The sequence below is a fragment of the Sander lucioperca genome, chromosome 17 (genome assembly GCF_008315115.2).
Source record: "Sander lucioperca isolate FBNREF2018 chromosome 17, SLUC_FBN_1.2, whole genome shotgun sequence".
NCBI classification, from domain to species: Eukaryota; Metazoa; Chordata; class Actinopteri; order Perciformes; family Percidae; genus Sander; species Sander lucioperca.
In genome coordinates this window covers 12,707,777-12,850,597 of record NC_050189.1, presented here as the reverse complement: position 1 = coordinate 12,850,597, position 142,821 = coordinate 12,707,777, and the positions used below count along the sequence as shown (strand labels likewise).

The 142,821-nt window shown below is 39.0% G+C and overlaps 11 protein-coding genes across 19 annotated transcripts in view; 2 read left to right on the top strand and 9 right to left on the bottom strand.

Annotated features, from left to right (window-relative positions):
- The window catches only part of LOC116063678 (butyrophilin subfamily 3 member A2-like), an 8,857-nt gene extending 7,633 nt beyond the window's left edge, over positions 1–1,224 (bottom strand). Inside the window, exon 1 of the mRNA XM_035994017.1 lies at positions 996–1,224. Coding sequence (XP_035849910.1) covers positions 996–1,044 — 49 coding nt within the window. The 5' untranslated portion in view covers positions 1,045–1,224. The remainder of the gene's footprint in view (positions 1–995) is intronic.
- A 3,346-nt stretch (positions 1,225–4,570) lies between these two features.
- LOC118492924 (butyrophilin subfamily 3 member A2-like) lies at positions 4,571–16,618 on the bottom strand. The gene is made up of 6 exons (XM_035994016.1): positions 16,437–16,618; positions 10,820–11,170; positions 7,028–7,244; positions 6,869–6,933; positions 6,629–6,748; positions 4,571–5,257 (listed from the first exon to the last, which is right to left on the bottom strand). The coding sequence occupies exons 1-6, from the start codon at positions 16,483–16,485 to the stop codon at positions 4,665–4,667; spliced, it is 1,395 nt and encodes a 464-aa protein (XP_035849909.1). The 5' UTR covers positions 16,486–16,618; the 3' UTR covers positions 4,571–4,664.
- Positions 16,619–24,635: 8,017 nt separating this feature from the next.
- LOC116063683 (galactose-specific lectin nattectin-like) lies at positions 24,636–28,561 on the top strand. Its single transcript, XM_031318603.2, has 7 exons — positions 24,636–24,680; positions 24,798–24,872; positions 24,957–24,992; positions 25,862–25,983; positions 26,136–26,267; positions 27,695–27,806; positions 28,139–28,561. The coding sequence occupies exons 2-7, from the start codon at positions 24,812–24,814 to the stop codon at positions 28,204–28,206; spliced, it is 531 nt and encodes a 176-aa protein (XP_031174463.1). The 5' UTR covers positions 24,636–24,680; positions 24,798–24,811; the 3' UTR covers positions 28,207–28,561.
- Positions 28,562–36,029: 7,468 nt separating this feature from the next.
- LOC116063694 (ladderlectin-like) lies at positions 36,030–38,749 on the bottom strand. 2 transcript variants are annotated; one of them, XM_031318614.2, is made up of 7 exons: positions 38,652–38,742; positions 38,461–38,535; positions 38,345–38,380; positions 38,016–38,131; positions 37,717–37,851; positions 36,764–36,875; positions 36,030–36,456 (listed from the first exon to the last, which is right to left on the bottom strand). In XM_031318614.2, exons 2-7 carry the CDS (start codon positions 38,519–38,521, stop codon positions 36,386–36,388), a joined length of 531 nt encoding a protein of 176 aa, XP_031174474.1. In that variant the 5' UTR covers positions 38,522–38,535; positions 38,652–38,742; the 3' UTR covers positions 36,030–36,385. The 2 variants fall into 2 exon arrangements, with proteins under 2 accessions (XP_031174474.1, XP_035850100.1); XM_035994207.1 differs by lacking the exon at positions 38,345–38,380 and having other exon boundaries at positions 38,652–38,749.
- A 9,502-nt stretch (positions 38,750–48,251) lies between these two features.
- LOC116063693 (ladderlectin-like) lies at positions 48,252–53,668 on the bottom strand. Of its 7 annotated transcripts, none has more exons than XM_031318613.2 (7): positions 53,650–53,668; positions 52,815–52,867; positions 52,624–52,698; positions 52,174–52,289; positions 51,966–52,100; positions 48,985–49,096; positions 48,252–48,678 (listed from the first exon to the last, which is right to left on the bottom strand). In XM_031318613.2, the coding sequence occupies exons 3-7, from the start codon at positions 52,682–52,684 to the stop codon at positions 48,608–48,610; spliced, it is 495 nt and encodes a 164-aa protein (XP_031174473.1). In that variant the 5' UTR covers positions 52,685–52,698; positions 52,815–52,867; positions 53,650–53,668; the 3' UTR covers positions 48,252–48,607. The 7 variants fall into 7 exon arrangements, with proteins under 7 accessions (XP_031174473.1, XP_031174472.1, XP_031174470.1 ...); XM_031318612.2 differs by lacking the exon at positions 53,650–53,668 and adding an exon at positions 52,503–52,538; XM_031318610.2 differs by lacking the exons at positions 51,966–52,100; positions 53,650–53,668 and adding exons at positions 50,046–50,180; positions 52,503–52,538 and having other exon boundaries at positions 52,815–52,865.
- Positions 53,669–58,086: 4,418 nt separating this feature from the next.
- Positions 58,087–60,799, bottom strand: LOC116063691 (ladderlectin-like). Of its 2 annotated transcripts, XM_031318608.2 has the most exons (7): positions 60,702–60,799; positions 60,511–60,585; positions 60,395–60,430; positions 60,066–60,181; positions 59,774–59,908; positions 58,821–58,932; positions 58,087–58,513 (listed from the first exon to the last, which is right to left on the bottom strand). In XM_031318608.2, exons 2-7 carry the CDS (start codon positions 60,569–60,571, stop codon positions 58,443–58,445), a joined length of 531 nt encoding a protein of 176 aa, XP_031174468.1. In that variant the 5' UTR covers positions 60,572–60,585; positions 60,702–60,799; the 3' UTR covers positions 58,087–58,442. The 2 variants fall into 2 exon arrangements, with proteins under 2 accessions (XP_031174468.1, XP_035850098.1); XM_035994205.1 differs by lacking the exon at positions 60,395–60,430.
- A 9,478-nt stretch (positions 60,800–70,277) lies between these two features.
- LOC116063689 (ladderlectin-like) lies at positions 70,278–94,059 on the bottom strand. The gene is made up of 8 exons (XM_035994210.1): positions 94,041–94,059; positions 72,854–72,906; positions 72,663–72,737; positions 72,547–72,582; positions 72,218–72,333; positions 71,926–72,060; positions 71,012–71,123; positions 70,278–70,704 (listed from the first exon to the last, which is right to left on the bottom strand). The coding sequence occupies exons 3-8, from the start codon at positions 72,721–72,723 to the stop codon at positions 70,634–70,636; spliced, it is 531 nt and encodes a 176-aa protein (XP_035850103.1). The 5' UTR covers positions 72,724–72,737; positions 72,854–72,906; positions 94,041–94,059; the 3' UTR covers positions 70,278–70,633.
- Positions 90,134–92,821, bottom strand: LOC116052102 (ladderlectin-like). Its single transcript, XM_031302622.2, has 7 exons — positions 92,668–92,821; positions 92,477–92,551; positions 92,356–92,391; positions 92,038–92,144; positions 91,739–91,873; positions 90,868–90,979; positions 90,134–90,561 (listed from the first exon to the last, which is right to left on the bottom strand). The coding sequence occupies exons 2-7, from the start codon at positions 92,535–92,537 to the stop codon at positions 90,494–90,496; spliced, it is 519 nt and encodes a 172-aa protein (XP_031158482.1). The 5' UTR covers positions 92,538–92,551; positions 92,668–92,821; the 3' UTR covers positions 90,134–90,493.
- A 6,709-nt stretch (positions 94,060–100,768) lies between the features above and the next one.
- Positions 100,769–107,568, bottom strand: LOC116052095. Its single transcript, XM_031302607.1, has 9 exons — positions 107,369–107,568; positions 107,201–107,263; positions 106,578–106,841; positions 105,101–105,511; positions 104,862–104,963; positions 104,358–104,426; positions 104,115–104,189; positions 103,502–103,577; positions 100,769–101,945 (listed from the first exon to the last, which is right to left on the bottom strand). Exons 1-9 carry the CDS (start codon positions 107,397–107,399, stop codon positions 101,927–101,929), a joined length of 1,110 nt encoding a protein of 369 aa, XP_031158467.1. The 5' UTR covers positions 107,400–107,568; the 3' UTR covers positions 100,769–101,926.
- Positions 107,569–110,933: 3,365 nt separating this feature from the next.
- LOC116052133 lies at positions 110,934–124,796 on the bottom strand. The gene is made up of 11 exons (XM_035994252.1): positions 124,411–124,796; positions 124,242–124,304; positions 123,579–123,842; positions 122,698–123,105; positions 122,490–122,552; positions 122,096–122,170; positions 121,847–121,921; positions 121,039–121,135; positions 115,580–115,664; positions 112,307–112,379; positions 110,934–111,073 (listed from the first exon to the last, which is right to left on the bottom strand). The coding sequence occupies exons 1-11, from the start codon at positions 124,439–124,441 to the stop codon at positions 110,934–110,936; spliced, it is 1,374 nt and encodes a 457-aa protein (XP_035850145.1). The 5' UTR covers positions 124,442–124,796.
- A 3,787-nt stretch (positions 124,797–128,583) lies between these two features.
- Positions 128,584–140,945, top strand: LOC116052093. Its single transcript, XM_035994124.1, has 11 exons — positions 128,584–128,925; positions 128,967–129,117; positions 130,738–130,884; positions 132,474–132,610; positions 132,898–132,949; positions 135,185–135,321; positions 135,609–135,660; positions 137,910–138,046; positions 138,334–138,385; positions 138,632–138,778; positions 139,493–140,945. The coding sequence occupies exons 3-11, from the start codon at positions 130,809–130,811 to the stop codon at positions 139,894–139,896; spliced, it is 1,194 nt and encodes a 397-aa protein (XP_035850017.1). The 5' UTR covers positions 128,584–128,925; positions 128,967–129,117; positions 130,738–130,808; the 3' UTR covers positions 139,897–140,945.
- Positions 140,946–142,821: the final 1,876 nt, after the last annotated feature.

Sequence of the window (142,821 nt, the reverse complement as noted above, 5' to 3'; positions counted from 1 at the left end):
TTTGACACTATAAATGAAATGAAATGGTATCAATAGTGATTCAGCCATTTCTTTGGCTAATGATAATGGGAGGCACCACCTAACGGCATCCACACTCCTGAGAAACACCAGCCGGCTTCTTTCCATGGAAGACAGTTTTCTAGGAATGCTTTAAAAGGCCATAAAAATTCCACTGTTTAGTTGGTTAGGCTATATTTTCAGACTAGCTGGAGCATTTTCTGACATTTTAGAGACCAAACAACTTATCCATTCATCCAGAAAATAATCAACAATGAAAATAACCGTTACTTGCAGCCCTAATATGAACTATTAACTAACGATTATTGTCATTTTTGGATTATTTTAATAAAAATTCCATTAATCAATTGATTGATTGGTTTGTAAAAAATGAGTTTGTTTTGTCCAACCAACAAAGTCAAGTACACAAGTTCCTTAACACTCTTGAGTAAATATACTGTTACATTCCACATGTGATTTCTAACAATTTTTCAATGAGGCATGCATTTTTAAATTCACGTGCAGCCTATTTAACACTAAACTAGCATTTAAAATGACAAAAATAGTGAGACAGTTTGTTTTGTCCAACCAACAGACTCAAATCAAGTAGCCCTACCTCACATTTCATTTGTACATAATTTGAGTAAAAGTAGGCCTACTTAGTTACATTCCACCACTGATTTCTACACATTTATATTAGCCGTACAATGTCAGCTACAATGGCAACGTACGGCGTACATTCACGTGCAGCCTTTTAAAGACTAAACTAGCATTTTAAATGACATTAATTCATTGTTTGGTTTGTAAAATAAAAGTGACAAATGTGTTTGTTTTGTCCAACCAACAGACTCAAGTTGAGTACTGTACCTCACATGTGTACACAGTTTGAGTAAATGTACTTAGTTACATTCCACCACGCACTTATACACATTTACAGTATATTAGCCTGTTAAAGACTACCGTTGCATTTAAAATGACGACATAAACTTCTTACATACCGGAACAACTTGGCAGCAGAGCGGCGAGTAGAAACAGACGATAATACATCACCAAAACATTAAAACTGGGGTTTTCTGTTTGCTGGAAGAATTAATAACATGAAAAGTTTGAGTAAAATAATCCAGCCGGTCAGCAGCAGAGCAGCTGAGTCAAACTGTGTAGCGAAAAACAGAGAACTTCCCATTTGGGCTTGACTTGATGGTACGTTCAGTATCACTGGGAAAAGCCAGTGACGCACTGACTACGTTTACATGCACATGCATAGGCGTCGATTTCGGTGGGGACGGTGGAGACACGTACCTACCAGATTTCGTCATGAGAAATGTTGTGATGATTGTATGTGGGGGAGACAAGAAATGCACTATATTTAAGAATCAAGCAACAAGTGTATGTTAAAATTAGGGCGATGGCACAACAGTTTTATACGCGTTGCGTTTTAACCCAAACCTAACTCTAACCCTAACTTGTCAAGACAAAAACCGAATGACACTTACTAAAAGAAGCGTTAGGTCATAAATGTTTGACTTGTTTATAATGTTTATGACACATTTAGGACATTTCACTCTTATGTAGATACCTTCAAGTAAAGAGTAACCCATAAGACTTTGCATTCATAGATTTTTTTTGGCAACTTTTGGTGTGGCACAACAAGCTGTAAACACTACAAACTTACATACAGTACCGGTCAAAAGTTTGGGGTCACTTAGAAATGTAAGCACATAATGTAATCTGAAAACTGCTGCCCTGATTAAAAAAACAATGCAACTGATCTCAGCTGGTATTGTGTCTATAATGGAGTGGAATGGACATTTCTAAGTGACCCCACACTTTTGACCGGTAGTGTACATACACATTGTTTCCCATTGTTAATATGAATATATTTATTAATGTAGCTTTGAAAAGAAAAAAAAAAAGTTGCAAGTCAAGTTCTCCTACATTTCCCAGACTCCTGTTCAACAACAACAACAACCTGAAACGAGAGTGAACTTATTACGTTGTGTTCATGTTTTTGCTACTTTTCCCAGAAGACACAAACACTGAAACAAAAGATGACCAGATAGTTTCCCAATCTGACTCATTGCAAGACATTTTTTTTTAAAATTTTGAAAATCCTATTTACATAATTTGTACAGAAATGACATTAAGACTACTTCATTACATACAACCCCATACATCTTATTGTAAAACATTACAATATGCAAAATATTTTTTAACGGTCCCATATCATTCTCATTCTCAGGTTCATACTTGTATTTTGGGTTCCTACTTGTAGGAAAAGGCCGTAACAATCGCTCCGTAACAAGACACTTGACCAATCGGTGTCGAGAGCCCTCTTGTCAATCACTCGCGCTCTGACAGCTGAAGAGGACAGAATGCAACGGCTGTAAATTGTTGTTCATCGTTCTTTTCCCCGTTTTCAGACTTCTTGAAGAGATGTGTGTAGCCCGGACATCCTACAGCGGCCTAGTTTCCAGTAGTTTTTACACTACTAGAACATATTTACATGCTTTAATGTAAAAAAAAACCCAACTCATTTTCCAAATGCTAAACAACAAAACAAACAACCATAAAATCCCCTCGACTACCTAAAAGCCTGCTTGAATAGCAGAGTCTTCAATTGCTTTTTAAAATATTCAACAGAATTCACACAACGTAGAGAGGGAGGCTAGTCATTCCACAGCCTAGGAGCCACTGCTTGGAATGATTGATCCCCTTTAGTGTTAAAATGGGTGCTGGGAACCACTAATAGCCTCTGACCTAATGACCTAATACTACGGGTGGGAGTATGAAGCTGTATCAAGTCAGAGATGTAGGGAGGAACTCGACTGTTGCGATTGGCTGTCTAACGTTACACGTCGTAGAGGCAGGCAGACGGGGCTCACGTAGTAGGGGCTGAGAAATATCTAAAACGATTTGTAGTGTAGTGTAGCTGTAGTGTTGTAGTTTCTTTTTGTTTCATAAAATTGGTATTGGTATGTTTTCTCCTTAACTTCCTCCAGGACATGAACACCTGGTTCCTGGGTGGAAGTCTTGTGTTTTCTCCTTAACTTCCTCCAGGACATGAACACCCGTTTCCTTAACTCACTGTGCCTGAGACAACCCTCCCTTTGGAGCGTAGTGCCGTCCAAGACGATTGTGATTGGTTTAAAGAAATGCAAATGCAGAGCATTTGTTTTCCTCCTATCCCAGAATGCATCTGTGGTGTAGCCAGACCTTACTCCACAGTGCTGTGGAGATAGAGCTGGCAATGCAAGACTAGTAAAGAGTAAACATGCTTTATGTGCCTGCATTTGGGTCTTTCACGTTAACTAGTTTCTGAATTGTTCTTAGTATTAAGTGTTGATGTAGAACAGTTGTTGTAAAACCAGTTACAGGGGTGGGGGACTCGAGTCGCACGACTTGACTCGGGTCGCCAATTTGAGGCGTTGACACTTGCTTGACTTACATTGATAAATGACTCAACTTGACTTTGACTATTGGTATTGGTAAATTGGTATCGAAAGAAGGTATCATTTAAGAACTAGTGGCGAAGTCACGGTATTGGAAGGCTAAAAACACATCTCTTCCGACTACACCTCGGATAAACAAGAAAAAAAAAAAAGTATATATATTTCTTGAAGCTGCACTTTCGTATGGCTCTTTGTAGTTTTGCTTATTTAAAGCTAATGTACTTGCACTTACTACTTGTTGTCTGGAGTTTGCACCTTCGGGGTTGAAAGCACTTAATTGGAAGTCGCTTTGGATAAAAGCGTCAGCTAAATTAAATGCAATGTAATGGTATCAAAAATTTTGGAACGATACCCAGCCCTAGTGCTCTTAAAAGGCGCGGACACACCAACCTGATTATCGGCCGTCGGACAGTCTGGCAAAGTCAGTGACTCGAGTCTGTTTGGTGTGTTCCGTGCCGTCGTCAGTCGGAGGAGCCGTCGGCTTTAATTTGGGCCGATTTGACTTGTTGAATCGGCCAGTGGGCAGGGACTCAATGACCAATCTGATTGGTGGAGTGCTAGCCCTTGACTAGCGAATCAGTGCACTTACCGGAAATGACGAGCAGGATGAGCGTGACTAAGCCTCTCAAAATCTGACGAAAATCTTTCAAACTGACCTTTGTTGATAAAAAAAAAGACAGATTCAGCAATTGTATGGCCTATTTCTCACTTAAAATGTTTTCAGAAACATGTTTCGGTGAACTATTTTCGTAAAATACGAGATCGTATTCCGAATGATCCGTCATTATGGTTGGCTTTGAAATTCAGGAGAAGCCAGACCCACATGACACGTTCGTCATTTCCGCTTTTAATTTTTTGGCCGACAATACAGATTAGCGCCGCCTGCCGTTATAGAGACGTATTACGTCTTGCGCATGTGCAGAACGTACGCTCAAGTCGGCGTAGCTTTGGTGGATTCCGAGGCACTTTTTGGACCGACGGGAGCCGAATGATCAGTCCGACAGCCTTTTCTGCTGACGGTCAGCTGTCGGGTTGGTGTGTCAGGGCCTTAATGCCTACCATGCACTGGAAAACTTAGAATAGACTTTGAAAAGACTAAAGTCTGACACCACCTCATAACCGCTAGCGTTAGCTGGTAACTTAAGGGAAAGTTAGCAAATATCCGTTCTGCCGATACTGGAATCGCTTGAAAAGTTGTTTGGTGCAAGGACGGCATTATTATGGCTCTTCTGTTAAATCTGCCAGGAGTTTGAAGCGGTTATTAGACGGAGGAAACACCGAGGAATGTCGGCGCTGAGGCTTGGCGAATGGAAGAGGCGGTTCACGAGTTTCACTCTTTGAACGGCCGATGCTGGAGAGCTTCATCTTCGAAGCGCTGACTGCAGAAGAACTGGTCAAGAAGTTCAAAAGAGCCGGGCTGCTGTTCCTCCGACGGAACCTGTAGACCGGGGCCTGGGGTGACGGATCACTGTTCTGCCGCATAATGCCAGGCTTTGGGGTCTTTTTCTGCGGTACTTCGATAGATTTTGGAGGGCTGCTGTCGGCAAAATCTGCATGACTGTGGAGGAGCATCGGCTGGTCGGGCTGGCAAACAACCGGACTTAGATGAGATTTGTTTTCGCTCTGTAGCTGACGGATTGTATCTTCTTTCTCACGAAGCTTCGTCTTGAGGTCCTCTATCATCAGCTTCTCAACGACGCAGTCGACCTTCTCTGTCACAACGTAGTGCAGCAGCAACTGATTCTCAGAGCTGCCACTTACTGCGCTTTGGTCCGACGACTGTCTGGTCACTGGGAATTTTTGTCCCTCCGCTGTGTGAATACAAAAAAGAAAAATATGCACCGTTAATATGCAGATGATGACTTTGATTGAAGGACTATTCCGGTTCTGTGCTGTGTCTCGTTTTGCATCAACCTCTGCTCTGCTTGTGTTGTCTTTCTTGTTTATTTGTATTTTAAAAAGCCCTTTTTAACACCGAGGACAGGGGACTACAGATTAAAAAATAGCCTTTTGGCTATCTCGGGCACGTAAAATCAGACGTTTAATGAATTTGCGCTGTCCCCTCAATATTGAAATTGCGATTATTTAACACGATTGCTCATTGTTTTTTTGGAAAGATGTTGCATGTATTCAAGTAAAAAAAAACACTTGAATCAACAATGAAAACACCATGAACTGTGATATTTCCTTTAATACTTTTCCCGTTTCAACATGTTTTTCCCCTCCATTCATAACACGAGACAAACTAAGAGTTTACTTGCAAAACCTAATGTGCAGAATAATCGGTTTTCTCGATTACTCTGTTTTTGAGCCGGAATTGTAATTGCCATTGAAGTTTCAATTATTGCACAGCCCTAGTCAATACCCAAACTAATCTTTTATTAAAAAAAACTATTCCGGTTCATCATATCTCTCTGGTTTAACCACAGTCTAACGATTGGTTACAAAAGTGTTGTACTCGCCAAGTTTATCGCTGAGATCTGGGAACACGGTGACAACGCAAAAAAAGAAGTGAGAAAGGGGGAAGAAATGAAGGTAAGGTAAAGGTACTTTTTTGTCACATACACATACATGTAGCAGAATTCATTCTCTGCATTTAACCAATCCCTTAAGGGAGCAGTAGGCAGCCATTTACAGCCAACCCGGGGACCAACTCCAGATCTGAGCCAGTGCCTTGATTAGCCTCAAGCTAGTCCATGTTTTTTGATGGTGGGGGAAACCGGTGCACCCAGAGGAAACCCACACAAACATGGGGAGAACATACAAACTCCACACAGAAAGGCCTGGAACGACATGGAGTTGAACCCAGAACCCAGAACCTTCTTGCTGTGAGGCCACAGTGCTAACCACTGAACCACCATGCTGGCAGTGATGTTTAAAACAAAACTGCAGGTTAGCCAATGTTGCAAACTTTGTGCACACCTGTATGCATGTCATTTTGTCATTTATTCTCTGCTGTCTGTGAAACCAAATGCCCCCCCTAGGGGATAATAAAGTTTACCTATCTTAACCTCAAATAACGTTCAATGATTTGTGGTTTTAAACACTAAAACCTGACACACACAGAGAGCACACAGCTAGTCAAACTCCATGCAAAATAGATTTGCACTTTTAGTGCTTTTTCTAATTGAGGAGTGATTCTGTAGGCCAAATGCAGTACCGTGTCAGTGTTCGTGACTTACCAGATTTGCCACATCTCTTCCACAGACAGACAGCTAACCCACATAATGGAGCCGACAGAAGTAAAACGGTCACTCCGACAGAGGTGGCAGCCGTCAGAAAGCAGGACCGCCCTCCGTCAACTGAAAGGATAATGAACAAGACGCTGACGTGAGTCAATTTTCTGACATATTTTATCAAATATTATAAACCTCACGGTGTTTGGCAATCCAGCCATACAGAGAGTTCCAGCGGCAGTGTACCTGGTATGATAATCTGCGTTTCCCTGGTCTGGTTGGTCTCCGGCTGGTGAACTCTGCAGGTGACCCTGTGAGGAAAAGACAGGTTTTTTTAAATAAATTACTAAAAGTGGAACCAAACAGGCCTTTTGTAGAGTCTGAATTTAAGTTTGAAATGTGAACCTGTTGGCAGCAGCGTCCTGGAGAGTCACTCTTCGTGTCACAGTGAAACATTCACGGGCACCTTCATCTCTTTTGGGTTCTTCGGCACGGATGTATTTTCCCTGTTCATCCAGAAAGTTGATCTGCGGCTCTGGCAGCCAGCAGTTGGCCTCGCACTGCAGAGTCACGCCTCTGCCCTCAGCTGACGTCACCGAGAGTTTTGGCTCAGAAACGGCAACTATAAAAAACAGGAATTACACAATGTGTGACCTTTTTTTAAGATTATCTTTTGGGCATTCTTAGGCCTTTATTTGACAGGACAGCTGAAAACAATAGCCGCTTTCCGACCAAGTAGTTACAGTAACGTAGTTAAAGGAAAAGTCCACTTCTAAGCAGATCTACTAACTACTCTCCCTCAAAACCGTTTTTACCATTTGAATTCACACTGGCCAAGTGGCCATAAGGACTGGTAGGAGGGGTAAGGGAGTGATGCAAGCACGGCAATGGTCTTTATAGCGTTAAAATCAGAAAACAAATACACCAAAAAAAGTATGAACTAAATACTAAATCTAATGTATATAGCCTATTTTTCACAATTTAAACAAGTCTCCCGAAGAGAAACGGGTATCTCTCTCTCTTCCTTCATGGAGCTTCTCAACTCCAAAAACCTTTAAGCAAATTGTCAATTTGGCATAGATTTTCACAAGACTGCCTATATTACAACGTGTGACCTTTGAATGTTCCATCAAACGCTCATTACATATTAATGGGGACAATACTTATTAAAGCCATTTAATCTCTCTGGCTCTGTGAGACATTAAAGTGCCCATATTATGAAAAAATCACTTTTTCTGGGATTTGGGGTGTTATGTTGTGTCTCTGGTGCTTCCACACACATACAAACTTTGAAAAAAATCCACCCATGCTGTTTAGAGTGAGATACGGTTTCTGAATGTGTCCTGCCTTCAGTCTCTGGGTGAGCTGTTCAAAATCGGCACGGCTTGTGACGTCACAAGCCGAAACAAGCAGGCTAACCGCAACCATTAGCTCGTAGCGTTAGCATGCTAATGCTAACGCTAGCATGCTACCTTGTTCTCAATAGCAAAGCACTGCTACAACACACACAAGTTCACCATAATCTACAAAAGAACTACTTCCATGTGCGCCCTCATTTAGAAGTCTCCCAGCTAATCCTGCCTTGTAACTGACCAAAGTTGTAGAAACAGCCTTTCTTTTACGGTCTATGGAGCTAGCTAGCTGACATGATCTACATCTGAGCTACTGCACATGTGCAGTGCAATCAAAGATAGTACAGAAGAAGAAGAAAAGCGGTCTCACTCTGTAGCTAAAACAGAGACCAGCTGAAAGAGGATCTGCAGCAGTGAGAGAGAGCGGTGCAGTACAACAAAAATATGGTGTTTTTTGAAAATTAAACCATGTAAACCTATTCTGGTACAACCTTAAAATACAATTATGAACCTGAAAATGAGCATAATATGGCTGCTTTAAATCATCATTTAAACATTTGAAGTGTGGACGCAGGACTTCCAAGGGCGTTTCAACCATTCATAATTATAATATACGCCTACCATGCCCAGCCATGTTGGAATGGTTATTAATCTCTAACCGTTTTTATTGCCAGGCTTGTTTATGACACTCCCTTACCATGTGCGTGGACACAGGCAGGTAATTATTACTAATTACAGCTACCACACCCGGCCATGTTGGATAGTAAATCTGTAACATCTTGTATTGTCAGTTTTGGCTTGTGATACGCTTGGGTGAATCCCTTGGCTTTACTTATAGTTTCAGGAACTACTGAGGACAAGATATCGTTTAATTAAAGATCAAAGTGGAGCTATGAACAAACATACCTGAGAGTTCTTACGGGTAATCAAATATGATTCAATATAACTGTGATCCCATAATCACAGCTCAATGTTCTTTCATCTTGTTAAGATGCCCAGTGTAAACATGATATATTTGCCCCTACAGTATAATTTTTATTATTTAATAATCTTTAGAAAGTGCTTTTGAAAGAACTCGTTAAATGTTTTAATCTGCAAAATGTAAATAAATATAACGAATGCCGCAATTCACCAGAACCCAAGGTTACAGCTTCAAACTGTTTGATTTAGTTAACCAACAGTCCAAAACAGAAAGAGTTTCAGATTACAATGATTTAAAAACACAAAAAACAGCATTTGAGACACTTGGACCAAAGGATGTCAGGCGTTTGTTTTCTTCATACCTGCAAACTCAGAAGGACTGAAAAAGGTGACACGTCATCTCTCTCTCTTAAAATAAATGGAAAACACAACATTTTCCCGGTGCTAAAACGATACTTTTAAAACGGTGCCTGAACTGAAAGATTTATATATAAAAAGAGCACCTTGTTGTTATAGTTGTTGTAGTTCTGTATGTTCAAAAATATAAAACAATAAAAAGTTGATCTGAAAAAACTAAATAGGAGCACAAAACGGCGACGTTAAAAAACGGCTTGTGTATTGCTAAGGCCACAGGGTCAAAATTAAATGATTTATTAAAAATGTAATAACAATAACTTATTTCACCAGTAAATTCCTGTTAATGACAAAAAAAACCACTGGATGGGAAAAGGGTATTTTACAATTACTTTGAATGCAGGCTGGCGAGGTGAGGCTGCTACAGTCTGGTGTTAGAATCCTCTAGAGTGAAATACAGACAAACTTCTACACCGTTTAGCGGTCAGCATTTTAACCGTGTTTACTCCAGCTGCTAGCTAACGGTAGGCTAACGTTACCTGCTGTCGAGTGTAGCGTTAACTAGCGTCTCGTGCGGCGATATAGTGTTAACTAGCGTCCCGTGCGGCGATGTTTCAGTTCCCTCTAACGTCCGTTTTTGGAGCATCAGAGAGAAGCGCAGGCATTTAAGTGGCACCTAAATAAGGCACCAAGAAAACCCGACGTTTTCCCATTCAAAACAGCGATTTTCGCCGAAAAGCGACTAGTTTACAGATGTTTCTTAGTAAATGATTGAAACAATCTAACAAATCTAAAATTGAACCAGAATCTGAATTAACCTACAGAATGTTCCAAAATGTGAAGAAAAGGTAGCACATCTCAAGTTCCCAAGTTAAGGAGGACAAAATGGCATCAGTCATTTTGACATGCCTATTGGATCTTGGAGTAAGCACTCCACCGAGAATCTCCATTGTTAACATGAACTACTGAATGTTTTATCAGCCGAAGTGAAGAACGGTCCCTGTCTAAACACTGGGACAACACCAGGATTGACCTTTTTCACAGCAGACATTTTGACTTGTCATAGTAGAAAAAACACAGCTGAAATTGATAACCGTAACGATGGCTCAATTCCATCAAGTGTCCCAGTAAGCTATTTCAGTGAGTCAGCATGCACAATACCAGGACCTCTCCTAAGTGGAATGCAGCCATCATTAATGGTTCTGAATACACCTGTGCTTTTCCTACCACCACACCAGCAGATGAATGGCCAAACAAACAGATGAATGTAGATGTTTTGTTTGGTTTTCTAAATCTCCAGGCAACCAGGGTTGTCCTCAAAGAACATCAGCCTGATATAATTAATAACAATTAACACAGTGTGCTTTTCAGTGGTGGAATGTACTCCTACTCAAGTACAAATTTGAAATACTTTACCTGAGTATATCCATGTTCTGCTACTTTCTACTTGTATTTCTCTAAATCTCAGGAGGTAAATATTGTACTTTTTACTCCAAAAGTTTGGACAGCTTTGGTTACTTTTCAGACGACGGGTTTTCATCCCCAGATGAATAAACTTGACTGGACGTACCCACAACAAGCTCCACTGCTGTAACGTCGTGGGGGGCGTCCCCCTCCAGCCTCTTGCATCGGTACTTCCCTGCATCGGACGGCCGCACGTTGGAGATCCTTAACGAGAAGTTTCCGTTCTTCTGCTCTTTTGCGACGAGGCTCGTCCTGTACCAGAAGTCCGGATTCTTATCCTCAGGAGTTTCGTAGCCATACCGGTACAAGAAGACGACGTCGGGATGCAGGCCTTGCTTGGACCACTCCACTGTCGGGAAGTCGCCGCTGGCGGGGATGCTGAAGTTGCACGGCAGAAGGACAACGCCGCCAGCAAAGGCCAGGACCATCTCCGCTGGATCATCCACCGAGGATTCTCCTGGGGAGACACAGAGATAAAGAAGTTCAAGACATACTTTACACATTGGGTTATTGGGCCCTATCTTGCACTCAGCGCAATTGCCTTTGTACACCGACGCATGTATCATTCCTATTTTGCACCCGACGCACAGCGGACTTTTCCCTCCACAGACGCACATCGGTAAATTAGGGAATGTATTTGCGCTACAGGGAGCGGTTCAGCGAAAAGAGGAGGCGTGTTTAGGCGCAAACGTTCCCTGGTGCTACTTTTCAGTTTCAGAAACAACTCCACCACAGACCAGGAAAAACCTAGTCTAAAGTCAGTGGCGCTAGTCTAAAGTTAGTGGCGCATTATTGAGATGTTATTTTAGGGGCGCATGCTTGGCAGTAATGTAGCATGTGCACAACGCGCATACACTTTGCTTCTCTCATCTACACGGACGCAGCAGTTCCCATTTTGGCAAACCATACATAATTACAAAGAAAAATATTACTGAAAATGTGCTTCAGGTGTTTGGATAGGTCAGGAGGCACTTTACAGCACAGTCCTCAAAAAGTCGCAGCATTCTTTGTGGCTTGTTGTGTTTTACACAACATTTCCATGAATCATGGATGAGTTGATGACATAAATGAGGAAATATTAGAGGACTTAAGGAGACGTGATGTTGCACTATGGCGGGATTGGACACTTGAGGGTCCTGGAGTGGCAAAGCGCGATGCGCTCCTAGTGGAGCGGGTGGACGGAGATGGAGTGGGGGGAGGAGGAAGGGGCACAACAGGAGCAGGTGGTGCGTTTGGAGGCCCACGCTCCATGGCTGCAGCAATCCTCTCCAGACTTGAGGAGATGTGCCCGAGAGGCCACAGCAACATCGCCACCCTATCAAGACGGGCATTTATTACTTTGCCGCATCCCGGACAGCTCCCGCTGGCGTGCGCCATGCAAATCTGCCATCATAATAGCAATGTTGCCATGGAACAAGCGCGCATGCTCTTAAAGGGAATGTGAGATGACGCTCTGATTGGTTTATTGCACGTTACGCCCAAACGGGCGCAAGAGTCATTTATCCCGCCGGTATAATAGCAACAGCACCCGAGATCCGCCCACAAAGCTACTTGCGTTTCACGTTTGATACTTGCATTTCAGATCGTTAAAATAGGGCCCATTGTGTTATAGAGGGGAGCTGTTTTCAATGTCTAGCCTACCATAAAAATTTGTCTCAACAAAGACTGACCGTCTGGATCAACAACTGAAGTACAATTTCCAGGATAAAGCCGGATGTCAGGCTTTGCCCCTCCTGGCCTGCTGTCTGTGTGTTGCCATTCTCAAATTCCCTTCATTTCGGTAGACAACAACAACAACCTTCTAACTAGCATGCTAAACGCTGATAATGGCAAGTTTTGAAGACAATTTGAATCGTGCAACAAGCCTGCCCTCTCTAACTGGGACGTTTTGGGACCGATTGGTGGGACTGCATAACATTACGTTACTGTATTGTGTCAACAGTTAACTTCATTTAATATAGTATGTGGCGTTTTCTTTTGCGGGGTGCAAATGTTCCAACAAAACAAGTTCCTTCCCAAGACTATTTTGCAGAGCCACCGTTGCTGCATCCGGAAATTGTGATTGGTTTAAAGAAATACACACAATCCAGAGCCTTTTATTCTCCTATCCCAGAATACAGCTGTGGTGTTGACAGTACAACACTGATGAAGATAGGATTCATCACAGGGCTGTTTAGTTTAGATTAGTTGTGTATTTAATAAACCTGGCTGTTGGAATAGTACAACTCCGAGACATTTCAAAGAGTTAGGATTTCCCCGCAGCCTTCAGGCCTTTAACAATTATTTAAATTAAAGACTCTTGAACCAGTCACAACTCAAAGACAACTTCATTTTAGGTGGTCAAATGCTCTGAAATTGTCATCTAGAAAGACAAAATTCATTTCATAAGGCAGCACGGTGGCTCAGTGGTTAGCACTTCTGCCTCACAGCAAGAAGGTTCTGGGTTTGAATCCAGGTCGTTCTGGACCTTTCTGTGTGGAGTTTGCATGTTCTCCCCGTGTTTGCGTGGGTTTCCTCCGGGTTCCCTGGTTTCTTCCCACCATAAAGACATGCATGCTAGGTAATTAGGACTACAGTTGAAAATTAGCCAACTGGCTAACACTGGTGCATTTACAGAAATGTTGATTAATGTGCATTGTCCTAATCAAATAAAACTTAAAAAAAATACATTTAACAACTAAATGAAGCACACACATACTTGAAATGTATCTTGCATCATACTAGTGTTTCAGGCTGCACATTGCTATTAGTACTAAGTCATTGCTTATGTTGTTATGCTATCTTTCTGTACATCTCCTTCACATCTACACACTTCCAAATTACGTAACACCTACGCAGTTGGACTTTCCTGACTCTGAACTGGGCTGACAGGGGTGTGGAAGCATGTTTAACTGTTTATGTGCTAAGATTCACCCTGGCACCATGGTATGAACAAGACTGCAACTCCAAACTGGGGTGAACATGTGAAAAGGAAGTAGGACTATCAATATTATATCAACATCGATATATGAGGCCAGCTATGGTCTTAAATTTTGGATATTGTATTATCGTGATGTGACACAATTGTTGTCTTTTCCTGGTTTTACAGGCTGCATCACAGTAAAGTGATGTCATTTTCTGAACTTACCAGACTGTTCTAACTGTTTTATTATTTGCCTTTACCCACTTAGTCATTATATCCACATTATTAGTGGATATAATGACTATAAGCACCAATAGTCCACCCAACAATATCGCCGCAATATCGACATTGTATTGGTCAAAAGTATCGTGATGTTTGATTTTTTTCCATATCGCCCAGCTCTAAAATAAAACCCAACTGGTCAAGGCAGAAGGCCGCCCACCAAGAGCCAGGTTCTGTCTGAGGTTTCTGCATGTTAACATGAAGTTTTCCCTCGCCGCCGTCGCACCAAATGCTTGTTCAGGTGGGACTTGTTGGGTCTTAACTTCTGGTATGATTTGACACTATAAATGAACTGAAATGGTATCAATAGTGATTCAGCCATTTCTTTGGCTAATGATAATGGGAGGCACCACCTAACGGCATCCACACTCCTGAGAAACACCAGCCGGCTTTTTTCCATGGAAGCAGGAGACAGTTTTCTAGGAATGCTTTAAAGGCCATCAAAATTGCAGTTTTAGTTGGTTAGGCTACATTTTGTTAACATCTTCTTATCAGGGAGATTTTTAACAAACATTACATCCTGGTGTTTTCTATGCCTAAGAACACACAAAGACAGATACTTATCCACCCTAAAAACTGGATCCAAACACAAGAAAAGCAGTCTAGTATGTTGTCCAATGCAATGAGTAAATGCACAGACGTGTGTTGGGGAACCCAAACAACCGTTACACAAACGCATGGCCCAACACTTCAGGTCAAGACTCCGCAGTTTACTTACATCTAAAAGGATAAAGGACACTCTTTTGAGGAGCACCAGGTACACATATTAGACTGAGAGGATGGATGGTTTTAAAGGGGCGTGAAGAAAGATTACAGGGTTACCCCCAGTGTTTGCAAGCCCGGTGGCCCATCGGGCCTTAATTGGCCCCCACCAGGCCTAAGTCTCTGTCAAATTTCATTAATGTATTTTTAAGATGTTTTCAGTTTCAGTTACAGTGGGACGGCTCGGTTGTAAACTTAGAACTAGTCATATTTTCAAATCACCAGTTAGCTTTTAGCACTGAGTTAATGTGCAGCCCTATGGAATCTGTGTGGAATCTCAATTTCGCAACTCCTACCATGACTCTGTAATCACAAAAAATATTGGGCTTTACATTCATGCTTGCCCTCTCGGAAAAAAAAAAAGACACTTTCCACCACGGCAAACAACTTTACTGGGGGAAATCCTGAATTATGTAAGTGTTAGTCAACTAAGAGTACAGTGCTTAAGTAAATGTAGTTACTTAGTTAAACTCCAACACTTGAAATGTAAACACACGCACAGTTTTTATCTCGGCAGGCCACTTCACATGTCACTGATAGCCGGGTTTATTTCCAATCAGAGCAAACTCATTTAAATATTGTTCTCTGTGATGAGCAGAAAACGTTCCTTCAGTAAAAGTATGCAAGTATAATGTAGTATTAAAAATAGGGCTGCACAACTAAATCGCAATTTTAAGGAAATCACATTATGGACAAGTGTGATATCCAAATCGCAGGGGGGCCCAATATTTGTTAAAGGCGACATATGTGTCAAACCATTCTGAATGAAGTATTGTGGTGCTGCAGACACGTCCCGACCTACAAATCATATCCAACAGACTGAAGAAAACATTGTCATTTTTAAGTAAAACTTCTCTGCTTCCAGCTTGTTAAATGTGAATATGTTTCTAGTTTCTTCTCTCCTCTGTGACAGTAAACTCAATATCTTTGAGTTGTGGACAAAACAAGACATCTGAGGACGTCATCTTGGGCTTTTTGGGGAAACACTGATCATCATTTGTCACCATTTTCTGAAATTTTAGAGACCAAACAACTAATCCATTCATCCAGAGTATAATCAACAATGAAAATAACCTTTCCTTGCGGCCATGATATGAACTATTATGATTATTGTCATTTTTGGATTATTTTAATAAAAATTCAATTAATCAATTGATTGTTTGTTTGGTTTGAAAAAAAAAATAGTGAGAAATAATAATTAAAAACAAAGTCAAGTACACAAGTACCTTAAAACACTTGAGGAAATGTACTTAGTTACATTCCACAAGTGATTTCTAACCATTTTTCAATGAGACATACATTTTTAAATTCACGTGCAGCCTGTTGCATTTAAAATGAATAGTGAGAAATTAGTTTGTTTTGTCCAACCAACAGACCCAAATCAAGTAGCCCTACCTCACATTTCATTTGTACATAATTTGAGTAAAAGTAGGCCTACTTAGTTACATTCCACCACTGATTTCTACCCATTTATATTAGCCGTACAATGTCAGCTACAATGGCAACGTACGGCGTACATTCACGTGCAGCCTTTTAAAGACTAAACTAGCAATTAAAATTACATTAATTCATTGTTTGGCTTGTAAAATAAAAGTGACAAATGTGTTTGTTTTGTCCAACCAACAGACTCAAGTTGAGTACTGTACCTCACATGTGTACACAGTTTGAGTAAATGTACTTAGTTACATTCCACCACGCACTTATACACATTTACAGTATATTAGCCTGTTAAAGACTACCGTTGCATTTAAAATGACGACATAAACTTCTTACATACCGGAACAACTTGGCAGCAGAGCGGCGAGTAGAAACAGACGATAATACATCACCAAAACATTAAAACTGGGGTTTTCTGTTTGCTGGAAGAATTAATAACATGAAAAGTTTGAGTAAAATAATCCAGCCAGTCAGCAGCAGAGCAGCTGAGTCAAACTGTGTAGCGAAAAACAGAGAACTTCCCATTTGGGCTTGACTTGAACGTCACATGAACATAAAGGGCTGTCCTACAAGAAATGTGGCAATCTGTGAGTCATGGATTTTCTACAGCTGTGTTATTTACAGTAAATACTTTCTTTTACAGTTATTTAAAAAGCACATTAACCAATCTTCCGGTTTATCTTAATAAACACAATCCTCAATGAACTGAATCATCTGTGACCAAATTCATTGCAACTTCTGAACTCTTAAATGATATCTTTATCAACTAATTGCTGTCCTATCTCAGCCCCTGATGTCATCCTGATTGCACTGCATTTCCTTTCAAGAACTATCTGTTATAAATGTAGATATTTCACACATCCTGCCGCCTTTTTGAAATCTAGTTTGTCCCAGTATTTTATTCGTAACAAATCCCTCCGTGTGTCCCACCCTGTGTCAAACAGTGATTAAAAGCAAACCTAAACCCAACAGTCCTTGGTAACTTCAGGCCTATATGTTTCATACTGCAGGTTAAAACATGTTCAAAACCTCTGTTGAGTTTCTTTACAAATTCAGCAGCTGTAAGGAGACAATCTGAATACAAACCGGTTGATCTGGTTCAGGTTTTGATGGAGAAGTGTGCTTTTCAGTGGTGTAATGTACTTTTACATATGTGCTGTACTGACATTTGACAAACTTAGACAGACCCATAAAAGCCAACTTATATTCATTTTGACTAACTACGGACTGTCTAACCTTTGACGCTGCCACAATATTTATGCACACAACAATTTTTCAAACCTCAGTTATTGTGCTACCTCATGGCCGCAGGCAATTCTGTATGTGACTAAACCATTGGAGAGAAAATATTGGGCAAAAGGCCAACCAGATGACATCATTGTCACGTGCTGAGAGATCTGAACGTGTCAAGATTTGACAACTACACTGCATTCAAGTGCTTAGATGAACAAGCTTCTCAGGCTCTCTGTGACATGGTGCACCCATTACAGATTACATAGTCTGAAATTTACTATTTCATCTTCCTCGTGAACAGCTGCCCTCTGTTCAACCACAAGAGGACGCAGCAGGCATACAACAATCTTCAGGTCCTTGTATCCACCATGAGCCTATCAGGCGTCAGTATTCACTGAACCACCTGTGAAATGAGGAGCCAACTTGATAAAGTGCAAACTTTTCCCCTGACATACAGGACAGATTTCTACATACAACTACTTGCCCTGTCTTTCCCGTATTCTCTGGTTATTTCAAACTACTACTTACAGAATTATGGTGTGGTCTTATTAGTTAAGTGCAGATTAAACAATTAAGATATAACGTCTAAACTTGTTAGTTTGACATGGTTGATAACATTCAAACACAACTTAATAAAAGTGTCTCAATGTTAATTTGTTTGGCAACCAAAATACCATCATTTATCTGTCTTTTCCGAATTTGTCTTTAGATAATACTTTATAATAATACTTTATTCATCCCACATTGGGGAAATTCACTAGAAAAGGCTGATATAGTTAGTGGAGGATCCCAGGGGTCAATTCTTGGACCCCTGTCTGTAGATTCTGCCACTAAGACACATCGTTCAGATTTAATCACATCAAACACTATGTCACTTTAAATATATCTCTCCCTGTTTAAAAGAACTAGTTTGATATTTACGGAAATATTTGTTGCGTAGTTAGATGTGAAAAAAGGTCTACAAACACCTCAAAGATCACTAATTAATACATAATACACATATACCCCCTTACAACATGTAGTAGATTAACTATGCAATATATTATCTTGTCTTCAGGTCCTTGACCATTCACTGGATCACCTGTGAAATGAGGAGCCAACTTGATAAAATGTAAACTTTTCCCCTGACATACAGGATAGATTTCGACATACAACAGGAACCCAGCCCAAGCAGCCACACACATCAGCTCCAGCGTCTGACTGTAATTCAGATCTTCCCCCAAAGACTTAAAGGTACACTTCATTCATATATATGTCCTCATTGGTGTAAAATGACCTCTGCCAATGATCTGACTTATCTTCGTAAGCGAAGAATTTCTTAACTGTATTTACATTGGACGGGCAAGACAAAGGAGGCTTCCATGTCGTTCTGCCATTTCGGAAAGTATAATCGCTGAGAGGGACATAAAGCACTAGTCTACCTGTCTAGCTAATCCACAACGCGTTTTCGTTCACAGCCACCGCCACATGACTGAAACCAGCTGAAACGGAGAAGGAGATCAGTGAGAGACGCTTGTCACTGCCCCGGCAAATTTGAAAGCCTGCACTGTACTTTAGTTTATAATGAAGGATCATACTTATGCCAAGCCACAGGAGATGGAATCATCGTCGCCAAAAAATTAATTAAAAAGGCAACGTGACACATAACGGCTACTGTAGTTGCAACAACCATTTGAAAAAGCGAGGTGCTAGAGAGCACTATTCGTTTGAATGCAAAATACAATTTCACCGCTAGATGGGAGAAATTCCTACACAGTGTACCTTTAAGATCGTTGCCCTGTTCTGATATCCTAAAACATACCAAGAGAAAAAGAAGCTCACCACGATGTGTTCGGGTTTCTTGTTGCTCCTGTGGACATGCCAAGGGCTCATTTTCATAGGATTATTTTTGAGAAAGACTGACTTGTTCATGTGTGTGAGAAACTCACTACAAGAAAGACAGACTTGTTCATGTGTGTGAGAAACTCACTAACTTAGTAAACTTTTAGTCACTTTAAAGGGTAATTTAGTTTTTTCAACCTGGACCTCAGTTTTGTCTTCAAGGTTCCAACATCTCACACAGACACAGAAACTCACAGATTTTATTAATGTTAGCAACATCTTTTAGTGAGAGCTGGACTTTGGTCAGTGCAGCGTTAAAGGACAGGTTCACATCATGTCTGTCTCAATACAATTGTCAAGTACCAACACATCACCCCTGTTCTCAGAGCTTTGCACCAGCTTCCTATGAATAACAAAAAAGATTTCTAAATATTGTATTTGACGTACAAAGCACCAAATGGTTTGAAACCAAATTACATGTGTGATATTCTGCTCTGTTTTACAAGCCATCCAGAGCTCTAAGATCCATCTGGGTCAGAACCAAACATGCAGAAACAGCTTTCAGTTCCTATACACTGGATGTGGAATAAACTTCCACAACCCTGGAGATCTGTTCTTTTAAGTCAAGGCTTAAAACGTTTGTTTGCCATTGCTATCCCTAAGGTAATTTGGAGATGGTCATTCCTACACTTCTATGCTTCCAGTCTTTTAAATCTACGGTTTTTGTTTTGTTTTTATGATTGTGTAATTTTCTTTTTTATTAGCATTGTATGACTACACTTTTGTAAAGCACTTTGAATTGAATTGTGCTATATAAATGAATTGCCTTGTCTTGCCAAACTCGTTAACGTTAAGCACATGGTTATGGCCTCTGTACAGGCACCATGGTACCTAGTCTCGCACTGCCAGACCCTCTTCCACAGCGCTGTGGAGGAAGGTCTGGCTAGTCCACACTAGCAGTCCGGGATGGGAGAAAACTGTGCTCTGGTTTATTGGCATTTTTTTAAACCAATCACAATCGTCATGGGCGGTGCTAAGCGCCGGACGGAGCAACGGTGCCCCTGCAAAATACCCTCGGCAAGGAACTTGTTTTGGTTAACATGTGTACGTTCAAAAGTTGTTTTAGGGCTCCTGCACACTGCCTGCGTGGCGTTTCTGTTGTGTGTCAGTTGTGTGGCGGCTGCGTGGTGTTTTCTGTCTTTGCACACCAGAAATGTGTCTGACGCGGCGCTGCTGCTAGCCTTGTCTGTACACATGTATGTTTACCACTGATAAAATGAAATAATAGTGTGTTCTTCAACTGTATTTTGTAAATATTTTTGTTTGTACATTTGTTTGAACATATTTCAATATATGTTTTTATACTTGTACTTATACTATGTTTTTCACTTTCCTGAGATAATAAAGTCCATGTTATTGTTTTATCAGAATCCAATTAATATTATTATTATTTTAAATTACATTTATATCTGCATTTATGTCAAAACCTAGAGACTTTCAAACATCAAAATGTCATTTGTTAAATGTATTCGTGTCAAAATGACATAAAAACATCTTTTTGTATTCTATTTTGCCTGGAAACGCTTCCAACACGCTTGCGTGTCGCGTGAAAAATAGGCGTCGGTCCTATTTCTAGCATGCACGCGTTTTCGAGACGTGCGTGTCATGCAGGCAGTGTGCAAACTCTAACCTGTTAACATGGGAGCCAAAATAAAAACGGACACGCCACGCAGCTGACATGCTCACGCCACGCAGGCAGTGTGAAGGAGCCCTTAGTCGTGCAACAGAAAACTCAGATTGGACAGATAGTCTAGCTAGCTGTCTGGATTTACCCTGCAGAGATCTGAGGAGCAGTTAACCATAGTCCTCAGAAATCCACCGGAGGTTAGAACGCCAACACAAAGAAAGAGGAAGGTGACGGACATCCGGCCAAAAATGGCGAACGTCCGGCGCAAACCAGCTGCACTGCAGCAATCCTGGAAACAAAATTTCGTCAATATAGACTACATGGCACCAAACCTGGCAACCTCAATGAAACAACAAGACGCCAGGAATATGTTGCTGCGTGGCACATATGCACATCAATGGTTCACTGTGAAAATTTTTAAATTTGGACAATCTGCTAAAACGGACCCTTCGATGCACAATACTGTTGTGTTGTATGTTTTCCCACATGACTTGCAGATTTACACATGAATATCAATTAGCCAACACCCTTGGTATCTTGTTGCCTAAAAACATTTTGAAGAAGTAGAAGCTTCTGAAAACAACTTCAACAGAGAAGTTGAGGTTTTAGGGTACTGTGTGAAAAAGATTTCACTTAATGCCAAGTCATTATTGTAGAAACAAAATGACACATAACCTTTGACTTCAATACACACGATAAGACTCAGAACTAACAACACGATAATTCCAAACCTGTCAATTAAAAGCTCAACATAATAACATCACGTCTAAAGCCCAGTTCAGACCAAAGACTCGCAACGAGACAGAATAGTTTCAGAACGTTGCAGGAAAAGTTTCAGTGGTCTGAACTGGCCCGTTTCAACTCGACTCAAACCAGCTGACGGTGTCGCTGTACCTCAGCTGGTCGAGTCTCCAACAGGTTAATGTAAAATCCTTACAGATACAGCTGTTACTTCCAACAGCGGAGCAGTTTAATCCTCACTCACCATAGCACACTTATAATTATAATGACCTAAAGCAGATTTTATGAGTAGATGTTGGCAGGGGCGATTCCAGGATTTTTTAAGTGGAGTTATATCAAAATACAGCATAGAAAATCTGCTTAGAAATATAGGACATAACGGATAATATGGAACAACATAATGTTATTCTGCTAAATAAAACATGACATTCATTATTAGTTTCACTTATTTTCCGAATACAATACCGACTCAGTCTGACACTTTTAAAATAAAAACAATTGGTTCCATGTTATCAGAATTTTGGATAGTCGTCATGGAAACATTAATTGGTCATGTGACAAGGGCTGGGAAGATTGGCAGAACAGGCAGTGACAGTACTCTGATCCAATGGAAATCACAATTATCAGATTGACAGCACTGTAGCCCAATGGATCGAGGGGGCGGGGCAAATCACATTTCATTTCCCCTGGATGTTGGGCTTTGCTGCAGCACCATTGCAGGCGCGTTGCCTTTTTCAAGAAAATGTGCATGTTTGGCATTTCTACCTTACATTTGTCAGCGATGTTGCCAGAGCAATTAACCTTTAACCCTGTCTCTTAGAAATCATGTTTATTCATATACTTGTTTTTCCCATTTACGTTGTGGTAAGAAACACAATTGACCACTTTCTAAAAGCCACACCACCCGAGTTACAGTTGCTACGCACGTCAAGATGTGTTTTTTCGCACGGCTCATATGCAGTCTACGATGATAAATGTATCTGCTGATGCAAATTAGACGCATATGAATCAAATATTTCGAGGAAACAGTGGAAACTACAGTGGTCCAAAGAGCTTAACACACTGCAAATTACAATGGAAGGAGACAAAACCCAGGCAAAATGAGAAAACCTTTGCTCAGTGGTGTTTTAAGCCCCCAACGTCTCCTTCCAGGCAGCGCTGCGACCGTTCAAGGGACTTCAAGGCACCTAACCCTAACCTTAACCCTAACCCTAAAATGCAGGCACTGTTGGCCAAAACCTACGTTGATCTCCTACGTAGATGATAATCTTTTATCTTCTAATTCGGAGATATTATCTTGTATGTACGAGATAAACTTCTGGGCTTAATTAAGCTATTTTGTGAGCAAGAAAGCCGTGCTCGAATGAAGCGCTTAGTACATGCAAAAACAAAAGGTTTTACCTTCTTAGGGGGCTTTCACACCTACCTCGTTTGGTCTGGACTTTCGGACTGTTCAGTTTGATCCGAACCAAAATTACAGGTGTGAAACCTCCCCCGGACCACGGTCCGGAGCAAAAGAGGTAGTCTCGGTCGGATCAAACTGAACCATCGTCCGGTTCGTTTCTAGTGTGAAAGCATTTTTTGGATGGTTCGGACTTTCGGACCAAATACAGGAAGCTTTGTTAGGCTATCTTCGTGTTAGAAGACCGGGGAAACTCCTTTAAAGAGTAGTTCAGTGCTTAGTGTGTAGGCCTATGTGTGTGAGAGAGAGAGACAGAGAGAGAGAGAGGGAGAGAGAGCGAGAGAGAGAGAGAGAGAGAGAGAGAGAGAGAGAGAGAGAGAGAGAGAGAGAGAGAGAGAGAGAGATGGTGAATGAGCTCAGAGCAGACAGGTGTCAGCTATCAGAGCAGAGAATACATTAGCAGTTTACTTGTTAAGAGGTAGTAAATGTACAGTGTAGGTTTCACTTTGTCTCTGAATATGCTGCAGCTCCTCAAACCCCACATAAAGTTCCTGTGTCTTGCTTCTCAGCAACACAACAAAACAAAAACAGCCACGGTAGCACAGGGAGAGCAGCGGTCACCTGGAAAAACTCCGACACAGAGAAAGGATACGAGAGGACAGGGAGACGCGGCTCACGTATGCGATGACGACAGGACGTAGTTTTGTCACGTATAGTTTTTTAGTGCGCTTGCATAACTGCAGTCTGAAACCAAAACTTACCAGATCAAATGCAAAAACATGAACATTGGTCCAAACGTTGGTTAGGAAATTTCAGGTGTGAAAGCCCCCTTAGTTAACTACAAATGTCTACAGTAAAGCATAATGACCCTAACTTTTTTATACTATTATTTACTACTATACAGTTTTCATTTTCAGTTGCTTAAGCCGCTACTGACCTTTGTCGCAGCTCGGATAAATCGGGGGCAGTTAGTAGATGTGTTTAGCCACTACAAAGCTCTGCGACACTGGCTACGGTGCTCCGCATGGTGCTCTGCATGGTGCTCTGCATGGTGCTCTGCATGGTGCTCTGCATGGTGCTCCGCATGGTGCTCTGCATGGTGCTCTGCATGGTGCCCCGCATGGTGCTCTGCATGGTGCCCCGCATGGTGCTCCGTTGTATCAGCGGTAGTTGGTGGTTCAGTTACCCAAGAATAGGTGACTTTGAGCCGGTCAATCAATGTCAAGATCAATGAAAAGATATTCCAAAGCAATAGTTCCCGTCTGCTCGATCTGGGACGCTTGAATGAATTTAATTGACATAAATGTCAGCGTACGGCGACATTGCAGTTGTAGCATCGACTGATTTATACACGGAGATGTGATTGATCGCTGGTTTGGCTGCATGACATTCCTAATCTCTAATGATCATAAGTAATAACAGTTTGGTTTTCTTGTGATAATGACTTAATTATCTTAAGGCAACAAAGCTTGTTTTCTCCAGATAACGGTCTCAGCTTCGTACAGCGATGACCACATGCAGCAGTATGTTGTTCAAGTTTCTGAGAAAACGTTTCTGTGTATGAGAACAGTCGCACATCTGTTCACACCTTTGAGAGATGATGAGATAAGAAGCGGTATTTAAGTGCTGGTCTTCCTCTTGTTCAGTACATCGCCCACAGGACGGCTGAGAGGAAGGAAGAGAAGGAAATACTGCAGCAGGTTTTGTGACAAACTTTCATATCATCTTCTGACTTTCCTTTACTGGACTGGCAGTCAGTAGGCACAGTCTGTTCCCTACGCAAGTATCAGTAACATGTCTGTCTCTCTGTATTAAAGCTATCATCTTCACCATGAAGACACTGACTGTGTTTGCACTGGTTTGTGCCATGGCGGCTCTGACTGGAGCTGCTGGTGAGTATTAGGTATTAAGGATGTATTTATTGCCAATAAACTGTAAGAATCCAAGTCAATAACGCATTATCAAACTTCTTCCAGCTGTTCCAGAGGAAAAGGCCGATGAAGACCAAACAGGTGAATGGATTTAAGATGTTCTCTTCGATAGATTGTACGTTGTCGTGATGCTCTGCTGTGATGACTTCAGCTACACTTTGTGTCTATGACCAGTTTCTCCTGATAAAAAACTACTTATCGCTGCTAAATTTTAAAAACCATTGTTTTTCAAAATTTATAAAAGGCTCATTTGAAATTTTACTCACATTCACACTCACTTTAATACTCACAGACAGACGTAAAGGGTGACCAAAAGCATTGATTTATGAAAAAAAATGAATGACAAAATATGGACATACAAGATTTGTGCTCGACAGTGACGTTATGTAACTTATTTTATTTTTACGGTCAATGTTGTTTTATGTTATGTACTTTAAATGTTGTCATACTGTTTTATGTCATATTATTTCATCGTGCATCGTGCTACATCAATTTATGTCATTATTACCGCCAGGGAGGATAGGTTTTCAGCTCCGTTTGTCTGTTTGTCAGCAGGATTACTAGCCCGATTTTTATGCAACTTGGTGGAAAGGTGTAGCATGAGCCAAGGAAGAACCCATTACACTTTTAAGTGGATCTGAATTACATTAAATTACATTAACATTGTAAAATAGGGCATTTGTGCTGCAATCATGTGGTGTTGAAATAATCTGAATAACTGGGAAAATTCACACTTCCATGACATTGTGAGATGGGGCGTGCTTTGGTGGAAAACAGCGCTCTCTGAGGGCCCTTTTTGTGTTAATTTATATTATTTTATATTGCGTTATATTATGATTTGTTGTATTATAATATAACGTCGTCATACTATCAAAATAAATGGATTGAATATAATAAGTTTTAAATAAAAGAGATTTCAACCCAACCAAACTATTTGTTCCTACAAATAGCTGATATTAATCTGGCCAAGAGGACATTTTGTTCCACAAGACGTTGTTCCAGAGGCTGGACTCGGTACAATGGACGCTGTTTCCGCTTCGTTCCAAGACCAATGACCTGGGCTGCAGCTGAGGTAATGTTGGCGACTTTAACCTCTACAACAACTTCATGTAGTTTGCATACACATGGGCATTCGGTTACTTGGCATCTTGGTGTTGTCCTTCTTACTTTCTTTAAAACTCTCTCTCTCTCTGTCTGTCTGCTTGTTTGTCTCCTGTACTGTAGAAAAACTGCATGTTCATGGGTGGACACCTCGCGTCCATTCACAACATCCTGGAGTACCTTAGGCTTCTGAGTCTCATGAGCTCCAGTCGTGTGTACAAAAAAACGTGGATTGGAGGAACTGACGCCCAAGAGGTATTTTATTCATCGTTGCATGAGTTGCAAATATTACGTTTCTGTAACATAAATTTCCAGGGATCAAAGAAGGCTTATCTTACCTCATCTCATTTTAAGTTACTTGAGTAAAACAACTTAAACCAGAGGTGTCAAGCATACGGCCAAAGGGTCCAATCAGGCCCACTGGATGACTTTGCAAAGTGTGAAGATTGCAGAGAAGTAATAAGGTAACACTTTACAATAAGGTACACAAAAAAAATAGGTAATTAATGATTAGTTACTGTTTTTGAAAGAGTAACGAATGATTAGTTACTGTTTTTCAGAATGGTAGTTACTGTTTTTCAGAAGGGTGGTTACTGTTTTTTGAAAGAGTAACAAATGATTAGTTACTGTTTTTCAGAAGGATAGTTACTGTTTTCAGAAGGATAGTAACTGTTTTTTGAAAGAGTAACGAATGATTAGTTACTGTTTTTCAGAATGGTAGTTACTGTTTTTTGAAAGAGTAACAAATGATTAGTTACTGTTTTTCAGAAGGATAGTTACTGTTTTCAGAAGGATAGTTACTGTTTTCAGAAGGATAGTAACTGTTTTCAGAAGGATAGTAACTGTTTTTTGAAAGAGTAATGAATGATTAGTTACTGTTTTTCAGAATGGTAGTTACTGTTTTTCAGAAGGGTAGTTACTGTTTTTGTTCGTTACTCATTCAAAAAACAGCAAAAACCATTTTGAAAAACAGTAAGTAATCATTCATTACTCTTTCAAAACCAGTAACTAATCATTAACTACCTATTTGTTGTGTACCTTATTGTAAAGTGTTACCAGTAATAATTCCAATTCCAAATGTATTACTTTGATCTCAATCTCAATCTAATATCAGAGTTCGTTAACACTTGTGTTGTCTTCCCGTCGACCATGCAACTTTTTTTTCTGTTTTTTCATTTTTGTCAGTTTTTTCGCGTTCTTTTATAAAAAAATTTCAAATTCTATGAAAATTGAATAAAACACCCAAATTCAATGAAAGTAGTGAAATGATCATTTATTTTACTTGTGAATGGAACCATCCACGTTTTTTGGGTTTTTGGCTTTTGGTTTCAATTTGGTTGAAAGAAACCCAAATTTCGGATATAGTAACCTTTTGAAAATGGGTCAAATTTGACCCGAGGAAAACAGGAGGGAGTTTATTCTCTGAATATTACCCCTCTCTCCCGGGTCCGTAACATTACTTTCTTTCCTACGATGGCCTTAGAACGCTGTCGTAGCAGGAGCAACTTGCTGACAAGAAACTCTGTGGCAGATAAAGTTTCTGATCTTTCTGGAGAGGTTTACTGGTCCGGCCCACTTGAGATCAAATTAGGGGGATGTGGCCCATGAATTAAAATGAGTTTGACACCCCTGACTTAAACCCTTTCATTCCATGTCATATTCACTTCTATTCTTGATTCCAGGAGAAGCAATGGTTCTGGAGCGACGGTACACCTTTCAACTACGTGAAATGGTGTCGTGGAGAGCCTAACAACAGTTTTGGCAAGCAGCATTGTCTGGACATGAATCATGAAGGTAAAACAACACAGTGCTTTTTGTAGCAGTGAGCCTGGTAAAAGGTGAAATAAAAAAATACGAAATTATCTAATAATAATGTCAGACAGCTCAGATATAATGTACTGTATCTCGAGCGAAAACCTCTTTCTGAGTCAGATATCCTTTGGTTTTATCAAATCAGTAGGTGGGTTATCCATACACAGTATTACATCATTTACGTTTTGACAATGATTTGTATCTTGTCAGTGACCATAGTGATATCTGTAATAATTGGTCACGGTTAACAGTTTGAGGTTGTTTTTTGTGTAACATTCGCTGACATCATTTTTTTATTTTTTTTGTACTTGCAGGTTACAAGTGCTGGGATGACCTGCAATGTAACCGCCGATCTCCATCTATCTGCGCCAAGAACATCTGATGATTCCTGGGCTGACCCAATGACGTGAAGTACCCCGTAAAAAGCACAAACTCTGGTTTGGGTTTCTGCCTTTAAATACATCTGTCTTCACTCCGTCAGTCTCACATCTGAGCTGAACGGTCTTATTTAAATCTCATATCTTGATTTCTGTTCTATCGCTGTAACGCTACTTAAGGAAGGAAGCGACAGGTGACAATAAGGAGCTGGACTGTCTCTGAGGCCTTGTGCCTTTAATAAGAGCAGACTGAATGTGTTATGAAAAGATTGCTTTTAGCACAACCTGATATGTATTCTTTAGAGTGAACTCTTCTTTCTTGTCTTATGCAAAATTAAAAGCCTGAAGCATTAAAACAAACTGGTCTGTGTTTTATCTCCTGTTTAGATAGAAATGTCTCGATCCTTGGGGATGATCGGACATATTTTAATGGTTTTTTACCGGCTGAAATAAAACCGATTTCTTTACTCTGCCCTTTGGTCCCCCTCAGCCTGCTAATGTTGGAACATGAATGGCCTTTACGTGCAGCACTTCACTGCGTATGCAAGTAAAGTTTAGACACTGAGGTTAGAAAATGAACTCTAAACTTTAAATTTATTTATGTGTGTGAGATTTAATTCAGCCCAAACTCAGTTCAATTTGGGTTTTAAAGGTCCTAAAACATGCTGCTTTTTGGATGCTTTTATATAGGCCTAAGTGGTCCCCTAATACTGTATCTGAAGTCTCTTCTATATAGGCCTTAGTGGTCCCCTAATACTGTATCTGAAGTCTTTTATATAGACCTAAGTGGTCCCCTAATACTGTATCTGAAGTCTCTTTTATATAGACCTTAGTGGTCCCCTAATACTGTATCTGAAGTCTCTTTTATATAGACCTTAGTGGTCCCCTAATACTGTATCTGAAGTCTCTTTTATATAGGCTTTAGTGGTCCCCTAATACTGTATCTGAAGTCTCTTTTATATAGGCCTTAGTGGTCCCCTAATACTGTATCTGAAGTCTCTTTATATAGACCTTAGTGGTCCCCTAATACTGTATCTGAAGTCTCTTTTATATAGGCCTTAGTGGTCCCCTAATACTTTATCTGAAGTCTCTTTATATAGACCTTAGTGGTCCCCTAATACTGTATCTGAAGTCTCTTTATATAGGCCTTAGTGGTCCCCTAATACTGTATCTGAAGTCTCTTTATATAGGCCTTAGTGGTCCCCTAATACTGTATCTGAAGTCTCTTTTATATAGGCCTTAGTGGTCCCCTAATACTGTATCTGAAGTCTCTTTATATAGACCTTAGTGGTCCCCTAATACTGTATCTGAAGTCTCTTTATATAGACCTTAGTGGTCCCCTAATACTGTATCTGAAGTCTCTTTTATATAGGCCTTAGTGGTCCCCTAATACTGTATCTGAAGTCTCTTTTATATAGACCTTAGTGGTCCCCTAATACTGTATCTGAAGTCTCTTTTATATAGACCTTAGTGGTCCCCTAATACTGTATCTGAAGTCTCTTTTATATAGGCCTTAGTGGTCCCCTAATACTGTATCTGAAGTCTCTTTATATAGACCTTAGTGGTCCCCTAATACTGTATCTGAAGTCTCTTTCCTCCCCCAAGGGTTATTTTGAGCATCAAAGACTTCATTTCCTGCATTCTGATACACTTTTATGCACCAATGTATTGTGGGAATACTTTTATTTATCCTATGAGAAGGAAAACAAAAATGACATTCAAAATATATCAAAAATATAATGGAATATAAAACAGTAAGGGGGCTTTCACATCAGGGACCTAAGCGTGGATCACAGAACTTGACCCTTGAACTTGAACTTACAAGGTCTATAGACAGGAAGGAGTTATGCTGAAATGATGCAGTGAGAGAGCTGTTCCTGACCTGTCAAAGAGCGCCCTCTGCTGTGATTATGGTGAATTGAAAGCTGCCCCGGCTCGCAGGATATAATCAATATTTTTTTTTTATTAGTTTTATTTGACACTTTTACAAGTGGCTTGTTGATTAATACATAAATAAATAAATATATAAATAAATAAAGACACACAGGCAGGGACAGTTGATTGACAGATGCATCACTTCATGTCATAGTCAAATAAACAATTGACCATTTTGTGATTTAAATGCTGTATTTTAGTTATATTGGCCTATCAACTTTGTACAGCAGTTGCCAGATGTGGACGACCATGGTACCAAACCTGGCATCCTCACTGTAAAAACAACAAGAGCTCAGGAATATGTTGTTGCATGTGACATATGCATATGCATCAACGGTTCACTGTGAAAACTATTGAATATGGACAATCTAAAAAACAAAGCATATAGATAGCTAAAAAAACCCCTTTGATGCACAATACTGTTGTGTTATATGTTTCCCCGCATGACTTGCAGATATACTCATGAATATCTATCTATTATTGGTATCTCGTTTCTCAAAAACATTTTGAAGAAGTAGAAGCTTCTGAAAACAACTTCAACAGAGAAGTTGAGGTTTCATCAGAGGCCATTGTTACTGCCTTAAAAGGTTACTCTTTATGCCAAGTCATTATTAAAGAAAAAAAATAATTGGACATCCAAAGACTCAACACTACTCATGACAAATACTGAGACGAAACAACACAATAATTCCAAATTCATAATTCAATTCCAAACCTAATAAAGCAATACACATCCTCTAAATAAAAATATCTTTCAGGGATGGATAACTCTCTCCATACATTTCACATTTTAAGGAGCAAAAGGACTATGTTTCACTACTCCATTTCTAAATACAATCTTAACATTTTTTAATGCTTGTTTTACTATTTTACTTCAAAAATCCTGGTCAAGGATTCCATGCCACCACTGTTTGACAATTTACTGTTCTGGGTTCCTGGGGTTCAATTTAAGGCTCTCATATTTGCATTATACATGCTTCCCCTTGGCTTCATTTCTGAGAAATACAACATTTTGTATCACTCTTATGCAGATGATCTGAGTCAATAACGTGATCTCATGGGAAGGCGTATGAATAGCATGACACTATTAATGATATGATCACTAATCACTGATCACGAGCTACATGTATGTACACCCCATTGTCGTTCACATAGTTTAGCCGACCTGTCATGTGAAATTTACGTTTAGCTGACAAAAGGTGACCGTGAGGCGGGTACTGGTCACCGTGAGAGGACAGCAGCAGTGACAGTTAATTTTAGCCACAATAGTTTGTTGTCATGCAACGATTGTGTCAGTTGAGTTTAGGTACCAAAATACTAGTTAAGATTAGAAAAAAAGATTATGTTTTGGGTTGAAACACTCCCGGGTTTCCTGGGGTGCGATGAGTGTTGAAATAATGTTGAGGAACTCATTTTTATGATTATTCCAACACCACATGAATGGAGCACAAATGCCCTACCTCACAATGTTAACGAAAGTGAAAAATAATTAGTATATCCGCCCCACCAGAATTTAATGAGTTACTCTTTGACCCATGCTACACCCTTCTTGAGTTTCATGAAAATTGGGCCAGTAGTTTTTCTGTAATCCTGCTAACAAAGAAACTGAGGAGAACATAACCTTGGCGGAGGTATTATGAAAACTAAACTGAAGTAATCGTGTTTGGCCCTTCTTTAAAGTATCTCTGGAGATTCAGCCATGATGATATTTGCTATGAAACTAAGTAATGCATTCTGTTCTTTACACTAAACGGTTGTTTACTGTATCTACTCTCGTTCTATGTGACATTTAAATATAAAACAGAAGTTGGGGAATTGTTGCATCAGAGTTATTCTATCTGTGCTACACAAATTCCACTGGGTCACTAAAGTTGGTTTTACATATTGCAAAATTATCCTTTAAGGCCTTCTTTACCTTGAAACCTATACGGAACAATAAAAAACATAAATAGAGTCTCTCTGAACCCTGTGATTTCCAACAGCTGACCAACCTGCTTAGCTCTCTATATGTAATCTGCACGTGAATAACTGCCCACAGCTGCTGCATGCCTTTCAATTACATTAAATGGAACATTACAGTGTCTAAGTGCAATGGTACAGAAGCTGAGGACGGCCTTTCTTGCGTTATTTCAAGAAAAGAAAAGATAATTTCCTCTTAATACTCATAATGTTCATCAGGCCCAGATCAAGCTGACGGTGATGAACTTGGTCAAGTTAGCGGAGGGTTAAACTTGTGAAGTCCAATTTTCAAAATAAGGTTTCAACAAAGGGCATTAATCAACACATTCTCATGAGCCTGTCTGCATGATGTAGTATGAAAACCTTATGCACGATTTGTATGATATCCTTCATAATTAAGGCGACCAAGTAACGGCCGGTCACATGACAGTTTGACACTCTTTAATGTTACATTAAAGCGTTGGGTATATTTGAGCGTGACACCGTGCGCTGGCCTCCGTAGATGGCGTGCGCCCTACGAGCATGCACAGAGATGTTTATGCGCAACGCATTGGTCGTTGCACTACTCTCCAAAACACCAAAGGATGTACAAACAAAATAATCTGTGAATAAGCAAGAAGTAGTAGAGAAGAAGGGAGCGGAAGTTAAGGAAAGCTGACTCTCTGTGGCAGTGGTATAGTCTAATGTATTGTAGTGGGTATGGGGGGAGTTTTGAGCATCAACGACTTCATTTCCTGCATTCTGACACTTTTATGCACCAATTTGCGGTGGAAATACCTTTATTTAGCCTATGTGAAGAAGAAAAACACAGATGACAATTCAAAATATATCAAAATTACAATGCAAAGTATGTTGTTACGTGTCCTTGGGCATTTTTAAGTTGGTATATGGAAATCCTGGAGCTTTCTTAGTGGGTATACTGCGTAAACCTGCGTATCACGTAGACTACACCACTGCTCTGTGGTGTGCACATGAAGAATCATATGTTTGTACAGACGAAGCTGCTCTTCCCAGCCGAATGTGTTGACCTGAAAGCGCAGCGCCCGCTGTGGGAGCGTAGTTACAAAAATTCAGAGGTGCATGACCCCGCGCCGTAACAGTTTGCAGAGCCTTCGCGCTTGAAACGACAGCCGTGGTGACGTCAATATATGGCTTGCACACCTCGTGCCGGGAACATCGCGACTACCATAAACTGAGCTTAAGCCGACAAAACGTGACTGTGAGCCGGGTACAGAGTACTGTGAAGAGACGGTTGTTTCAGCGGTCGCAGTCCTTGAGTTTAGCCAACAAAAGGTGAGCGTCATGCAGCGACCATCCAAAACGACTAGTTAAGATTAGAAAAAAGATTGTGGTTTGGGTTAAAATACCGGTATCCTTTCCTGTGTGAAAAATGTTGTATTTTCCCCTTAACTTCTTCCGGGACACAAACTCCACTCTGCGGCTTGGAAAGCCCTGTGTTTTAGGAACCCCTTGACCACCCCAAACGCGTCCCTAAGCAGATATTGGCGCGCCAGCAGCCACAATCCAGGTGCTACCACAATCCAGGTGCCACCACAATCCAAGGAAATCTGCGAGGCGAGAAAGCACAATGACCATGGGGGAAAAGCTAAGTTAGTAACATGCATTAATGGGACACAAATGCACACTGATTGAGAGAGAGAGGAGCTCAGTTTGTCATAGGAAGTCCCCCGGCAGTTTTTTTTAGAGATATTCCAAAGTAAAAGTTCCCCTCAGCTTCATCTGGGACGTTTGAATGCATTTAAATTAACATTAATGTAAGTATAGATGGCGGCATTACAGTTGTAGCATGGCTGATTTGACCAGGGAAATGCGAGTGACGGCTGGTTTGACAGCAAAGCATTCCTTATCTCTAATACAAAATAAATAAGGGTAAACAATATTTTGCTTTCTTCTCATAATAAGTTAATTATCTTGAGATACCATTGCTAATTTTAACAAGATAATGGTCTCAGCTTCCGTACAATGATGATCAATGCAGAATGTTGTTCAGATATCTGAGAATACTATGTCTGATATCTGTGTACTATGTCTGATATCTGTGTATGAGAAAAGTCATCCGTTCTCAGTTCCCTTTTTTTTTTTTTTTTTTAAGTGCTGGTCTTTCTCTTGTTCAGCACCCCGTCACAGGACGGCTGAGAGAAAAGAAGAGAAGAATATTATGCAGCAGGTTTTGTTACAAACTTTCTTATCATCTTCTGAGTTTCCTTTACTGGACTGGCAGTCAGTACGCATCGTCCGTTCCCTACACAAGTATCAGTAACATGTCTGTCTCTCTGCATTAAAGCTATCACCTTCACCATTATTTCAAGTTATTAAATACAATCCTAGAATTCCAATACCTATACTATCATGGTATTTAGTATGCCAGAAGAAAATGTAGTATGTATTTTTCTGTGGGTTCTTCACTATGAGCAACCTCTTTCATACACAAGTAGTCATGTGATCCATTGTTAATGTAAACATAATGAATTTAAGCCCTATTCAAACAGGACTAGTATTGGGGACCTCTAGTGCTTTGTAATAATTACAAAGTCGTCTGTGATCTTAATCCATGCCATGTCTGTAATTTGTCAAGTAGAAATTCCACTGCAAATTACCTACCATATTTCACCAACACAGAGGTTGTGTGATAATATTAGTTACCTGTGAATCCGCATCTCTGTGATTTGGGATTGTATGACTGCATTGCTGATTTCGAATGAATGTTTTGACAGAGCCTTGAAATCGTATCCATAGGGTAATGTCAGTAAATTTGAGTAAAATACGGACTTCACTTATCCTGTGTGAATCCCATTAAGTCCCCTGGTAATACTAGTAATACTAGTCCTGTGCGAATACAGGGTGTAAGTCAAAAAAGTGTTTGTACTCTTGTGAATGTGTACATGACTCATGGCACGTCTAGTCTGCCTGTAAAATTAGTTTGTTCTTAAGAGAAAAATCTTAGCTTTCTTAAATCTCTTGTACGTGCTATTTAGGAACCAATCTGTATGTGTGACTGGTTCTTTCATAAGGCCCTTTTTGGGGGGGGCTATGGATTTTGTTCATATTCAAAAGTTAAAGAGCCCCTATTATGTTTTTTTGGATTTCCCTTCTTTTCTATGGAGGTCGGAACATGACTTAAGTCTCAATAAATAAATATATAAATAAATACAGGAATAAATAAATACAGATATAAATAAATATATGTAGTAATAAATAAATATATAAATAAATAAATACAGGAATAAATAAATAAATAAATACAGATAAAAATAAATAAATTAATACATATATGCAGTAATGAATGAATACATAAATAAAAGAATAAATACATGATGAAATACATGAATAAATATATAAATGCAGAAATAAATGTATGAATAAAAAAATAAAAGAATACATAAAAAAATTAATGCTTTAATTTTATAGCTACATTTTTGTCCACCTACATTTATTTATTTCTGTATTTCTGTGTCCATATGTTAATGAGGTAGAAGGTCCTAACCTAAGTTTAAAGCATGATTGGCTACAGGAGTGAGCTTGATTCTGGTCTACTACTTCTGCCTTATGGTGAGACCATAGACTGTAACGAGTGAGACATTGCAGATTGCAGAATAGTTGCACATATAAGTCTTAGGTGTAACACTGGTGGAATGTATGACTCTTGTGTTCATTGCTCGTTGCTAATGATCACGTGTGAGATTACAGAGTTTGTGAATTTGTCTAACCTCAATGTTTTTACATGCTTATGCAGTGAAGTGCTGCAGGCTCGTATAGGATAGCTGTGTTCCAAAAATAGCAGCCTGAGGGGGACAAAAGGGCAGAGTAAAGAAATCGGTTTTATTTCAGCCGATAGAAAACCATTAAAATATGTCCATCCAGCCTCAAAGATCACATTTTTTTTTATCTAAACAGGAGATAAAACACAGACCAGTTTGTTTTAATGCTTCAGGCTTTTAATTTTGCATAAGACAAGAAAGAAGAGTTCACTCTAAAGAATACATATCAGGTTGTGCTAAAAGCAATCTTTTCATAACACATTCAGTCTGCTCTTATTGAAGGCAAAAAGCCTCAGAGACAGTCCAGCTCCTTATTGTCACCTGTCGCTTCCTTCCTTAAGTAGCGTTACAGCGATAGAACAGAAATAAAGATATGAAACTTAAATGAGATCCTTCAGCTCAGATGTGAGACTGACGGAGTAAAGACAGATGTATTTAAAGGCAGAAACACAAACACACCTCCCCCAGTGTTTGTGCTTTTTACGGGTACGTTATGATGTCAGACCAAGCATCAACAGGTTTTCTTGGCGCAGACAGACGGTCTTTGAGAGTAGCACTGCAAGTCATCCCAGCATTTGTGAGCTGCATGTACAAAAAAAAAGGCGAGTCAGCGAATGTGAGTCACCGAATGCTACACATAAACAAAAACTTAAACTGTTAAATGTAACTAATTATTCTTGATGGGTACAGTTAGGTAACACTATGATCAATGATAGGATACAGATCATTGCGAAAAACGTAAATGATGTAATACTGTGTATGGTTAGCCCACCTACTGATTTGATAACACCAAATTATATCTGACTTAGGAAGACTTTTTCGCTCAAGAGACAATATGTTATATGAGCTGTATCACTGCTACTGTACGATAATTAAGATGTCATTTTACCTCCAAAATTCATTTGCAAACAATTCTGCCTGCCCCCATGGTTATTAGGCTCTCCACGACACCAGTTGGAGTAGTGGAAAGGTGTGCCATCGCTCCAGAACCATTGCCTTTCCTGGAATAAAGAAATTAATTGAATAAGCCATGAAATTAAAATCTTTTAAATAAACCTTTATTGATCCCCAGAGAGAAAATGCAGGTGTTACAGCAGGACAAGGACAGAAATAAGGACAGATTCATAAAATGTTGTTTTTATAAAAATGCGGGTCACATGTGCGAGAGGGTTGGTTTTACACGCCGAGAGTTGTGACAAAGGACATTTTTTATTCTGCACATAACTTGAACTAACTCCCAGAAAACTGCAGGTTTGCTGCAACTCTCCCTTCATTTGAATCACGGATGATGCTGTCTTTTAAAAAGTAAAATAAAAGTCATTGTTCATTTCTTACACAGCAGTGCAACTTTTATTCTTGTATTTCATTTCTGTCTCATTCTATTTGACCTGTTTTTATATTCTCTTTAACACATGTTTTTGACTGTTTATCTGCTCATTAATGTTTCATGAAAAGTACTTTAAATGGCCTTGTTGCTGAAATGTGCTCTATAAATAAAGCTGCCTAGCTTTGCTTGACAAAGCGTCAGTATTTGACAAGTTTGGGGAAGAGGCTATGAGAGCCGTGTAGAGGCAATCTCAGCCCACTATTTTTCAGTATTTTGAGTACAGCCCCTTTATGATAACATGGTATAATGTAGTATAGAATATAAAATATAATATACAGTGAAATGTAGTAATATAGTATGTATACCGTATATAGCATGTATATATATATATATGTAGTATAGTACAGCAAAGCATATAATTTAAAGTATAAGTGTAAGTTTAGTATAATATATAATAAATAGTATGTATATTTGGTTTGCAGTATTGGCAACTTGAGCAATGATGCCAAAATTACCTCTTGTGCATCAGTGCCTCCAATCCAGGTTTCTTTGTACGCATGACTGTTGGTCATGATCAGCCTCTGAAGATTGTGGTACTCCATGATGTTACGAACGGACGCGAGGTTTCCTCCCAGTGACTCACAGTTTTTCTACAGTACAGGAGACAGACAGACAGACAGACCAACAAAGAGAGGAGTTGTTAAAGAAAGTAAAAAGGACGACACCAAGTCAGCAAAAGATGCCAAGAAACCAAATGTCCATGTGTATGCAAACAAAATGAACTTGTTGTAGAGGTTAATGTCGCCAACATTACCTCAGCTTGAGCCCAGGTCATGCGTCTTGGAACGTAGCGGAAACAACGGCCATTGAACCTAGACCAACCCCAGTAGCATCCTCGTCTGGCCCACCTCTTGACCAGATTAACATCAGCTATTTGTAGGAAAAAAGTTCAGTGGGTAATGTGGAGGTTCCAGTTAAAGTCTCTTTATGTGGAACTTTTATATTACAATATGAAATCCATTTATTTTGATAGTATGAAGATGTTATAAATGCACAATAAACACAAAGCGTAGGTGAAGTAATCACAGCAGAGCATCACAACAACGTACAATCCATCGAAGAGAACATCTAAAATCTACTCACCTGTTTGGTCTTTATCGGCCTTATCCTCTGGAACAGCTGGAAGAAGTATGACATTGCACTTATTGGATTGTTACAGTTTATTGGCAATAAATACATCCGTAACACTTAATACTCACCAGCAGCTCCAGTCAGAGCCGTCATGACACAAACCAGTGCAAACACAGTCAGTGTCTTCATGGTGAAGGTGGTAGCTTTAATGCAGAGAGACAGACATGTTACTGATACTTGTGTAGGAACAGACGATGCCTACTGACTGTCATTCCAGTAAAGGAAAATCAGAAGATGACAAGAAAGTTTGTAACAAAACCTGCTGCAGAATATCCTCTTCTTCTCTTCCTCCAGCCGTCCTGTGACGAGGTGCTGAACAAGAGGAAGACCAGCACTTAAATACAGCTACTTATCTCAGCTGCTTATCTCTCAAAAAAAGGGAACTGAGAAGAGACTGCTACAACTATTAGTTCTAGTCATATCTTCATTGGTACTATAATTCCCACTGTTCATCAAACCAGCTGCAATATTTATGATTAATCATATTTCTCCATATCTGTATATCTGTATCAGTGTCTCTGTGTCTCAATGGCAGCAGCAGACGGCCGCCCACCAAGAGCCTGGGTCCGAGTTTTCTGCCTGTAAAAAGGAAGTTTTTCCTTGCCACTATCGCACCAAATGTTTGCTCATGGGAAATAGTTGGGTCTTTCTAAATTATAGAGTGTGGTCTACACCTACTATATTTGTATAGTGTCCTGAGTTGACTCCTGTTGTGATTTGACACTATAAATAAAATTGAATTGAATGGATTAGGAATACTTTGCTGTCAAACCAGTTGTCACTTGCATTTCCCTGGTTGAATCAGCCATGTAGTAAGTACAAGTACACAAACAACATTTCTAAGAGACAGGCTTTAAGGTTAAATGCTGGGGCAACATTGCTGACAAATGTAAGGTAGAAATGTCATTTCTGTAAAGTTGGAAACCCTTAAACGAGGAGACCCAAAGTTACACAATATAGACTCGAGCCCAAAACATGCACTTTTGCTTGAAAAAGGCAAAGTTCCTGCATGTTTACTGCAGGAGAGCCCAACATCTATTCATAAAATCAGCTTTAGGTCATTATAATTATAAGTGTGCTATGTTGAGTGAGGAACAAACTGCTCAAATGTTGGAAATAATAGCTGTAATGATTTTATATTAATATAAACAACAGGAATATTATAAAATACAAACTGGTACACTAACCGGGTTTAGAGAGACTTTCTTTATACTTTTATATTGTTCAGTTTATTATTTCTGTCAGGTCCATAACGTCAAGAACAACACAGACAATAAAAGCTTTAAAAATGTATTGAATAAATTATGAATTTATTGAATAAATTATGAATTAAATTTGGCGGTATGGCTCTGTTCAGAGGAGTCCCCTGACCTTTCATGACACCATGAAAGAGCAGTGAATAAGGGGACAGCAGCAGCATAGGGAACACTCACAGTTTAAGACTGGGAGAGCTAAACTATTCCCCCCAAACAGACCATACCTGGCAATCCTCTCGTGATAAAACAAGAGTATGGAATTAAGTTGCCTTTAAGCCAATTTAGCTAATGAATGTCCTAGTTAAGAGTGTTTACGAGATAAAATATAGCAGATGAAGCACAAATTGCCAATTGTTCATTGGTCCAACCAATCAGGGTGCTGAGCACATAGCTTCTGATCATCGAGAATAGGGCGAACGCCATGTCAAAAGGGAACTTTCCCATGCAGCAGAGGTCCATCACACCCTGGCCTTTAGGGTTGAAAACCGGAGTGGATGCCGCTGCAGCATTTGCGGCTCCTATGCGCAGGGAATGAGCTGTATAGCGGTCCGAAAGCAGTCTGCAGAATGTAGAGGAGGCATAGGTGAGATGTAAACCAGGCACTGGACATTGGTTTCCTTTCTAAGTGACAACAGAGCTCCCGAGGACCAGCACGAGGACGGTTCCTCAAATAGGTCAGCATGGAAGATAGAGGACAAAAGACTCAGAGACATAAACAACCGTACCTTATTACTACTAGGCCTACTATCCATCTTGGAGCGTTTGAGAAAACAAAGTGAAATGGCGATCATAAATTGAAACATCAGAAATGGTGAATCATGATTTGGGTCACAGAAATACATGCGTGAAGAAATTCGCCACCCCTCAGAAAACCAAAGAAAGCTGTGAGAATGACTGTCTAACGCATCTTCCTGTTTCTTACATTTTTTATTTATTTTTTTATGTAAAGCACTTGAATTGCCCTGTTGCTGAAATGTGCTATACAAAGGAAGCTGCCTTACCTTCTAACATTTGATCTGTGCAAGGCCCAAAACACCCTTTCTCAATCGTGATATCTTTTGCTAAAGGAAATGTGAAAGGGAGAAATTTAGCATTGCTTCGGGGAGAGACCCTTTTGAGGCCATTCAGCAAAGGCATATGGAAGTATTTCCAGAATACTGGTAGCAGATCAATCCAGGCAGCGCAGATGGAATTGGATGCCAGCGACCCTACTTTTGATGGGAAAAAGTTGCATTTTTCGAGTCACGAAGCAGTGAACAATAAAAGCACCAATATATACGATATTTTAACAGGCAGAGCGGCTACAGATAAAGTAGTACACAATGTGATGAAATAAGACCAAGCTGAGTCATGCATTGGCAACATAGATTTTGCCAGACCCTCATGCATGCGCTGCGCAGCAGCATGTGCATAAGACTAAAGTGGATTATTTAAAATTAGAATGGTTTGGCTAAAAGGGGGCATTGCAGCTTTGATTGGGCTGCTTCCAAACACAGGAGATGGAATTCTGAAAATTAAAGCGAGACAGAATCAGCTACGTGATTATTCAAATCATGCTATGAGCTGCATGGAAATTATAATTGCCCAAAATGCCAGCCATATTAGACGTCACATGAATCTATAATGAATGGACAGATGCGCACTTCTTGTCATTGATGTTTATAGTTGCTTCATTGTCGCAGAAAAACAGAATTGTGTCCCAGCCCAATGAGTACCCGAGAGAACGAGGGCTACAACAATATGATATAACTCCAGTAAAGTTGTTGAAGATTCACTGCTGGTAAAGTGAGTAATTATTTCGGCCAAACGCCTGCAAACCCTTGTTATTGTAGACCCCCCCAAAAACCCTACAGAAGCCGCAGCATTCCCATACAAATTGAGTGCTAGAAACAATTCCAGAAAATCATACGAAAAAGGAAATGCCAGTCCAATTACCCATGAGCAGAGACCAAAACTTAACTCTGATCTACATCCAGCGTCTAAGGTAACAACATATTCAACAACTGAACAACACGGCAGGCAAATGCAACAGACTGACAAGAAACCTTAAGGAGACCAGCCATAAATAATCCACGAATAGCGGTTTGAATGCTTTTACAATGCCCGTCCCAGTCAGGCCCGTATTAAGACAATGTGGTGCCCCTGGCACTATACCTTACCACCCCCTTTACCCGTGCTGTCCTCCTGGCAAAAATATCAGACATAATCAAGGGGATTTCTCAAATGTAATTTACTAACTTATCCAACTACATACATGTAGGCATATGAGCAGTGAGCACTATATTCAAATGTCTCAATTCAAAATGTCTATCAATTCAAAAAGCCAAAATCAATACTACATATTGCAGCATTGTGGGTCGGTCAAATGTGTATTTTTCCGACTTTATTTCACAGGCCCTAAAAGCAACTCATCTGATTGGTCAAAAACTTTTAAAGCATCATGGGAAAGCTAAAACTGCTTTAGCATCACAGCTAACGACAATAAAAGGACCGAAAAATGAATAAGCTAGTTAAAGCCTGTCTCACTGGTTGTGAATGTGCCCTTATGGATAATCCGGGCATGATCCCAGCATAGGGACGTTGACAGGTTAATTTCAGCTGCTCAGCTTTCATGAAGCGGGTTCTCCTCAGACACACCGACTTGGGGTGGGCATCCCCACAGTAGCTACAGACATGAAGATACTTAGTTACACATTCTAGGCTACATTAAAAAGTTAAGCAACAAAATTGCTGAACGTCAGAACATTGTGTGAAATTGGTCGTTATTACTGTGACTACAAGTGACAGGTTTAGTTCCATCATAGCGTAAATAGTGACAAAAACGTTAGCTGACGTTATTCAGCGGCCAGCTCAGAGATATGCTAGTGAATTACTGACAGCGCCACATGCACGGGTCACGACTGAAAGAGCGCTGAGCCCGGATGAATATGGCCACCGGGCCGTTGTGTGCAGCAGTGTTGGAGGAAGTACTGAATCTCAGCACTTAGTAAAAATACAAATAACCTTATCTAGCGAGAATACACTATGGAACACACGGGCTAATGTAAGTCCAAACTGCCTGCGAGCTTCTCCTGTACTATACGGTAATTTATCTACTGTGCGACAGAAAGTCTCGTGGTTATGACACAATCATTAGCCTATTTTTACAAAAACGTCTGCTACAGAGCCATAACGTGAGGTACAAAGTAATGGAGCCTTTTATATATTGTCGTGTTTCTTTAGAAATAAACAATGGATAAATAAAGTCTTTAAACGCTTCAGATGTAAAGTTATTCACTGTCAAAGTGACGTCAAAATGAATGGCAGTCAATGGAATGCCAACGCGGTGATGACTTTGCAATATGTAAAACCAACTTCAGTGACACAGTGGCGAAATTGTGCAGCACAGATAGAATAGCTCTGATGCAACAATTCTTCAACTTCTGTTTTATATTTAAGTGTTGCACAACACTGCTGCTCACATAGAACAGTGTAGATAAGGTGATAACCATTAAGTTTAAAAAACAGGATGCATTACTTTGTTTTATACTAAGTTTTATACACAGATACTTTAAAGTCAGGTCAGTTTAATTTATATAGCATATTTAAAAACAACAGGATCTGACTCAAAGCGATTTCCAGTTGAGGCAGATGGATTAGGATATGCCTCATTACACTTATACAAGATTAAAGAAATATAATGTGCATTAAAGGTAGTAATACAAAATGTTAGAAGAAAATAAAGAGAAGGCATGACTAAAAAACAACTAACATGATAAAAAAAAAGTTGAAGTAATAGAACATGAATATACAGCAAATTACAATATTTAAGCCAAGAGGTAATCAATGCATTGATAATTCTTTCCAGGTCCTGGTGACTTAAAAACAGCTTTAATTTTGCAAAAACTCTGCCCTTCACAACACAACTGCCTTGTTTGTTGAAATTCAATGAAGTGTCCACCAAGATTTTTAACTTCATTATGCAAGTTTGGGCCTAAGCGCATTGGTTAGGTTAGTGACAGAGCTAGAAGGCCCTAACATGATGACTTTAGTTTATTTTTCATAATACCTCAGCCAAGGAGGTTCTGTTTTCTGCACGGTTTGTCTGTCTGTCTGTTTGTGTGTTAGCACTATTACAGAAAAACTACTGGCTATATATAGCTATACTATATAGCAAATTTAAAAACAACAGGAGCTGACCCAAAGTGGTTTCCAGTCGAGGCAGATAGGTTAGGATCTGCCTCAATACACTTATACAAGATTAAAGCAATAGAATGTGCATAACAGTGTTATACAATAATACTAAATGTTAGAAGAAAATAAAGAGAAGGCATGACTAAAAAACTAAAAACTAACATGATACAATTACAGCCGAAGCTATAGAACATTAATATACAGCGAATTACAATAATCAAGCCAAGAGGTGATCAACGCAGGGATAATGGTTTCCAGGTCCTGATGATATAAAAACCGCTTTAATTTTGCAAAATCTCTTAGCTGATAAAAGTTGCCCTTCCAACACCACTTGCTTGTTTGTTAAATTTCAATGAAGTGTCGAGGACAGACGAAAGCTTCCACATCTAAAACACGGCTAAAAACACGTCTCTTCCGACTGCACATTGGATTAAAAAAATAAATAAAAAAATTTGAAAAAGCACTTACAGCTGCACTTTCATGTGGCTCTTAGAAGGGCCAAACATGATTACTTCAGTTTAGTTTTCATAATACCTCTGCCAAGGTTATGTTCTCCTCAGTTTCTTTGTTAGCAGGATTACAGAAAAACTACTGGCCCTATTTTCATGAAACTCCAGAAGGGTGTAGCATGGGTCAAAGAATAACCCATTAAATTCTGTGGTATAGAATCACGGGGTGTATACACTAATTATTTGTCACTTTCATTAACATTGTGAGGTAGGGCATTTGTGCCGCATTCATGTTTTGTCAGATTAATCATTAAAATGAGTTCCTCAACATATTTAAACACTCACTGGATCCCAGGAAGTGTTCATGTCCCGGGACAGTTTTAACCCAAAACACAATATTTTTTATAATCTTAACTAGTCGTTTTGGTGTTTAAACTGTCACGTCACAGGTTAGCTAAACTAGGTGAACGACAATGGGGCGTACATTGTTCGTGAAATGTCATAGTGGCATGCTATTCATACACCTTCTCATGAGATCACATTGTTGCCTCAGATCATCTGCATTACAGTGATACATTTTTTTCTATTCCCAAAAAATGAATCCAAGGGGAAGCATGTATAATGCGAATATGAGAGCTTAACATTTAACCTTATGAATCAGTGGTGGCATGGAATTCATAACCAGGATTTTAAAAGTAAAGTTGTGAAACAAGCTTTAATGAAATGTTGTAAAGATTGTATTTATTTACACAAGAAATGGAGTAGTGAAACATAGTCCTGGTTTTGCTCCTAAAAATGTGAAATGTATGGAGAGAGTTATCCATCCCTGATATATATTTTTATTTAGAGGATGTGTATTGCTTTATTAGGTTTGGAATTCAATTATTCATTTGGAATTACTGTGATGTTTCGTCTCAGTGTTTGTCATGAGTAGTGTTGAGTCTTATTGTGTGTATAGATGTCCAAAGTTATGTGTCTTTATGTGTGTTTTTTCTTTAATAATGACTTTGCATAAAGAGTAACCTTTTAAGGCAGTAACTATGCCTTAGATGAAACCTCAACTTCTCTGTTGAAGTTGTTTTCAGAAGCTTCTACTTCTTCAAAATGTTTCTGGGTAACAAGATACCGAGGCTGTTAGTTAATAGACAATCATGAGTATATCTGCAAGTCATGCAGGGAAATAACACAACAGTATTGTGGATCAAAGGGTTTGTTTTAACTATCTGTATGCTTTGTTTAGTAAAGACAAGAGAAAAACATACAGATTGTCCATATTCAATAGTTTTCACAGTGAACTGTTGATGTGCATATGTCACATGAAGCAACATATTCCTGAACTCTTGTTGTTGTTACAGTGAGGATGCCAGGTTTGGTACCATGGTCGTCTATATCTGGCAACTGCTGTACAAAGCTGATAGGCCATCATAGCTGAAATACAGCATTTAATTCATGCATTTAAGGTGAGCCTTATTTCATGGTCAGATCAGACCTCAAGTTTGGAGTTCGGTACTTGCATGTTGATGTGAACTTGTCCTTTAGCGGTGCACTGACCAAACTCCAGCTCTCACTAAAAGATGTTGCTTACTTTGACAAATCCTCTGACTTTCTGTGTCTGTGTTATATGTTGGAACCTTAACAAGACAGTACTGTATGTAGACTAATTTATTGTATGTTGTATGTAATCAGATTGAGAATATTGTTGCTGCATACACACTAAAAAGTTAAATTTTTTTCATCAGTCACTAGGTGATGAAACAGAACCCCAGCTCAGCTGAAGTGAGTCTCCTAACACACACACTTTGAAACAAGAGTCAGTCTTTCTTGCTGTGTTTGTTCATATAATTAATCCTATGAAAATGACATGGCCTTGGCATGTCCACAGGACATCAGTGGTGGGTTGAACATTAAAAGGTAGAGCCACCTGACGATCAGACAGAGGAGCAACAAGAAACCCGAACACATATGTGGCGGGCTTCTTGTTCCTCTCTGTATGTTTTAGTATATATCAGAACAGGGCAACAATCTGAGGTCTTTGGGGAAGAAAACTGAATTACAGTGAGACGCTGGAGCTGATGTGTAGCTGATTGGGCTGGTTTCCTGCTGTTTGTAGAAATCAGTCCTTGGCTCCTAATTTAGCAGGTGGTGAATACTGACGTCTGATAAGCTCGTAGTTGATGCAAGGACCTGAAGAAAAGATTGGTGTGATGGGAAGTTTTCCAAAATACATTGAATCCATGGAATAATGGTTCTCTGGTTACGATGCAAACCAAATTAGCACTGATACACATTTCTCAAGTGTTTAACTGTTGTTTGAATGTTATCAACTATGTCAAACTAATTCGCTAATTAACAACTTTATATGGCTGGTGTGTGCGGGCTAACAGGGATAGAACCCAATCACAAACAAAGTAGACAGATTAGATCATTGCAGCGGTTTATTGAAGGTACTTGTGTATTGTCTCACTGGCATGTACAGGAATCATTAGGCAGGCAAGAGTGACCTGTTACCTGACAAAAAAAGGTTCCTGCTTAAATACACCATGTAACCCATGGCACAATGATGACACATAGTGGACAATTTGTGTCCTACACACACACACACACACACACACACACACACAGATTACAAGAAAAGTCAGTCTCACTCCCTACTCGTCAAATGTATGACGCATGGTCAAGGAACCCTGGTGTTAATTTTCAACGCCAGGGGGTACCCGTTGCGTTATTTTTTGACGAGGGGGTCCGTCAGATAGACATTCATGTTAATCCCTCACCGTCAAATATCGACGAAAGAAAAAACACGCCCCCTTAACTCGAAATCTGTGACAGTTTTATTATTGGTATTTTTAGCCCAATAACCGTTGTTTTAATCAACATTATTCACGAGATCTTATCATGGTTTATATGTATTGCTTTTAATGTTATTATTTCGGTCTATTTCGGCCAGGAAAGCTGGGTTGCTTTTTTGTATATTTATATTTTTAAAACTATAACGCTAGATCTATCAACATTTATTTAGATGTTCATGTGTTTGCTATAGTCCTACGACAACGTTTTCATTTTTACACATTGCTGCTCATGATCTGACCATAGTTCTGAAGCAACAATGCTGTTATGAATGCACAAAGGATATGTTACATGTGCGATTTCTGTCTGATCTATGTCATGCAAAATGTAAACGCCTTCTCTGCTGTTTGGGTTCATGTTTAGTTGCCACTTTGTGCATTAAAATGGTTAATTTCATAACAGTGCTGTGCAGAGCCAATGCTGCTGGTTCTGCCGGTGCAAATATATTTTAGCCTGAATAGGTTAAAATCGACAGGTTTTTGTCTATATTGTTGTGTACAAACTTTTTAGACTGAGCTTTGTTGGTTGAGCATGTTGTAGACAGTACTGCTATTGCCATTGTAATGCAGTATGTTGGAAGGTAAAATTGTAGCTGTTTTTTTTCAGTTTGTCCTTTTTGCTACTTCGTCTTTTTGAAAATTGCCCACTCACTTTTGTACTGGCCTGCCCAAAATACTATTTCTGCCTACGCCACTGCTCTCTGGGCTTACTTGAGCACAGATTTTGAAAAAATGTTACGCTGTATATTTTTCTCAACATGTTAAATGTCATCTTTGGTCACAAGTAGAGACGATTGCTTTCAGACGTGATGCATGCAAAATAGTTACGTAAGTCTTAGGTGTAACAATGGTGGAATGCATGACTCTTGTGTTCATTGCTCGTTGCTAATGATCACGTCTGAGTTTACGGAGTTTGTGAATTTGTCTAACCTCAATGTCTTTACATGCTTATGCAGTGAAGTGCTGCAGGCTCGTATAGGAGAGCTGTGTTCCAACAATAGCAGCCTGAGGGGGACCAAAGGGCAGAGTAAAGAAATCGGTTTTATTTCAGCCGATAGAAAACCATTAAAATATGTCCGTTCAGCCCCAAAGATCGAGACATTTTTATCTAAACAGGAGATAAAACACAGACCAGTTTGTTTTAATGCTTCAGGCTTTTAATTTTGCATAAGACAAGAAAGAAGAGTTCACTCTAAAGAATACATGTCAGGTTGTGCTAAAAGCAATCTTTTCATAACACATTCAGTCTGCTCTTATTGAAGGCAAAAAGCCTCAGAGACAGTCCAGCTCCTTATTGTCACCTGTCGCTTCCTTCCTTAAGTAGCGTTACAGCGATAGAACAGAAATAAAGATATGAAACTTAAATGAGATCCTTCAGCTCAGATGTGAGACTGACGGAGTAAAGACAGATGTATTTAAAGGCAGAAACACAAACACCCCTCCCCCAGTGTTTGTGCTTTTTACGGGTACGTTATGATGTCAGACCAGGCATCAACAGGTTTTCTTGGCGCAGACAGACGGTTTTTGAAAGTTGCACTGATAGTCATCCCAGCATTTGTGAGCTGCATGTACAAAAAAAGGCAAGTCAGTGAATGTGAGTCAGCGAATGCTACACATAAACAAAAAACATAAACTGTTAAATGTAACTAATTATTCTTGATGGGTACAGTTAGGTAACACTATGATCAATGATAGGATACAGATCATTGCGAAAAACGTAAATGATGTAATACTGTCTATGGTTAGCCCACCTACTGATTTGATAACACCAAATTATATCTGACTTAGGAAGACTTTTTCGCTCAAGAGACAATATGTTATATGAGCTGTATCACTGCTACTGTACGATAATCAATATGTCGTTTTACCTCCATGATTTATTTGCAAACAATTCTGCCTGCCCCCATGGTTATTAGGCTCTCCACGACACCAGTTGGAGTAGTGGAAAGGTGTGCCATCGCTCCAGAACCATTGCCTTTCCTGGAATAAAGAAATTAATTGAATAAGCCATGAAATTAAAATCTTTTAAATAAACCTTTATTGATCCACAGAGAGAAAATGCAGGTGTTACTGCAGCTCAAGGACAGAAATAAGGACAGATTCATAAAATGTTGTTTTTATAAAAATGCGGGTCACATGTGCGAGAGGGTTGGTTTTACACGCCGAGAGTTGTGACAAAGGACATTTTTTATTCTGCACATAACTTAAACTAACTCCCAGAAAACTGCAGGTTTGCTGCAACTCTCCCTTCATTTGAATCACGGATGATGCTGTCTTTTAAAAAGTAAAATAAAAGTCATTGTTCATTTCTTACACAGAAGTGCAACTTTTATTCTTGTATTTCATTTCTGTCTCATTCTATTTGACCTGTTTTTATATTCTCTTTAACACATGTTTTTGATTGTTTATCTGCTCATTAATGTTTCATGAAAAGTACTTTAAATGGCCTTGTTGCTGAAATGTGCTCTATAAATAAAGCTGCCTAGCTTTGCTTGACAAAGCGTCAGTATTTGACAAGTTTGGGGAAGAGGCTATGAGAGCCGTGTAGAGGCAATCTCAGCCCACTATTTTTCAGTATTTTGAGTACAGCCCCTTTATGATAATATGGTATAATGTAGTATAGAATATAAAATATAATATACAGTGAAATGTAGTAATATAGTATGTATACCGTATATAGCATGTATATATATATATATATATATATATATATATATATATATATATATATATATATATATATATATATATATATATATATATATATATATATATATATATATATATATATATATATATATATATATGTAGTATAGTACAGCAAAGCATATAATTTAAAGTATAAGTGTAAGTTTAGTATAATATATAATAAATAGTATGTATATTTGGTTTGCAGTATTTGCAACTTGAGCAATGATGCCAAAATTACCTCTTGTGCATCAGTGCCTCCAATCCAGGTTTCTTTGTACGCATGACTGTTGGTCATGATCAGCCTCTGAAGATTGTGGTACTCCATGATGTTGCGAACGGACGCGAGGTTTCCTCCCAGGGACTCACAGTTTTTCTACAGTACAGGAGACAGACAGACAGACAGACCAACAAAGAGAGGAGTTGTTAAAGAAAGTAAAAAGGACGACACCAAGTCAGCAAAAGATGCCAAGAAACCAAATGTCCATGTGTATGCAAACAAAATGAACTTGTTGTAGAGGTTAATGTATTACTTCAGCTTGAGCCCAGGTCATGGGTCTTGGAACGTAGCGGAAACAACGGCCATTGAACCTAGACCAACCCCAGTAGCATCCTCGTCTGGCCCACCTCTTGACCAGATTAACATCAGCTATTTGTAGGAAAAAAGTTCAGTGGGTAATGTGGAGGTTCCAGTTAAAGTCTCTTTATGTGGAACTTTTATATTACAATATGAAATCCATTTATTTTGATAGTATGAAGATGTTATAAATGCACAATAAACACAAAGCGTAGGTGAAGTCATTGCAGCAGAGCATCACAACAACGTACAATCCATCGAAGAGAACATCTAAAATCTACTCACCTATTTGGTCTTTATCGGCCTTTTCCTCTGGAACAGCTGGAAGAAGTATGACATTGCACTTATTGGATTGTTACAGATTATTGACAAATAAATACATCCGTAACACTTAATACTCACCAGCAGCTCCAGTCAGAGCCGTCATGACACAAACCAGTGCAAACACAGTCAGTGTCTTCATGGTGAAGATGATAGCTTTAATACAGAGAGACAGACATGTTACTGATACTTGTGTAGGAACAGACGATGCCTACTGACTGTGAGTCCAGTAAAGGAAAGTCAGAAGATGACAAGAAAGTTTGTAACAAAACCTGCTGCAGAATATCCTCTTCTTCTCTTCCTCCAGCCGTCCTGTGACGAGGTGCTGAACAAGAGGAAGACCAGCACTTAAATACAGCTACTTATCTCAGCTGCTTATCTCTCAAAAAAAGGGAACTGAGAAGAGACTGCTACAACTATTAGTTCTAGTCATATCTTCATTGGTACTATAATTCCCACTGTTCATCAAACCAGCTGCAATATTTATGATTAATCATATTTCTCCATATCTGTATATCTGTATCAGTGTCTCTGTGTCTCAAGGACAGATTCATAAAATTTTGTTTTTATAAAAATGTGGGCCACATGTGCGAGAGGGTTGGTTTTACACGCCGAGAGTTGTGACAAAGGACATTTTTTATTCTGCACATAACTTGAACTAACTCCCAGAAAACTGCAGGTTTGCTGCAACTCTCCCTTCATTTGAATCATGGATGATGCTGTCTTTTAAAAAGTAAAATAAAAGTCATTGTTCATTTCTTACACAGCAGTGCAACTTTTATTCTTGTATTTCATTTCTGTCTCATTCTATTTTACCTGTTTTTTATATTCTCTTTAACACATGTTTTTGATTGTTTATCTGCTCATTAATGTTTCATGAAAAGTACTTTAAATGGCCTTGTTGCTGAAATGTGCTCTATAAATAAAGCTGCCTAGCTTTGCTTGACAAAGCATCAGTATTTGACAAGTTTGGGGAAGAGGCTATGAGAGCCGTGCAGAGGCAATCTCAGCCCACTATTTTTCAATATTTTGAGTACAGCCCCTTTATGATAATATGGTATAATGTAGTAGAGAATATAAAATATAATATACAGTGAAATGTAGTAATATAGTATGTATACCGTATATAGATTTTTTATATATAGTATAGTACAGCAAAGCATATAATTTAAAGTATAAGTGTAAGTTTAGTATAATATATAATAAATAGTATGTATATTTGGTTTGCAGTATTTGCAACTTGAGCAATGATGCCAAAATTACCTCTTGTGCATCAGTGCCTCCAATCCAGGTTTCTTTGTACTCATGACTGTTGGTCATGATCAGCCTCTGAAGCTCGTGGTACTCCATGATGTTGCGAACGGACGCGAGGTTTCCTCCCAGTGACTCACAGTTTTTCTACAGTACAGGAGACAGACAGACAGACCAAACAAAATGAACTTGTTGTAGAGGTTAATGTCGCCAACATTACCTCAGCTTTAGCCCAGGTCATGGGTCTTGGATCGTAGAAGAAACAACGGTCATTGAACCTAGACCAACCCCCGTAGCATCCTCCTCTGGCCCACCTCTTGACCAGATTAACATCAGCTATTTGTAGGAAAAAAGTTCAGTGGGTAGTGTGGAGGTTCCAGTTAAAGTCTCTTTATGTTGAACTTTTATATTACAATATGAAATCCATTTATTTTGATAGTATGAAGATGTTATAAATGCACAATAAACACAAAGCGTAGGTGAAGTAATCACAGCAGAGCATCACGACAATGTACAATCCATCGAAGAGAACATCTAAAATCTACTCACCTGTTTGGTCTTTATCGGCCTTTTCCTCTGGAACAGCTGGAAGAAGTTTGACACCGCTGTTATTGGATTGGATTGTTACAGTTTATTGGCAATAAATACATCCGTAACACTTAATACTCACCAGCAGCTCCAGTCAGAGCCGTCATGACACAAACCAGTGCAAACACAGTCAGTGTCTTCATGGTGAAGGTGGTAGCTTTAATGCAGAGAGACAGACATGTTACTGATACTTGTGTAGGAACAGACGATGCCTACTGACTGTCATTCCAGTAAAGGAAAATCAGAAGATGACAAGAAAGTTTGTAACAAAACCTGCTGCAGAATATCCTCTTCTTCTCTTCCTCCAGCCGTCCTGTGACGAGGTGCTGAACAAGAGAAGAGACTGCTACAACTATTAGTTCTAGTCATAGATCTATTATCTTCATTGGTACTATAATTGCCAGTGTTCATCAAACCAGTTGCAATATTTATGATTAATCATATTTCTCCATATCTGTATATCTGTATCAGTGTCTCTATGTCTCAGTGGCAACAGCAGACGGCCGCCCACCAAGAGCCTGGGTCCGAGGTTTCTACCTGTAAAAGGGAAGTTTTTCCTTGCCACTATCGCACCAAATGCTTGCTCATGGGAAATAGTTGGGTCTTTATATTATAGAGTGTGGTCTACACCTACTCTATTTGTAAATTGTCCTGAGATGACTCCTGTTGTGATTTGACACTATAAATAAAATTGAATTGAATGGAATGTGTGACTGTTCTCATATTGGAACAACCTTCTCCTGTGATCGTCATTGCATGGAAGCTGAGACCATTTTCTTGAGAAAATTTGCTTTGTCATCACAAGATAAATAAGTTATTATGAGAAGAAAAAAGAATGTTTACCCTTATTATTTACGCTTATTAGAGATTAGGAATAGTTTGCTGTCAAACCTGTCATCACTTGCATTTCACCGGTCAAATCAGCCATGCTACAACTGCAGTGCAGCCATCTATACTGATAATTATGTTAATTTAAATGGATCCAAACGTCCCAGATCAAGCTGAGTGGAACTTTAACTTTGGAATATCTCTATATACACTGTCGGGAGACTTTTTATGACACGGAGCTCCTCTCTCTCTCAATCTGCGTGCATTGCATGTTACTAACTTAGCTTCTTCCTCAGGATTCTTGTGCTTTCTCCCCTCAGAGATTTCCTTGGATTGTGGTGGCACTTGGATTGTGGCTGCAGCTTCGCCAATATCCACTTAAGGAGGAGGTCGGGGTGGATTGGTCAGTCCCCAAACACAGTGCTTTAAAGCAAGGGAGTGGAAATTGTGTCCCGGAAGAAGTTACGGGAAAAACACAAGACTTTCACCCAGGATACGTGTGTACGAGTGATAATTTCCTTGTGTTTTGTGTCTCTTTGCATTGTAATATGCAGTGCGATGAGCTCTCACTGTTTCCTTGAACTTTCATTTATATTAAACTAATTTACATCAGCAGATACATTTGTCATTGTAAACATAACATTAGCCGTGCGGGTATGCAAATCTTGACAGACGTTTTAGAAAGTGGTCACATAATTGGGAAAACAAGTACACAAACAATATTTCTAAGAGACAGGGTTAAGTGTTAAATGTGGGGGCAACATTGCTGACAAATCTAAGGTAGAAATGCCATTTATATAAAGTTGGAAACTCATAAACGAGGAGACCCAAAGTTACACAATATAGACTCGAGCCCAAAACATGTTCCTGCATGTGTACTGCAGGAGAGCCCAACATCTATTCATAAAATCAGCTTTAGGTCATTATAATTATAAGTGTGCTATGTTGAGTGAGGAACAAACTGCTCAAATGTTGGAAGTAACAGCTGTAATGATTTAACATTAATAAAAACAACAGGGATATTACAAAATACAAACTGGTACACTAACCAGGTTTAGAGAGACTTTCTTTATACTTTTATATTGTTCAGTTTATTATTTAAGGAAGAGAAGGCCTTCAAAGATGATTTTGCAATATGCAACATATTTTTATAATCTTAACTAGTCGTTTTGGTGTTAAACTGTCACGTCACAGGTTAGCTAAACTAGGTGAACGACAATGGGGCGTACATTGTTCGTGAAATGTCATAGTGGCATGCTATTCATACACCTTCTCATGAGATCACATTGTTGCCTCAGATCATCTGTATTACAGTGATACATTTTTTTCTATTCCCAAAAAATGAATCCAAGGGGAAGCATGTATAATGCGAATATGAGAGCTTAACATTTAACCTTATGAATCAGTGGTGGCATGGAATTCATAACCAGGATTTTAAAAGTAAAGTTGTAAAACAAGCTTTAATGAAATGTTGTAAAGATTGTATTTATTTACACAAGAAATGGAGTAGTGAAACATAGTCCTGGTTTTGCTCCTAAAAATGTGAAATGTATGGAGAGAGTTATCCATCCCTGATATATATTTTTATTTAGAGGATGTGTATTGCTTTATTAGGTTTGGAATTCAATTATTCATTTGGAATTACTGTGATGTTTCGTCTCAGTGTTTGTCATGAGTAGTGTTGAGTCTTATTGTGTGTATAGATGTCCAAAGTTATGTGTCTTTATGTGTGTTTTTTTCTTTAATAATGACTTTGCATAAAGAGTAACCTTTTAAGGCAGTAACTATGCCTTAGATGAAACCTCAACTTCTCTGTTGAAGTTGTTTTCAGAAGCTTCTACTTCTTCAAAATGTTTTGGGGTAACAAGATACCGAGGCTGTTAGTTAATAGACATTCATGAGTATATCTGCAAGTCATGCAGGGAAATAACACAACAGTATTGTGCATCAAAGGGTTTGTTTTAACTATCTGTATGCTTTGTTTAGTAAAGACAAGAGAAAAACATACAGATTGTCCATATTCAATAGTTTTCACAGTGAACCGTTGATGTGCATATGTCACATGAAGCAACATATTCCTGAACTCTTGTTGTTGTTACAGTGAGGATGCCAGGTTTGGTACCATGGTCGTCTATATCTGGCAACTGCTGTACAAAGCTGATAGGCCATCATAGCTGAAATACAGCATTTAATTCATGCATTTAAGGTGAGCCTTATTTCATGGTCAGATCAGACCTCAAGTTTGGAGTTCGGTACTTGCATGTTGATGTGAACCTGTCCTTTAGCGGTGCACTGACCAAACTCCAGCTCTCACTAAAAGATGTTGCTTACTTTGACAAATCCTCTGACTTTCTGTGTCTGTGTTATATGTTGGAACCTTAACAAGACAGTACTGTATGTAGACTAATTTATTGTATGTTGTATGTAATCAGATTGAGAATATTGTTGCTGCATACACACTAAAAAGTTAAATTTTTTTCATCAGTCACTAGGTGATGAAACAGAACCCCAGCTCAGCTGAAGTGAGTTTCCTAACACACACACTTTGAAACAAGAGTCAGTCTTTCTTGCTGTGTTTGTTCATATAATTAATCCTATGAAAATGACATGGCCTTGGCATGTCCACAGGACATCAGTGGTGGGTTGAACATTAAAAGGTAGAGCCACCTGACGATCAGACAGAGGAGCAACAAGAAACCCGAACACATATGTGGCGGGCTTCTTGTTCCTCTCTGTATGTTTTAGTATATATCAGAACAGGGCAACAATCTGAGGTCTTTGGGGAAGAAAACTGAATTACAGTGAGACGCTGGAGCTGATGTGTAGCTGATTGGGCTGGTTTCCTGCTGTTTGTAGAAATCAGTCCTTGGCTCCTAATTTAGCAGGTGGTGAATACTGACGTCTGATAAGCTCGTAGTTGATGCAAGGACCTGAAGAAAAGATTGGTGTGATGGGAAGTTTTCCAAAATACATTGAATCCATGGAATAATGGTTCTCTGGTTACGATGCAAACCAAATTAGCACTGATACACATTTCTCAAGTGTTTAACTGTTGTTTGAATGTTATCAACTATGTCAAACTAATTCGCTAATTAACAACTTTATATGGCTGGTGTGTGCGGGCTAACAGGGATAGAACCCAATCACAAACAAAGTAGACAGATTAGATCATTGCAGCGGTTTATTGAAGGTACTTGTGTATTGTCTCACTGGCATGTACAGGAATCATTAGGCAGGCAAGAGTGACCTGTTACCTGACAAAAAAAGGTTCCTGCTTAAATACACCATGTAACCCATGGCACAATGATGACACATAGTGGACAATTTGTGTCCTACACACACACACACACAAAGATTACAAGAAAAGTCAGTCTCACTCCCTACTCGTCAAATGTATGACGCATGGTCAAGGAACCCTGGTGTTAATTTTCAACGCCAGGGGGGTACCCGTTGCGTTATTTTTTGACGAGGGGGTCCGTCAGATAGACATTCATGTTAATCCCTCACCGTCAAATATCGACGAAAGAAAAAACACGCCCCCTTAACTCGAAATCTGTGACAGTTTTATTATTGGTAGTTTTAGCCCAATAACCGTTGTTTTAATCAACATTATTCACGAGATCTTATCATGGTTTATATGTATTGCTTTTAATGTTATTATTTCGGTCTATTTCGGCCAGGAAAGCTGGGTTGCTTTTTTGTATATTTATATTTTTAAAACTATAACGCTAGATCTATCAACATTTATTTAGATGTTCATGTGTTTGCTATAGTCCTACGACAACGTTTTCATTTTTACACATTGCTGCTCATGATCTGACCATAGTTCTGAAGCAACAATGCTGTTATGAATGCACAAAGGATATGTTACATGTGCGATTTCTGTCTGATCTATGTCATGCAAAATGTAAACGCCTTCTCTGCTGTTTGGGTTCATGTTTAGTTGCCACTTTGTGCATTAAAATGGTTAATTTCATAACAGTGCTGTGCAGAGCCAATGCTGCTGGTTCTGCCGGTGCAAATATATTTTAGCCTGAATAGGTTAAAATCGACAGGTTTTTGTCTATATTGTTGTGTACAAACTTTTTAGACTGAGCTTTGTTGGTTGAGCATGTTGTAGACAGTACTGCTATTGCCATTGTAATGCAGTATGTTGGAAGGTAAAATTGTAGCTGTTTTTTTTTCAGTTTGTCCTTTTTGCTACTTCGTCTTTTTGAAAATGGCCCACTCACTTTTGTACTGGCCCGCCCAAAATACTATTTCTGCCTACGCCACTGCTCTCTGGGCTTACTTGAGCACAGATTTTGAAAAAATGTTACGCTGTATATTTTTCTCAACATGTTAAATGTCATCTTTGGTCACAAGTAGAGACGATTGCTTTTAGACGTGATGCATGCAAAATAGTTACGTAAGTCTTAGGTGTAACAATGGTGGAATGCATGACTCTTGTGTTCATTGCTCGTTGCTAATGATCACGTCTGAGTTTACGGAGTTTGTGAATTTGTCTAACCTCAATGTCTTTACATGCTTATGCAGTGAAGTGCTGCAGGCTCGTATAGGAGAGCTGTGTTCCAACAATAGCAGCCTGAGGGGGACAAAAGGGCAGAGTAAAGAAATCGGTTTTATTTCAGCCGATAGAAAACCATTAAAATATGTCCGTTCAGCCCCAAAGATCGAGACATTTTTTTATCTAAACAGGAGATAAAACACAGACCAGTTTGTTTTAATGCTTCAGGCTTTTAATTTTGCATAAGACAAGAAAGAAGAGTTCACTCTAAAGAATACATATCAGGTTGTGCTAAAAGCAATCTTTTCATAACACATTCAGTCTGCTCTTATTGAAGGCAAAAAGCCTCAGAGACAGTCCAGCTCCTTATTGTCACCTGTCGCTTCCTTCCTTAAGTAGCGTTACAGCGATAGAACAGAAATAAAGATATGAAACTTAAATGAGATCCTTCAGCTCAGATGTGAGACTGACGGAGTAAAGACAGATGTATTTAAAGGCAGAAACACAAACACCCCTCCCCCAGTGTTTGTGCTTTTTACGGGTACGTTATGATGTCAGACCAAGCATCAACAGGTTTTCTTGGCGCAGACAGACGGTCTTTGAGAGTAGCACTGCAAGTCATCCCAGCATTTGTGAGCTGCATGTACAAAAAAAAAGGCGAGTCAGCGAATGTGAGTCACCGAATGCTACACATAAACAAAAACTTAAACTGTTAAATGTAACTAATTATTCTTGATGGGTACAGTTAGGTAACACTATGATCAATGATAGGATACAGATCATTGCGAAAAACGTAAATGATGTAATACTGTGTATGGTTAGCCCACCTACTGATTTGATAACACCAAATTATATCTGACTTAGGAAGACTTTTTCGCTCAAGAGACAATATGTTATATGAGCTGTATCACTGCTACTGTACGATAATTAAGATGTCATTTTACCTCCAAAATTCATTTGCAAACAATTCTGCCTGCCCCCATGGTTATTAGGCTCTCCACGACACCAGTTGGAGTAGTGGAAAGGTGTGCCATCGCTCCAGAACCATTGCCTTTCCTGGAATAAAGAAATTAATTGAATAAGCCATGAAATTAAAATCTTTTAAATAAACCTTTATTGATCCCCAGAGAGAAAATGCAGGTGTTACAGCAGGACAAGGACAGAAATAAGGACAGATTCATAAAATGTTGTTTTTATAAAAATGCGGGTCACATGTGCGAGAGGGTTGGTTTTACACGCCGAGAGTTGTGACAAAGGACATTTTTTATTCTGCACATAACTTGAACTAACTCCCAGAAAACTGCAGGTTTGCTGCAACTCTCCCTTCATTTGAATCACGGATGATGCTGTCTTTTAAAAAGTAAAATAAAAGTCATTGTTCATTTCTTACACAGCAGTGCAACTTTTATTCTTGTATTTCATTTCTGTCTCATTCTATTTGACCTGTTTTTATATTCTCTTTAACACATGTTTTTGACTGTTTATCTGCTCATTAATGTTTCATGAAAAGTACTTTAAATGGCCTTGTTGCTGAAATGTGCTCTATAAATAAAGCTGCCTAGCTTTGCTTGACAAAGCGTCAGTATTTGACAAGTTTGGGGAAGAGGCTATGAGAGCCGTGTAGAGGCAATCTCAGCCCACTATTTTTCAGTATTTTGAGTACAGCCCCTTTATGATAACATGGTATAATGTAGTATAGAATATAAAATATAATATACAGTGAAATGTAGTAATATAGTATGTATACCGTATATAGCATGTATATATATATATATGTAGTATAGTACAGCAAAGCATATAATTTAAAGTATAAGTGTAAGTTTAGTATAATATATAATAAATAGTATGTATATTTGGTTTGCAGTATTTGCAACTTGAGCAATGATGCCAAAATTACCTCTTGTGCATCAGTGCCTCCAATCCAGGTTTCTTTGTACGCATGACTGTTGGTCATGATCAGCCTCTGAAGATTGTGGTACTCCATGATGTTACGAACGGACGCGAGGTTTCCTCCCAGTGACTCACAGTTTTTCTACAGTACAGGAGACAGACAGACAGACAGACCAACAAAGAGAGGAGTTGTTAAAGAAAGTAAAAAGGACGACACCAAGTCAGCAAAAGATGCCAAGAAACCAAATGTCCATGTGTATGCAAACAAAATGAACTTGTTGTAGAGGTTAATGTATTACTTCAGCTTGAGCCCAGGTCATGCGTCTTGGAACGTAGCGGAAACAACGGCCATTGAACCTAGACCAACCCCAGTAGCATCCTCGTCTGGCCCACCTCTTGACCAGATTAACATCAGCTATTTGTAGGAAAAAAGTTCAGTGGGTAATGTGGAGGTTCCAGTTAAAGTCTCTTTATGTGGAACTTTTATATTACAATATGAAATCCATTTATTTTGATAGTATGAAGATGTTATAAATGCACAATAAACACAAAGCGTAGGTGAAGTAATCACAGCAGAGCATCACGACAATGTACAATCCATCGAAGAGAACATCTAAAATCTACTCACCTGTTTGGTCTTTATCGGCCTTTTCCTCTGGAACAGCTGGAAGAAGTATGACATTGCACTTATTGGATTGTTACAGTTTATTGGCAATAAATACATCCGTAACACTTAATACTCACCAGCAGCTCCAGTCAGAGCCGTCATGACACAAACCAGTGCAAACACAGTCAGTGTCTTCATGGTGAAGGTGGTAGCTTTAATGCAGAGAGACAGACATGTTACTGATACTTGTGTAGGAACAGACGATGCCTACTGACTGTCATTCCAGTAAAGGAAAATCAGAAGATGACAAGAAAGTTTGTAACAAAACCTGCTGCAGAATATCCTCTTCTTCTCTTCCTCCAGCCGTCCTGTGACGAGGTGCTGAACAAGAGGAAGACCAGCACTTAAATACAGCTACTTATCTCAGCTGCTTATCTCTCAAAAAAAGGGAACTGAGAAGAGACTGCTACAACTATTAGTTCTAGTCATATCTTCATTGGTACTATAATTCCCACTGTTCATCAAACCAGCTGCAATATTTATGATTAATCATATTTCTCCATATCTGTATATCTGTATCAGTGTCTCTGTGTCTCAATGGCAGCAGCAGACGGCCGCCCACCAAGAGCCTGGGTCCGAGTTTTCTGCCTGTAAAAAGGAAGTTTTTCCTTGCCACTATCGCACCAAATGTTTGCTCATGGGAAATAGTTGGGTCTTTCTAAATTATAGAGTGTGGTCTACACCTACTATATTTGTATAGTGTCCTGAGTTGACTCCTGTTGTGATTTGACACTATAAATAAAATTGAATTGAATGGATTAGGAATACTTTGCTGTCAAACCAGTTGTCACTTGCATTTCCCTGGTTGAATCAGCCATGTAGTAAGTACAAGTACACAAACAACATTTCTAAGAGACAGGCTTTAAGGTTAAATGCTGGGGCAACATTGCTGACAAATGTAAGGTAGAAATGTCATTTCTGTAAAGTTGGAAACCCTTAAACGAGGAGACCCAAAGTTACACAATATAGACTCGAGCCCAAAACATGCACTTTTGCTTGAAAAAGGCAAAGTTCCTGCATGTGTACTGCAGGAGAGCCCAACATCTATTCATAAAATCAGCTTTAGGTCATTATAATTATAAGTGTGCTATGTTGAGTGAGGAACAAACTGCTCAAATGTTGGAAATAATAGCTGTAATGATTTTATATTAATATAAACAACAGGAATATTATAAAATACAAACTGGTACACTAACCGGGTTTAGAGAGACTTTCTTTATACTTTTATATTGTTCAGTTTATTATTTCTGTCAGGTCCATAACGTCAAGAACAACACAGACAATAAAAGCTTTAAAAATGTATTGAATAAATTATGAATTTATTGAATAAATTATGAATTAAATTTGGCGGTATGGCTCTGTTCAGAGGAGTCCCCTGACCTTTCATGACACCATGAAAGAGCAGTGAATAAGGGGACAGCAGCAGCATAGGGAACACTCACAGTTTAAGACTGGGAGAGCTAAACTATTCCCCCCAAACAGACCATACCTGGCAATCCTCTCGTGATAAAACAAGAGTATGGAATTAAGTTGCCTTTAAGCCAATTTAGCTAATGAATGTCCTAGTTAAGAGTGTTTACGAGATAAAATATAGCAGATGAAGCACAAATTGCCAATTGTTCATTGGTCCAACCAATCAGGGTGCTGAGCACATAGCTTCTGATCATCGAGAATAGGGCGAACGCCATGTCAAAAGGGAACTTTCCCATGCAGCAGAGGTCCATCACACCCTGGCCTTTAGGGTTGAAAACCGGAGTGGATGCCGCTGCAGCATTTGCGGCTCCTATGCACAGGGAATGAGCTGTATAGCGGTCCGAAAGCAGTCTGCAGAATGTAGAGGAGGCATAGGTGAGATGTAAACCAGGCACTGGACATTGGTTTCCTTTCTAAGTGACAACAGAGCTCCCGAGGACCAGCACGAGGACGGTTCCTCAAATAGGTCAGCATGGAAGATAGAGGACAAAAGACTCAGAGACATAAACAACCGTACCTTATTACTACTAGGCCTACTATCCATCTTGGAGCGTTTGAGAAAACAAAGTGAAATGGCGATCATAAATTGAAACATCAGAAATGGTGAATCATGATTTGGGTCACAGAAATACATGCGTGAAGAAATTCGCCACCCCTCAGAAAACCAAAGAAAGCTGTGAGAATGACTGTCTAACGCATCTTCCTGTTTCTTACATTTTATGTAAAGCACTTGAATTGCCCTGTTGCTGAAATGTGCTATACAAAGGAAGCTGCCTTACCTTCTAACATTTGATCTGTGCAAGGCCCAAAACACCCTTTCTCAATCGTGATATCTTTTGCTAAAGGAAATGTGAAAGGGAGAAATTTAGCATTGCTTCGGGGAGAGACCCTTTTGAGGCCATTCAGCAAAGGCATATGGAAGTATTTCCAGAATACTGGTAGCAGATCAATCCAGGCAGCGCAGATGGAATTGGATGCCAGCGACCCTACTTTTGATGGGAAAAAGTTGCATTTTTCGAGTCACGAAGCAGTGAACAATAAAAGCACCAATATATACGATATTTTAACAGGCAGAGCGGCTACAGATAAAGTAGTACACAATGTGATGAAATAAGACCAAGCTGAGTCATGCATTGGCAACATAGATTTTGCCAGACCCTCATGCATGCGCTGCGCAGCAGCATGTGCATAAGACTAAAGTGGATTATTTAAAATTAGAATGGTTTGGCTAAAAGGGGGCATTGCAGCTTTGATTGGGCTGCTTCCAAACACAGGAGATGGAATTCTGAAAATTAAAGCGAGACAGAATCAGCTACGTGATTATTCAAATCATGCTATGAGTTGCATGGAAATTATAATTGCCCAAAATGCCAGCCATATTAGACGTCACATGAATCTATAATGAATGGACAGATGCGCACTTCTTGTCATTGATGTTTATAGTTGCTTCATTGTCGCAGAAAAACAGAATTGTGTCCCAGCCCAATGAGTACCCGAGAGAATGAGGGCTACAACAATATGATATAACTCCAGTAAAGTTGTTGAAGATTCACTGCTGGTAAAGTGAGTAATTATTTCGGCCAAACGCCTGCAAACCCTTGTTATTGTAGACCCCCCCAAAAACCCTACAGAAGCCGCAGCATTCCCATACAAATTGAGTGCTAGAAACAATTCCAGAAAATCATACGAAAAAGGAAATGCCAGTCCAATTACCCATGAGCAGAGACCAAAACTTAACTCTGATCTACATCCAGCGTCTAAGGTAACAACATATTCAACAACTGAACAACACGGCAGGCAAATGCAACAGACCGACAAGAAACCTTAAGGAGACCAGCCATAAATAATCCACGAATAGCGGTTTGAATGCTTTTACAATGCCCGTCCCAGTCAGGCCCGTATTAAGACAATGTGGTGCCCCTGGCACTATACCTTACCACCCCCTTTACCCGTGCTGTCCTCCTGGCAAAAATATCAGACATAATCAAGGGGATTTCTCAAATGTAATTTACTAACTTATCCAACTACATACATGTAGGCATATGAGCAGTGAGCACTATATTCAAATGTCTCAATTCAAAATGTCTATCAATTCAAAAAGCCAAAATCAATACTACATATTGCAGCATTGTGGGTCGGTCAAATGTGTATTTTTCCGACTTTATTTCACAGGCCCTAAAAGCAACTCATCTGATTGGTCAAAAACTTTTAAAGCATCATGGGAAAGCTAAAACTGCTTTAGCATCACAGCTAACGACAATAAAAGGACCGAAAAATGAATAAGCTAGTTAAAGCCTGTCTCACTGGTTGTGAATGTGCCCTTATGGATAATCCGGGCATGATCCCAGCATAGGGACGTTGACAGGTTAATTTCAGCTGCTCAGCTTTCATGAAGCGGGTTCTCCTCAGACACACCGACTTGGGGTGGGCATCCCCACAGTAGCTACAGACATGAAGATACTTAGTTACACATTCTAGGCTACATTAAAAAGTTAAGCAACAAAATTGCTGAACGTCAGAACATTGTGTGAAATTGGTCGTTATTACTGTGACTACAAGTGACAGGTTTAGTTCCATCATAGCGTAAATAGTGACAAAAACGTTAGCTGACGTTATTCAGCGGCCAGCTCAGAGATATGCTAGTGAATTACTGACAGCGCCACATGCACGGGTCACGACTGAAAGAGCGCTGAGCCCGGATGAATATGGCCACCGGGCCGTTGTGTGCAGCAGTGTTGGAGGAAGTACTGAATCTCAGCACTTAGTAAAAATACAAATAACCTTATCTAGCGAGAATACACTATGGAACACACGGGCTAATGTGAGTCCAAACTGCCTGCGAGCTTCTCCTGTACTATACGGTAATTTATCTACTGTGCGACAGAAAGTCTCGTGGTTATGACACAATCATTAGCCTATTTTTACAAAAACGTCTGCTACAGAGCCATAACGTGAGGTACAAGGTAATGGAGCCTTTTATATATTGTCGTGTTTCTTTAGAAATAAACAATGGATAAATAAAGTCTTTAAACGCTTCAGATGTAAAGTTATTCACTGTCAAAGTGACGTCAAAATGAATGGCAGTCAATGGAATGCCAACGCGGTGATGACTTTGCAATGTGTAAAACCAACTTCAGTGACACAGTGGCGAAATTGTGCAGCACAGATAGAATAGCTCTGATGCAACAATTCTTCAACTTCTGTTTTATATTTAAGTGTTGCACAACACTGCTGCTCACATAGAACAGTGTAGATAAGGTGATAACCATTAAGTTTAAAAAACAGGATGCATTACTTTGTTTTATACTAAGTTTTATACACAGATACTTTAAAGTCAGGTCAGTTTAATTTATATAGCATATTTAAAAACAACAGGATCTGACTCAAAGTGATTTCCAGTTGAGGCAGATGGATTAGGATATGCCTCATTACACTTATACAAGATTAAAGAAATATAATGTGCATTAAAGGTAGTAATACAAAATGTTAGAAGAAAATAAAGAGAAGGCATGACTAAAAAGCAACTAACATGATAAAATTAAAGTTGAAGTAATAGAACATGAATATACAGCAAATTACAATATTTAAGCCAAGAGGTAATCAATGCATTGATAATTCTTTCCAGGTCCTGGTGACTTAAAAACGGCTTTAATTTTGCAAAAACTCTGCCCTTCACAACACAACTGCCTTGTTTGTTGAAATTCAATGAAGTGTCTACCAAGATTTTTAACTTCATTATGCAAGTTTGGGCCTAAGCGCATTGGTTAGGTTAGTGACAGAGCTAGAAGGCCCTAACATGATGACTTTAGTTTATTTTTCATAATACCTCAGCCAAGGAGGTTCTGTTTTCTGCACGGTTTGTCTGTCTGTCTGTTTGTGTGTTAGCACTATTACAGAAAAACTACTGGCTATATATAGCTATACTATATAGCAAATTTAAAAACAACAGGAGCTGACCCAAAGTGGTTTCCAGTCGAGGCAGATAGGTTAGGATCTGCCTCAATACACTTATACAAGATTAAAGCAATAGAATGTGCATAACAGTGTTATACAATAATACTAAATGTTAGAAGAAAATAAAGAGAAGGCATGACTAAAAAACTAAAAACTAACATGATACAATTACAGCCGAAGCTATAGAACATTAATATACAGCGAATTACAATAATCAAGCCAAGAGGTGATCAACGCAGGGATAATGGTTTCCAGGTCCTGATGATATAAAAACCGCTTTAATTTTGCAAAATCTCTTAGCTGATAAAAGTTGCCCTTCCAACACCACTTGCTTGTTTGTTAAATTTCAATGAAGTGTCGAGGACAGACGAAAGCTTCCACATCTAAAACACGGCTAAAAACACGTCTCTTCCGACTGCACATTGGATTAAAAAAATAAATAAAAAAATTTGAAAAAGCACTTACAGCTGCACTTTCATGTGGCTCTTAGAAGGGCCAAACATGATTACTTCAGTTTAGTTTTCATAATACCTCTGCCAAGGTTATGTTCTCCTCAGTTTCTTTGTTAGCAGGATTACAGAAAAACTACTGGCCCTATTTTCATGAAACTCCAGAAGGGTGTAGCATGGGTCAAAGAATAACCCATTAAATTCTGTGGTATAGAATCACGGGGTGTATACACTAATTATTTGTCACTTTCATTAACATTGTGAGGTAGGGCATTTGTGCCGCATTCATGTTTTGTCAGATTAATCATTAAAATGAGTTCCTCAACATATTTAAACACTCACTGGATCCCAGGAAGTGTTCATGTCCCGGGACAGTTTTAACCCAAAACACAATATTTTTTATAATCTTAACTAGTCGTTTTGGTGTTTAAACTGTCACGTCACAGGTTAGCTAAACTAGGTGAACGACAATGGGGCGTACATTGTTCGTGAAATGTCATAGTGGCATGCTATTCATACACCTTCTCATGAGATCACATTGTTGCCTCAGATCATCTGCATTACAGTGATACATTTTTTTCTATTCCCAAAAAATGAATCCAAGGGGAAGCATGTATAATGCGAATATGAGAGCTTAACATTTAACCTTATGAATCAGTGGTGGCATGGAATTCATAACCAGGATTTTAAAAGTAAAGTTGTGAAACAAGCTTTAATGAAATGTTGTAAAGATTGTATTTATTTACACAAGAAATGGAGTAGTGAAACATAGTCCTGGTTTTGCTCCTAAAAATGTGAAATGTATGGAGAGAGTTATCCATCCCTGATATATATTTTTATTTAGAGGATGTGTATTGCTTTATTAGGTTTGGAATTCAATTATTCATTTGGAATTACTGTGATGTTTCGTCTCAGTGTTTGTCATGAGTAGTGTTGAGTCTTATTGTGTGTATAGATGTCCAAAGTTATGTGTCTTTATGTGTGTTTTTTTCTTTAATAATGACTTTGCATAAAGAGTAACCTTTTAAGGCAGTAACTATGCCTTAGATGAAACCTCAACTTCTCTGTTGAAGTTGTTTTCAGAAGCTTCTACTTCTTCAAAATGTTTCTGGGTAACAAGATACCGAGGCTGTTAGTTAATAGACAATCATGAGTATATCTGCAAGTCATGCAGGGAAATAACACAACAGTATTGTGCATCAAAGGGTTTGTTTTAACTATCTGTATGCTTTGTTTAGTAAAGACAAGAGAAAAACATACAGATTGTCCATATTCAATAGTTTTCACAGTGAACCGTTGATGTGCATATGTCACATGAAGCAACATATTCCTGAACTCTTGTTGTTGTTACAGTGAGGATGCCAGGTTTAGTACCATGGTCGTCTATATCTGGCAACTGCTGTACAAAGCTGATAGGCCATCATAGCTGAAATACAGCATTTAATTCATGCATTTAAGGTGAGCCTTATTTCATGGTCAGATCAGACCTCAAGTTTGGAGTTCGGTACTTGCATGTTGATGTGAACCTGTCCTTTAGCGGTGCACTGACCAAACTCCAGCTCTCACTAAAAGATGTTGCTTACTTTGACAAATCCTCTGACTTTCTGTGTCTGTGTTATATGTTGGAACCTTAACAAGACAGTACTGTATGTAGACTAATTTATTGTATGTTGTATGTAATCAGATTGAGAATATTGTTGCTGCATACACACTAAAAAGTTAAATTTTTTTCATCAGTCACTAGGTGATGAAACAGAACCCCAGCTCAGCTGAAGTGAGTTTCCTAACACACACACTTTGAAACAAGAGTCAGTCTTTCTTGCTGTGTTTGTTCATATAATTAATCCTATGAAAATGACATGGCCTTGGCATGTCCACAGGACATCAGTGGTGGGTTGAACATTAAAAGGTAGAGCCACCTGACGATCAGACAGAGGAGCAACAAGAAACCCAAACACATATGTGGCGGGCTTCTTGTTCCTCTCTGTATGTTTTAGTATATATATCAGAACAGGGCAACAATCTGAGGTCTTTGGGGAAGAAAACTGAATTACAGTGAGACGCTGGAGCTGATGTGTAGCTGATTGGGCTGGTTTCCTGCTGTTTGTAGAAATCAGTCCTTGGCTCCTAATTTAGCAGGTGGTGAATACTGACGTCTGATAAGCTCGTAGTTGATGCAAGGACCTGAAGAAAAGATTGGTGTGATGGGAAGTTTTCCAAAATACATTGAATCCATGGAATAATGGTTCTCTGGTTACGATGCAAACCAAATTAGCACTGATACACATTTCTCAAGTGTTTAACTGTTGTTTGAATGTTATCAACTATGTCAAACTAATTCGCTAATTAACAACTTTATATGGCTGGTGTGTGCGGGCTAACAGGGATAGAACCCAATCACAAACAAAGTAGACAGAGTAGATCATTGCAGCGGTTTATTGAAGGTACTTGTGTATTGTCTCACTGGCATGTACAGGAATCATTAGGCAGGCAAGAGTGACCTGTTACCTGACAAAAAAAGGTTCCTGCTTAAATACACCATGTAACCCATGGCACAATGATGACACATAGTGGACAATTTGTGTCCTACACACACACACACACAAAGATTACAAGAAAAGTCAGTCTCACTCCCTACTCGTCAAATGTATGACGCATGGTCAAGGAACCCTGGTGTTAATTTTCAACGCCAGGGGGGTACCCGTTGCGTTATTTTTTGACGAGGGGGTCCGTCAGATAGACATTCATGTTAATCCCTCACCGTCAAATATCGACGAAAGAAAAAACACGCCCCCTTAACTCGAAATCTGTGACAGTTTTATTATTGGTAGTTTTAGCCCAATAACCGTTGTTTTAATCAACATTATTCACGAGATCTTATCATGGTTTATATGTATTGCTTTTAATGTTATTATTTCGGTCTATTTCGGCCAGGAAAGCTGGGTTGCTTTTTTGTATATTTATATTTTTAAAACTATAACGCTAGATCTATCAACATTTATTTAGATGTTCATGTGTTTGCTATAGTCCTACGACAACGTTTTCATTTTTACACATTGCTGCTCATGATCTGACCATAGTTCTGAAGCAACAATGCTGTTATGAATGCACAAAGGATATGTTACATGTGCGATTTCTGTCTGATCTATGTCATGCAAAATGTAAACGCCTTCTCTGCTGTTTGGGTTCATGTTTAGTTGCCACTTTGTGCATTAAAATGGTTAATTTCATAACAGTGCTGTGCAGAGCCAATGCTGCTGGTTCTGCCGGTGCAAATATATTTTAGCCTGAATAGGTTAAAATCGACAGGTTTTTGTCTATATTGTTGTGTACAAACTTTTTAGACTGAGCTTTGTTGGTTGAGCATGTTGTAGACAGTACTGCTATTGCCATTGTAATGCAGTATGTTGGAAGGTAAAATTGTAGCTGTTTTTTTTCAGTTTGTCCTTTTTGCTACTTCGTCTTTTTGAAAATGGCCCACTCACTTTTGTACTGGCCTGCCCAAAATACTATTTCTGCCTACGCCACTGCTCTCTGGGCTTACTTGAGCACAGATTTTGAAAAAATGTTACGCTGTATATTTTTCTCAACATGTTAAATGTCATCTTTGGTCACAAGTAGAGACGATTGCTTTCAGACGTGATGCATGCAAAATAGTTACGTAAGTCTTAGGTGTAACAATGGTGGAATGCATGACTCTTGTGTTCATTGCTCGTTGCTAATGATCACGTCTGAGTTTACAGAGTTTGTGAATTTGTCTAACCTCAATGTCTTTACATGCTTATGCAGTGAAGTGCTGCAGGCTCGTATAGGAGAGCTGTGTTCCAACAATAGCAGCCTGAGGGGGACAAAAGGGCAGAGTAAAGAAATCGGTTTTATTTCAGCCGATAGAAAACCATTAAAATATGTCCGTTCAGCCCCAAAGATCGAGACATTTTTATCTAAACAGGCGATAAAACACAGACCAGTTTGTTTTAATGCTTCAGGCTTTTAATTTTGCATAAGACAAGAAAGAAGAGTTCACTCTAAAGAATACATATCAGGTTGTGCTAAAAGCAATCTTTTCATAACACATTCAGTCTGCTCTTATTGAAGGCAAAAAGCCTCAGAGACAGTCCAGCTCCTTATTGTCACCTGTCGCTTCCTTCCTTAAGTAGCGTTACAGCGATAGAACAGAAATAAAGATATGAAACTTAAATGAGATCCTTCAGCTCAGATGTGAGACTGACGGAGTAAAGACAGATGTATTTAAAGGCAGAAACACAAACACACCTCCCCCAGTGTTTGTGCTTTTTACGGGTACGTTATGATGTCAGACCAAGCATCAACAGGTTTTCTTGGCGCAGACAGACGGTCTTTGAGAGTAGCACTGCAAGTCATCCCAGCATTTGTGAGCTGCATGTACAAAAAAAAAGGCGAGTCAGCGAATGTGAGTCACCGAATGCTACACATAAACAAAAACTTAAACTGTTAAATGTAACTAATTATTCTTGATGGGTACAGTTAGGTAACACTATGATCAATGATAGGATACAGATCATTGCGAAAAACGTAAATGATGTAATACTGTGTATGGTTAGCCCACCTACTGATTTGATAACACCAAATTATATCTGACTTAGGAAGACTTTTTCGCTCAAGAGACAATATGTTATATGAGCTGTATCACTGCTACTGTACGATAATTAAGATGTCATTTTACCTCCAAAATTCATTTGCAAACAATTCTGCCTGCCCCCATGGTTATTAGGCTCTCCACGACACCAGTTGGAGTAGTGGAAAGGTGTGCCATCGCTCCAGAACCATTGCCTTTCCTGGAATAAAGAAATTAATTGAATAAGCCATGAAATTAAAATCTTTTAAATAAACCTTTATTGATCCCCAGAGAGAAAATGCAGGTGTTACTGCAGCACAAGGACAGAAATAAGGACAGATTCATAAAATGTTGTTTTTATAAAAATGCGGGTCACATGTGCGAGAGGGTTGGTTTTACACGCCGAGAGTTGTGACAAAGGACATTTTTTATTCTGCACATAACTTGAACTAACTCCCAGAAAACTGCAGGATTGCTGCAACTCTCCCTTCATTTGAATCACGGATGATGCTGTCTTTTAAAAAGTAAAATAAAAGTCATTGTTCATTTCTTACACAGCAGTGCAACTTTTATTCTTGTATTTCATTTCTGTCTCATTCTATTTGACCTGTTTTCATATTCTCTTTAACACGTTTTTGATTGTTTATCTGCTCATTAATGTTTTATGAAAAGTACTTTAAATGGCCTTGTTGCTGAAATGTGCTCTATAAATAAAGCTGCCTAGCTTTGCTTGACAAAGCGTCAGTATTTGACAAGTTTGGGGAAGAGGCTGTGAGAGCCGTGTAGAGGCAATCTCAGCCCCTTTATGATAATATGGTATAATGTAGTATAGAATATAAAATATACAGTGAAATGTAGTAATATAGTATGTATACCGTATATAGCATGTATAATATATATGTAGTATAGTACAGCAAAGCATATAATATAAAGTATAAGTGTAAGTTTAGTATAATATATAATAAATAGTATGTATATTTGGTTTGCAGTATTTGCAACTTGAGCAATGATGCCAAAATTACCTCTTGTGCATCAGTGCCTCCAATCCAGGTTTCTTTGTACGCATGACTGTTGGTCATGATCAGCCTCTGAAGATTGTGGTACTCCATGATGTTACGAACGGACGCGAGGTTTCCTCCCAGTGACTCACAGTTTTTCTACAGTACAGGAGACAGACAGACAGACAGACCAACAAAGAGAGGAGTTGTTAAAGAAAGTAAAAAGGACGACACCAAGTCAGCAAAAGATGCCAAGAAACCAAATGTCCATGTGTATGCAAACAAAATGAACTTGTTGTAGAGGTTAATGTATTACTTCAGCTTGAGCCCAGGTCATGCGTCTTGGAACGTAGCGGAAACAACGGCCATTGAACCTAGACCAACCCCAGTAGCATCCTCGTCTGGCCCACCTCTTGACCAGATTAACATCAGCTATTTGTAGGAAAAAAGTTCAGTGGGTAATGTGGAGGTTCCAGTTAAAGTCTCTTTATGTGGAACTTTTATATTACAATATGAAATCCATTTATTTTGATAGTATGAAGATGTTATAAATGCACAATAAACACAAAGCGTAGGTGAAGTAATCACAGCAGAGCATCACGACAATGTACAATCCATCGAAGAGAACATCTAAAATCTACTCACCTGTTTGGTCTTTATCGGCCTTTTCCTCTGGAACAGCTGGAAGAAGTATGACATTGCACTTATTGGATTGTTACAGTTTATTGGCAATAAATACATCCGTAACACTTAATACTCACCAGCAGCTCCAGTCAGAGCCGTCATGACACAAACCAGTGCAAACACAGTCAGTGTCTTCATGGTGAAGGTGGTAGCTTTAATGCAGAGAGACAGACATGTTACTGATACTTGTGTAGGAACAGACGATGCCTACTGACTGTCATTCCAGTAAAGGAAAATCAGAAGATGACAAGAAAGTTTGTAACAAAACCTGCTGCAGAATATCCTCTTCTTCTCTTCCTCCAGCCGTCCTGTGACGAGGTGCTGAACAAGAGGAAGACCAGCACTTAAATACAGCTACTTATCTCAGCTGCTTATCTCTCAAAAAAAGGGAACTGAGAAGAGACTGCTACAACTATTAGTTCTAGTCATATCTTCATTGGTACTATAATTCCCACTGTTCATCAAACCAGCTGCAATATTTATGATTAATCATATTTCTCCATATCTGTATATCTGTATCAGTGTCTCTGTGTCTCAATGGCAGCAGCAGACGGCCGCCCACCAAGAGCCTGGGTCCGAGTTTTCTGCCTGTAAAAAGGAAGTTTTTCCTTGCCACTATCGCACCAAATGTTTGCTCATGGGAAATAGTTGGGTCTTTCTAAATTATAGAGTGTGGTCTACACCTACTATATTTGTATAGTGTCCTGAGTTGACTCCTGTTGTGATTTGACACTATAAATAAAATTGAATTGAATGGATTAGGAATACTTTGCTGTCAAACCAGTTGTCACTTGCATTTCCCTGGTTGAATCAGCCATGTAGTAAGTACAAGTACACAAACAAGATTTCTAAGAGACAGGCTTTAAGGTTAAATGCTGGGGCAACATTGCTGACAAATGTAAGGTAGAAATGTCATTTCTGTAAAGTTGGAAACCCTTAAACGAGGAGACCCAAAGTTACACAATATAGACTCGAGCCCAAAACATGCACTTTTGCTTGAAAAAGGCAAAGTTCCTGCATGTGTACTGCAGGAGAGCCCAACATCTATTCATAAAATCAGCTTTAGGTCATTATAATTATAAGTGTGCTATGTTGAGTGAGGAACAAACTGCTCAAATGTTGGAAATAATAGCTGTAATGATTTTATATTAATATAAACAACAGGAATATTATAAAATACAAACTGGTACACTAACCGGGTTTAGAGAGACTTTCTTTATACTTTTATATTGTTCAGTTTATTATTTCTGTCAGGTCCATAACGTCAAGAACAACACAGACAATAAAAGCTTTAAAAATGTATTGAATAAATTATGAATTTATTGAATAAATTATGAATTAAATTTGGCGGTATGGCTCTGTTCAGAGGAGTCCCCTGACCTTTCATGACACCATGAAAGAGCAGTGAATAAGGGGACAGCAGCAGCATAGGGAACACTCACAGTTTAAGACTGGGAGAGCTAAACTATTCCCCCCAAACAGACCATACCTGGCAATCCTCTCGTGATAAAACAAGAGTATGGAATTAAGTTGCCTTTAAGCCAATTTAGCTAATGAATGTCCTAGTTAAGAGTGTTTACGAGATAAAATATAGCAGATGAAGCACAAATTGCCAATTGTTCATTGGTCCAACCAATCAGGGTGCTGAGCACATAGCTTCTGATCATCGAGAATAGGGCGAACGCCATGTCAAAAGGGAACTTTCCCATGCAGCAGAGGTCCATCACACCCTGGCCTTTAGGGTTGAAAACCGGAGTGGATGCCGCTGCAGCATTTGCGGCTCCTATGCGCAGGGAATGAGCTGTATAGCGGTCCGAAAGCAGTCTGCAGAATGTAGAGGAGGCATAGGTGAGATGTAAACCAGGCACTGGACATTGGTTTCCTTTCTAAGTGACAACAGAGCTCCCGAGGACCAGCACGAGGACGGTTCCTCAAATAGGTCAGCATGGAAGATAGAGGACAAAAGACTCAGAGACATAAACAACCGTACCTTATTACTACTAGGCCTACTATCCATCTTGGAGCGTTTGAGAAAACAAAGTGAAATGGCGATCATAAATTGAAACATCAGAAATGGTGAATCATGATTTGGGTCACAGAAATACATGCGTGAAGAAATTCGCCACCCCTCAGAAAACCAAAGAAAGCTGTGAGAATGACTGTCTAACGCATCTTCCTGTTTCTTACATTTATGTAAAGCACTTGAATTGCCCTGTTGCTGAAATGTGCTATACAAAGGAAGCTGCCTTACCTTCTAACATTTGATCTGTGCAAGGCCCAAAACACCCTTTCTCAATCGTGATATCTTTTGCTAAAGGAAATGTGAAAGGGAGAAATTTAGCATTGCTTCGGGGAGAGACCCTTTTGAGGCCATTCAGCAAAGGCATATGGAAGTATTTCCAGAATACTGGTAGCAGATCAATCCAGGCAGCGCAGATGGAATTGGATGCCAGCGACCCTACTTTTGATGGGAAAAAGTTGCATTTTTCGAGTCACGAAGCAGTGAACAATAAAAGCACCAATATATACGATATTGTAACAGGCAGAGCGGCTACAGATAAAGTAGTACACAATGTGATGAAATAAGACCAAGCTGAGTCATGCATTGGCAACATAGATTTTGCCAGACCCTCATGCATGCGCTGCGCAGCAGCATGTGCATAAGACTAAAGTGGATTATTTAAAATTAGAATGGTTTGGCTAAAAGGGGGCATTGCAGCTTTGATTGGGCTGCTTCCAAACACAGGAGATGGAATTCTGAAAATTAAAGCGAGACAGAATCAGCTACGTGATTATTCAAATCATGCTATGAGTTGCATGGAAATTATAATTGCCCAAAATGCCAGCCATATTAGACGTCACATGGATCTATAATGAATGGACAGATGCGCACTTCTTGTCATTGATGTTTATAGTTGCTTCATTGTCGCAGAAAAACAGAATTGTGTCCCAGCCCAATGAGTACCCGAGAGAACGAGGGCTACAACAATATGATATAACTCCAGTAAAGTTGTTGAAGATTCACTGCTGGTAAAGTGAGTAATTATTTCGGCCAAACGCCTGCAAACCCTTGTTATTGTAGACCCCCCCAAAAACCCTACAGAAGCCGCAGCATTCCCATACAAATTGAGTGCTAGAAACAATTCCAGAAAATCATACGAAAAAGGAAATGCCAGTCCAATTACCCATGAGCAGAGACCAAAACTTAACTCTGATCTACATCCAGCGTCTAAGGTAACAACATATTCAACAACTGAACAACACGGCAGGCAAATGCAACAGACCGACAAGAAACCTTAAGGAGACCAGCCATAAATAATCCACGAATAGCGGTTTGAATGCTTTTACAATGCCCGTCCCAGTCAGGCCCGTATTAAGACAATGTGGTGCCCCTGGCACTATACCTTACCACCCCCTTTACCCGTGCTGTCCTCCTGGCAAAAATATCAGACATAATCAAGGGGATTTCTCAAATGTAATTTACTAACTTATCCAACTACATACATGTAGGCATATGAGCAGTGAGCACTATATTCAAATGTCTCAATTCAAAATGTCTATCAATTCAAAAAGCCAAAATCAATACTACATATTGCAGCATTGTGGGTCGGTCAAATGTGTATTTTTCCGACTTTATTTCACAGGCCCTAAAAGCAACTCATCTGATTGGTCAAAAACTTTTAAAGCATCATGGGAAAGCTAAAACTGCTTTAGCATCACAGCTAACGACAATAAAAGGACCGAAAAATGAATAAGCTAGTTAAAGCCTGTCTCACTGGTTGTGAATGTGCCCTTATGGATAATCCGGGCATGATCCCAGCATAGGGACGTTGACAGGTTAATTTCAGCTGCTCAGCTTTCATGAAGCGGGTTCTCCTCAGACACACCGACTTGGGGTGGGCATCCCCACAGTAGCTACAGACATGAAGATACTTAGTTACACATTCTAGGCTACATTAAAAAGTTAAGCAACAAAATTGCTGAACGTCAGAACATTGTGTGAAATTGGTCGTTATTACTGTGACTACAAGTGACAGGTTTAGTTCCATCATAGCGTAAATAGTGACAAAAACGTTAGCTGACGTTATTCAGCGGCCAGCTCAGAGATATGCTAGTGAATTACTGACAGCGCCACATGCACGGGTCACGACTGAAAGAGCGCTGAGCCCGGATGAATATGGCCACCGGGCCGTTGTGTGCAGCAGTGTTGGAGGAAGTACTGAATCTCAGCACTTAGTAAAAATACAAATAACCTTATCTAGCGAGAATACACTATGGAACACACGGGCTAATGTGAGTCCAAACTGCCTGCGAGCTTCTCCTGTACTATACGGTAATTTATCTACTGTGCGACAGAAAGTCTCGTGGTTATGACACAATCATTAGCCTATTTTTACAAAAACGTCTGCTACAGAGCCATAACGTGAGGTACAAAGTAATGGAGCCTTTTATATATTGTCGTGTTTCTTTAGAAATAAACAATGGATAAATAAAGTCTTTAAACGCTTCAGATGTAAAGTTATTCACTGTCAAAGTGACGTCAAAATGAATGGCAGTCAATGGAATGCCAACGCGGTGATGACTTTGCAATATGTAAAACCAACTTCAGTGACACAGTGGCGAAATTGTGCAGCACAGATAGAATAGCTCTGATGCAACAATTCTTCAACTTCTGTTTTATATTTAAGTGTTGCACAACACTGCTGCTCACATAGAACAGTGTAGATAAGGTGATAACCATTAAGTTTAAAAAACAGGATGCATTACTTTGTTTTATACTAAGTTTTATACACAGATACTTTAAAGTCAGGTCAGTTTAATTTATATAGCATATTTAAAAACAACAGGATCTGACTCAAAGTGATTTCCAGTTGAGGCAGATGGATTAGGATATGCCTCATTACACTTATACAAGATTAAAGAAATATAATGTGCATTAAAGGTAGTAATACAACATGTTAGAAGAAAATAAAGAGAAGGCATGACTAAAAAACAACTAACATGATAAAATTAAAGTTGAAGTAATAGAACATGAATATACAGCAAATTACAATATTTAAGCCAAGAGGTAATCAATGCATTGATAATTCTTTCCAGGTCCTGGTGACTTAAAAACGGCTTTAATTTTGCAAAAACTCTGCCCTTCACAACACAACTGCCTTGTTTGTTGAAATTCAATGAAGTGTCTACCAAGATTTTTAACTTCATTATGCAAGTTTGGGCCTAAGCGCATTGGTTAGGTTAGTGACAGAGCTAGAAGGCCCTAACATGATGACTTTAGTTTATTTTTCATAATACCTCAGCCAAGGAGGTTCTGTTTTCTGCACGGTTTGTCTGTCTGTCTGTTTGTGTGTTAGCACTATTACAGAAAAACTACTGGCTATATATTGCTATACTATATAGCAAATTTAAAAACAACAGGAGCTGACCCAAAGTGGTTTCCAGTCGAGGCAGATAGGTTAGGATCTGCCTCAATACACTTATACAAGATTAAAGCAATAGAATGTGCATAACAGTGTTATACAATAATACTAATAATGTTAGAAAAAATAAAGAGAAGGCATGACTGAAAAACAAATAGCTAACATGATAAAATTACAGTCGAAGTTATAGAACATTAATATACAAGATACGAATTACAATAATCAAGCCAAGAGGTGATCATAGCATGGGTAATGGTTTCCAGGTCCTGATGATATAAAAACAGTTTTAATTTTGCAAAAACTCTTAGCTGATAAAAGTTGCCCTTCACAACACAACTGGCTTGTTTGTTAAAATTCAATGAAGTGTCGAGGACAGACGAAAGCTTCCACATCTAAAACACGGCTAAAAACACGTCTCTTCCGACTGCACATTGGATTAAAAAAAAATAAAAAAATTTGAAAAAGCACTTACAGCTGCACTTTCATGTGGCTCTTAGAAGGGCCAAACATGATTACTTCAGTTTAGTTTTCATAATACCTCTGCCAAGGTTATGTTCTCCTCAGTTTCTTTGTTAGCAGGATTACAGAAAAACTACTGGCCCTATTTTCATGAAACTCCAGAAGGGTGTAGCATGGGTCAAAGAATAACCCATTAAATTCTGTGGTATAGAATCACGGGGTGTATACACTAATTATTTGTCACTTTCATTAACATTGTGAGGTAGGGCATTTGTGCCGCATTCATGTTTTGTCAGATTAATCATTAAAATGAGTTCCTCAACATATTTAAACACTCACTGGATCCCAGGAAGTGTTCATGTCCCGGGACAGTTTTAACCCAAAACACAATATTTTTTATAATCTTAACTAGTCGTTTTGGTGTTTAAACTGTCACGTCACAGGTTAGCTAAACTAGGTGAACGACAATGGGGCGTACATTGTTCGTGAAATGTCATAGTGGCATGCTATTCATACACCTTCTCATGAGATCACATTGTTGCCTCAGATCATCTGTATTACAGTGATACATTTTTTTCTATTCCCAAAAAATGAATCCAAGGGGAAGCATGTATAATGCGAATATGAGAGCTTAACATTTAACCTTATGAATCAGTGGTGGCATGGAATTCATAACCAGGATTTTAAAAGTAAAGTTGTAAAACAAGCTTTAATGAAATGTTGTAAAGATTGTATTTATTTACACAAGAAATGGAGTAGTGAAACATAGTCCTGGTTTTGCTCCTAAAAATGTGAAATGGAGAGAGTTATCCATCCCTGATATATATTTTTATTTAGAGGATGTGTATTGCTTTATTAGGTTTGGAATTCAATTATTCATTTGGAATTACTGTGATGTTTCGTCTCAGTGTTTGTCATGAGTAGTGTTGAGTCTTATTGTGTGTATAGATGTCCAAAGTTATGTGTCTTTATGTGTGTTTTTTTCTTTAATAATGACTTTGCATAAAGAGTAACCTTTTAAGGCAGTAACTATGCCTTAGATGAAACCTCAACTTCTCTGTTGAAGTTGTTTTCAGAAGCTTCTACTTCTTCAAAATGTTTTGGGGTAACAAGATACCGAGGCTGTTAGTTAATAGACAATCATGAGTATATCTGCAAGTCATGCAGGGAAATAACACAACAGTATTGTGCATCAAAGGGTTTGTTTTAACTATCTGTATGCTTTGTTTAGTAAAGACAAGAGAAAAACATACAGATTGTCCATATTCAATAGTTTTCACAGTGAACTGTTGATGTGCATATGTCACATGAAGCAACATATTCCTGAACTCTTGTTGTTGTTACAGTGAGGATGCCAGGTTTAGTACCATGGTCGTCTATATCTGGCAACTGCTGTACAAAGCTGATAGGCCATCATAGCTGAAATACAGCATTTAATTCATGCATTTAAGGTGAGCCTTATTTCATGGTCAGATCAGACCTCAAGTTTGGAGTTCGGTACTTGCATGTTGATGTGAACCTGTCCTTTAGTGGTGCACTGACCAAACTCCAGCTCTCACTAAAAGATGTTGCTTACTTTGACAAATCCTCTGACTTTCTGTGTCTGTGTTATATGTTGGAACCTTAACAAGACAGTACTGTATGTAGACTAATTTATTGTATGTTGTATGTAATCAGATTGAGAATATTGTTGCTGCATACACACTAAAAAGTTAAATTTTTTTCATCAGTCACTAGGTGATGAAACAGAACCCCAGCTCAGCTGAAGTGAGTCTCCTAACACACACACTTTGAAACAAGAGTCAGTCTTTCTTGCTGTGTTTGTTCATATAATTAATCCTATGAAAATGACATGGCCTTGGCATGTCCACAGGACATCAGTGGTGGGTTGAACATTAAAAGGTAGAGCCACCTGACGATCAGACAGAGGAGCAACAAGAAACCCAAACACATATGTGGCGGGCTTCTTGTTCCTCTCTGTATGTTTTAGTATATATATCAGAACAGGGCAACAATCTGAGGTCTTTGGGGAAGAAAACTGAATTACAGTGAGACGCTGGAGCTGATGTGTAGCTGATTGGGCTGGTTTCCTGCTGTTTGTAGAAATCAGTCCTTGGCTCCTAATTTAGCAGGTGGTGAATACTGACGTCTGATAAGCTCGTAGTTGATGCAAGGACCTGAAGAAAAGATTGGTGTGATGGGAAGTTTTCCAAAATACATTGAATCCATGGAATAATGGTTCTCTGGTTACGATGCAAACCAAATTAGCACTGAGACACATTTCTCAAGTGTTTAACTGTTGTTTGAATGTTATCAACTATGTCAAACTAATTCGCTAATTAACACCTTTATATGGCTGGTGTGTGCGGGCTAACAGGGATAGAACCCAATCACAAACAAAGTAGACAGAGTAGATCATTGCAGCGGTTTATTGAAGGTACTTGTGTATTGTCTCACTGGCATGTACAGGAATCATTAGGCAGGCAAGAGTGACCTGTTACCTGACAAAAAAAGGTTCCTGCTTAAATACACCATGTAACCCATGGCACAATGATGACACATAGTGGACAATTTGTGTCCTACACACACACACACACACACACACACACACACACACACACACACACATTACATGAAAAGTTACCAAATGCTTTTTATACAAGCTGTTTGATCTAAACACTTATTAATTTCGTGCAATAGCACTTTGAGAATCTTAAACTTCTGTATTATTCAAGTCAATACCACAATACTAAAATAGTTCCACGGGACTCACAAGGATAACACTAATGGATGCCGCTGTCATGGTATTATTCCTTTATTCAGATCCCCATTAGCTGCTAACAATGTACCAGCTACGCTTCCTGGGGTCTACATAAAACAATCACAACATATACATAACATGTTTTTTTGTTGTTGTTATAACATCAAATAACAACCTTTAAAATAAACCTTAATATCCTTCATAAACTGCAGCAGCACATAAGATGTCCACATGCTGAAAAGTCCCTATCGTCTGATTTATGTTAAACAAACTAAAAGAGGTTTAAAGATTTGCATATCTGAATCTTTCTGAGTTGGGGTCTTGTTATGTGTCTATGCATTCGTGACTGCTGGGCGAGATGCACTAATAGCATTTTGTTCCACATTGCTCGGCAATCTGACAGGCAACATGACAAGTGGGCGCAATCCCGTGAAACTGTGGCATTCGTGCTTGTCACATACAAATGCCCGCCGCAAGAGCTGAATTGTCTTGAACTTTTCCCTATGCGAGCAACGCGTCGTGCACATCAATGAACAAGTGACTGAACGTTCGTAATTATGACTATGCTAAATTAATTAATGTTAGATATCAACAATAACAGTCTGTAGTTAGGTGAGACTAGGATTACCACTATTTGTGAAATAGACCTGTGAAATAAATATATGATACCACATTCAACTAATGTCATTCAGTTGTACTGGCAGGAATAGTGCACAGAGTCTGCATGGTTACTACTCATTGATCGCCTGGCATTTACTTGGGAAGCGTCTTTTCATATTAGGAGCGCAATGAGACCACGCGGATCCATTCGACTACGCAAGGGAAGTGTCGCTCTCCGTCTGAAAAGCCTTTAAGACAACACTTTATCCCTTTGGTCTCATCAGCCTGCCACAGCCTTTGTGCATTAATGTTGACCTCCGAGATGAAAACCAGGACAAAGGTCAACATCCTCAGTTGGCTATCCATCTCTGTTTGGTGGCTGTTGGTTTCATGAAGGAGACAGACCAGAAACAAATGTTCATTGAGGCTAAAACTATGATTTCTAGCCTATTCAGCTTGCCGTCTGTCTCCAGTGATTTACAGTTACTCAAAACATGCAAAGCACTAATGGAATGGTTTCATTCAGACTTTTACAGGTATGGGATGAAGATCATATATATGTTATGGTGCCCCCATAGATTTCTTTTTGCCGATGGAATCGTAATTTTTGAAACGATTCCAAGTAGGAATCGGTTCTCGATACTCTTTTGATCAAACAGCTTGTATCAAAGCCATTAGCACGTTTTTTGTAAGAGTGATGTTCATGTATTGTGAGTGTGGAGGACACAAATTGGCCATTAGGTGTGTTGCTAGTCGGAGGAACACAAATAACCTTCAGCTGGGTGCAGCTCATGTAAAAGTATATATTTTTTAAAAGATTATTTGGATATATGTTGGATTCATGGAGCTTGATGTACACAGATTCTGGCTTCTTTCATGTAATAAATTGAAGACCATTGCTATTAAACAAGACGTTAGAACATGAATGCTGAAGCGTTTATTGCAGTAAATGTAAAAGCTTGTGTTTGCAGTGGTTATCATGAATCAGACTGGCCCAACTGCAGCACAGGTCATCAGCTGTCAATGCCAACACTGATTGAAAATGGGAAATCAGCTGATGATGATCACATCTTCTTGGCACACGCAAAGAACCTTTCCTTTGTGCAGGTTACATCATTCCAGTAATCCCAGCCTGGAAAATATACAACAGAAAATATTACATTCAGTGGCATCAGGAAACATCCTTATTAAGTAATTTATTAAACACACTGTCAACATTTAAACAGAGTAATCATGTTACTTCACAGAGGTAGTCACATTTCCTGCTTTAAGCAGGTAGATAATGGGCCTCATGCAGAAACATTTTTGTCTTAAAATGTTTGATTCAACTTGCCACCTGTTCAGAAGGAGGGCACATTCATGATATCCGCAAACTTATTCTTTTGGTCACACCCAAAGCTCAAAGCTCAAAAACAGCCCAAAGCTTTGAACTTAGAAGGTGCTGTCAGCCCCACAAAACTTCTAACTTTATACACTTTGAATTTTTTCAAGGCAAAATACTATTTTTACATGATTAAAAGTCCATTTTTGGCCTCCACCCATTCTTAAAACTGCAAAAATTCTCACTACTCATCTATTTTTCCTTACTATTGTAGTCTGACTCAATGCAGTTCTCTTGTCCACCAGAGTTGTTTGGCTGCCGAAATTGCCATGGATGATAGTTGAATTTAGATCCATCAATGAATTCAAACACGCCCTGAAAAATTTAGAGGTGAAGATGAGTGATGACATGACTCACATACTCCTCTATGTATTATACATTAGGATCTTTCATCCCATTCATCCATCAATGAGTTGACTAACCCAGCCAATAAGACTTTCACTGCTTACTCCTGATCTTTTGGCTCCAATCCAAAAGAGCTTGTAATCACGAACAGCAAACCAGGTCAAACAAGTCAGGAAATTCGCTTCATCTTCACTGTGTAGAGACACCAGATCACTGTTTAAGGAGCGACAGTGTGCCTGAAATGAACAGAAATGTAAGCATGTTAGTCATCACCTGTTTATTATCCAAGCCCAAGAGGACTAGCCTCGCTTTGCCAGACATTCCTCTACAGTGCTGCAGAGGAGGGTCTAACTAGTCCACACAGCGTTCAGGGATGGGAGAAAAATGTGCTCTGTTTTATTGGAATTTCTTTAAACCAATCACAATCATCTTGGGCAGAACTAAGCACTGGACGGTGCAACAGTGCCTCTGCAAAATCGCCTCAGGAAGGAACTTGTTTTGGTGAAATGTGTACGATCAAAGGTTGTCTTACTTTGCAACAAAAAAACTCAGATTGGACAGACAGAGAGCTGTCAGGATTTACCCTGCAGAGATCTGAGGAGCAGTTAGCCATAGTCCTCAGAAATCCACCAGAGTTTAGAACGCCAACACAAAGAAAGAGGAAGGCGATGGACATCCAGCCTAAAAAGAGGAACATCCGGCGGAATTCCTGGCGGCACCTGAACAATTCCGGAAGTGGAACGTCGTATATATAGACTACAAGGGGACTGAATGCTGCATAGTGCTAGGCAGTGGTGTAGTCCAGGGTATACGCTGGTATACGGCGTATACCTACTTATTTTTCAGTCAGCATTGCGTATGACTGCACATTTTGAGGAGAAGAGATAACACCATGTTTGCCTCATGAGAAATACATTTTACATTCATCCAGGCTGCTTGTGTGACCAGTAGTAACTACAAACTGCTCCTAATCAAGTCATGATCATTTTATAATAGTGAGCAAGTAGAAATGACAGATTTTTGGGTAAACTAAATCATAGTCTTACACGTCACTGTTTCTAAAACAGGGCTTTTTTCTGGACTACTTTAAAAAAAAAAAAAAAAAAGGTGAAAACTGAGAGTATACCCACTTCTCCAGGGACCACTACACCACTGGTGCTAGGTAACGTGGCTTCCAGTACCAGCGGTGCTTGGAACTCAACAGTGAACGCCCACTTTTTTAATGGCTCTGGTTCCGGAAGTGTTTTTTTCCGTTCAGTTGTTTCATTGACGTTTCAAAAATTGCTTATATAAAGAGTTTTAAGCATGGTACCAAACCAACCAGCTACGAGATGAATCCTGAACATAAAACATTTGATTCGGCGCAAAAAAACATTTTGAAAACAGCTAAAAAGGCAAAGGTACAAGAAACTATCATAGACTTTAGTGGTAGGAGGCCTTTTGCCCTTTCGTGGGTACGGTAAATGTTTCCAGGGTAACAGCAAGTTGGACCAATCAGAGACATCGCTCTTACACTTAGTGTAGTTTTTCTCCATAAGATCGCGAATAAAAGTTTTTCTTAATACAAGTTTGATTTCATACGTAGCTATAGCTTTAAAGGTTTTGACACACCAACCTGATTAAAAAAATGGCGAAGATTGGCCATTAAGGGGCGCTATAAATATGAAAACATTGTATCTCATGATGGGCTCATGGGATTTTTACGAAATTTGGATGGTACGATCTAAGGCCACTCCTGAGGCCATGCTAATTGTTGTACAGACTGGTCAAAATGGGTGTGGCCTTATTATTAAGAATGCACATATAAAATGAATGTAAATGGGAAGTTTGTATTTCAATAACACGTTGCAATATTTCCTGTGTCGTTGGGAGGGACTAGAGCGGAAGGCTTTGACCCCATCATACTGCTTGCAGTTCTAGTTATACTGTGTGTTTCTGTGTGTGTGTTTGCATCACCTGTGCATCATTTAAATTTTTTTGAACCCCGACGAATTTAGCACAGCGATCCGCAGCAATGCGACTCCATCCGTCACCACATGGCGGAGCTGAATATTTTTGACAAAAGTATGGAGCTCCAACTGTGGAAAAACAAGTTCTTAAATGAACACAGCTGGACGCATGGCTCAGGCCTCACTAACTCTCAGTGCTCCACAGCTAGATTGTGATCTGAATATGTGACAGTTTGAAGTGTGAATATTTGCCAGCCTATTTCTTTACCATAGGCCTGCACTTCGAAGCAAGATCAACATGCCCTGGATTTATTTCCATTGCCCGGTGTCACCAAACCTAACAACCGCAGTCCCGCATAAGCTCTGACACGACGGTGGTTAACAACTAGTTCAATAAAACCAGGGTTTCCCAATCAAGCGACGGCCGTGTTCACATAAAAGAGGCGGTATTTGCACCATATGACCTATTGCACATATGGACAAGTCTAACAATGCCACATATTACACAAGAAGAGCAAACGGGCAAAAAGCAATGCAGTCGCTGCTTCCTAACCCAGGAAAGAAAGCTGGCAATAAATTGTCAACGCTGTAAATGCGTAAATTACTAGACTTATCAATATCACTGCCAGGCACAACAGGCTCCGACCATAATTACACGTGTGTACTCCATAAACTTTCGTTGCTGTAGCCTATTCTTTCAGTTGCAACCCTGGCAGATAAGCGATCGTGGAGCAAATAAAAAAGAAATATAAAAACATAATTCAAACCGATTTGTCGGATTGGCAACATACGGCTACAGAAGCTGTCAAAGATAACAAGTGTGGATTAAACAAACAAGATAACATATTAATCAGTTGCATAACATGACCCTCACCCTATTCTTCCTGTATCCTCCGGTAATTTCAAATAAAGCTGTTTTATTGTAATTAATAGTTTCATAGTAGTGATAGCTGATAACATTAAAACTTTTGAGAAATATGTCTAAATGCTCCTTTGTTGGCATCTCAACCAGGAGACCATTCAGGCACATAACCAACCATAAAGCCATATGTCGTTTTTACACCAGTTTATGTTCGTAATAAACAAACAAGATAATGTGTTAATTCTTTGTTAGTTTGACATAGTTCTTCACATTCAAACAACAACATGCAAAGACTACAACATTCAAACACTTGAGAAAAGTGTCTAATGCTCATTTGGTTTGCATCTTTACCAAAAGACTTATTTATGTTTGTCTTTTGGAAAGACTGATATAGTTAGTGGAGGACCCCAGGGGTCAATTCTTGGACCCCTGTTGTTCAGTCTGTAGATACTGCCACTATGTCACGTCGTTCAGATGTAATCACATCATCACTGTTAGTGTAAAGATGTTGATGACACAGCTTTACATATCTCTGATTTCAGGAAACACTGTCCCTATTAAAATACTTGTTTTACATTTAAGGAAATATTAAGATGAGGAAAAACCTGCCTACAAGCACCTCAAAGCTCATTAATTAACATGTTATGTCTTCTTTGGCACATAACCCCATACAATGTGTAGAAGATTACCAATAAAATATAATCATATATTCAGGTGATTGCACTAGGAGCCTATCAGACTTTAGATTCCAGCATTCACTGAATCACCTATGAAATTAGGAGGCAACTTTATAAAGACATACAGTACAGATTTATACATACAACAAGAATCTAGCCCATGCTCACCACAATTGTGTTCTGGTTTCTCGTTGCTCCTCTGTTTGTCAGGTGGTTCTTCCTCTCACTATTATACTCATCACTCATTCCCTCTGGACATGGTAATGGCTCATTTTCATATGATCGGTTATAAGAACAAACAGAGCACGAAAGTACTCATGCCCCAGAGACACAGAATCATGTTTAAGGTATGCGTTAGAATTTGCTTCTGCAGAAATTCACTTCAGCCTAGTTGGGGTTCTGTTTTATCCCCCAGTGACTGAAATCTAAACTTTTAGTTTAAGCGTTGTTGCAGTAACAAAATTATCTTATTACACAAAATTAGAAGTTGGATAAAACTGATAACATCTGAATGTAATAACTAATGTAAACTGTATTGTCATTGCATTCTGTTACACTTGCAGCTCATACTGATCTATTTGCTTTGCTGATACATAGTTTGCTATATTGGCAGGACAGCAGCTATACAATTTTGTTTGTTAATGTGTGAGACCTAATTTAGCCTAAACTCAGTTCAGTTTGGTTCTTTTCCAACTCCCTGACCCAGTTGTGGCTCCACAAAGAGAGCAGAAGTAACACTTTTTTTATTTTAAGACAGCTTCTTACAAAGTGTCTTTCTCTCTCTTTCTCTCTCTCTTTCTCACTACCTGAAGACACATTTTTTTCAAACCTGGTCCCAGGGTGAAAAAATTCGAAAACGCCGCCCTTGCGTCTGCGTTTGGACGGCAAAGCCGCATACTTGTGTATCGATGATGTCATTGCCACACCCCTCGACCTCTAGCCTTCGACCTCTTATCCCGCGACGACATCTCATAACAACAACAATGGCGGGCTACATGCGTGTGTTCAACACATTCTCACACCCATCTCGTAAAATATGGACGCTTGGTCAGGTGCCTTTGTTGTTGTTATTGATGCTAAAAGACTCCTTTAGCACTTTAAGTAAGCGCGATTGGTCGGGACTATTGCCGTCCCTTTAGCGCTATAAGTAAACACGCTTGGTCGGGACTATTGCCGTCCCTTTTGACGTAGTTATGTTAAGAAAAAGGTCGTGGGTGGGCTTACGGTTTCGTGACACGCGGGAACTACGGGACGGTTGGGTTTAGGAAAGGGTCGTGGGTGGGCGTACGGTTCCGTTACACGCGGGAAGAACGGGACGGTTGGGTTTAGGAAAGGGTCGTGGGTGGGCATACGGTTCTGTGACACGCGGGAGGAAAGAAAAAAACGAATATAGCAAGTGTGACATGCAGGACGCGAACCCTGCTCTCCTGGGTGAAAGTCCTGTGTTTGTCCCATCCACCACCCCATCCAACCTCCTTACGCGGAAATTCGCCCTTACATACTACTCACTAAATCCTATGTAACTGCTGCTCTCCCCAGTGCGTTACACAAACACGCTGAAAGACGCCTTTTTCGTCGCATCAGACGCTGACAGCCACTGACAGCCACTGACAGCCACTGACAGCCACCGTCCAAACGTCCTTATTTTACGAGTTCGGAATGAGAACGGGTTGGTGTGTTCCTGCTGGAGAAGATATTGACCATATTAGGGTTATTAGGGCTGTTTGGTTTCTTCTTCTACTGTCTGTTTGTATACAGCGCACAAGCTTTATGCACATGCTATGCCTCTTCTTCTTCATTTTTGGTGAATTTCTGTAGCAGAATCAGCACCACATAGAGGCCTGGAATATGAAGTAGCATGTTGAGTCATTTACAAATGGAACCATTCGGACGCAGATATTCTTGAAACGATGCCAGGGAAGCCGGGAAAAAAAAAGATTGTTTTGGTACGTGTGGACGTGGCCTCAGAGACAGACTCTGGTTTAAATTGTATGTGAGTTTTTTGTGTGTGCAGAAACTCAGTTCAGCTGAGTTGGGGTTCTGTTTTTTTTGCCCAGTCACTGATATCAGAAAATGTAAACTGTCAATTTAAGTCTGTTTTGCTGCAAAAACATTCTCTCATTATTTTTTAATAAAAAATTTTGAAGTAGGATTCAACTGATAACATATGAAATAAGTAATGTAAATGCCTTCTGTCTTGTCACTTCACTCCGTTGCAGTCGCAGCCCATTTGGTTTGCTGATACACAGTTTGCTATATTAGCAGGGCACCCTTAAAATTGTGTTTGTTTATGTGTGAGACCTAATACAGCCTAAACTCAGCTAAGTTTGGTTCTTTTCCAAATCCCTGACCCAGGGTTGGCTCAACAAAGAGAGCAGACGTGACACTCTTATATTTTCAGACTGTGAGACGATAAAGTTTGTACTGAGCTAAGTGTGACATCACCTTTGGTCTAGAAACTGTTTAATGAACATTTTAATTGCTCAATTTATATATAAGAGCCTTCATGGAGTTAACATTGATGAGAACCACCAATGGTTATTTGCTTTGACAACATTGAATTTTTAAAGATGGATGGTGGGGATACCAAATATTATTCAACAGACTCTAGTCCCTACGTAAACTTTTAAATGGTCCTTTGGTTCATGTACTCTCTAGTCTTACTTGAGCACAGATATGAAAAAATGTTACGCTGTATATTTTTCTCAACATGTTAAATGTCATCTTTGGTCACAAGTAGAGACGATTGCTTTTAGACGTGATGCATGCCGAATAGTTGCACATATAGGTCTTAGGCGTAACACTGGTGGAATGCATGACTCTTGTGTTCATTGCTCGTTGCTAATGATCACGTCTGAGTTTACGGAGTTTGTGAATTTGTCTAACCTCAATGTCTTTACATGCTTATGCAGTGAAGTGCTGCAGGCTCGTATAGGAGAGCTGTGTTCCAACAATAGCAGCCTGAGGGGGACCAAAGGGCAGAGTAAAGAAATCGGTTTTATTTCAGCCGATAGAAAACCATTAAAATATGTCCGTTCAGCCCCAAAGATCACATTTTTTTTATCTAAACAGGAGATAAAACACAGACCAGTTTGTTTTAATGCTTCAGGCTTTTAATTTTGCATAAGACAAGAAAGAAGAGTTCACTCTAAAGAATACATGTCAGGTTGTGCTAAAAGCAATCTTTTCATAACACATTCAGTCTGCTCTTATTAAAGGCAAAAAAGCCTCAGAGACAGTCCAGCTCCTTATTGTCACCTATCGCTTCCTTCCTTAAGTAGCGTTACAGCGATAGAACAGAAATAAAGATATGAAACTTAAATGAGATCCTTCAGCTCAGATGTGAGACTGACGGAGTAAAGACAAATGTATTTAAAGGCAGAAACACAAACACCCCTCCCCCAGTGTTTGTGCTTTTTACGGGTACGTTATGATGTCAGACCAGGCATCATCAGGTTTTCTTGGCGCAGACAGACGGTCTTTGAGAGTCGCACTGCAAGTCATCCCAGCATTTCTGAGCTGCGTGTACAAAAAAAAGGTGAGTTAGTGAATGCGAGTCAGCAAATGCTACACATAAACAAAAACTCAAACTGTTAAATGTGACTAATTATTCTTGATGGGTACAGTTAGGTAACACTATGATCAATGATAGGATACAGATCATTGTGAAAAACGTAAATGTTGTAATACTGTGTATGGTTAGCCCACCTACTGATTTGATAAAACCAAAAGATATCTGACTCAGAAAGACTTTTTCGCTCAAGATACAATATGTTATATGAGCTGTATCACTGCTACTGTACGATAATCAATATGTCGTTTTACCTCCAACATTTATTTGCAAACAATTCTGCCTGCCCCCAAGGTTATTAGGCTCTCCACGACACCAGTTGGAGTAGTGGAAAGGTGTGCCATCGCTCCAGATCCATTGCTTTTCCTGGAAAAAAAGAAAGTAATTGAATAAGCCATGAAATTAAAATCTTTTAGATAACCCTTTATTGATCCACAGAGAGAAAATGCAGGTGTTACAGCAGCACAAGGACAGAAACAAGGACAGATTCATAAAATTTTATTTTTATAAAAACGCGGGCCGCGTGTGCATGTGAGCGGGAGCGTTGGTTTTACACGCCGAGAATTGTGACAAAGGTCATTTTTTATGCTGCACATATCTTGAATTAACTCCCAGAAAACTGCAGGGTCGCTGCAACTCTCACTTCATGTGAATCATGGATGATGCTGTCTTTTAAAAAATTCTCTTTAACACATGTTTTTGATTGTTTATCTGCTCATTCATGTTTTATGAAAAGTACTTTAAATGGCCTTGTTGCTGAAATGTGCCCTATAAATAAAGCTGCCTTGCCTTGCTTGACAAAGCGTCAGTATTTGACAAGTTTGGGGAAGAGGCTGTGAGAGCCGTGTAGAGGCAATCTCAGCCCACTATTTTTCAATATTTTGAGTACAGCCCCTTTATGATAATATGGTATAATGTAGTATAGAATATAAAATATAACATACAGTGAAATGTAGTAATAAAGCATGTATATCGTATATAGAGTTTATATATATAATATGTAATATAGTACAGCAATGAAGTATATAATATAAAGTATAAGTGTCAGTTTAGTATAATATATAATAAATAGTATGTATATTTGGTTTGCAATATTTGCAACTTGTGCAATGATGGCAAAATTACCTTTTGTGCATCAGTGCCTCCAATCCAGGTTTCTTTGTACTCATGACTGTTGGTCATGATCAGCCTCTGAAGATTGTGGTACTCCATGATGTTGTGAACGGACGCGAGGTTTCCTCCCAGGGACTCACAGTTTTTCTACAGTACAGGAGACAGACAGACAGACAGACCAACAAAGAGAGGAGTTGTTAAAGAAAGTAAGAAGGACGACATCAAGTCAGCAAAAGATGCCAAGAAACCAAATGTCCATGTGTATGCAAACAAAATGAACTTGTTGTAGAGGTTAAGGTCGCCAACATTACCTCAGCTTTAGCCCAGGTCATGCGTCTTGGAACGTAGAAGAAACAACGGTCATTGAAAGTAGACCAACCCCCGGAGCATCCTCCTCTGATGAACCTCTTGTCTTCAGCTATTTGTAGAAAAAAAGTTCAGTGGGTAATGTGGAGGTTCCAGTTAAAGTCTCTTTATGTAAAACTTTTATATTACAATATTAAATCCATTTATTTTGATAGTATGAAGATGTTAAAAATGCACAACAAAAAAAGCGTAGGTGAAGTAATCGCAGCAGAGCATCACGACAACGTACAATCCATCGAAGAGAACATCTAAAATCTACTCACCTGTTTGGTCTTTATCGGCCTTTTCCTCTGGAACAGCTGGAAGAAGTTTGACATTGCACTTATTGGAATGGATTTTTACAGTTTATTGGCAATAAATACATCCGTAACACTTAATACTCACCAGCAGCTCCAGTCAGAGCCGTCATGACACAAACCAGTGCAAACACAGTCAGTGTCTTCATGGTGAAGGTGGTAGCTTTAATACAGAGAGACAGACATGTTACTGATACTTGTGTAGGAACAGACGATGCCTACTGACTGTCAGTCCAGTAAAGGAAAGTCAAAAGATGATAAGAAAGTTTGTAACAAAACCTGCTGCAGAATATCCTCTTCTTCTCTTCTTTCAGCCGTTCTGTGACGAGGTGCTGAACAAGAGGAAGACCAGCACTTAAATGCAGCTACTTATCTCATCATCTCTCATAAAACTGGGAACTGAGAACAGACTGCTAGTCATAGTTATATTCATTTGTAGTATAATTGCCACTGCTCATCATACCAGCTGCAATATTTATAATAAATCATATTTCTCAATATCTGTATATCTGTATCAGTCTTTCTGTGGCCCAACCAACAGCAGCAGATGGCCCGCCCACCAAGAGCCTGGGTCCGAGGTTACAGCCTGTAAAAAGGAAGTTTTTCCTTTCCACTATTGCACTAAATACTTGCCCGTGACTGAGCGTACTTGGTGTGATAATGTCATATTAGTGTAATCGAGGGTTTCTTATACTGTCTAGACTCACGTTTGGCTGTAAAATAAAGACACAGGCTTCCTTATGCAATATGCTCTATTCCACTAGATAAATGTATATGTCTTGGCAATGAAATATTTTTTTTTTCAATTAATATAGGCTATTTATCCGGCAGGTGCCTGTGCACTGTCAGAGTCTTAAAATGGAATTACAGGTTGTTGTTGTTGCACTGTCTCAGATTTTGTTCAAACCATGTCTTTATCAACAATGTGTCCCAAAACCAAGGCCTGTAAAATATTTCTGTTCGAATCCTATGTCTTCACATTTTCAGCCCTTGAAATTACTTCAGTTTTACAGCCTGCAAATCATATTATCTGTGAAGCAATATTTGGACATCAATATAATGAAAAGTATTGTTCATAGGCAGCCTAAACTTTGTAGGGTGGAAGACAAACATGTCATTATGACTGAACCATTACAAGTTTGTACGGCATGCCTTAGAGTTGGGAAAAACAGTGTGAAAAGACTGACATTAAGGGTAGCATACACTTTGATCAAAATCTAAGAGGGTGCAGCGACTGTTTTCCTGGATTTTGTCTGAATTGACACAGAATGACCCAGCTGCATGTCATTTGGCTCAAATCCTCCCACTCAGTGCTCAGTTTTTCCACTGACTCAGGCAGGTTTGATAGCAAGCAAAGTCTACTTAGACAGTGATACATTTTGAAAAATAAAACTTGTGTTTTGCTTAAATATCTGATCCTTCTGCTATTACGAAACACAATTGTGGCTGTTTATTGCATTATCTCTTTTAATGTGATAAAAACACTAAATCATAATTTTGACTATGAATTGGTATGTAATTTACGGTGGTGTAAGGTGCTGGAAAAAAAGCTTTAAAATGGACCTTGAAAGTTCTTAAATTTGACCTTGGAAAAGATGTACGAACCCTGAGTACAGATTTATACATACAACAAGAATCTAGCCCATGCTCACCACAAATGTGTTCTGGTTTCTCGTTGCTCCTCTGTTTGTCAGGTGGTTCTTCCTCTCACTATTATACTCATCACTCATGCCCTCTGGACATGGTAATGGCTCATTTTCATATGATTGGTCATAAGGACAAACAGGACACGAAAGTACACTCATGCCCCAGAGACACAGTCCCTTGTTTGAGGTATGCGTTAGAATTTGCTTCTGCAGAAGCTCACTTCAGCCTAGTTGGGGTTCTGTTTTATCCCCCAGTGACTGAAATCTAAACTTTAAGTTTAAGCATGTTTGCAGTAACAACATTATCGCATTACACAAAATTAGAAGTTGGATAAAACTCTTATTTTCAGACAGTTTCTTACAAAGTCTCTCTCTCTCTCTCTCTCTCTCTCTCTCTCTCTCTCTCTCTCTGTCTCTCTCTCTCTCTCTCTCTCTCTCTCTCTCTCTCTCTCTCTGTGAAACGGTCAGTACTGGCCTTAGTTCAGTTGAGTGAAATCACCTCTGGCCTTTTCATAGATTCATTACAAAGCAGTATAAGAAAACCTGTACATGTATATTGTAATGTGTATTGATACTTCTATGAAAGAATTTCGTTCCAATATGAGACAACACTTTATCCCTTTGGTCTCATCAGCCTGCCACAGCCTTTGTGCATTAATGTTGAACTCAGAGATGAAAACCAGGACAAAGGTCAACATCCTCAGTTGGCTGTCCATCTCGATTCTTGCAGTTCCTTAAATATAAAACTGTGTTCTGAATAGTTATCACGACATAGACAGCAGGGCTTTTGTTGGTCAGAGCATCGGCACAAGACTGGATTAATGTTCGTAATTATGACTATGCTAATTTAGCTAATGTTAGATATCAACAATAACAGTCTGTGGTTAGGTGAGACTAGGATTACCACTATTTGTGAAATAGACCTTTGAAATAGATATATGATGCCACATTCAACTAATGTCAATCAGTTGTACTGGCAGGAATATAGTAGTGCACAGATTCCCCATGGTCACTACGCATTGATCGCCTGCCGTTTACACGAGGAGCGTCTTTTCATATGAGGAGCGCAATGAGACCACGCGGATCCATGGATAAAATCTGAAAAGCCTTCAAGACAACACTTCCCTTAGGCCTCATAAGCCTGCCACAGCCGTTGTGCATTACTGTTGACTTCAGGGATAAAAACCAGGACAAAGGTCAACATCCTCAGTTGGCTATCCATCTCGGTTTGGTGGCTGTTGGTTTCATGAAGGAGAGAGACCAGAAACAAATGTTCATTGAGGCTCCAGTGGTTTACAGTAACCCAACACATGCAAAGCATTGATGGTGGATGGCATCGCTACAAACTTTCATTCAGACCTTTACAGGTATGGGATGAAGATCAGAAAACATTACAATATAAAATACAATGACAATAAATATGTCCATTATTCTGAGCAGTTTCTTAGTTTTATTTTTCCAGTCCCATCTTTTAATAATATCCTTCTCTCTGTGTGAGACAACAAGTCTGTACTGAGTTCAGTTCAGGTGAGTGATATCGCCTCTGGTCTAGAAACTGGTTAAAGAACACTGTATTCCTCACTTTGTATGTAAGAGCTTGGAGGGAGTTCACATTGATGAGAACCACCAAAGATTGTTTGCTTCGACAACATTAAATATTTAAAGTTGAAGGATGGGAATACCAAATGTTATTCGACATACTTTAGTCCCTATGTGAAGATGAAATGGTCCTTTGGTTCATGTAGTCTCTGGACTTACTTCTTACTAGGCTGAAGAAATGCTGATAAATGTCATCTTTTGTCACCTCTACAGTCGGGATCTACCCTGTCTATGGCAACTCCATGTGCTCAATGATGGGATTATCTGTACCTGCATTTACAGGTGGTCATATTACTACAAGGATAAACTAGTTTAACGGTTGTTCAAAACTGCAGTTTCAGGGAATGAGGAATTAAAATGTTCATTAAAGAGTTTCTAGACCAGAGGCAATGGAAAAGAACCAAACTGATCTGGGTTTAGGCTGAATTAGGTCTCACACATGAACAAACACAATTTTAAGGGCGCTACCCTGCTAATATAGCAAACTATTTATCAGCAAAGCTTTTAGAGTGAGTTTCGGATTAATTTCTTTCACCATAAACACAAATGTCTCTCAGTGGCATGATAATGCTTTCTTGCTGTGTTTTTTTCTCTTACAATAAATCATTTGAATATAAAATGAAAAGTTGACACTGGCACAACATTGACATGTTCGGAAGGCATGAGTGATGAATTTAATAGTGAGAGGAAGAGCCACCTGACAATCAGACAGAGGAGCAACGAGAAACCAGAACACATCCGTGTTAAGCTTCTTTTTCTCTCTTTATGTTTTAGAACAGGGGTCTTCAATGTTTTTTTAGGCTAAGGACCCCTTAGCTGAAAGAGAGACGAAGCAGGGACCCCCTACTAATATTGTACAAAATTGAGTTGCACATTAAACTGGGCCTACAAAAACGTGTAGGGCGGCATGAAGCCTACACCTACCTTTTTATGGTGCATACAATACTAAGGTATTAAAATATATACAATGCAGTAAACTTATTCATATATTTATACATCTTAAACATGTAGCACAGTTAATCCTTAAATGTAACTGTGGATGGCTACCTTACATACATCAATGTTGTGTAAATAAAATAAAATCACAAATAGGCCGATTTCAGCAAGATCAGCAGGAAAAAAAGCAGAATCAGCAAGTGTACAGAATGTAGTCAGCAGTCCAACTTCATCCTCGTGTTTTATCGATATTTATTGCGCACCGCAATGGTCTTCAATGTGTTACATGCTCAATAATTCAAACTGTCCATCAAGTTCCATGAATCCAACTTTTAATAAACTTCAACATGAGCTGCTCCTAGCATAGCGTAGTGGTCAAAAAAACTATTTGTGATTCTCCAACTAGCAACGCACCATTACCTGCCAAAAGGCTCCTTCTGAAATACACATGACCCAAAGCACATTGGTGACACCTAGTAGACAAACAAGTTACTAATTCTTTTGAAACAAGCTTTTTGATCAAAACATTCAGTCAGCACATGGAACCTCATGTAAAAGAACTTTTAGAATCACAGCCTTTCATTTTTATATTACAGCGAGCCTTTAAAATACACCATAGTCCTTATTAATTTGCTGCAGCACACAGGGTACATGCTAAAATGGCCCTGTAGTCTGGTTTATGATGGACAAACTAAAAGAGCTTTAAATATTCACGTATGTAAACCAATCAGCAGCCTCGAGGCCTGAAAAGTAAAGCCAATGCTGAAGTTCCTTAAACCTGCATTCTTTCTTATTTCTAGCAGGGGGCGACTCCACTGGCTCCAAAAAGAAGTCTAGGACAAGGACACTACGTCTCACTTGATTTCTTACCTACCTCAATCACTAGATTTGAGTTTTGAATTCAAGAATGGATTCCAATTCTTTGCTTTTTATGATTTTTGAATGGCGGTTTTATGTTCATACAATCCACTTTGCTGCTGCTTCGGCCATGACTCTCAAAAAAGAGCGACTTATGATGCAGGTGCACAAAACTGTGAGCAGTCAGCACCACAGTCTGTGTGTGTTAGTTTAGTCATGAAACATCAGTCGATGCCTTAAATACATATGTATAAGTTTGTGTGTGTGTTCTGTCTGAACATGCAACCACAGAGCGTGTTTGGGAAGGAGTAGAGGTGGTGAGTTTTTCTGCACACGCTGAACTTATGTACAGAGACAGTGTGGTTGTTCTTCATATCTTAATATACAAACAATGTGTGGCAAAGCTGTACGACGACTGATGAACAATTGTTGCAGATTAAACATCGACTCTGAGATAAAAAAAAGGATTAAACCAGGTGACCTATTTGATTTCTAATATTGAATGTGTTTTCTTGAGCTGAGATGGAAATAACAGTTTATCTGTGGTTCAAGGCTCACTCTCTCACACCGAGAGAGTCATGTCTATACCACACACATCACACGTCAGGTATTATTAACCATCATAACCTCTTTATATGGTTTGACGGTCAGACAGCATCGAGACAGGATGGAGTTCACAGGTTTCCTCCTTACACTGTGAGAAACAACTTGCCTTTACTTTAATAATATACTTGTTACAGTCTAACTTAAAAGGTTTATATTAACCAAATGTATTTGTAATACAGAAGTTCTAGTGGAGAATTAATACTCGTCTTCAGAAAAAGAAGGGATTTACTGTAAATATAATCCTTACCAACTTTTCTATGTTGAATGTCGATATTCTAATCCTTGTAATCCTTTTTGTAATGTGTCAGAAACCAGACTCACTCTTTACTTTAACACCAGCATTATAATGTGTTAAACACATTTTTTAATAGTTTAAATGGCTTAAAATATTTAAACAAGGACTGTTGATGATGATGATTATGATGATGCGGTCGTGTTGGTGGTGCCATGTATATTGTTTGCCAATAAAGCATTCATGAAATTCATTTTCTTAGTTTTGTTTGATTTCAGGATCATATATTGAAGTTGTAATTTGTTATTGTCCGGGGCAGAACCACAGCTGCAGTTTTGGGCCTTTGCCGGGTTAAAAACCCAAATTTCCACTGCTGTTTTTATCCATGAATATCCAGAAGACAGCACTACACAGCACTGACATTATTCATGACATTACACAGACAGTAAGACCCAACCTGGACATTTGCGTGAACCCGACCCGATTCAAGTCGGGGGGTCAATTTGACAAATTATAGATCGGCGGGTCAACAGGGTTCAGACAAAGAATTAGAGCTCTATACAGTTTATATTAGAGATAAAACGATGGTTGTGTTTCTAACACAACCATAAACAACCAAATTTTTAATTTTTTTTTTATCTCGCTCTTGGCTATGTACTGAATATTATGTACTTTTTTCATGTCTGTTGTTATCAATAATAGTATTGAAGTTAACGCTTCAAAGAGATGAGGCGTGTCTTCAGGGCTTTTGCATTTAGCAAATTTGTACCACATGAGATGCAGGCTGAGTTGTCCAACATAAATGCAGTGAAAAAACTCTAATGTGCTGATGGTGTTGGCTCACTGATCATCTGATGTGGTGTGCACGTTTAAACACAGAATCCAGTGGTGCGGTTCCAACATTTTATTGTCGTCGATGCAGAGAAATGGTACACACTTGGTTGCGGGTGGATGATGGATGATTTTGTCTAAACAAATCATTAAAAGAAAATGTCAGATATCTGAATAGCATTAAACAATCAATGACAACAAATGAGGTTAAACTAATCTCGACTTACTGTACATTATTAAAGCATCCACAATCTTCACTTCATTATCTCCACACAAACAGGATTGAATTCTGCAATCAACCACAAACAATATAGGGCCATCACAGAACTGAACAATTATGTCCCCCCACCCCCCAGTTAGCACAGTTGCACTTTCTAGATTTCTATGAAATGGGACTCAATGCAATATTGGATGCCTTGATAATGTTTTTATATTTTTTTCTTATTTTATCTATTGTGTGAGTGTGTTTATGAAAGTGAGTATTGTTTTGGAGGCTGCACAAGCAAATTTCGTTGTATGGTTCTACTGCACAATGACAATTAAAGTCTATTCTATTCTATGTAAAACTTTCAGGCAAACATTTAATGTGACCAAAATAAGTGGTATACAAGTGAAAGTGAAAAGTCCCTTAAACTCACATCAATCCTTGTCTTTGTTCTGCCTGGTGTGGTTTGATTTGGAGGGAAAAGAGAGTCACAGGCCTGAAGGGCGGAGTTATATAACCTTGGAAAGGGGAGTAGGAGTAGTTTTAGTCATGATTGACAGTCCATTAATGGTGCAGGTGAGGTAGACACTACAGAAAAGTATTGAAGGCAAATTTAACAGTTCAAGGTGTTTTCACTGTTAATTTCTTTAACAGTTTCACAGTTTTTAAGTTAATTTATTGCAACATCTTTCCAAAAGTCACTAATCGTCATTTCAATACTGACCAAAATAATGTGATGATGATTTTTCCATAATCGAACAGCCCTATTTGTTTTTGACTTTGTCTTCCCACATACACAGCAAAATTAGTTCAGAAGGTTAGTAGCAACAAAGCGTATTAAAGTATGGCCATAAAGCATCTGTTAGCATCTCAATGAGCTGCAAAACATGTATTTAATTCATAAAAAAAACTTTCAATGACGCAGAGGTGAAAAAAAGATAATAGACCCTTGACGTCCTATCCTAAGAAGTAAGCGAGAAGGGGGGTTTGACGCTGAGGTTTCAAGCCTCCACCATCACCTGCCTCACTCCGCCTACAGAAATCCTACCTGATGCACATCTTTACATCTATACACACAGATCTATCAATGTACACAGTGTATCTAAGACTCCTCTACTTGAAAAATGCCGTGTGTTTCTATAGTCAGTGGTGTGAAGCCGTAGTGTGGGTTTGGCTGATACTCACCTCGGGGGCTTAGCGAGGTCCAGTTGAGACTCCTGGTCCTTTGGTCTTTGGTCCGCCGGTCCCGAGAAATGAGGTGCACACCAGAGCTCTTTGTTGGGTTCTTACGTGATTTTTTATTCAACAATCAGTAGATCATATAGTGGTACAGCCAAACAATGAGAAAATATATATACAGCAGTTAAGAGGACAGGGGGGGAGGAAGCGTGTTCTTAAGTTGTTTACATACCCTTATGCCTGGGCTTATTCAACTAAAAATGATTATCCGAAAATTTGGTTGAGTGACTATTTAAAGTTTCAGTCACTCAGAATTTTGCCTAGCGTTTCTAAGTTTGTACAATAAATTTAAAAATTGGCTTCACATTGACCGTGCGTAATCCTCAATCTCTGCTGATCTCTCCCAATGCCCTTGTCAACTACAGTTCAATTGTGGGAATCAATCAATCAATGTGGGTTCCAAGTTAAGCAGGCACCAAGTTTTAGTTTACAGTCAATGTTTTACCAAATCGTTGCAAAGTGTAAAATTACACTTTCATTATTGAAAATTAAATTGTCATTACGTTATTCAGTGCTCATCATCTGAGGGAGACAGTGTAGGCCTGATGTTTTTTTCCAAGAAAAGAGCAAAAGTAGCAAAGCCTCTGATGAACTGACTTGCCAAACCCGAGCATCACTTTTGACAGTATATCTCCTTATCACAAGCCTCATACAGCGTCATGACCAAAGTGTATTAAAAAAAGGTAAGCGCAAGATGGAGGCGAGAACCATCGCACCACCTGCATGAAGCCACATATCCTGTCTTCCTTGTATGCATGCTCGAACTGAAGCAGCTATGGTTTTCTGTCAGCTAAATGCTGAACCACAAGTTTCCGTCCCCTTTTCGCTTGCTATTAATTAATTTGCTATTATTTGTTAAATTTGGATTTTTTTTTCTTTTGTTTTCAGTAAGCTCTACTATTATTCAGTAGACTTTGTGGGGGACATTGTCTCTCTCTCTAGAGCTTCTTTTCTGTAAATGCTCTGGTCCCAGTCTGCTCATTACAACTCAACTGAATTTTCACAATATGTTCATCTCCTTTAACATCTGCAATAAGATTATAGTCTTCATTTAAAGTAAAGTTACATTTTAGAGATACAATTGCATTAAAGAAATGTATCTCATGAAGAGGAACAATAGTGGCAGGTTATGTGTAGGCTGTTCCACCACTTATAAACATATAAACTTTGTTTCTGTGAATTCACTGTTGGTTTTATAGACCTTGAAGAGATTTTAAACATTTTTGAAATTTACATCTCTGGTCACTTTATGATTAAAGATACAATATTGATAACGGAAAGACACCGAATGTTCTTTGTAATTGATTTCAAAAGTGTGACTTAACACTATGACTTCCTAACTGAAATACAGAGGTAGAGCGTTGAACAGACCACCTCCTCAGTCCTTCAGTTGGGTGTATGTGGCCTGTAGAACACACAGGATAAAGAACACATACAATAGCATGTAAGTCATTTGAGCTTTTATTTGGCCTCATCTATGTTATGGTTCATCAAAAAGACAAAAGAGTCTCCACGTTAGAGCCTCTGTTAGACTGTACGCAGCATGCTCACAGTGACAATGCTATTATGTTGCTGAATATGTACAATAGGATTATCATGTTTACCATCATATAGTTTACCATGTTAGCATGCTCATGTCTGTTAATTAGCAGTGAAGACAAAGTGCAGCTCACGCTGATGGGAATTAGTTTTGCTGATGTTTGGTCATAAACCAAATTATTGGATACAATGTGAATCAATAATCATCATGATTTTAATCATAAAAAATGGATCTCTAAACCAAATTTTGTGGCAATCCATCAAATAATTGTTGAGATATTTTACTGAAAAAAAGGTTTCAGTAAAATTTCATGGTGGCACTTGAGGAAAGTCAAGGGATCAGCAAAGTTAGTAGGTTAGTTGTTAAGATATTTTATATTATATTTGTTAAGATACCGAAGAGTTCTTCTTCTCTCAGTAAAACTCCACAATAGTGAGAGCAAGATAACATTTTGAGCTCCCTGTAAGTAAAACAGCAGCATGAACGAAAACATGAGGTCACCATGTCAACATATTAAAATTCATCTTCTTTAAACCTAATTGATTTCGGGAAGTTTTCACTGAACTCTCATATCCTCAGCTTGGCTGTGCTATGATGCTAAACTTGTGGTTTGAACACGTTGGAGTGCATGTACTTACATTTTCAGAGGAAACAGATTCTGGGCCAGATGTACGTACATTTGCAAATGTAGCGTTATCAGCGCCATGGCCAACCCGCAGAAAGTGCATGCTGTGATACTTCAGTTTGCGTCGTATTTACTAAACCTGCAGTTCATTGGGTAATCAGCAACTTTCTCCGCCCACTATACTGTAAATTGCATGCATTTAAACGCGCAATTGAATGGGCGATGTCAAAGAAATCCTGCTTGATGCGTGTTATTTCGGCATTAGTGGTGGGGATGTATGTATTGACTAGTGCGCTGTAGCAAAGCGTTACGTACTTGTGCTATGATACGGCTGAGTGCAGACTGTGATATTCCCACTGCTGATGCTATGACTGTTTGAAATGATCCTGATGCCAATCTGCTGGAATGGAATGTGAACGCTGAGTCGGAGATTCGATGTCATCTTTGATTTCTTGCGCTTGTGGCTGGTTTACACCTGCTTTTAAGAGGCGGAGAATTTTCACCGCAAAATAGAGGCGCGCTTTCATGAGCGTTTTTTGTACATACCGCGGAATACATAAATAGGCACACTTTACGCTTTCCCTCCCATTTCTTTATGGGAAACTCCCACTTTCCCCTTGACCCTCCAATGAATGCATATGCATGACACGGAAAAGCGCAATTTGCCATTTTCAGTTCCCGCGACAGGCAGCCTGCGCTTTTACCTCAGTGTGGCCTGTTTTTACATACAAATACGCCTGAAGTAGGGCGCAAAAGCGTTAGTACATCTGGCCCTCTGTATCATCGTCAGCCTTACCTGTAGTAGACTGAAGAATAGAAGACACTCTCGTCTGTTAGACGTCGCTTGGAACCTGCTCCGGACCCGTCCGGCTCTGTTTGGGAGAACAAATACGACGTGATACAGAATTTACTGTAAGATTGTTTGGAGAGCTTTAAAATGTCATTCACTTTGGGATTTTCATTATGCTCCAACATTTTATAAAGCATTGTTGTGTTTTGATGCGGATTGTTTCAGATTATAAAGTATTCTGTCTCCCTTAAAGGTCAAAGAAAACTGCATGTTGCAGACGTTATATACAGCTGTTAGTCATTCAATGGATTTTATTTAAAACTTTCCATCTTATAGTGTAAAACCTCAGAGCCTCTTGTACTGCAGACAACTATATTAAAGCTACTGAGGGGCCCTTTGTTTCAGTTGGTGGTTTTCGCGTGTGGTTTATAACTGAAAGAATCAAATTATCACCTGAAACCATTTAGTACCTATTTGAAAGGAAATGTTGTGTGTGCAGACAGATATCTAAAAATATGTAGGTCTAGTATTGCAGTTTTAAATGTATCACCTCTTAACACTAGTGACATTTATGTTGCAAAGAGAATGTTAGCGGCTGGTAAAAGCAAATATAAACTACCTTTCTTCTTACTTTGTTTTTTAAAAACAGCATATGTCATAAGGTCCGGATCACCTGCATTGTCACCATCAGACACTGAAAGAAACAGACACTTTCTCACAGCTGTTTCCATTGATGAGCTGTTTAATCATAATTAAAGGGGGTAAATGTATTCTGCACCTATGGCATCATATCACTTAAAATATGACGTAATTAAAACAAAAACATTTGCACAAACTTGGAAGTAGAAGCAATATAACGTACCTTTCTCTCTTCTTTGTTTTTTGACATCATATGTTGCATGTGGATCAGCGATATTGTCCTCTCCTGAATCTGTAAAAGGAAAACAGACATTTATGCTGTATTTTACCTGAAAAACTTAATAATGGGCATACAATATTTCATCAATACGCAGAATATAGCATAGCATAGCATAGTATATAAGCTATGTAGCAAAGACAGGTGGGCATTGGTGTACAGTAATCCCACTTAAAAAATCTGACCTAACCTTACAAGACTAAATTTAAATTCCAGAGGCTTCATTGTTCTCTAAAAGAAAGTGCCAGTAAAGTGATACAGCACAAAATGGATTAACATATCAGCAACAAGTTGCACAGGTATTAATGAACACAAATTGCTCAAATACACCAGATAACATATTACATGCTATGAGACTGTAAAGGGAGTTTGGTAACATGCAGTCAATGTGTTAATATGTTAACATGTTGCATATGATGTTTGCCATGTTACGTCTTGGCTTTTTCTCACCTGTAGGATCTGCAGGTGAGTGCAATCCTGGTATTGGTTTCCCAGATGACAAACAGCCCAATACTGGAGGACAGAAAAGACCAAATGCCATTGATAGAAAAACTAGAAAAGAACAGGAACGTGTACAGAATGAAGAGCAGAGGAGGTAAAAAAAAGCAGAGACGAGAGACGTGAATCAATCAAGTCATTTACTGAATTAAATATGTACATGTAATTTCTGGGAGACAGTGTTGCTGTACCTCTGTGTTTCCTACAGAGAAGAAGTCCCATCACCAACAGCATCAGAGCCACCAACACAACAATCCAGAGCAGGGAGGGCAGATTAGGGGGGTGACTGGAAGGACGGGTCTCTTCGTCGGCTGCTGGAATGGAGTTATTAAACATGCCTTCATCACCTTTTACTTTTAAAACAGTCAGCCAACTCTGTGGTGATTCCCCAGCTCCAGAGATGCTGCACTTGTAGAGTCCTTCATCAGACTTGGAAACATTTTGGATGGTCATGTAGTTTGAATACCAGGTCCCGAGTGTGGATCCATCTTTGTAGAAATCAGCTATGTGATTTGACTGAGTATCCTTCTTTCTACAATAAAGACTCACGTTGTCTCCCTCCATAACAGGACTGGCAGGAACTTCCAGGATCACAGAACCAGCTGGTCAGTGTGATAAAAACAGATTTTATGTTGAACATGTATGTTTAGTAGAAAACAACCAGTCTCTGAACAGGGAAGAAAGGGACCATTCCTGTATTTGGCATGAATGAAATTATATTGTTGAAAGGAACAGTAACCCTTAATTTGTACAGTTCTTTTCAATCAGGAAATGATTAATAGGGAAATAAATAAATCAAACTAAGGGAAATGAAATTGCTATTTACTCTGTTTCATTTTAAATATGGTATGTGTGCAATGTGGGATGGATGCATTATTGTTTATTGCTTAACTTGAATTTATGTTTCTACATTGTAGTTTTACCCTGTGAACTTTGTTGTTTTAGTTCATATGACTGTACTTCAGCCGTCCTACACAATAAATACTGTATTTGACTTAGAAGTGATGTTTTTCTGAAGTCAATATACAATTCTTCAAATTAAAAGTAAAAATGTCATTTGAATTTCAAGTGTACGTCTTTCTTCACCTCCTTTAGTGCAACGCCAGTCTTTAGCCTATAGAAAGTTAGTTAAGTGCTAAAGAATGTTTTATGACCATGAGTCTCTTAAGCCGTGCAGACACTGTACAGATGAAGCCCTACTTTAGCCCCAAATTGGTCTTCCCCAACTAATTTTAGAATCAGACTAATTTCTACGTGAACAGTTATCTGATGTGCAGTGTGAGGTCACAACGCTGGATTCTTCGCTTTATCTGATCCATAAACTGGCTCTCAAACGATCAGTTCGATTTCTGGCAGCCCAGAAATTTGAGGACGGCTCTTTACACAAACCATTTGTCTACATAGCCGCCTTCTACTTCAAGTGTAGCAGACATCACACTTTGAAACTGTATTATAAAAAGTAGACACATCATTTTTTAGGTGGCAAAGAAAGTTAGCAGCCAAGATGGCACATATCTAATTCTTCATACTATTGTCCTAAATATGTCTCTTGACTTGCAATAAAATGTTCCTTTGTTGTACAGTAGAACATTTTTCAAAATGCTAAATTGAGTTTACTGTCTCACTGCGTCAAATAAACCAAAACTCTTGATTATTTGCTAAACATACCATTGATGGTGATGTTGATAGCATTGCGTCTGTTCCCCTCTTCATCTTCACACCAGTACTCTCCACTGTGACGTTTAAAGGTGAGATGAATGGTGCAGGATGGTGCTGATGACTGCCAGATGTAAGAATCTGTTGGACTTCTTTCATTGAGCCTCCTCATTACTCGCCATTCAGTCAAACCACCTAACTCTTGACAGATCACACTGACATTCTCATATTCAAAAAACTGCAGTCTGTCTGGAAGAACACGAGGAAAAGCTGCATCTGAGACGGACACACATAAAGTGAGCAATCAAATCAAATATTCAAGTTATCTCAGGACACTTTTCATATAGAGCTGGTCTAGACTACCATTTACAAAAAACAAGACAAATCTTTACATTAGTAGAGCAGCAGGGTAACTTGGTCAAGGTCTGCTTGTGTTCAGAGTACTGTGGTTACAATGTCTACATTGATAACATATTTCATCTTTCTTGGTCTCTTTGTTGCTAAGGCATAAACAAGACACATTTCAGCAGTTAATAAAGAAACAACGATAATACAATTATTCAGAATATCACACAGCTAAGCACAAACTGAGTGTTCAAACTGCGTATCCATCTACTTATTTAAATCCAACTTACTAGCTTTCTGAGCAAAGTAACTGTGGTCAACTCTTACAAGCAGCATGACCAACATGTCCATCCCTGGAGAGACACATGAAGAGAGTGGTTTGTCAAATAAAACAGATATTTGTCCACTGGCTAAAAGAAAAGATAAGTAAAATAGTGATACAAAGTTTCAGTACTCACACAGTCTCATGCAGAGAGCTGTGACCTCCATGCTGTCTTCCTGCTGACTGTCTGAGCAACAGACTGAAATACAACCAACACATGATGTACATCAGAACCTCCCCTTCCTGTCTGCATTATTTCTGGCTTTATAATGTTTATCTAGAAATATCTATGTGAGGCTGAACTGCTATAGTGCAGATAATAATAATACTGGTGTAAACCTAAAAAAAAGTGGGAATGCTAGAGATCAAAGACAGGTGGCTAACCTTAAACATAAGTAGAAAAAGCTGGTCCAGCATCACAGCTGCCATCAGACACTGCTGTCCTCAGAGCTATAGTCAACACTAATATAGTAACCCTCAAAGACTGTATTTAGTATGATAATGAAAAATTACACATTTGTTCTGATTGGTATTAAGTCTTGAAATCTGGTACAGACATGCTTTGGTTAAGTATCTAACAGTACAACTTTGAACATTTTAGTCGAGCAAAGTCAAAAACAAACTCAAAGAGGGCTAAGGGAGGACAGAAATAGTTATGACTACAGCAGGGCTCGGGAACTGAGGACCGTGGAACTCGGGCATCGGGGAACTGAGGACAGTGGAAGTCAGGGATCGGGGAACTGAGGACAGTGGAACTCGGGGACCCTAGGGCTGCGGGCAGCAGCGAAGGCGGAACACCTCTGGCGGCCGGCGACGAAGGTGGAACCCGTCTGGCGGCCAAACCGAAAGGCGAAGATGCTCTGGCGGCGAAAACTAAACCCCTCAGGCAGCCGAGCACGACAGCGAATACTCTCTGGCGGCCGGCGGAGAAGGCGAAATCCCTCTGGCGGCCGATGGCGAAGAAAAAACCCATCTCGTTGCCATTATGTCAGCGAAGACTTTCTGGAGGACGGACAGGACCGCAAAACACGTGGAGCAGGAGTCGGCCAGACTGCCGACAAAACATGGGGGGCAGGAGTCAGACAGACCGCCGACAAAACACGGGGGGCAGGAGTCCCTGGGACGCCGGGCATCGGCGAAGTCTCTGGGACGCCGGGCACCGGCACAGTCTCTGGGGTGCTGGGGAACGGCACAGGCTCTGGGGCGCCGGGGAACGGCACAGTCTCTGGGGCGCCGGAGACCGGCAAAGTCACTGGGACGCCAGTAATCGAACACTCTGGGTGGTCGGTCGACGTAGACTCTGGGAAGTCGGTCAATGTGGTTGTTCTTCATATCTTAATATACAAACACTGTGTGGCAAAGCTGTACGACCACTGATGAACAATTGTTGCAGATGAAACTTTGATTCTGAGATAAAAAAGGATTAAACCTGGTGATCTATTCGATTACTAATATAGAATGTGTTTTCTTGCACTGAGATGGAAATAACAGTTTCTTTGTGGTTCAAGGCTCACGCTCTCACACAGAGAGAGTCATGTCTATACCACACACACGTCACACGTCAGGTATTATTAACGATCATAACCTCTTTATATGGTTTGACGGTCAGACAGCATCGAGACAGGATGGAGTTCACAGGTTTCCTCCTTACACTGTGAGAAACAACTTGCCTTTACTTTAATAATATACTTGTTACAGTCTATCTTAAAAGGTTGATATTAACCAAATGTATTTGTAATACAGAAGTTCTAGTGGAGAATTAATACTCGTCTTCAGAAAAAGAACATTTACATTCTAACATTTAAACTATATAGTGTGTTACTTACTCTTTGTGGTGCTTACCTCGTGTACCTAAGAACTCTGTTTTACAGACAGTTTTTGATTACTGGGAAACTAAATTCCTTATGTTTTTTTTTTTCACGTAATTAAGTGTAGGAGCCAAATTGAACTTTGGGTTGATTTCATGTTTCTTTCTTGTGAATAGTAGTGTGTGTGTGTGTGTGTGTGTGTGTGTGTGTGTGAATGGATGAATGAGTGAGTATATATATGGCCACAGGTCTGTCTACCCCCACCTAAAGGACGGTTGGGAGGCTGAAGGTGGAGCCCAAGGGGAAAGGCCTTAAAGACAGGAAGCCACAGCATCTGGGCGTGGCCTGTGAGGGAACAGTCTTTTGACCGTGTGGTGGTGTGCCGTGTGGTGCCATGACGTGACAAGCCGTTTGCTACCATATAACAGACTGCTTTAGTTTAGTTGTTTGTTTTATTTTACCTCAAGTTTTTTGTAACATTCTATCTACATCAATAACAATAAATGGTCATTGGACCGACTGGATCAACTTCTACTCCTCATCTATACAACTGCACGCGTCAAGCTATATTATTCAGCTCAGCCACCAGTAGTAGCAAATCAGGGAGCAAAGATTAATGATGATGATTAATGTGTTAAACAGTGGACTGTGATATAAGTTATTTTTAACGGATCATCTGCACCATTTAAGGGCCCTAAGAAAAACCTTAAAATGACCCAATAACATGAAAGCCATCCCACAATTTATACCAAAAAGACTTCAGGGATGGCATTTTTAACCCTTAAAAACCCCTAAAACCTTTTATATGTTACAATTGATTAATTTATCTCACATTTAGTTTGAACCGCTGAATTCGCACCTTAACTGAAAAGGAAGGTCCTTCAGTAACGGATATTTATGAATGTTATTTTGCAATTTTACATAGTTCTGATAATTAATGGATTTGTCAATTATTTCTAAACTAAGTGTAAAATAAATGGGAAGTCATAGCCCTTAAATGTATTTATTTTGATAATGTGTTCTCTTTAAATGAAGGTGGTTAAAGGGATTTAGTTAATGGACATATTAATTGATCTCTGGTAATCATACTGAACAAATTGATTTAGGGTTAAAAATAGGAACTAAGTAGTTTGTTTTTTTGTCTTTCTCTGCAGCCTTTCTCAAAGTCTCTCCCAACAGATCTCACTTCTTTAAGTAGGAGTCTTTCTCTCTGAGCTGAACAGGAAATCCTCTGGATGGAGCGTAAAGGCCAAAACAGGCCGAGGAGTTTCAGAGTGCGGACGTGACTAGGGCTTTCTGCAGGTGTCAACCTGCATCATCAACGAAGTCTACTAGTGGAACAGTGGGGAGTACTGGTGTGAGTCCACATCTGGAGAGACGAGTCCAGCTGCCAACATCACCGTCACCCGTTAGTTCATCACTGGAGGCAGGATGAACCATGTAGCTCGTGGGGTTAAATACCAAACACATCATAATTCTTTTTTTAATCAAATGTCAATCACAGTGACAAACACATTGCATCTCCAGTGACTGCTTCACAATAAAACCATTACATGCTTTGCTTTTGTAAATATTTTTTTAGCTGATATTGTTCAGGTTGTTGAACAAAAAACAACAAAAAAGAAAGACCAAGATGCACTTGGCTTAGTTTAACAGGAAAAGGTCACAACACTGCCCTCTGGTGTTCAAAGTTATAATCTGCAAATGGACCCTCTCAGCAAACTTATGGTGGCTTATACTTTTCTCTTAAAGGCTGCAAAGGCTACATAGGGTACTAACCCCTAACCCTAACATTCAGTGGAGGCTTCTTTCTTCAATTCTTCAACCCTTTCTCTTGCAGAGTCCTGTGTTTCCTGTGATGGAATGAGAATCTGTGACTCTGCGCTGCACCACTCAAAGCAACTCTTCCAACCTGCGGGCCAGCATCTTCCTGAAGGACAGATCTCCACGGGGCAGATGACCATCCCTGCAGTGTCCAAGGCTGATGAAGGCCTCTACATGTGAAGTCTGGGCATCACCAGAGTGCTGGCTCACTGTCAGAGGTGAGATGAAATATAATGATTTATGCATTAATGTAAACTTAATTTAAACTTTCTCATCACAAGATTTTAAGGGAAGACACTGCAGGTGAATGGGGAACATATTTTAACTAACAGATATCAGCATAAAACTACCACAGTTGATTATTTACAATAAGACAATTCTGTTTTGTATTACAACTTTACTGAAATGTTATGTTTAAATATGCAAATGGTGCAATGTCTTATAAATATGTACTCATTTGAATTTCCAGAACAGAAATGTAAACCTTGGATAAATCCAGGTTCAAAATGCTTGTTTCATTTTGTTGTCATAAACCTAAAGTACTTCACAGTTCAAGTACAACTGCTAAACAGATGTAACATTGCAACAGAGCACTTCACTCATTATAAAATATCTATCTAACTATCTAACTCATGGTTTTCATACACAGAACGAGCAACAGAGAAAGAAGCAGGTCCACCGTCTGATGGTTCAACTGGAAACGTGACAGAAGGTGAGCTCAGACAAAAAAACCTGGGTATTTATTTACACATTTAATGTACATTATATACAGGGTAGTCTATATCCTCGATGTTCCACTTCCGGGATTGCTCCGTTACCGAAGGAAATTTCACTGGATTTCACTCATTTAGGCCGCATATCCATTGCCTTTGGCTTCCTTTTGTTGATATTTTAAACTCTGGTGGATTTATGAGGACTATGGTTAATCTTTTCTCTGATCTCTGCAGGGTAAATCGAGACAGCTAGCTAGACTATTTTCCAATCAGAGTTTTCTGTTGCACGACTAAAACAACTTTTGAACTTACACGTTCCAACAAAACAAGTTCCTTCCTGAGACTATTTTGCAGAGGCACCGTGGCTCCCTGCGGAGCTTAGTGCCGCCCAAGACGATTGTGATTGGTTTAAAGAAATGCCAATAAAGCAGAAAATGTTTTTCTACCATCTCAGAATGTTGTGTGGACTATAGCAAAGCGAGACTACAGCGAACAAGCTGCTTTAAAATGCACTCATGGCCCACATTGCTTCTCATGTCATGTTTTTTTCTCATTTTTATATCAGATAAATGATATGTAAAGGACACGTTTCATAAAGTGATGTTTGAAACTGATCCTGAGAATTAACACCGGCAGGTCCCGGTGATCCTGCAGCTCCCCTCACGTGTGTCTCCAGACAGATATGTTACCTGGTGGTGGGAGCTCCTTACCTGCTGTCTACCATCTTACTGGGACTCATATACAGAGACAGAGCGAGAGGTGAGGCATCTTTCTCTGTCACTGTGCCGGTGATGGAGGTCAACTGGGAGAGAAGGAACTTATGAGATGATTTCTCAGCAACACATATATGTTTTAAACTCTGTAAAAAAAGGATGCTAAGGAGATGTATGTTTTTACAGATGTTTGTGAATTTGTGTTTTTATATATAATTTTTTGTTTCTCAGACAACTCCATGGCAACTTCTTAACTCCATCCACAGGAAACACACTGTTACAGTAAAGCTGTACGGAGATGACTTTTTATAATGAAGGGATTTACTGTAACTATAATCCTTGCCAACTTTTCAATAGTTGGAATGTCTATGTTGAAATCCTTTTTGTAATGTGTCACAAACCAGACTCACTCTATACTTTAATACCAGCATTATAATGTGTTAAAAACATTTAGAATTACTGTAAATGGCTTAAAATATTTAAACAAGGAATGTTACCTTTTTGATTTTAGCCTCGATGATGGTGATTATGATGATGGGGTCAGTGTTGGTGGTCCCATGTACAGTATATTGTTTGCCATAAAGCATTCATGAAATTAATTTGGGTGAGGCTATTTGCACCCCTGGTACAATTAGCAGTGTACGCTATTCATACCCTGGTGCAATTAGAAGTGCTACTTGTACCCTGGTGCAATTAGAAATGAATGCTATTCGTACCCCGCCGGTGCACACAGCAATGTGTTCTATTAATACCCCGTCTGGTACAAATATGAATGTATGCTATTTGCATCCCTGTGTATTTACCTTGGCATATATTTACACACAGTTATCCATACTACTCATGTATTACACCTTTTTGGAATATTATTGTTGCAGTGTCCAATATTTCGCACACTTCAGAGAGACGATGATACATACACTTGCGCGAGCCGCGATATTTTTTTTTTTACAGGGTGGTAGGGGAAGATTCATGAATATTCATTATGGAACTCAACCCTGATTGGCTCGCCCTGACATTTTCTGACATCTTACCCTAACCATAACCAATCCCACTCCTCTGGCCTAAACCTAACCAACCCAACCAGAGCAGGCAACGAGTACTAGCCATTCAGGGATGAGTCCCCTAATGAATATTCATGAGTCTTCCCCTACCACCCTGCCTTCGCAGGCCCTGACTTGCGCAATGGCATGCAAATTATCCAATCCAAAATGATAAAAACAAGATCTCCTCACCAGGGTATCAAACCTCAGACTCCCAGCTCAGTGTTGTAACCACTCACCTAGCAGTTCTTGTGGAGTGATATACAACTGTTCACCACTTGGTGTCTTCAAGCCTCGGTTGCTAGGTAACCATACTGTATACAAAAAATAGGTAATAACTAACAAACTAACGGTTGTATGTGTAGCAGGTATGGAAAAGTGTTTGTATTCCACCAAATATCCCTCATTTTACTGTGTATTCATTTTTGTTTATTTCTCCTCATTCAATGAAGGGACTGTGTATGTATTTTTCATGGGTAATGCGCCCTCTGCTGGTCGTTTTGTGGACGTACTATTTGTTTTCCCGGCTCTCGTCAGACGATGTTGGATCTGGCCGAGAGCGGTAGGTACTTTGTGTAGCGCGAGGCGGATGTATAAAATACTATGTTTAATGTGTATTTAAGTGATTAGACAGGCTGATTGTGGTTAGTATAGGTTTTTAGTAGTTGGACTGTTTCATTCTCTTCCGTGTATTTTTGTTTATTATTCAGTTCTGAGTGTTTTAGTGAGCTAGCTTACATGCTATGTTTTCATATGTATCTGCGTTGGCATTCGCCATTTTGTGTCCTGCACTGCGCCCGTATAAGTACATGTATGTTCTCTTTATGTTGTTAGGCGTGTGTTGAGGGCATTCTACCAACGCTGTGTTTCTCCTCTCTAAAACACTCAACAGGTATGTTATTTGCACAGGACTTATTGTGATTTAAAATGTGTATTTTGTAATGCTGTGAGATTGCAGTTAAAGTGAGAGTGTGAGACATCTGAGAGCAGTTTTATACAGGCTATATATTACAAAAGTATTTTTATATTCTTATGTTGTATTTTTGCATTTATTGTTTCATATGTGTTTTTATTTTATTGAGAAATGAAAATATTTCTGAGAGACGATATTGGATCTGGCCGAGAGCGGCGTGTGTTGAGGGCATTCTACCAACGCTGTGTTTCTCCTCTCTAAAACACTCAACAGAGCAATAAATGTCCTGTGCCAAAGCCTGAGTCTCCAGTCGTCTGCTTCACAAATTAGACACAACGCAGGTAACCGGTACTGAGGCCAGGCCGGTTACATATGCTTTCACTGAAGACAGAAAGCGCATCTGAAGTATCCATTTTCTGCTAGAAATTCAATTGTTATAAACTTTAGAGACAAAACTTTCTTAATATGCCAGTTTCTGCTGTCAAGGAAGATGAACGTCGGCCAAACTTCCTAAAGAAATTAAAATAAAAGTGAGCTCCTAAAAAACCAAACCAAAAATCAAGAAATAGTGTTCAACAGCAAACAGAAGGGGCTTCTCACTCCTACCAAACTACTATTTAGAGCTCCATACAAAGTAGCAGAATATTTACAGAAATGCAAAGTTTCTAACTCCAGAACACAACCATCTTTGCCAAATGGCTTCCCTACCCATATACAACCCAGTTTTTTTTTTTTTTTTTAATCTCGCTCTTGACTATGTACTGAATATTATACATGTACTTTTTTCATGTCTGTTGTTATCAATAATAGTATTGAAGTTAACGCTTCAAAAAGATGAGGCGTGTCTTCAGGGCTTTGTATTTAGCAAATATGTACCACATGAGATGCAGGCTGAGTTGTCCAACATAAATGTAGTGAAAAAACTCTAATGTGCTGATGGTGTTGGCTCACTGAACAACTGATATAGTGTGCACATTTAAACACAGAATCCAGTGGTGCGGTTCCAACATTTTATTGTCGTAGATGCAGAGAAATGGTACACACTTGGTTGCGGGTGGATGATGGGTGATTTTGTCTAAACATATCAGTAAAGAAAATGCCAGATATTTGAATAGCATTAAACAATCAATAACAACAAATGAGGTTAAACTAATCTTGATTTACTGTACATCATTAAAGCATCCACAATCTGCACTTAATTCTCTCCACACAAACAGGATTGAATTCTGCAATCTAGCACAAACAAAACAAATGTCAAACTTTCAGGCAAACATTTAATGTGACCAAAATATAAGTGTTACAAGTACATATAATACAAGTGAAAGTGAAAACTCACATCAATCCTTGTCTTTGCTTTGCCTGGTGTGGTTTGATTTGGAGGGAAAAGAGAGTCACAGGCCTGAAGGGCGGAGTTATATAACCTTGGAAAGGGGAGTAGGAGTAGTTTTAGTCATGATTGACAGTCCATTAATGGTGCAGGTGAGGTAGAGACTACAGAAAAGTATTGAAGGCAAATTTAACAGTTCAAGGTGTTTTCACTGTTAATTCGTTTAACTGTTTCACAGTTTTTTAAGTTAATTTATTGCAACATCTTTCCAAAAGTCAATGAGTAATTGTGTTAAGTAATCGTGATTTCAATTTTGACCAAAATAATTGTGATTATGATTTTTTTCCTTAATCGAACAGCCCTAATTTTTTTTTGTCTTCCTACATACACAGTAAAACTGGTTCAGAAGGTGTGTAGCAACAAAGCGTTGTTGTGTTAAAGTATGGCCATAAAGCATCTCCATGAGCAGCAAACATGTATTTAATTCATCAGGACTAAAAAAAACTTTCAATGATGCACAGGTGAAAAAAAGATAATAAATCAATCCTGTTGTTAAGCAGACAGTTATGATTAAGTGCTGGTGAAGACTAACATGCTTACATTTCTGTTGATTTCAGGCACACTTTAGCACCTTAAACGGTGATCTGGTGTTAGTGCACAGTTTAAAGAGTAGAGATTGCTGGATTGTTTGACCTGGGATGCCATCGAGCCTTCCAAGCAATTTTGGATTGGAGCCAAAAGATCAGGGATAAGCAGTAAAAGTCCCATTGTTATCATAGAGCAGACAGATTGGCAGGGTTAGTCAACTCATTGATGGATGAATGGGAAGAAAGACCCTGATGTATGATCCATAAGAGACATATCTGTGTCACATATCATCACTAATTCTCACCTTTATTTTAATTAGGACGAGATTAGATTAATTGACGGATGTAAATTTAACTACCATGGATGGCAAATATTCAGCCAAACAACCTTGGTGGACGGGAAGACTGCGTCAATTCAGATTATAATTCTAAGAAAAAAAAGAGGAGTAGCAAGAATGTTTGTAGTTTTAAGAATAGGTGGAAGCAAAAAATAGACTAAATTATGGAAAAATAACAAAAAAAGAACAACTGGCCTAATGCAAGATCCAGAACAAACATTTTTGGACACATCTTTGGTGAAGTTGAGTGACTACACTTTAGTCTATATTGGTCTTGATATGGGGCATCGATGGTGCGCAAATGTCAGTTTGCTTCTCCGCAAATGAGAGTGGCCAGTCTGTGGCTTACAATGTCTAAACTTTGTTTCATTTTACATATTAAAATGTGCATCTGCAATATTTTGTTTTCATTTTCTATTATACTAAAAAATTAAATCTGTTTTGTGATCACTTTCAATGTCTTTTTCACCAACCCACTGTCTGTAGTTCTTAAAATGTCTTTTACTGTTCCTGGGGCAGTTTCTTGTGGTAAGTGCACCCTTTAGATGTCGATATAACAGTCCTGGTGACTGTCACCACCCTACCACCAGCTTGAATATTCAATGAGTCACTTCTCCGTTCCAGATAGAATCACGCTGGCATGATCAACCGGAATGGATTTCCAAAACTGGTTCTCACTCTGTCCATAAGCCCTGGCCTGTTTTATCTAAACAGGAATCATAAGAACTTGTTCACATACTAGTCAATAACATGTTTAGGCCTTGCATTATACTCTAGTTCAATATATTAAGTTTCAATATCATTATCTGAATCATTATCAGCATACATCATTGTACCTTATAACACTAATTAAAGAACTGATAATAGCCATTATGACAACAGCACAATACACTTTTCCTCAATCCAAAATTAGGAAGGATTGTATGTATGTATGTTACATGTGGCCCTGCTAATATTTGCAATGCCCACTCTCTAGTGAGAGTACAAAATACATTAACGTTAGCATTACATAAGTAATCACATCCCCCACAGTAGAATATGTATATTGTTGTTTTGTTCACTTTCTGTGACCCTGCCTTGTATGTCTTTGCTAGGTAAAAAAACACTGCAGCGGTTTCTTTTTATTCCCACATTTTAACAACCCTGTTTGGGTGCAGAAGTTAACGCTGTGCTTCCTCATCTCCAGTGGATTTCTCCCTCTGATTGTGATCGTGATATTTTAGAAAGAACTCAGAGGATCTGAAACTAAAACATTACTTTCACTGCTGAGCTTTTAAAGAAATGAAACCTTTTCCGCTGTCAAACGGGATGTGATATTCTGTGAAGAACGGGATACCTTGCGTGACCTTTTAGTCAGAGAGAGAGCGCGCGCGCGAGAGTCACAGCCCGCCTTGCTAAGTTTTACAGTGGCAGGGAGAACCGGGTCGGCCCCTTTAAAACCGAGGCCTGCCCGGTTGGTGACGGCACGTTCATTAATCTGCCGCCACAGAGATCACGGTTTTCATTTATTATTTCACGGACTCAGCGCTGACGGGCCCGTAGCCCTTATTTAAGCGTCCAGTTCTGACTGATCCTAATAAACTCGTTCAGTCATCTGCCCGTAGACCCCTGGCTTCCTATCCTAAGAAATAAGCGAGAAGGGGAGGAGGGGGGGCGAAGGTGAAGCCTCCCTTCTAATTTGACATCTACTACCCTGTTTGACGCTGAGGTTTTGAGCCTCCAACGTCACTCCGCCTAGAGCAATCCTATCTTATGCACATCTCTACATCTACACCCACAGATCTATCAACGTACGTACACAGGGTATCTAAGACTCCTCTACTAGAAAAATGCGTGTGTTTCTATAGTCAGTGGTGTGAAGCCGTAGTGTGGGTTTGGCTGATACTCACCTCGGGGGCTTAGCGAGGTCCAGTTGAAACTCCTGGTCCTTTGGTCTTTGGTCCGCCGGTCCCGAGAAATGAGGTGCACACCAGAGCTCTTTCTTGGGTTCTTACATGATTTTTTATTCATCAATCAGTAGCTCATATATTGGTACAGCCAAACAATGAGAAAATATATATAGCAGTTAAGAGGAGGAGGGGAAACGCGTTCTTAAGTCATTTACATACCCTTATGCCTGGGCTTATTCAACTAAAAATTATTATCCGAAAATTTGGTTGCGTGACTTTTTAAAGTTTCATTCACAATTCTGCCTAGCGTTTCTTTGTTTGTACAATAAATTTAGGAGTTGGCTTCACATTGACCGTGCGTAATCCTCAATCTCTGCTGATCTCTCCCAACGCCCTTGTCAACTACAGTTCAATTGTGGGAATGTAGAGACAGGTCGTGGTTCCAAGTTAAGCAGGCACCAAGTTTTAATTTACAGTCAACATTTTACCAAATCGTTGCAAAGTGTAAATTACACTTTCATTATTGGAAATTAAATTGTCATTACGTTATTCAGTGCTCATCATCTGAGGGAGACAGTGTAGGCCTGATGTTTTTTCCAAGAAAAGAGCAAAAGTAGCAAAGCCTCTGACGAACTGACTTGCCAGCCCCGAGCATCACTTTTTACTGTATATCCCCTTATCACAAGCCTTATACAGCGTCCTGATAGGGGGACAAGGGAGCCATCTTACAAACGTCTTGACCAAAGTGTATTAAAAAAGGTAAGCGCAAGGTAGAGGCGAGAACTGTCGTCACCACCTGCATGAAGCCACATATCCTGTCTTCCTCGTATGCATGCTTGAACTGAAGCAGCTACGGTTTTCTGTCAGATAAACGCTAAACCACAATTTTCCGTCCCCTGCTCGCTTGCTACATTCAACTGTTGTTCCAATACAATGTTTAAAACCATGATAAGTTTTTTGGTGCACAATGCTTATATCCATACAGTAAGAACATAAAAGATACAGAGATAAAACAATAAAATACCTTATCCTAGTAACCAATAATTAAGTTTGAAGCACACTTTAATGCAAAATGCTGAATGCAAAAGGCTTACAAAATTCAAAAACACTTTAAGAGTGTAATACTAAAGTCATCGGCTATATATTCGAAAGTGGTGCAATCACCAAACATAGCATACTTAAACACAAAATACTGTGAAATAGTAAGAAAGAAGGGGTGATTACTTTAAGGTTTTAGACAATGTACTGTGTGTGTGTAATATGACTGTAAACTAGGTCACTTAGCATACACCACATCGTCGGCTTGCTCATGTTTTTTCTTCTTTTGTTTTCAGTAAGCTCTACTTTCATTCAGTAGGCTTTTTCATTATGCTCTACTATTATTCAGTAGACTTTGTGGGGGACATTGTCTCTCTCTCTAGAGCTTCTTTTCTGTAAATGCTCTGGTCCCACTCTGCTCATTACAACTCAACTGAATTTTCACAATATGTTCATCTCCTTTAACATCTGCAATAAGATTATTGTCTTCATTTAAACTAAAGTTACATTTTAGAGATACAATTGCATTAAAGAAATGTATCTCATGAAGAGGAACAATAGTGTAGGCTGTTCCACCACTTCAATATAAAGAAACTTTGTTTCTGTGAATTCACTGCTGGTTTTATAGACCTTGAAGAGGTTTTAAACATTTTTGAAATTTACATCACTTGTCACTTTATGATTAAAGATACAATACTGATAACGGAAAGACACTGAATGTTCAAAAGTGTGACTTTACAGTATGACTTCCTAACTGAAATACAGAAGTAGACCTTTGAACAGACCACCTCCTCGGTCCTTCAGTCGGGTGAATTTGGTCTGTAAAACACACAGGATAAAGAAAAAGTCACATAAAATAGCATGTAAGTCATTTGAGCTTTTATTTGGCCTCATCTATGTTATGGTTTGTCAAAAAGACAAAAGAGTCTTCACGTTAGAGCCTCTGTTAGACTGTATGCATAATGCTCACAGTGACAATGCTAACACGTTGCTGAATATGTATAATATGATTATCATGTTTACCATCTTAGTTTACCATGTTAGCATGCTTATGTCTGTTAATTAGCAGTGAAAACAAAGTGCAGCTGAGGCTGATGGGAATTAGTTTTGCAGATGTTCATAAACCCAATGACTGGACACAATGTGAATCATTAATCATTATGCTATTAATAAAAAATGGATCTCTAAACCAAATTTTGTGGCAATCCATCAAATAATTGTTGAGATATTATACTGAAAAACATAAAAATGTCAAATTTAATGGTGGCACTTGAGGAAAGTCAAGGGATCAGCAAAGTTATTAGGTTAGTTGTTAAGATATTTTATATTATATTTGTTAAGATAGAGCTCTTCTCTCAGTAAAAATCCACAATAGTGAGAGCAAGATAAAATTATGAGTTCCCTGTAAGTTAAACAGCAGCATGAACGAAAACATGAGGTCACCATGTCAACATATTAAAATTCATCTTTGTTAAACCTAATTGATTTCAGGAAGTTTTCACTGAACTCTCATATCCTCAGCTTGGCTGTGCTATGATAACCTTGTGGTTTGAACACAGTTGAGTGCATGTACTTACATTTTCAGAGGAGAGATTCTGTATCATTGTCAACCTTACCTGTTGACTGTAGAATAGACAACACTGTTGACTGTAGAATAGACAACACTCTCGTCTGTTAGACGTCGCTTGGAAGCTGCTCCGGACCTGTCCGGCTCTGTTTGGGAGAACAAATACAACGTGATACAGAATTTACTGTAAGATTGTTTGTAGAGCTTTAAAATTTCATTCAATTTGGGATTTTCATTATGCTCCAACATTTTATAAAGCATTGTTGTGGTTTGATGCGGATTGTTTCAGATTATAAAGTATTCTGTCTCCCTTAAAGGTCAAAGAAAACTGCATGTTGCAGACATTACATACAGCTCTTAGTCATTTAATGGATTTTCTTTAAAACTTTCCATCTTATAGTGTAGAACCTCAGAGCCTCTTGTACTGCAGACAACTATATTAAAGCTACTGAGGGGCCCTTTGTTTCAGTCGGTGGTTTTCGCGTGTGGTTTATAACTGAAAGAATCAAATTATCACTTGAAACCATTTAGTACCTATTTGAAAGGAAATGCAGTGTGTGCAGACATATCTAAAAATATGTAGGTCTAGTATTGCAGTTTTAAATGTATCACCTCTTAACACTAGTGACATTTATGTTGCAAAGAGAATGTTAGTGGCTGGTAAAAGTTCTAAACTTACAAATATTTTGAATTACTAATTTAGTTCTTCCCTAAACATGGTGTTGAATATTCTGTGTAATTGTACCGTTGTCTATTACTGAAGACAAAACATGTTGCACCACAGACTTGCTTAAGTCTTATTCTGAAAGGAAGTAAATCAGTAAACAGTGAAGCAGAAGTGACATAATATAAACTACCTTTCTTCTTACTTTGTTTTTTAACAACAGCGTATGTCATAAGGTCCGGATCACCTGCATTGTCACCATCAGACACTGAAAGAAACAGACACTTTCTCACGGCTGTTTCCATTGTTGAGTTGTTTAATCATAATTAAATGGGGTAAATGTATTCTGCACCTATAGCATTATATCACTTAAAATATGACATCATTAAAAAAAAAAGATTTTGCACAAACTTGGAATTAGAAGCAATATAATATAACGTACCTTTCTCTCTTCTTTGTTTTTTGACAACAGCGTATGTTGCATGATGTGGATCAGCGATACTGTCCACTCTTGAATCTAAAAAAGGAAAATGTAATAATGGGCATACAATATTTCATTAATACGCAGCATATAGCATAGCATAGCATATAGGCTATATAGCAAAGACAGGCGGGCACAAATACACAAATTGTACACAAATACACCAGATAACATATTACATTGCATTACATTGTGTCTGAAAGAGTTGTAGCTAAAAAGAGAAATGGAAAGAAGAGTTTATAACCAGGCCATTGAAGCTATGAGACTGTAAAGGGAGTTTGTTAACATGCAATGTGTTAGTATGTTAACATTTTGCATATGATGTTTGCCATGTTACATCTTGGCTTTTTCTCACCTGCAGGATCTGCAGGTGAGTGCGATCCTGTTGTTGGTTTTCCAGACAACAAACAGCCCAATACTGGAGGACAGAAAAGACCAAATGCCATCAATAGAAAAACTAGAAAAGAACAGGAAAAAAAGCAGAGACGAGAGACATGAATCAATCAAGTCATTTACTGAAGAAAATATGCACATGTAATTTCTGGGAGACAGTGTTGCTGTACCCCTGTGTTTCCTACAGAGAAGAAGTCCCATCACCAACAGCATCAGAGCCACCAACACAACAATCCAGAGCAGGGAGGGCAGATTAGGGGGGTGACTGGAAGGACGGCTCTCTTCGTCGGCTGCTGGAATGGAGTTATTAAACATGCCTTCATCACCTTTTACTTTTAAGACAGTTAGCCAACTCTGCGGTGATTCCCCAGCTCCAGAGATGCTGCACTTGTAGAGTCCTTCATCAGACTTGGAAACATTTTGGATGGTCATGTTTGAATACCAGGTCCCGAGTGTGGATCCATCTTTGTAGAAATCAGCCATGTGATTTGACTGAGTATCCTTCTTTCTACAATAAAGACTCACGTTGTCTCCCTCCATAACAGGACTGGCAGGAACTTCCAGGATCACAGAACCAGCTGGTCAGTGTGATAAAAACAGATATCATGTTGAACATGTATGTTTAGTAGAAAACAACCAGTCTCTGAACAAGGAAGAAAGGGACCATTCCTGTATTTGGCATGAATTAAATTATATTGTTGAAAGGAACAGTAACCCATACAGGACTTTTCAAGCAGGAAATGATTAATAGGGAAATGAATAAATCAAATTAAGGGAAATGAAATTGCATCTTTTATGAACATGAGTCTCTTAAGCCGTGCAGACACTGTACAGATTGGTCTTCCCCAACTAACACTTTAGGTGGCAAAGAAAGTTAGCAGCCAAGATGGCACCTGTGTAATTCTTCATATTAGTGTCCCTCAATGTGTCTCTTGACTTGCATTAAAATGTTCCATTGTTGTACAGTAGAACTTCTTTCAAAATGCTAAATTGAGTTTACTGTGTCACTGCGTCAAATAAACCAAAACTGTTGATTATTTGTTAAACATACGATTGATGGTGATGATGACAGCATTGTGTGTGTTCCCCTCTGCATCTTCACACCAGTACTCTCCACTGTGATGTGAAAAGGTGAGATGAATGGTGCAAGATGGTGCTGATGACTGCCAGGTGTAAGAATCTGTTGGATTTCTGTTGTTAAGCCTCCTCATCACTCGCCATTCAGTCAAACCACCTAACTCTTGACAGATCACACTGACATTCTCATATTCAAAAAACTGCAGTCTGTCTGGAAGAACGCGAGGAAAAGCTGCATCTGAGACGGACACACATAAAGTGAGCAATCAAATCAAATATTCAAGTTATCTCAGGACACTTTTCATATAGAGCTGGTCTAGACTACCATTTACAAAAAAACAAGACAAATCTTTACATTAGTATTAACAGCATATAATTAAAACATCTACATTTGAAGGTACTCTTAGCAGTTTGTGGAGCAGCAGGATAACTTGGTCAAGGTCTGCTTGTGTTCAGAGTACTGTGGTTACAATGTCATGATTACATATTTCATCTTTCTTGGTCTCTTTGTTGCTAAGGCATAAACAAATGACACATTTCAGCAGTTAATAAAGAAACAACGATAAGATAATTATTCAGAATATCACACAGCCAAGCACAAACTGAGTATGCACCTAATTATTTAAATCCAACTTACTAGCTTTCTGAGCAAAGTAACTGTGGTCAACTCTTACAAGCAGCATGACCAACATGTCCATCCCTGGAGAGACACATGAAGAGAGCGGTTTATCAAATAAAACACAGATATTTCTCCACTGGCTAAAAGGAAAGATAAGTAAAATAGTGATACAAAGTTTCATACTCACACAGTCTCATGCAGAGAGCTGTGACCTCCATGCTGTCTTCCTGCTGACTGTCTGAGCAACAGACTGAAATACAACCAACACATGATGTACATCAGAACCTCCCCTTCCTGTCTGCATTATTTCTGGTTTAATAAAGTTTTGTCTAGAAATATCTATGTGAGGCAGAACTGCTATAGTGCAGATAATAATCTCACTGGTGTAATCCTAAAAAAAGACAAGTGTGCGTGCTAGAGATCAAAGACAGGTGGCTAACCTTAAACATAAGTAGAAAAAGCTGGTCCAGCATCACAGCTGCCATCAGACACTGCTGTCCTCAGAGCCAGAGTCAACACTAATATATTAACCTTCTTGTGCCAAAAGACTATATTTAGTATAATAAGGAAACATGACACATTTGTTCTAATTGGTATTAAGTATTGAAATCTTGTATAGACATACTTTGGTATCTAACAGTACAACTTTGATCACATAAAAAAAATCTTACTTACTATAGTCAAAGTTAGCAAAAGCGCTAGCATTGTGTTGTGTCCACCAAAGGAAATTCCAAATTTCAGTTTTGGGTACAAATGTGTTAAAAAAAATAACTTTAGTGGCCGGGTTGGATCAGTAGGTAGAGCAAGCGCACATAAACATAGAGGTTTATGCCTCAACGCAGAGGTTTAGGGTTCAAATCCGACCTGTAACGATTTCCTGCATGTCTTCCCCCTCTCTCTCACCCAGCTGTCCTATCCATTAAAGGCGGAAAAGCCCAAAAAATAATCAAAAAAAAAAAAAGAACTTTAATGGAGAGTGTCCTTTGTCCAGTTTGAATTATTGCTGGTTTAGTGCTAAATAGCCAGAGAGAAAGAACCAAGTTTTAATCGAAAACCTGATATTCTCACTCTAAATCAATTAATAAACACATACCGTGTTTCTCGCACAAAGATCCACGCTGTTCAGACTGAAGAGATGTTATCAACATTGTTTTGAAACTAGCTGTGTGTTCACGAGGACCGAAACCATATGTTTTCTGATCTGATGCCCAGCCCACAGCAGCAGGTGAATAAAATCTGTGAGTATCTTCAAAACTGTTGCAAATCACCATCAAAACCAGGGACATATCATGGTTTGGGTAAAATATGGTTGAAAGAAAACCCTGTTTTTGGCAGGAAAAGGGAAATGAGAAGTGACCTCTGTTGGGAACCGAGCAGTGTGGTTAAACACTATCTTTTAAACAAAGATCTCAGAGCATGTGACCTCTGAGACAAAGGAAACCACATGTCCCACATGCGGCGTGAGCGACCTTTTCAAACAAAGAGAATGCGGCCTCCATGCAACTGTAAAAGCCTAAAAGTCACACCTCCATGAGAAAAGATGGCCGGAGGTCTAAAAGAACTACAGAAGTGTAGTTCACACCTACATGTCACCTTCAAGAACTCTGATTCCCTATTGGCTGGGGTCCCTGAGCGCAGCAGGGGTCCGTGCCCAGGTGACCGGGGATATAAATACTCTGGTCACCCACTTCTCATTGTCATCCACTGCACGTGAAAGCTGCTAAAGGGTGCTCTCCTCTGTGCTTTTCGATTTCAACCCCATTGCTGAATGAAGGCACGCAGTCAAACATTTGTACTCTAATTAAATAGTTTCGTTTTCCGGACGAGTGGACTATTTTTGATGTTCTGGGAACATCAGTGTTTCATCTCTGCAGAAGAGAAAACATTTTCTCTACAAGAAATCAGAAAACAGGGACACCACTTTTCTTATCGAGTTGATTGAACTGGTTCTTCGTTGCCTTTGGAGCGAAAGCAGTTATTTCCGTGAATCACTGACGAGTGAGAGACAGATCCGTTTTTGTTTACCGTGGAGCATCTATGGGACCAAACAAACGGGAACACACACAGTAAGGAGGCTGAAGTTTCTGGGCAGAGAAATATAGGTGTGTGTTATTAATGTCAGTAACCGCTATTGCTGCAACTTTTTACTGTATTGAATGTGATTAATTAGTAAGTGCTACTGTTGCATTAATATGATTGTGACCACCGAGTCCAATGTATTGCTGTGAAAGTACGGGATCACGGTACTTGTTGATATATGTTGTGTTTGATACTGTAGCTTACTGAAACTGTAATGCTACACTGCTATCTCCCGCCGCGGAGAAGTTAGTTATTGTACAAGAGAGATAATAACCCTTCCGTTCGTCACTCAAATCATGGCACCGTGACGTAACAAGACTGTTACTTCGTGGCCCTGTGTAGACAGAAGGATTGGTTATTATTACTGCAATAAGTCAGCTGTTGGCCCACAAGAGGCTCAATAATAAACATTCCCCTCAAGACAATTTCTCAGACCCCTGCCATAACGTCAAGTTAGGTTAGAGTCCTGAGAGAACGAGAGGATTGGTTATTATCACTTCCTCGAAAATCAAGATTCCAAGTGTCTTTCTTTCTCTAAGTGTGCTTTGCTTTCCTCTTTACACACTAACCTAACACACGCGCATACACATACACAGATCAGCTGACGGCCACCCCATAGTCACGTGGTATTGCAACCAAGTTTCACTACCCGCCATCTTAGCCTCTTTGTGTAGTTTCCTCGAGTAGCCATTTTGTGCCTTGCGCTAAAAACTACAAAGAGCCTCACATCTCGTGTTTTCATCCGCCATTTTGATCTCACATGGATTAGCTACCCAAGTGATCTCGTCACCTCACCCTCTTTCTAACACACACACACACACACACACACACACACACACACACACACACACACACACAAACCACATGTTTGCTTGTTTTTGCCTTTGTTGTAGTGTAACAAGTAAATAGGTTTATTGATTGAAGAACTATTGATTGACAATTAATAATTTGGAAGTTAAATAAATATCTATCTATATCTATTATACTTTAAAGAGCAGTTGTTTGTGATTATTTGTGTATATGTTGTAGTAACAGCTGGTTGAACAGGTCAGTGCTCGAATTTCACCCTTCTCGTTCACTTTATAAATATGAGATAAATTAATCAAATTAATTAAGATCTGTATTTTCAAAGAGAACACTACCTATGAGAGTTTTTACAGTTCAGTTATTGGTCCCTGATTCCAGGGTGGTGCCCCGTTTTGATTGTTTGTCAATTTGGTAAAGTTATGAATACACATATTCATAACTTTATTAATATTGATAAAACATATTTGATAAATTGACATTAATTGAATCTGTACCTTCCTAATCCCCAACATCTCCTAGGTCAATCTCTTGACACTTTGAAGACCTTTTCAGCCACCCAAACCTTCTCACTATAAAGTCATGAGGCTCTGGAACAATGTGACACTACTTGCTCTAGTCATATTTCACTCAGCCACTAGAGGTCTTTGTCAGTTAAATGTAAACATAAGTCCTTATAGGCGTTTTGCAGAAATGACTGATGGTGCTTGGTATCATTTTTATTGGGAAGATAGAAATTGTTCTCAAAATAAACAGAGTTCTCGCAAACTCTAAATCAGTACTGAATGTCTTGCTCAAACACTTTAAGACAGTCCTCACTATTATAGATTTCTGAAGAGATTGATATAAATGCATGAAATGATCTTTGTACTGATGATATTAGGATATGTTTATTACATAATAGAGAATGTATCCTCCATCCTGCAGGACTCTGCACTCTGCAAAGAGTATAAACATGTCAAAGTAGTCCTACTCTGCCCTCTGCAGTCATTCAGATACTTTCACTTCTGGACTGCTAAACATTACAAAGATACCTGAAGTAACTGCTCTGTTTTTATCGTCCCAATGGACTTTAATTAATTACACCTGTAGGCTAAAGGACTTTATATGACTGCAATTCACCCATCATGCAGCTGGTGATAAGCAAACGTTAAACTTGAAACTTAAAAGTTGTTTGGTTTGTTAATGTTCAGCTCAGTCTGTTTCCTGATAACAAGATATTCCAGTCAGTGTGTACATGTCCCGTGACATCTCCTGCCCCATGATAGGACGTTGCTAATGGAAACATATCTGTGGGGAGTGATTAGGTCAGAGTCTTGACACCAAACTTTAAATATGTTCTGCTGTTGTTAAAAACATTTGAAATGTGAGTTCTCTGACTGAAATGTAATTCTCTGCAAGGAGCATAAACATGTCAAAGTAGTCCTACTCTGCCCTCTGCAGTCATTCAGATACTTTTACTTCTGGGCTGCTAAACATTACAAAGATACCTGAAAGTAACTGCTCTGTTTTTATTGTCCCAATGGCCTTTAATTACACCTGTAGGCTAACATTGTATACAACTGCAACTCGCCTATCATGCAGCTGGTGATAAGCACACAAGTTAAACTTGAGACTTTAAAGTTGTTTGGTTTGTTAATGATCAGCTCAGTCTGTTTCCTGATAGCGAGATATTCCAGTCAGTGTGCACATGTCCCGTGACATCTCCTGCTCCATGATAGGACGTTGCTAATGGAAACATATCTGTGGGGAGTGATTAGGTCAGAGTCTAAACACCAAACTCTAACTATGTTCTGCTGTTGTCAAAAACATTTGGAATGTGAGTTCTCTGACTGAAATGTAATTATGGTAAATATACAGTGAAAACTCCAAAAGCCAGATCTGCAGCACACAGGAAACAAAGTGAGCACATCTGTGCATGCTAACAGTCGACCGAAAGGACAAATCATTTTATTTGAGGACTTCGATCACTGCACTCCGAGTGGAGCTGAGTTGTTGACACACACGACAGGTACGCTATTTTAACATTCATTTTGTTGTTTTCTTTTAACTATTAAACATTCATCATTGCTTATTTGTGAATTAAAATCAGAGTTGCCATCACACGTGGATATACATGTATTACGTCAATTATTTTGTGTGGCATAAAAAGATACAAAATGCAAGAAAGTAAGGTTAAGATTCAACTTTACTTTATTATTGACTGGTTAACAAACAATATATATATATTATATATATATATATATATATATATATATATATATATATATATATATATATATATATATATATATATATATATTATTTTTTACTTTTCTTGTCCATATGATCTATTCCTTTTTTAACATGTTGCTTGTTTACAGAAAATAAATGGTAACACTTGAAGGTATCGACATAATCGTGACATGACATTGTCATAACTATGACATGACACTGTCATGACCGTGTCATTAACGTTACAAACAAGTCATAAACGTTCATGACTTCTGTCATTAAGTGTCATTCAGTTTATGTCATGACAAGTTGACATTGTTTGGGTTGTTTTGATTATGACAACTTGACATTAACTAGGATGACATTACCAGAAGATGTATTTGTCATGACAACTTGACATTAAATTTGTTTGGGATGTCTTTGTCATGACAACTTGACATTACATTTCTATGGAGTGTCCTTATTAAGACAACATGACATTAAACAGGATGTTAGTCAAGTTGTCATGACAAAGACATCCTCTGGTAATGTCATCCTGGTTAATGTCAAGTTGTCATTACAAAGACATCCTAAACAAATGTAATGTCAACTTGTCATAACCAAGACAACTTCTGGTAATGTCACTTTGATTAATGTCAAGTTGTCATAATCAAGACAACCCAAACAATGTCAACTTGTCATGACAAAAACCAAATGACACTTAATGACAGAAGTCATAAACGTTTATGACTTGTTTATAACGTTTTTTATGACACGTTCAGGACAGTGTCATGTCATAGTTATGACAATGTCATGTCCAGTGGCGGTTCTACATTGATTTACACCCAGGGCGAGACCCACTTCGAGCGCCCCCCCCAGCAAGATAAGTGAAAGAGAAAATTATATATATATACACAGTCATGTGAAAAAATTAGGACACCCATGCTAAAGTTGACTAAAAAGAGGAATAAAAAAATCATCTTTTGGAAATTGATCTTAATGCCTTAATTAAACAGAAGAAATCCAACCTTCAAGGGCATTTTGTTTGTGAATGAATAATGTATCATAAATAAATAAATGTTCTTCCTTAAAATACAGGGGGCTTAAGTAAGTACACCCCTATGTTAAATTCCCATAGAGGCAGGCAGATTTTTATTTATAAAGGCCAGTTATTTCATGGATCCAGGATACTATGCATCCTGATAAAGTTCCCTTGGCCTTTGGAATTAAAATAGCCCCACATCATCACATACCCTTCACCATACCTAGAGACTGGCATGGGGTACTTTCCATAAAATCATCTCTCAATGCAGATCAAACCAGCTAACTGAAATAAAACCATGCCATTCTGAGGATTTATTATTCAGATACATTTCAAATTGATTTAATGAGTGTTGGTCCTGCCAAATGAGTTTAATATGTCTGCTCTCACTATCAGGTGCTGCCTCCTCAACAGACGATACTCCATCTAAATTGGGCCAATCCAGCTTTACTTCTGACTGTATTCCCATGGCTGCATCGTGTGGCTCTGCTGGCCTGATTGTTGGTGTTCTAGCACTCCTTGCTGTCGCGTATGAATGTAAACGTAAGTCACAGCATGTTGATGGTTTTAGCAATAACATATTTTACTGCAAAACACCAACTCATTGTTACTTTTGATGACGCGAAATAGTATTTTCTGTAGTGTAAAGTGTAAGTGTAAGTGTTAAATAGACAGATAAAAGACTGTGGGCCCTATCTTGCACCCGGTGCAGCTCAGTGCAAAACCGGACACAAGTGTCTTTGCTAGTTTAAGACCGTCCAGTCGTTTAAATAGCAAATGCACCTGCGCCCATCTGTGCGCCCATGGGCGTGCTGGTCTTACAGGGAGGTGTGTTCAGGTGCATTCTTGCCGTATTGCTATCTTGAGGCAGCGGAATGCGATTGCGCTATTGACCAACAAAAACCTTAGCCTGGTTAACACCAGACCCTTCTCAGTTGTAACTGAGAGTGGGTCTGGGAAAGGCTCATTCCTAGCTCATTTCCAAAGGGGCGTCACCAACAGACGCCAATCAAATGCCTCTGGGCGCAATTGGATAGTCCTTCAACCAATCAGACCAGTGATCCAGGTGACAAGCACTTGCGCTTCGTGGCCGTCATGTTGAATGTTAACAAAAAGCTGCTTGCTCTCGCTGCGCTATCATCATTGTGTAAAGCCCGCCTCATTGGTTGTGATTGGTGCCTCGATTTTGGGATCATTGGAAATGGGTTTGAATGGGCTCTTTACCAAGACTGACTTGCAGACCAAATCTCAAATTTGCCGGAATCATAAAAAAGGTAAAAAACAGAAACAAGATTTTTGATAATTATTGGTGCTTATTTCTTAGAACTTAATCAGAACAGGTGAAAGTGCTTGAAATGTAACAATTTTTAACTTTGTGTCAGAATAGCAGGTGCAGAAAGACAACATTCCCACACACAGATACCTACACTCAGACACGCCCACATACAGACGCACAGAGATGCACACACACACACACACACACACACACACACACATCACGCAACTTTTTCTTGCGTAACAGGTTTTATAAATGAGGCCCCTGGTCTCAAGTCAATAACCCAGCATTTCATTGTTATCTTAACAGCACATTAGTAAATTGCGCCTAGGCACACACGCAGTAGCACACAAAAATGCAAGATGCAAGATTAAAAATAAAAATATAACAATGTGAAATAGTGTTATATGATCTGCTTGCGCGCTTTCACTTCACGCACAAGCACATCAGTTTCTTCTCCTGAAAATCTCTCCTTCCTGCTTAGCAAATCCTCCGTCATAATAGCAATGCTCCAAGGTCCAAACGCGCCTGGTTTTTAAAGGGAATGGGAGATGACACTGATTGTTTTATTGCATGTTATGCCAGACTAGCAAAAGTGGATTTGTACACGCCCTAAACGCACCTGCGCCAGGCGCTTCACGCCCTGCGCTTAGATCGTTAAAATAGGGCCCTATATCAGTGATTTTACTTCCATCACATAATTAATTCAAAACATACAATATATTTTTTTAAATATCTCCTCTTGGTATAAAATGCTATCAGGCTCTACTTTAAAGAAATATTGTTGGCCGTTTAATGACACTTTATTTGGTTTCATTTTTTCTATGTTGTTCATAATTCTTTTTTTCCACAACAGGGGACAACGCTGAGTTGCAGAAGAAAATTGTATTGCGTGAAAATGAATTACAAAAGAGGAAGACAGAAGAACAGGAAATGGCACAGGTGGTTATCACACTACAGGAACCAGCCAGAGGACTGGAGGAGATGAGACAGGTACGCTATTTTAACATTCAGTTTTGTTGTTTTCTTTTAACTACTAAACATTCATCATTGCTTATTTGTGAATTAAAATCAAGGTTGCCATCACATGTGGATATACATGTATTACCTCAATCGCAGTTATTTTGTGTGGCTTTGTTGCATAAGAAGATACAAAATGCAATAAAGTAAGGTTAAGATTCAACGTTGGTTAACAAACAATATAATTGTGATTTTTTTGATTTTTTGCTTTTCCTGTCCATATGATCTAATCCTTTTTTTTACATGTTGCTTGTTTATAGAAAAAATTTCAGAAAGCCAGTATGCCTTCTGTGCCACATGATCGGATGAAAAGTGAGTACTTTAGTGAATTGTTTTTGTCTCTGCATTGTTGTACCAGTCATGAAACTAACACACACTCAGTAAAACTTTAGTTTTCTTTGTCTATCATAACACCTTTTTTTAAACAACCACTGGTAGAAACCTAAGTTAAAAGGTTCCATGTTCTGAGGATTCATTATTCAGATACATTTAAAATTGATTTTGCTGCTTGCTCTCGCTGCGCTATCGTCATCGTGTAAAGCCCGCCTCAAAGGTTGTGATTGGTGCCTCGATTTTGGGGACATTGGAAATGGGTTTGAATGGGCTCTTTGCACGAGCTTCACGCTCCTCCCAAGGTCGTCCCATATTTGTCCTAATAAGGTCCATGTTAATTAATCAGTGAATAGCAGCCTTGTAAAGGAGCCCTTGATGACCAATCATGAAACGGAAAAATTGGGAAAAAACACGATTCAGTGATTGTGAGATCGATGTGCTCCTAACAGAGGTAGAACATTGAAACAAAATCCTGTTTGGAAGTCTTAACCTTGTGTGGTGTTCATATTTTTGTTACACAGCCTTAATACTTAACAGATTTAGCTCAATTACCAATGATATATACATCATTTATGGTTCATATTTGCCATTTACCCCTGTGAGATCACATTTATGACATTTTTGTGTTTTGTGAGAAAAAATGAGATTCAATTATCAAAAAGGTAAAAAATAGAAACAAGATTTTTGATAATTATTGGTGCTTATTTCTTAGAACTTAATCAGAACAGGTGAAAGTGCTTGAAATGTAACAATTTTTAACTTTGTGTCAGAATAGCAGGTGCAGAAAGACAACATTCCCACACACAGACACCTACACTCAAACACGCCCACATACAGATGCACAGAGATGCGCACACACACACACACACACACACACACACACAAACACACACACACACACACACACACACACACAGCAGGCCCAGTTAGGAAGAGGACACAGTTAAGTTTCATAGCGCCTACAATTATTATACTCGGGTCCAGTAGACCCGAACACCTCATATGTAATAGTTATGTGTAGGGGGGGTGTACCTCGTGCAGTCATTGAAAATAAGTTATTTGTTATGTTCTTCACAGAAAATGAGCCAAGGCCAGTGAGTTTGAGTTAGAAGAAATAATAAATAGCATCATTTTTAGCAAACATTGAAAACGGGTCCCACAGACCCGAACACCATACAAGGGTTAAATAGATTTATTTGTTGGATATAAATATCCATTGTTATAATTCATGGATAGACCTAATTGATTGTTACGAAAACTAAGTTAAAATTTAGAGTGTGCTCACATGCAGGCTATGTGCTATGCATCCAGAATACTTTATCCATGTGATATTTGGTGTTACCATCGGAGGTCACTAAAATGCAGTCTACAAAACCTTGGGAGCGTTACGCACGATCACACGTGTGGTCAAAAGGTTGCAGAAAACTGGGCACATTTTTACGCATGGAAATTCTTTATAAATCCCGACTTTTGCGAGGAATGTTGCAACGGCAAATTTCACCCTGCTTCACGCAACTTTTTCTTGCTTTTTCAGGTTTTATAAATGAGGCCCCTGGTCTCAAGTCAATAACGCAGCATTTCATTGTTATCTTAACAGCACATTAGTAAAATGCGCCTAGGCACACACACAGCAGCACACAAAAATGCAAAAGATTAAAAATAAAAATATAACAATGTGAAATAGTGTTATATGATCTGCTTGCGCGCACAAGCACATCAGTTTCTTCTCCTGAAAATCTCTCCTTCCTGCTTAGCAAATCCTCCGTCATAATAGCAATGCTCCAAGGTCCAAACGCGCCTGGTTTTTAAAGGGAATGGGAGATGCCACTCTGATTGTTTTATTGCATGTTACACCAGAAACACACCTATGAATTAATTACGAAACTAAGTACAACCCTTTTGAACCATGCGCCTGGCGCACGGACCCTTTTTTCCACCGTTAAACTAGCAAAAGTGGATTTGTACACGCCCTAAACGCACCTGCGCCAGGCGCTTCACGCCCTGCGCTTAGATCGTTAAAATAGGGCCCTATATCAGTGATTTTACTTCCATCACATAATTAATTCAAAACATACAATATATTTTTTTAAATATCTCCTCTTGGTATAAAATGCTATCAGGCTCTACTTTAAGGACATATTGTTGGCCATTTAATGACACTTTATTTGGTTTCATTGTTTCTATGTTGTTCATAGTTCTTTTTTTCCACAACAGGGGGCAAAGCTGAGTTCCAGAAGAAAATTGTATTGCGTGAAAATGAATTACAAAAGAGGAAGACAGAAGAACAGGAAATGGCACAGGTGGTTATCACACTACAGGAACCAGCCAGAGGACTGGAGGAGATGAGACAGGTACGCTATTTTAACATTCAGTTTTGTTGTTTTCTTTTAACTACTAAACATTCATCATTGCTTATTTGTGAATTAAAATCAAGGTTGCCATCACATGTGGATATACATGTATTACCTCAATCGCAGTTATTTTGTGTGGCTTTGTTGCATAAGAAGATACAAAATGCAATAAAGTAAGGTTAAGATTCAACGTTGGTTAACAAACAATATAATTGTGATTTTTTTGATTTTTTGCTTTTCCTGTCCATATGATCTAATCCTTTTTTTTACATGTTGCTTGTTTATAGAAAAAATTTCAGAAAGCCAGTATGCCTTCTGTGCCACATGATCGGATGAAAAGTGAGTACTTTAGTGAATTGTTTTTGTCTCTGCATTGTTGTACCAGTCATGAAACTAACACACACTCAGTAAAACTTTAGTTTTCTTTGTCTATCATAACACCTTTTTTTAAACAACCACTGGTAGAAACCTAAGTTAAAAGGTTCCATGTTCTGAGGATTCATTATTCAGATACATTTAAAATTGATTTTGCTGCTTGCTCTCGCTGCGCTATCGTCATCGTGTAAAGCCCGCCTCAAAGGTTGTGATTGGTGCCTCGATTTTGGGGACATTGGAAATGGGTTTGAATGGGCTCTTTGCACGAGCTTCACGCTCCTCCCAAGGTCGTCCCATATTTGTCCTAATAAGGTCCATGTTAATTAATCAGTGAATAGCAGCCTTGTAAAGGAGCCCTTGATGACCAATCATGAAATGGAAAAATTGGGAAAAAACACGATTCAGTGATTGTGAGATCGATGTGCTCCTAACAGAGGTAGAACATTGAAACAAAATCCTGTTTGGAAGTCTTAACCTTGTGTGGTGTTCATATTTTTGTTACACAGCCTTAATACTTAACAGATTTAGCTCAATTACCAATGATATATACATCATTTATGGTTCATATTTGCCATTTACCCCTGTGAGATCACATTTATGACATTTTTGTGTTTTGTGAGAAAAAATGAGATTCAATTATCAAAAAGGTAAAAAATAGAAACAAGATTTTTGATAATTATTGGTGCTTATTTCTTAGAACTTAATCAGAACAGGTGAAAGTGCTTGAAATGTAACAATTTTTAACTTTGTGTCAGAATAGCAGGTGCAGAAAGACAACATTCCCACACACAGACACCTACACTCAAACACGCCCACATACAGATGCACAGAGATGCGCACACACACACACACACACACACACACACAAACACACACACACACACACACACACACACACACACACACACACACACAGCAGGCCCAGTTAGGAAGAGGACACAGTTAAGTTTCATAGCGCCTACAATTATTATACTCGGGTCCAGTAGACCCGAACACCTCATATGTAATAGTTATGTGTAGGGGGGGTGTACCTCGTGCAGTCATTGAAAATAAGTTATTTGTTATGTTCTTCACAGAAAATGAGCCAAGGCCAGTGAGTTTGAGTTAGAAGAAATAATAAATAGCATCATTTTTAGCAAACATTGAAAACGGGTCCCACAGACCCGAACACCATACAAGGGTTAAATAGATTTATTTGTTGGATATAAATATCCATTGTTATAATTCATGGATAGACCTAATTGATTGTTACGAAAACTAAGTTAAAATTTAGAGTGTGCTCACATGCAGGCTATGTGCTATGCATCCAGAATACTTTATCCATGTGATATTTGGTGTTACCATCGGAGGTCACTAAAATGCAGTCTACAAAACCTTGGGAGCGTTACGCACGATCACACGTGTGGTCAAAAGGTTGCAGAAAACTGGGCACATTTTTACGCATGGAAATTCTTTATAAATCCCGACTTTTGCGAGGAATGTTGCAACGGCAAATTTCACCCTGCTTCACGCAACTTTTTCTTGCTTTTTCAGGTTTTATAAATGAGGCCCCTGGTCTCAAGTCAATAACGCAGCATTTCATTGTTATCTTAACAGCACATTAGTAAAATGCGCCTAGGCACACACACAGCAGCACACAAAAATGCAAAAGATTAAAAATAAAAATATAACAATGTGAAATAGTGTTATATGATCTGCTTGCGCGCACAAGCACATCAGTTTCTTCTCCTGAAAATCTCTCCTTCCTGCTTAGCAAATCCTCCGTCATAATAGCAATGCTCCAAGGTCCAAACGCGCCTGGTTTTTAAAGGGAATGGGAGATGCCACTCTGATTGTTTTATTGCATGTTACACCAGAAACACACCTATGAATTAATTACGAAACTAAGTACAACCCTTTTGAACCATGCGCCTGGCGCACGGACCCTTTTTTCCACCGTTAAACTAGCAAAAGTGGATTTGTACACGCCCTAAACGCACCTGCGCCAGGCGCTTCATGCCCTGCGCTTAGATCGTTAAAATAGGGCCCTATATCAGTGATTTTACTTCCATCACATAATTAATTCAAAACATACAATATATTTTTTTAAATATCTCCTCTTGGTATAAAATGCTATCAGGCTCTACTTTAAGGACATATTGTTGGCCATTTAATGACACTTTATTTGGTTTCATTGTTTCTATGTTGTTCATAGTTCTTTTTTTCCACAACAGGGGGCAAAGCTGAGTTCCAGAAGAAAATTGTATTGCGTGAAAATGAATTACAAAAGAGGAAGACAGAAGAACAGGAAATGGCACAGGTGGTTATCACACTACAGGAACCAGCCAGAGGACTGGAGGAGATGAGACAGGTACGCTATTTTAACATTCAGTTTTGTTGTTTTCTTTTAACTACTAAACATTCATCATTGCTTATTTGTGAATTAAAATCAAGGTTGCCATCACATGTGGATATACATGTATTACCTCAATCGCAGTTATTTTGTGTGGCTTTGTTGCATAAGAAGATACAAAATGCAATAAAGTAAGGTTAAGATTCAACGTTGGTTAACAAACAATATAATTGTGATTTTTTTGATTTTTTGCTTTTCCTGTCCATATGATCTAATCCTTTTTTTTACATGTTGCTTGTTTATAGAAAAAATTTCAGAAAGCCAGTATGCCTTCTGTGCCACATGATCGGATGAAAAGTGAGTACTTTAGTGAATTGTTTTTGTCTCTGCATTGTTGTACCAGTCATGAAACTAACACACACTCAGTAAAACTTTAGTTTTCTTTGTCTATCATAACACCTTTTTTTAAACAACCACTGGTAGAAACCTAAGTTAAAAGGTTCCATGTTCTGAGGATTCATTATTCAGATACATTTAAAATTGATTTAATGAGTGTTGATCCTGCCAAATAAGTTTAATATGTCTGCTCTCTCTCACTCACAGGGGCTGCCTCCTCAGCAGATGATACTCCATCTACGTTTGCCCAATCTGGATTTACTTCTGACTGTATTCCCATGGCTGTGGCGTGTGGCTCTGCTGGCCTGATTGTTGGTGTTTTAGTAGTTCTTGCTGTCGTGTATAAATGTAAACGTAAGTCACAGCATGTTGATGGTTACAGCAATAACACATTTTACTGTGAAACACCAACTCACTGTTACTTTTATGCCAAGTACAGATGGAAACATAAGTCACAGTTCTATGTATCTATCACATTTTTATTATATATGATATTCCCATTTTAACTTGTGCACTATTTTATGTCTATATCTTGGATTCTCATTTTAAAGTTTTTTTTCCTTTATACATTTTGAAACAGCATTGTTGGAAACATTACTTGTCTTACACACATTTTTATTGAGACTTATTTGTGTTAAACGTCTTGTTTTACATGTTTTTTATGTTATGTTTTGTTGTGTGTGGACCCCAGGAAGAGTATCTGCTATTTTAGTGGCAGCTAAATTTGGATGAATTTCATAGTCAACAAAGGCTTGACTGTAATTGTTGTGCTGAAGAAGAGAAATAAAGTGTTATCCAGCATTATTTACATGTATAAGTTATAAAAACTAACCAAGGGTTAATCATTTAAAATGTGAAAATATGTTTGATATTAGTTAGTCATATTTCATGAGATTCCACACATTTTAGTAAGTCAGTAAGTTAGTCCAAAACATTTTAAAATGTTTTTGGTCTCATTTGTCGTATATATCTAATGTCACAAGCCAAATGCTATCTGATAAAACAAGTGGGATATGAATTACTATTTGCTTAACTCTTACGAACATTTCTGTTTCTGTTATTGAGAAGGCGAGAAAGCAGAGTCGGTGAAGAGAAACACACAGCTTCAAAAGGAGTCGCTGAAGACAGAGGAAGAGCGAGAAGACGTGGTCAACACACTGATGGAGTTGAATACTGAACTGGAGAACCAGAGGGGTCGACTCAAAGAGCTCCTGGAGGAGGTGGAGGGGGAGCGGGAAGTAAACAAGCAGAATCTCCAGGCTGTGGAGAAGGAAATAACAGAGCGAGAGGCGGCGTTTGACAAACCGGAGGAACTACTAAGAGAAAAAGAAGACCTACTGCAAGCCCAGTGGAAACTGGACCAGACAAAGAAAGATAATGAGAGACAGCTGCTCAACACTGAGAGACTGCTGGAGGCAATAGAGATCCAGGTTAATAAAATACACAGAAAGAAGGAAGAAGACTTTGGGTAAAGTACTCCGAGGGAAAAAAGTCAATATATGTAACTTAAAGCCACCAAAAGTCTAAAAGATAAACTTAATTATTACTATAGTATGTCAGGGAACAGCCTTAAATATAAAACAGATGAATTGATTCATGCTCCATTGCTTACTCGAGATACCGGATGAGAAGAATACATTTTTATGTTTAAATATTTTAAAATGCTTGATTTATTACATCACCATGTAAGAAAATCTGTTTTAGCTTATATTTTGTTACTCTTTTAAAAAGGACCTACAAATATGTGTACATTTTCTATATAAAATGCTTTTTGCAATGACTGTGTGCTGCTTTTGTTTCTGTATCATCTGGTCTGTGGTCAGTTTATTTAGTGTGCAGCAGAGATTAAGAAATGTGTGAACATTTTGAACAAGCCTTCATCTCCTGAATGAAAAACAAATTCCAATCAACATGAAATGGTGAAGGGTGTTAAAGGAAGCAGACGCTGAGCTCCAGTTTACAGTGCGGAGACTGGCCTAAGATTAAATATTAACCAGTCAGTGCTGTTGACTCTAATATAAAAACCAGCAGCCTGCAACTCCTGACATCTATTGTGATGTTGTTTGCATTGTATTATATTTTGTTTTCTACATAATTGTAAATGCTGAACTTAAATGATTTCCTACAGCTGTGGATGGATCTTTTACAGTCTACTTAAGGATCGAAGCATAAAAGCCAAAAGGTCAGCAGAAATGTCCTTAGTACACCCCGGAACTGGCTTCAATGCAAAACTACAGATGAATTCATGTATGCATGCTTGGACTAAACAAAAATAATTAAGTGTAGCTTGAAATTGTATGAAACAGTGTACAACATTAAAAGGGCTGTATTATCACTAGGTGCAGCTGAAGTTCATGTATGATGGATGTTACAAAATCAATTAGATATAACTGATTGTATGCAGACAAATATGTGTATAGGGATAAGATTTTTAATAACATATATGGGTGTTTATATAAGGTGTATGAACTGAGCTTCTTTGGGATTTGATTTGTTTGGCATTTAGTATCGTCACTGGTATTTTGAAAATCTAAATAAAATCGAATCTAAAAAGCTTCTGTGGAAGTTTGTCTTTTTTCACTGTGAAATGTATCAGTTTGATTCTACTGTAAGAACATGAATCACAACTAAACACAACTTCATTGCTTTTTGGAAAGGAGGTTACTGCCAACTGTTAAAGCTATAGAAACAAGTTTCAGCACTTTTAAAAACAGACAAAGTGTTTTACAGGATGAAGTTCAGCAAAAGAAGGAATGAAGACAAGAGCACATGTCACAAAATGTAAAGTTAGAAAATTAAGAAAATCCAAAGAAAACAACCAGGTTCAAGGAAGCCTTTTTAAAAAGATTTTGTTTTGTTTTTTGGAGATTTTGTGAGATGCTTCAAATTCACGGAGCAACTACAGCTACATTACAGATCCCTGCTTTAAAGACTTGAGGTCTATCTCTGGACAGAAGGAACCGCCCTTCCTTTACAGAGAGGCAGATCATGTAACGCCTTGTATGTCAAAAGTTAACATTTTAAACCAGTCTTAAAAGTGGGAGGGAGCCAGCAGGGAGTTGATAAAACTGGAATAATGTGTGACTTGCAGCTGGAAAGTGAGAAAGTTTGAATGCTGTCAAAGATAATAATTATTTATGTAAAAGCTGCAGCACAAAGGCGGGAAAATCACAAGTCAACACACCTTACCTGATTACAGTTGACTGGGATCAAAGTACAAGGTATTTTATGTGAGGACTGTGATCGCCGAGGAGACCGTAAAGCAGTAATGTTTCTGTAAGTGACTTTAAGTTCCACATTGTATTGTGTTTTATCTTTCCAGCTGATTGTCATCCAGTGCTACATATTGTATCATCACTATCATGCGTACCGTCTTCTCTTTTGTTGCTGCTGCTTTCATAGCCTTGTCTACAGTGAATTGTAAGTCACAGATTGATACACATATTTTAAATACTTGTGATCACATTATGGAAGTCTGGTTGTGCTGTACTGTATGGTTTATGTTGCTCTTTGAAATAAAAGGCTTGAGTGAATGCCTTCCCACATAAATATGGACTGTTTTATTACAATGCTGCTGTGCTTTTGTGTGCTGTTTGATTTTAGACTATTTCCCAGAAGATGAGAAAATGGACAATGCAGAGACAAATCCACAGTTTCAACAGTCACAGAAGGAAAAAGAATTGGAAAATGTGCCCAACATATTGATGGAACAGGAGAAGGAGCTCACGCACATGACGAGGAAAATCCAACCACAATGTACAAAGGTAAAAGAGAGAGACTGAACATTTTGCAGATGTTTTATATGAACTGAATTCCTATATGTTGTAAAGACAATGCCCAATTTCCTTTTTTGATAACGCAAAAGAGTTGCATAAAAACACCAGTCTTATTGGAGAAAAAGTTGCAAATTCGACAAATAGCATCATGTTTGAATAAACTGAGGTTTGCGCCCTGCTGGGGGACCTTTGATGCATTTCCTTTCATCTCTGTAGTTTCAACATACAGTACATTACATTTATTTTGCCAATGTTCTTATTCAAAGCTGTTTACAATAAGTGCATTTAATCATGTAGGTACAACCCAAGAATTGCAAGAACCACGCAGGCACATCAACTTCATCAGATATGCTGAACTGCTTCTAGTGCTACATTTAGAAACAACTTTTGTTATCTTATGGAAGATGTGTAGAGTTTATGCTAACATAATGTCAGTGGGAGCTCGTTCCTCCATTGAGGAGCCAGGACAACAAACAGTCATGACTTTGTTAAGCGGTAGCTGGGCCCTCTCGTAGTGTGGGAGTAGCGACCCGATTGGCAGTAGCAGAGTGTAGTGGATGGCCTGGGGTGTTTGGTTTTAACCATGTCCTGGATATAGGAGGGCCTGAATCATTCACAGTA

Excerpts from the sequence above, each read along its gene's own strand:
- LOC116052095 (XM_031302607.1), bottom strand. The coding sequence starts at position 107,399 with ATGGAGGTCACAGCTCTCTGCATGAGACTGT. Across the intron at positions 105,512-106,577 it reads TATCAACATCACCATCAATG|CTGGTTCTGTGATCCTGGAA; the intron begins GTATGTTTAGCA and ends CACACTGACCAG. Across the intron at positions 104,427-104,861 it reads CTCACCTGCAGATCCTACAG|ATTCAGGAGAGGACAATATC; the intron begins GTGAGAAAAAGC and ends TTCCTTTTACAG.
- LOC116063689 (XM_035994210.1), bottom strand. The coding sequence starts at position 72,723 with ATGAAGACACTGACTGTGTTTGCACTGGTTTGTGTCATGACGGCTCTG. Across the intron at positions 72,334-72,546 it reads GGCCGATAAAGACCAAACAG|CTGATGTTAATCTGGTCAAG; the intron begins GTGAGTAGATTT and ends TCCTACAAATAG. Across the intron at positions 72,061-72,217 it reads TGACCTGGGCTCAAGCTGAA|AAAAACTGTGAGTCACTGGG; the intron begins GTAATACATTAA and ends CCTGTACTGTAG.
- LOC116063694 (XM_031318614.2), bottom strand. The coding sequence starts at position 38,521 with ATGAAGACACTGACTGTGTTTGCACTGGTTTGTGTCATGACGGCTCTG. Across the intron at positions 38,381-38,460 it reads GGCTCTGACTGGAGCTGCTG|CTGTTCCAGAGGATAAGGCC; the intron begins GTGAGTATTAAG and ends TACTTCTTCCAG. Across the intron at positions 36,876-37,716 it reads GAGGCACTGATGCACAAGAG|GAAAGGCAATGGTTCTGGAG; the intron begins GTAATTTTGGCA and ends TCTTTATTCCAG.
- LOC116052093 (XM_035994124.1), top strand. The coding sequence starts at position 130,809 with ATGGCTGCATCGTGTGGCTCTGCTGGCCTGATTGTTGGTGTTCTAGCA. Across the intron at positions 135,661-137,909 it reads GCCACATGATCGGATGAAAA|GGGGCAAAGCTGAGTTCCAG; the intron begins GTGAGTACTTTA and ends TTTCCACAACAG. Across the intron at positions 138,386-138,631 it reads GCCACATGATCGGATGAAAA|GGGCTGCCTCCTCAGCAGAT; the intron begins GTGAGTACTTTA and ends TCTCACTCACAG.
- LOC116063691 (XM_031318608.2), bottom strand. The coding sequence starts at position 60,571 with ATGAAGACACTGACTGTGTTTGCACTGGTTTGTGTCATGACGGCTCTG. Across the intron at positions 60,182-60,394 it reads GGCCGATAAAGACCAAACAG|CTGATGTTAATCTGGTCAAG; the intron begins GTGAGTAGATTT and ends TCCTACAAATAG. Across the intron at positions 58,933-59,773 it reads GAGGCACTGATGCACAAGAG|GAAAGGCAATGGTTCTGGAG; the intron begins GTAATTTTGGCA and ends TCTTTATTCCAG.
- LOC116052133 (XM_035994252.1), bottom strand. The coding sequence starts at position 124,441 with ATGGAGGTCACAGCTCTCTGCATGAGACTGT. Across the intron at positions 123,843-124,241 it reads TTACTTTGCTCAGAAAGCTA|ATGCAGCTTTTCCTCGCGTT; the intron begins GTAAGTTGGATT and ends TGTCCGTCTCAG. Across the intron at positions 123,106-123,578 it reads TGTCATCATCACCATCAATC|CTGGTTCTGTGATCCTGGAA; the intron begins GTATGTTTAACA and ends CACACTGACCAG.
- LOC118492924 (XM_035994016.1), bottom strand. The coding sequence starts at position 16,485 with ATGTATTATCGTCTGTTTCTACTCGCCGCTCTGCTGCCAAGTTGTTCC. Across the intron at positions 11,171-16,436 it reads TCTGCTGCCAAGTTGTTCCG|GAGAATCCTCGGTGGATGAT; the intron begins GTATGTAAGAAG and ends GTGTCTCCCCAG. Across the intron at positions 6,934-7,027 it reads CAGGACGCTGCTGCCAACAG|GGTCACCTGCAGAGTTCACC; the intron begins GTTCACATTTCA and ends TTTTCCTCACAG.
- LOC116052102 (XM_031302622.2), bottom strand. The coding sequence starts at position 92,537 with ATGAAGACACTGACTGTGTTTGCACTGGTTTGTGTCATGACGGCTCTG. Across the intron at positions 92,392-92,476 it reads GGCTCTGACTGGAGCTGCTG|CTGTTCCAGAGGAAAAGGCC; the intron begins GTGAGTATTAAG and ends AACTTCTTCCAG. Across the intron at positions 91,874-92,037 it reads TGACCTGGGCTAAAGCTGAG|AAAAACTGTGAGTCCCTGGG; the intron begins GTAATGTTGGCG and ends CCTGTACTGTAG.
- LOC116063683 (XM_031318603.2), top strand. The coding sequence starts at position 24,812 with ATGAAGACACTGACTGTGTTTGCACTGGTTTGTGCCATGGCGGCTCTG. Across the intron at positions 26,268-27,694 it reads GAGGAACTGACGCCCAAGAG|GAGAAGCAATGGTTCTGGAG; the intron begins GTATTTTATTCA and ends TCTTGATTCCAG. Across the intron at positions 27,807-28,138 it reads TCTGGACATGAATCATGAAG|GTTACAAGTGCTGGGATGAC; the intron begins GTAAAACAACAC and ends TTGTACTTGCAG.
- LOC116063693 (XM_031318612.2), bottom strand. The coding sequence starts at position 52,684 with ATGAAGACACTGACTGTGTTTGCACTGGTTTGTGTCATGACGGCTCTG. Across the intron at positions 52,539-52,623 it reads GGCTCTGACTGGAGCTGCTG|CTGTTCCAGAGGAAAAGGCC; the intron begins GTGAGTATTAAG and ends AACTTCTTCCAG. Across the intron at positions 52,290-52,502 it reads GGCCGATAAAGACCAAACAG|CTGATGTTAATCTGGTCAAG; the intron begins GTGAGTAGATTT and ends TCCTACAAATAG.